This window comes from Gobio gobio, assembly GCF_949357685.1.
Source record: "Gobio gobio genome assembly, chromosome: 2".
Classification (NCBI taxonomy): Eukaryota; Metazoa; Chordata; class Actinopteri; order Cypriniformes; family Gobionidae; genus Gobio; species Gobio gobio.
Window position 1 is genome coordinate 54860751 of NC_137098.1, and position 144179 is coordinate 55004929.

General features: G+C 38.6%; 5 protein-coding genes across 8 annotated transcripts; 2 read left to right on the forward strand and 3 right to left on the reverse strand.

Annotated features, from left to right (window-relative positions):
- Positions 1 to 35587: 35587 nt before the first annotated feature.
- Positions 35588 to 36898, reverse strand: LOC307118335 (SCAN domain-containing protein 3-like; the record flags this gene model as incomplete). Its single annotated transcript, XM_079803925.1, has 1 exon — positions 35588 to 36898. The coding sequence occupies one exon, from the start codon at positions 36896 to 36898 to the stop codon at positions 35588 to 35590; it is 1311 nt and encodes a 436-aa protein (XP_079660051.1).
- Positions 36899 to 45132: 8234 nt separating this feature from the next.
- Positions 45133 to 65272, reverse strand: mthfs (5,10-methenyltetrahydrofolate synthetase (5-formyltetrahydrofolate cyclo-ligase)). The gene is made up of 3 exons (XM_079811153.1): positions 65046 to 65272; positions 63282 to 63546; positions 45133 to 46421 (listed from the first exon to the last, which is right to left on the reverse strand). The coding sequence occupies exons 1-3, from the start codon at positions 65154 to 65156 to the stop codon at positions 46198 to 46200; spliced, it is 600 nt and encodes a 199-aa protein (XP_079667279.1). The 5' UTR covers positions 65157 to 65272; the 3' UTR covers positions 45133 to 46197.
- Positions 65273 to 66818: 1546 nt separating this feature from the next.
- On the forward strand, positions 66819 to 78309 carry zfand6 (zinc finger, AN1-type domain 6). Of its 4 annotated transcripts, none has more exons than XM_079811154.1 (8): positions 66819 to 66995; positions 70476 to 70629; positions 71365 to 71413; positions 71551 to 71620; positions 72186 to 72274; positions 75627 to 75773; positions 75916 to 76017; positions 76585 to 77365. In XM_079811154.1, the coding sequence occupies exons 2-8, from the start codon at positions 70525 to 70527 to the stop codon at positions 76731 to 76733; spliced, it is 711 nt and encodes a 236-aa protein (XP_079667280.1). In that variant the 5' UTR covers positions 66819 to 66995; positions 70476 to 70524; the 3' UTR covers positions 76734 to 77365. The 4 variants fall into 4 exon arrangements, with proteins under 4 accessions (XP_079667280.1, XP_079667282.1, XP_079667283.1 ...); XM_079811155.1 differs by lacking the exon at positions 66819 to 66995 and adding an exon at positions 67729 to 67814; XM_079811156.1 differs by lacking the exon at positions 71365 to 71413 and having other exon boundaries at positions 76585 to 78309.
- Positions 78310 to 79936: 1627 nt separating this feature from the next.
- fah (fumarylacetoacetate hydrolase (fumarylacetoacetase)) lies at positions 79937 to 103470 on the forward strand. Its single transcript, XM_079839003.1, has 14 exons — positions 79937 to 80183; positions 80662 to 80772; positions 80858 to 80979; positions 81691 to 81740; positions 83853 to 83943; positions 93641 to 93738; positions 94659 to 94711; positions 95314 to 95413; positions 97651 to 97781; positions 99539 to 99614; positions 99725 to 99771; positions 100483 to 100584; positions 102090 to 102207; positions 102354 to 103470. Exons 1-14 carry the CDS (start codon positions 80019 to 80021, stop codon positions 102428 to 102430), a joined length of 1341 nt encoding a protein of 446 aa, XP_079695129.1. The 5' UTR covers positions 79937 to 80018; the 3' UTR covers positions 102431 to 103470.
- Positions 103471 to 122203: 18733 nt separating this feature from the next.
- ctxnd1 (cortexin domain containing 1) lies at positions 122204 to 122383 on the reverse strand (the record flags this gene model as incomplete). Its single annotated transcript, XM_079840711.1, has 1 exon — positions 122204 to 122383. One exon carries the CDS (start codon positions 122381 to 122383, stop codon positions 122204 to 122206), a length of 180 nt encoding a protein of 59 aa, XP_079696837.1.
- Between the last annotated feature and the right edge of the window lie 21796 nt (positions 122384 to 144179).

Below are 144179 nucleotides of genomic sequence, written 5' to 3' on the forward strand. Positions count from 1 at the left end.
TTCCTAGTTCTACATCAGAACGCCGGGTTACCATTGGTCGATGCTGTTCACGTGAGCACCACGACGCATGCGTTGATGCTGACGCAGCAGCTATCCAATGGTGAGCCGCCGTTCTGCCGTAGAAACAGAAGCGCTGCACTGTTTACACTACGTCAACAACAAATTGTTGAATAAAGTTATTATTTTTGTTTGTTTTTTTTTTAGCACAAAAAGTATTCTCATTTAGGTTGAACCACTGCAGTCACATGGACTATTTAACGGTCTCTTTACTACCTTTCTCTGCAATTTGAAAGTGGCAATTAAATTGCTGTCTATGGAGAGGTCAGATAGCTCTCGGATTTCATCAGAAATATCTTTATTTGTGTTCTGAAGAAAAAAAGAAAAAGAAAAGAAAATTGTTTTCTGAAGATGAATGAATGTCTTAGGGGTTTTGGAACGACATGAGGGTGAGTAATTAGTGAATTATTATTTTTAAGGGAAATGTATTGAATTTATAGAAGTAAAATGAAATTGTTGTGATCACATTGAATTAACTAGGTGCAATTCACCTATTTTTCAGATAAATCTATTAAACTTTGTGAATGTGTGTCATAATTGTATTAAGATTTAATTTAGATAAACCTTTTTTTGTCAGCCAAACTGTTTGACCTAAAATATTTACTCAAAGTAACACCTTAGAATTTAAGTTAGTATTTCAATAATTTAACAACTGATGTTGCTTAATGGCCACTTAAACAAATAAAAAATATATATATTTTAGTAAGTGTTTTTTTTTTCTTAATAAAAACATAAAATTGTATATACATTTTCATATTTGCAAATTGGGCCAGCCTATGATTTTTTTTTTTTGATATATCCTTTAGACACATTTTCTTCTCAAGGATAAATAAAGTATCTGTTTACCAATCCATCTATCTGTACCAGCAAGAGACAGCAAACATTACCTCAGGGGATTTGTTTCAAAAAGACTGACTGACAGTTAAAGTACTAGTACAAATATGTCAAGATAACATGTCTTCTTTTACAAACATTTCTTCTATTTTTCTCCCCCAATGTACTGTTTATGTATTTCACATTAATATATCCCCCAAAAACTCCAGAGAGCTTCCTGTAGAGCAGTGGATAAACTGGGTCAAAAATGTTGACATGAAACTGGGGGATCAGAACTAGGGCTTTAAACTCTGACTCAAGATGCACATGAGGGATGATACAACCATCAAAGCTGTTTGTCCTTTTTTTGTGAAAATGCCTCTTAAAATTAGGTGGGGGAAAAAAGAAATGAGACTAATGAGAAGATGTGAGGTTAACATTAGCATTCCATAACATTTTAAACTTTGATGTATATTAATATGGTGATTAGGTCTGCATGTTTACATTATCGCATCAATCACATAGCAAGTATAATGCATATAAAAATCAGCTGCTTGGTAACAACTTGACAGAATAACCTTGAACTAACACTTACAGAAAAGTTCACAAATATAACTTCTTCCAGAATAATTTTCTTTTTTAATGATTCTTCCTAGATAGCAATTATGCGTGGAATCCACAAAGGCCTACCAGGATCTGGGCCGACACTATGTTGCTGTCTGGGTTTGTTATTCATTTAGTAGTTTCATTAAAGTATAAAACATCATCCACTTATGGAAAGTGACATTTCTGTCTGGTGTTATGCTTGTTTTTCCTTTGTGGTTTTGAATTTGTCTTCTGTGTTAGTTTTTCCATATTGCCCAGGGTGCGTCTCAATCAGCACCCTAGTTCAGTAGTCAGGGCACTGATCAGGGAATCAGTCAATGGGCTGACTCCCTGATTAGTGTTCTGACTACTGAACTAGGGCGCTGATTGAGACGCAGTTTCCCAGTTTTGACATGATTTTGATTCATTTATCCCATTCACCTGTGCCTTGTCAATCATCTCGTTAATCATCTCGTTTGCTCCTTTGTTTGCCTTGTATATAAGCACTCAGTTTCAGCCTGCTCTTTGTCCTGTATTGTTTAATATCAGTGTTAGAGTGTGTCTATTCTGATTCCTTGAATGGTCCTGTCATGCTTTTTGGATTAAAGATTATTGGAATTAAATTTTTCGTTGTGTGCTTCTCATCAGCCACTCAACCGTGACAAAATAAGGCCATATTCTGGTTTAAAAATCTAGTTTTCTTCGATTCATTAGCAGCAGCACAGCATGGTGCTTTATGTCTGATGTGTGACCCACTTAACAAAGTGTAGTAGGGGGAAACCGGCAAGAGTTGTAACACAGGGTCGGTTGTAACACTGTCAGTTTAACAAGTCAGAAAAGAGCTATGATGTCATGAATATCTTACACCTCCCATCACCAACCTTGTTAAGGAAAAGTCACATGAGTTTTTTGTTGTTCATCAAGTCAAGTCAACTTTATTTATATAGCGCTTTTAACAATGCAGATTGTTTCAAAGCAGCTTTACAGTGTTAAACAGGAAAATAATGCAGCATAATTTTATTCAGCTGTATAGCCATTCTGGAGAAAACGCTGATGTCATCAGTTCATTTCAACAGTGACAGTGTGGGCTTTAGATCAATAATTAGATCAGTAATTTAGTTTATATGGTTAATTTAGTTTATTAATTAGATTTATTTCGATGTTTAGTTGAAGAATTTAGTTCGAGTTATGGGGTAAATGTGTTTATGCTCGTAATCTATGAGCATGTCTTCTTATCAGAAAAAAACATTATTCATCTTAGACTGATCTGCCGGCGATTTGATTTCGCCTTGCAACTCAGTCTGGAAACCTGTACATTCATTTCTTCTGCTTCTGTTCCACTTTTGCGGGAACCAATCACAGAATGGCTTGTCCACCTGGCATGCTATTGGCAGGTTTAACACAATGACGGATAGAGAAGGGATGGCTCGATGCCCGTTGATCACGCCTCTTGTGGTCTGATTGGTTGAAGGACTATCTAATTGCATACAGAGTCATTTGAATTATGCTTGTTTATCACGCCTCTTGTGGTCTGATTGGTTGAAAGACTATCCAATTGCGTACAGAGTCTATTAATTTATGGTAGTTGATCACGCCTCTTGTGCAGTAGAAAATACATAGCAGACTCCCCAGACCAATGTTCAATCTTAAATTGAGCTTGGTCTGGTGATAGCCAGACTATATTCGTCTGGGAACTCTGCGCGATCCCAGACGAGGAATAGAGTCTTATCTAGCGAAACGATCAGTCATTAAAAAAAGAAAAAAAGAATATACTTTTTAACCTAAATTGCTCATCTTGCGCTGCTCTGCGACGTGCTAGTGAATGCACAATCACGTCGAAAACATCATGCTAGACGTAGGCAGAAGTACCACCCCCGTGTTTACAAAGTTCACATGCGAGCACTAATACAAACGCCCTTTAGCAAAAAAAGGTAAAACAACGATGTCGGACGATTTTGAAGTTGAAGATGGAGTGTTTTTTGGTAAAGGGAGTTTGTATTGTTTCTTGCACGTTCACTTGGGGCGGTACTTCTGCCTACGTCTAGAGTGACGTTTTCGACGTGATTGTGCAATCACTAGCACGTCGCAGAGCAGCGCAAGATGAACAATTTATATATTATTATTATTTATTTTATTTTTTTCATTACCGATCGTTTCGCTAGATAAGACCCTATTCCTCGTCTGGGATCGCGCAGAGCCTCTGAAGCCCTTTGTAGTGCCTTGAAACTGCATTGATTTGGACCTTTAACATTTTTGTTGCAATTGAAAACCATTCTGTGAAGAGAAATCCTGGAATGTTTTCCTCAAAAAACTTAATTTCTTTTCGACTGAAGAAAGAAAGACATGAACATCTTGGATGAGATGGGGGTGAGTTAAATATCAGGAATTTTTCCTTTTGAAGTCAACTAATCCTTTAACTTGAAATATTTGAGTAAGCTAATTCATACATTTAATTTAAAATGATCATGTAATCTCAATTTAAATATTTTTAGTTGTGGAAACTTGACTAGCTAGCTTTAACTAGCTAATTCAATAAATGCTACCTTGCTAATTGGTGACACAATGCTTTGATAGCTTTAGCATGGCATTTGCTGACAGAGTACAGCGATATAAAACATTTAACATAGGCTATATCTGTTCTCAAACTAAGCTCATGCTCCACTCATCAACATGATTGTAACCCGAAAAAAAACAAAAACATAATGAACCTCTTCTAAACTAGCATAACAAAACATTAAACACTACTAAATCTCCCAATTAACATTAATCTTGCACCAAAAACATTATTTAAAACCTAGTTTTAGAATTTACGTTCCCTTGAGTGTCATGGCAAAGCATACTGGGGAATACAAATCCCAGCCCAGTTCCAGATAAATTTAAGTTCTAAATTAAAAAAAAACAAGTTCATAAAACTCAAAACAATGAAACAATTCAGATTACTTAAAATGTTTCTATTTTGTGAACTCAAAAGAAAAAGAATGTTCTAAATACTCATAGAAGTTAATTTGATTGAACTCATTTATTTAATTTGAGTTGGCTCTACTAATTATTCTTCTAATTATTTTGAGCATTAGGGTTTACAGTGTTGACATATGGCTACTCTGTATCAAAGTTTGAGAGATCTAGCACAAACAACCACTGGGTTACTGATACTCAAACAAAAAAAGTGGTACCATCCCCAGTCTTCCCTAAATGGTAAAACAACTGCATAACTACTAATTTGTGTGTTTATGTTAATAAATTAAAATGATTTAAAAACAAATACCAGTTTACAACATCCAGCAACACAATTAACTGTTTTTGCCCTGCTAAATAATAACTGGAGACTGCTGACACTGAAAGCCTTGCACATTCAAGTTTAAAATGGATATTACATTAAAAGGTGGAAAGATGATGAAAAATGAATAATTTCTGTGGGTCTAGTCTTTGCATATGTTTGCTTGAAGTTTGAATCAGGTCTCCTCTGTTGGAGTAGCATTGGTTATAGCTGGCGCCATCACAACCCCCCCCCAAAAAAACTAAGGTCCCAGAACTATAGTTCTGAAATTGCAGCCTTCGGTGTTGCAGGAAGTAATACTATGCTTATAGTATTGCTCTCTGTATGCACTTCACACCAAATTTGCCTTTGGTGCCTCGAGAAATATTACATTGTCAAGAGATTCGCCTAATCAGGAGACAGCAAGAAATCAGATTCAGGGGTATGAGAAAATCAACCTTTATTGCAGTAGCCTATATTGTTTAAAATGTAGGAGAGTGGGGTCGGTTTAATCTGAGCATGATAAGAACAAGTGATATTACAGTCTAGAGAGGTTTATACTCAAGGTAAGATGGATGGATGGATGGATAAAAAGAGCTTAAAATGGAAAGAAGGGGTGGCCAGCTCATATTTTTTTCCATCCCTGGCGCTTTGAATCAACCTCAATTAGCCGCGGCTTCCCGCAAACCTGCAAGCCGGTAGGAGTTATATATTTAATAATCAGATGCACGTCCTGGACGAGGATGAGCCGACTGTTGCTTCAGATGCCGACTCAAAGGGCTAGTGCCATTTTTTTTTTTTTTTGGATTCAAGCTGAGCGTTAACAATTCCCTATGTCGGAATGCTCTACACACGGTGGCTGGGATCCAGGCAGGTAATTTCCGCTTTAGCCACTAGCCGGTTCGAGCAGGTGGTGCTACAGAAGAGATGAATTTTTTATGAGATTGAGGAGCAGGAGCGATATCCCCCCGTGAGGCCTCAGTCACAACCATGGAGATTATTGTTCTACTAGCACTTTAATCTTAACACATGCTCACCCTGAAACCAGTCCTTGAAACTTGTCATCACTTCAAACCGGCAAGCGATAAATTCTGGGCAGTTTAAAAAAAAAAGAAAAAGAAAGAAAGAAACATTAAAAACATATACCCACATGATTTCCTGAGAACGCTGTTACTGTGCCAAATCATATTTTCCTAGCCGTAAATGACCTGGCAAAATTAGAGTAAATATCATTCCAGAGATTTAAAGGAAAAGACTTGCTTAATAATTCAGGATGGTGGCCTAGATAGAAGTTTTACCCCCATCTCTAAGGGCCTGGGAAATATTTGAGTAAAATATATGCAAATTTGAAGATGTCCTGATATATTCTTGGGCCTAGTGATTTTCTCTTTACAGGACAAGAGCGCTAGAATTCTAAATCTGAGAGAACGCTACTGTGCCAGTAGTTCAAACTCTGAATTCTGATTGGATGTGCCGTGTTTGAAACCGTTGTAAGAGGGCAAATACAGCACATCTGTGGTGCACATACTGTATGGGGTGTGTTCTCTGATGCTATTTGATAAAAAATATGGCAGTATTGTAAATTACTATTCAAAATAACTCTTTTCTTTTTTAATATATTTTAAAATGTAATTTATTCCTGTGATGACAAAGCTGAATTTCCAGCATCATTGCTCCAGTCTTCAGTGTCACATGATCCTTCAGAAATCATTCTAATATGTTGATTTGCTGCTCAAGTAACATCTCTTATAATTATCAATTGTGAAAACAGCTGTGCTTTTTTTGTGTGTAAACAAATTCTTTGTGGATTCTTTGATAATTCGACAGTTCAAAAGAACACCATTTATTAAAAAAAAAAATTGTGACAACGAAAATGACTTTACTGTCACTTTTGATCAGATTAATGCAAAAAATCCTTTCAAAAAAATTCTACTGACTCATTTTTTGTTTTGATTTAATGGTTTGTATATTAGTGATGGGGATTTTAAAGTGGCCCTTTAAATATTAAGACCAGTAGGTGGCAACAAGTGGCTTTGAGCAGAGGCAGCCTTTGCAATTCAGATGCCAGTTTCAAAGAAACAGTTTGTCCGATTTAAAAAAAAAACACGTATATATTCAGTAGCAAAAGCAGACAATACTGAGTCTTAAATGTAAGTCACCTTATATTAACTTTCATTTGGCTGACATTTTTGCTCTTGAACCCTCATTGATTTCCGACCCTGGTTTGTGCGCGACGTGTTGGCAGGTGGCGAGGCCTATTTCAAGTGAAACGGGTTGAACATAACAAAGGCTGCAACAGACTTTAAGTGAATCTGTGACTTTCAGTTCAAGAGATTCGTTCAAAACGCTGATTTATTCAGTAATGAAACAAGTGACTGTCGTTATGAATGATTTAATCATTCATTCCTACAGTTGGTTCTAAAACTCTGATTCATTCAGTAACGAAAACATTGCTATGAATTGAATCATTTGTTTAAATGATTTTTTTCTACAAAGCTGATTCATTCCGTAATGAAATAGGTGTGTTTGATTAACACAGCAGATGCACGCCCGACGGTGAGAGGTTTAGATAAACGTTTGAGTGGCTGATAATCAGTTTAACCAGCTAAAAAATAGGTTATTATCCGTGTTACTTTTATATAGATCCATTTGGCCATTAACTTTAAAATGCACCATAATGCATTAATATGAGTTCTCCGCATGAAAGACCGCAACTGCAGATCAATGTGCTTCTGCATTTCTCTCCGATACGGTAGGGAATTAAATGAAATGTGGAGGATTTTAACTGAGACAAGATGATTGACAGACCAGTTTGGTGACCGGATACGACAGAGCAAATGTTAAAGATGCAATTGTATGACGCGATGGTATGTCCCAAAGCTTGTCTAATCTTTTGCTACACACTCAAAAGTGTGAACCTTTTCTTCACAAAAAGAGTACATACTTTAGGGCATATATATAAGTAGGCGAATAGAAAATCTACTTTAAATAGTAAATCATCCGGTGACTTTTGACATACTCTTTTCAACATACTATGCTTTGGGGACACACTTATTCTAATCTCACATACTATTAAAGCCCTTTGAGCATGCAAAATTTCTTCGGACACTGCAACGGCCATTATATGACATCACACTCTTTTTTATAAACATGAATTCAATATAAAACAAATAGTAATACACTCAAAATGTTAAAAAAAATATACGATCTACTCGATTTTACTGCACAAATATCGTTCTTTTAATTCAGCCAAGAGGTCACGCCATGACTTATCAATCTTCTATTGGTCACAAACTTGAACTTTAGAATGCAGCGAAATGAAAAACATTTAGCATGAGTTTGCATTTCCGGTCTGACGCATTCACATGCGTTTGAATGGAAGTCAATGGACCGGCCTCTAGATGGATGGATAGTATGGACATTGGGACGCAGGGAGTCTCTAGGAATGAATCAATCATTCCAACTATTCGTTCTACTTCGCAAAACAACAAAACAAGTGACCTTGTTGACCAAGTCTCGTAGTAAACCTTGTAAACTCTTGCAAACCATTAAACGGTTCATCATTTAGTGTTAGGCTACTTAAATACTTGTCTGATGTTTTATAAAAGTAGTCACATTTTTTATAAATTGAGGAGAATAAAAATGAGTGAAGTACTGTATGTGGCAAAGTATCATTCTAGTGAGAAAAGCCAGATTAAATGGACACCAATCCAATCTGTCTTTTATCATTTCTCTCTCTTTCACACACACACAAACATTGTTCCTTGTTGTCTATTGCTGTATGTCTTTCTTTCTTATTTACCTGACGCTTTTATGTCTTACTCTCTCATCTTGTTCTTGACATTTACTGCTTTGCTTTCTGCCTCTCTCACTCTGCTGCCGTCCTCTTCTGTCTCTCAGGTGGTAAATATGTTGGTGGTGGCAGAGGTCTACTAAGCAGAGGTCAAGAGTGGATATTACTTTTCTCTCTCTCTCTCTGCAATACTGTGGAAAGTGAATGAAAAAGCTAGCCCTTCTGCTTGATTGCCTGAAAATGCCGGACTGATGTTTTCTTGTGTAGCTATACCGGAGCTCTGAGATTGAATGCAGGAGTTTTTAAAGTGCTTATGAGAAGTACTCATAGAATTTTTTTTTAACCGGTAGGGTGGTGAATTTCTGTCATATATTTAAGCTTATTTACAGGGATTTATTTAGCAAAAGAATAAAAGGAAGAAGAAAAAAAAAACATAATCTAAGGTAAAGCCGTATTGAATTGTAGTTTTCAACCACAGTAAGGAATGACATCACAATTGAATAATTCTGCTTAATTCAAGACGTTAGAAATTGAAATTAAAGCCTTACTCCATATTTTTTAGCACCATCACTTAAATATATGTTAAACTCACTTGATTCTTTGACTGTTACGTCAGTCTAGATTTTTGTTTGCGTTTCATGTTTTCAGTTCATGTCTTTTATTTCTTAATTCTTCATCATCACTGGGCCTGTACAAATACCCACACTTGGGGTTCTTCTCATTTTTATTTTTGCATCCTCGCTTCCTTTCCTTGCATCTCAACTCTACCTCCAAATTGATCGGTTTCCAGATCACAGGCTGGAGGATGAAGGAACGAGGAAGCATCAATTTGAGTATTGAGAAGCACCCCTTGCAGTCTTTGCACTTGACCACTTGTGTACGTACATTATGTATTTCCAGTATTTGGCCCAAGTGATCAAGTAGGTGTGAAGACCTTAAAGGATTAGTTCACTTTTAAATAAACTTTTGCTGATAATTTACTCACCCCCATGTCATCCAAGATGTCCATGTCTTTCTTTCTGCAGTCGAAAAGAAATTAAGGTTTTAGATGAAAACAGTCCAGGGTTTTTCTCCATATAATGGACTTCAGTGGGACCCAAATGGTTCAAGGTCCAAATGACAGTTTCAGTGCAGCTTTAAACGATATCAGACGATACCAGACAATGAATAAGGGTCTTATCTAGCGAAACGATCAGTTTCTGTGAGAAACCGAGCAGTATTTATGCTATTATTTTACCTCTTAACAGAGGAATGCGATCGTCTCTGAGCTCCGCCATTACTTCCGGAGAGTGAGGTCAAATTTGATCGTGGTCATAGATGTATTCGTAGATGCCTCATTAGTGACTGCACGGATCAGTCGAATGAGGCATCTACTATCGATATATCTATTACCACGATCAAATTTGACCTCACTCTCCGGAAGTAATGGCGGAGCTCAGAGACGATCGCGTTCCTCTGTTAAGAGGTAAAATAATAGCATAAATACTGCTCGGTTTCTCGCAGAAACTGATAGTTTCGCTAGATAAGACCCTTACTCATCGTCTGGTATCGTTTAAAGCCCTTTGAAGCTGCACTGAAACTGTCATTTGTACTTTGAACCGTTTGGGTCCCACTGAAGTCCATTATATGGAGAAGAACCCTGGACTGTTTTCATCCAAAACCTTAATTTCTTTTCGACTGCAGAAAGAAAGATATGGACAACTTGGATGACATGGGGGTGAGTAAATTATCAGCAAAAGTTTATTGAAAAGTGAACTAATCCTTTAAGTGTGTGATGAACTTTTGATTACCCAATGGGACAGACTTATAATTTTGTAAAAACAGTTCTGTTTTGCCATCGGTTATTTACTTACCCATATTCATGTGTTTAATACTTTTGAATGCTCAGGCATGCACATCAGCTGTGACAACAGAACATATTTCATTGATACTTTGAGAATTGGTTACTCTACCATAGAACAAAACCCACCATTTAAATTTTTTAATAGAATAATACCAATCAATATGTAAGTCTATTTATATATAATTGCCTTGAACACTCAGATGTGCCTGAGTCACTACTGCACTGATACTGTATGTGCTAGACAACACTGTAAATACAATATAGCACTAAATCCAGAAGAACATCAACATCACTTGTATCTATGATGTTCTGTAAAGCTGATTTGAAACAATGTTATGAAAAGCGCAAATAAATTAGTCTCGACTTGATTCTTGCAACACTACAAATTAACAAAGTAAAAAACAAAGCTACTCTCATTATTTACTCACCCTCATGATGTTTCAAACCTGTATACATTTATTTTTCCTTGAAACATTTTCCCCATGCAATGACAGTTTAATGACCAGCAGCTGTCAAGCTTTTAAAATGATTTTAAACATACCATAAAACAAGTCTGTATGACATTTGCACTATATTTCAAGACGACTAAATCCATAGAGGATTATTATTGTTTTTACTACTTTTATGAACCTTGTTTTACGCTACAAATGTATTATGTATAAATCTCAATTCACCTTTGTTCTGTTGACAAAACAAAAGTGCATGCATTCTGCCTAACATCTTATTTTGTCTTTCATGGAAGAAAATCATACATATGACATGAGAGAGGATGATGGAAGAATTTTAAATTTTTCAGTATATTATTCCTTTAACTTATCTTTTCCAGCCTATTAATATTTGATGTTTTCATATTAGGTTTCTTTTTCTTGCTGTCCATCACTTATAATTTCAAACATCTATCTCCAACAAACCATAACTGACACACACACGCCTGACAATTCTGATAGTTTGTCCACACGTCTGATGCTGACACTGACATACAGGAAGCACAGAGGAAACAGCAGCCAAGACTTCCTGTGGTTTTGTGCTGCTATCATTCACCGAGTCTTCAGGCAGGAATGAGGGAAGCATCCAGACGCTAGTGGGCCTGACCATCTGCAGCACTATTCATGAGCAGATACACAGGGATATCCATCCAGCTGGTAAGCACAGTTAAATCTGTAACATGCTGCAGGAAGAACCAGTGTAAAGAGTCTGAGGTGAACCATATACTGCTTCTTCATAGTGCAGCTAACAAAAATGTTAATGTTTTGCTAATGTTCCCATTAAAGGTGCTGTATAATGCTAATGTGTGTTCCGTGTTGGAACATCTGTTTTTGTTTTGGACTGTCCCTCCCGCTGCCAGTTAATCAATAGTATTTCGACAGCCCAAGTTGCCATTTGACAGAAAACAACCCTCTCCAATATTTTGAAATTTGACTGCAGTATACAGTTCAACCACTAGCTGTCAATATTACATATTACACCGTTAAGTTATGAAAATGTTATTTCTGTATGTTCACTGAACGTTTTCTCCGGAAAAAATTGTGTTTGAGGGGTAAAATGTGTGTTTTTTTGGCAGGGTTGCCTGCTAAAATTCGCAGGAAAACCGCGGACCTGGCAACACTGTGTGCAGTTGAGTTCTGTTGACATTTGACAACTATGTGTCGCTCCATTGCTGTGATTGGTTGAAGGTCTATCCAATTGAGGTCTTTCCTGTTTCGGTTGAAACAAGCCCCATAATCACAGCCCAACAGAGCAGTATCAGACTCATATATTTTGACTAGAATTGAGTATGACAACGTCAGGCAAGGAAACATGCTACGTTCACATGCTCTTTTTTCAGAAAAACAATGCTTCAGCCAGTTATTCTGTTATTCAGAATGTCTGTTTTTGTTTTGGTCTGTGTGATTTGTTCTGTTTTGGTCCATTGCAAATTTACCCAGTAGTATTTAGACTCCCCGGGTTGCCATCTGGCAGAAAACGCAGCATATTTTAGTCACCGAAGTCAGCAAACAAACTAGGTCAGAGATCGCAGATTCTTTAAAACGCAGACAAATCAACTCACCAACTTGCAGTGTAAGACTTGATTGCCTTCCATTTGTTCATTTCGCTCATTCCTGTTGCGTGCTCTCAAACTGGCAACCCGTGTGAGTGTCAAGTATGAGGAGGAGGGGGTGGGAGAAACAACCCTCTCCAAGGGCAGTACCCCTTTCAACCACTAGCTCTCAATATTACATACTGCACCTTTAAACTCTGTACCACCTGACTGCTGCAGATTCATTTAGATGTTGACAGTGTTAACATAGAAACGCATAAATCCGAATCTGAGGACATAAACGGCTCCGGGTAACATCACGAGTTGCCATCTTGTAATTATGGTTACGACATGGCGTGGACGCAGCATAAGCTTGTTGTTTTGGTTCAGGAGGAACTGCTCAGGAGGCGGCTGCTGTTTGTTTGCGGCACTCTGTGACTGTCTGTCTACAACGCACTGATGACGTGTGATGTCTGTGCGAGAAGGTGTGCGGAGGTATGGAAATACATATGTTGACAGACAGCTAGGACATACATTCAGACCGAATGCAATGATTGGACGAAATTTTTTTGGTCCTGAGACTTCCTCAGAAGATGTATGTAAAAAAAAAAATAAAAAATAAATAAAATTGTGTATATATATATATATATATATATATAATGTATATATATGTATATGTATATGTATATATATATGTATATATATATATATATGTATGTATATGTGTACTTCTCTTTTAAATGTAAAAAAATAATAATATTTAGACAACTATTATTGATTGCTATCAGGATGTGAAGAGTTTCAACCAGTATTATAAAAAAAAATGCCTTTACCATACCTTTAACATTACTGGAAGAATTTTTGTTCACTTTGAACAAACACTGAATAAATTTTGAGGACATTGCCAGAATGTTATTTAAAGTTATAAGAACTTTTTTACAGAAAGGTTGCATAGATAAACATCTTAATACTTGAACTAATATGACACGATTCAGATATTAGCATGTGATTAGGTTCTATCATAAAGACTCAGAAGGCAGCTGAACGTTTACATGGTATTTATTCCACAAAGTATAAACCGATTGTTGTAAGCTACAATGATTCATGTTTAGTTATATTGAAAAGTTATTTGGTGTAGGCCCCGTCCTTAGTCCAAATCTTGGGGATGTAGATTTGGCTGATCCTGCCTGAAGATGAAGGCAGGGGTGGAGCCTGCCCCCGATGGATGGACAGGGCCAAACTGGTGGTGGTGGGGAGGATGGAGGGGAATGTCAGCGTCCTCAAATGCGAACGTGAAACAGAGAATTCAGTGCTTATATACTCCAGGTGTCAAGCAGTGATTGGCCAGACCTATTATTATAAATGAATGATGTGGCGTTATAGTCTTCCTGGTAGATCTTATACTGGTACTATCATTTCTATTGTTTTAAATTGTTATCCCAGAAAACTATAATAAATTTAACTGCATGTGTACAAAATATCTAAAACATACTTCAAACATTAAAAACATACTTCAAACACTAAACATTTTCACATTCTGGGTAAACGGCATAACCCAGAAAAGGCCTAGTGCCTTAAAATATCCTGACTGCTTATGGGCCGATCATGTTGGTTCAACTTCATTAATTCACAGATATTCTGGCCTTGAGCCCAATGAAACAGTTGAGCCAAATTTTAGGCTATATTTGCATTTGTTTGATTGCATTACTTGAAATCAGAGCCTCAGATGTTGTAATTGCCTCTTTTTGAAGTATAACTGTGGCTGTTAGGTCTGAATAAAAATGATAAAATTATTTAAGAAATCTTAAGAATATTTAATAGTTACTTAAGAAATTCTCCCATTTTTGTCAGTGTGAAATTGCGTATGAAGTACAAAAACTAGGATTGGTGCAAAACTAAAACTGTGTTCATATTAATTTGTTTTAAGACTTTGATAGTGATCTGGATTTTTTGTCAGCTGAACCCCTTTGACCTAAAATATTTACTTGAAGTCCCCCTGGAATTTTAAATGTGCAGTGTGTAATATTTATGAGGATCTATTGACAGAAATATAATATACATAACTATGTTTTCTGGCTTTTAGTCTGAATATGTTAGCCATACTGTTATCTATAAGCTAGTGTGCACCAAAACAATGACAACATTTGCATTTAGAAGATATAATGATTCAAAACGTACAGTTTCTCACTTCCACCGATATGGATAAATGATTCAATGATTTTGATGACATCACTCTGCACTTCAGCTTCTCATCAGATGTTCTGTCCAATCAAATGCTGTCTAGAATCTAAATAGACACTGGAACTGCGGCTAAAATCAGTCATTTGTTCACACATTTAATATTTTTTACATGGTAAATGGCGTGACTATATAGGGGATAGGGAATGATTCAGACAGGGTAAATATGCTTTACATTGGAGCGAACATAGTCTGCTCTGGTCTAGAGACACGATAGCACAGAGCGGATCATATGCATACCAGAAAATGCATCGGATCTATTTGAATTCTGCACAGAATGCTATATTTTAAAGCAATATGGAAGAGATTAGGAGGAAACTGCGGCTTTACTGAAATGCTATTGGCTATTTTAAAAGAGGAGAGGAGCTGTTCTATATATCCTGTCTTCCTGTTTTTGTGGAAATTATGTCAACACTTTGAATAATGCTGCCCTTTTCAAGGTACTTCAGTGGGCCTTTTAAACCTTATTAAACCTCCACTGATTAACACAAATGAGTCACACATGGCCTAGAGAGCTGCCTACAGCATTTTAAGGCAACACAGGCCAACGGGAATGCTGTTCCAAGCCATTTTAAAGATAACTTTTCTATTTTTGTATCTTTGACGGAAAGGGGAATCCCGCAATGCATTGCAATGCAATGATGAATTCAAGATGGCAGAGGAATTCATTCATTCAGCCCAGCAAAAAAATGTGTTTAATGTTCCAGTTAAGTTATGAAAACCTTCTGAAACCTTCTTCTCTGAAAATTTTAAAATGTCCATTTTGTTTTAGATTTTTCAAAACGTACATGAACATTTCATTTTATCATTTTGCAAATGCTATAAGAACATTAATTATGAATGTTCTAAAAACATTCTTAAATAAGTAGTAATCTATTTGAGTTAATGTTTTGAGAATATTAATAAGGCAACTACACTCTCAGAAAAAAAGGTACAGTGGAGGTACAATTTTGTTCCTTGGGGAACAAAACGTATAACTGTACCTTTAAAGGTACACAATTGGTCCTTAGGGTACAATTAAACCATTGTTTTCCTCTACATAGATCAGGGGTAGGCAAGTTCGGTCCTAGTGAGCCACTGTCCTGCAGAGTTTGGCTCCAACCCTGAAAGACATCTATTGAAGCCCTTATTGAGAATTAACAGAGGTTTACTTGTTGATGTTTTATTGAAAATGTTTGGTCGTCATTATGGTGAACAGTGTTTCCTTTAGTTGGGCAGTTTGACTTTTTATGTGAGTTTGTGGTTTTTGTTACAGTGTTAACAAAACACATACTCTGCTCAAATTAAAAGAAACCATAAACAAAAATGTCATGAAGAAAAATGTTTGACTAAACTCATCACTGACTAAAACTATTAATAAATATTATTCACCAACAATACTTTCTTGCCAAAGATAAGACATTCTGAATTTCGATTTTTAAATACATTCTAGGGAGAAAAAAGTTTAGATGCACACAGATATCAAGAATCAGCATATGATTCTCAAAAATGGTGACATACTTAATGCTGAAATTCATGCTGGGAGCCATGAGTTTTATAGGGTGGCTTAGTAGGGTTGGAGCTAAACTCTGCAGGACATCAGCTCTCTAGGACCGAACTTGCCTACCCCTGACTTAGAGGTACAAAAATGTACCCTTAAAGCTACACTGTGTAACTTTTTTAGTCTATTCTTAGCTAAAAACACTTAGTTCTTTCAAAAATATATGTGCTCATTAATGTATATTTACTTCTTTCAAGTAATAAAGTATTCTCGTAAGTTTATAATATGCAATTGAAAATACATAAGGTAATGGGATCTAACGGTGGTCGCCATGTTGCCCCTCCATCTTGAAAGTACATTAGCCAAAGAGGGACATACCCGTAAATTCAAGCTTCGCCTTTCGCGTTTTAACCGGTTTTAATACTCGATGGCACTGTACAAAATTCTCTGCCTCGCGTACGCATGTGCGTGTCAACTTGTTCAGACTTGTCTGGTGCATGTGCAGAGAGTTTTCATCTCAGCAGCTCCAGTAACAGAGTTATACGGAGTTTTCCTGGCTTGTTTATTCCTCAAAAGTCTGTTTTTCCTTGTGTGGTATTTCTGTGCGTTAATAACTCCGTAAGTAATAACAGTTATTGTCATTGTAGATGTGTTTCAGAGTGTGTCATCGCGTAATTCAGTTGATGTCACCTCAGAAGTATTTTTGTGTCAACATACAATAGCATAATGCTCACCTATTTGAATAATTATTCAGTTATTTTGTTATCAACAATGTTTATTCGTTTTTAGAAAATATTTGTTTGTAATGCATGTTGATGGAAATATGTATCAGGTCTGATCGGCATATTAACAATTGTTATACAGAGTGCACTGCAGTGCTAACGTAGCCTGGGAAAACCCAGACAACTTCCGGCAAATTTAGATTTGTTACTACTGAGAATGGTCTGGTTTTAACCAGGCTAGTGCTAACGTTAAATCTGCGCACACACTTTTGTAACCGGACACCGCTTGTTAGCAGCAGCAGCGGCAGCTCCGCTCCTTTTAATGCAGCTATTCAGTGCCTATATATGGTACAATAAGCTCTGGTTTACGGTTACATTATACAAATGTAACTTATAAGTATAGTTATACAGTTCTTAACTGTGTATGTATATTTACCATCCTTATTTGTTCTCTCACAGAAACCACATTTATGTACAAATCCACGCAAACCTGTTTATGCCTTACAATTGGATGACTGAATAAACATTACTATCATCAAAGTTTACTCTAGATTAGCTGCAGTTCTTTCTAGCCGAATAATTAGGCCAGTTGAGTTCCAACCATCCCACTGCGCACAGAATATCCCACAGGCACCGTGTCGAATGTGGACGAGGTCGAACTGGAAGCCATGTTAATCTTGGACTAAATCGGCCACCGTAGGAGTTGAAACGAAATCGGAATTGAGAGGAACAGAAACTAATATTCACTGGATGGTCATATACCTTTTAACCACTAGATGGGGGAAAATATCACACAGTGTAGCTTTAAGGGTACCACCCTAGTGACGGCCACTTGTACCTTAAAAGGTAAAATTTTGTACTCTTATGTTTGAGAGTGTAGATTCTATTTACACTGTGAAAATATTTTCTTAGCGATAGATGATATTTACACTAAGCTGTAGGTGCTATCTACTAAATGAAAAAGCATACTAAGTGTAAATAGTGATATATTCTATTTACACCATGTAAAAGTAGCAGTTCTTTGCAATATGTGTAAATAGTAATTATTTTGACAGATACATAGGCTACTATTTGCACCTCAGTATTGTTGTACATTTAAAGAATGCAATAATAACATAGAGTGTAAATTATTATATTTATTAAAAATATTAAATGGATGCCACCTTGATGGGACAATAAAAGCCCTTCCTACACCTACCCCTAACCCTACCCAATAAATGCTTTTATTATTATTAAACATTTCGTTAGGCACTTTATTTCCACTTTTAGAACATTTACTTAATTTTGATTGAAAGTAAATGCCTTTCTGATGTGACATGTGATGGGAAAAGGGAGAAGAGCGAGCTCTGCAAAAGGCGGATTCGAACCCGGGTCGATCGCGTCAAAACCTATAGACCCTTAAGCCTTACATTTTACTGACTACACCACTGAAGAGGTTGAAATATCCAATTTTTTTAATCTGTTTTCACCCAAACAGGCATTATTAGGCGGAGCAAGTGCAATTAGCACTTGCCAACAAGGCACGCTATTTGCACTTGGTGTAAATAGACACAGCGTATTAGGCAAACACCAGATAACATAGAACAAACATTCTATTAGCATTACTGGAAGAATCTTTTTTCATAACTTTGAGAGAACCTTGCCACACGTAAGCCAAAGTTCTGAGAACATTTCCTGTTAGCTTGGAGACATCTTTGGGTTGAAAGCAACATAAAATCAGAGAAAATAAGAAAAGCAGACCGACCAAAGAAAGGAAAAAGGAGAAACATGTAGGTGATCAGGAGGATGCAATTAGGAAGTGATATGACACCTGCTGTGTGTGACAACACAAAACACAGAAGTGTATATTTTTAGTTGAAGACATCAATAGGTTCTCTAAGTTCGACCAAACGGAAAAAGCAAATGACAGGATAAGAAGCTGGGAGGACAAATGTCAGACAGAATGGCTCATTTATCGACGAAAAAAAAAAAGTCAAATGCATTTGTCTCCTCATTATAACTTAACAATAACAAGAGTCTGGAAAGAATTATATTACAAATAAATGTTTTTCCTTTCAAGATTTGTAATTTATGCAGACCTACAATGAACCCAAATATTTTGACACATTTGGGGGTGTTAACTTCACACTGAAAAGTGTCTTGAGATGCATTTAATTAGACATAGACATGCTGTCTTTCGTATGTGACCCTCAGATTTACACCAGGGAAATACAAAATCTCCATTTACAGAACGATAACGATATTTTGATATGATGATGCGTGTTTGTGCTCATGGTCGGGAGGGAAGCTGGGAACATTAGTCCAGATTCGTTTAATTTGCCAGCCTGTCACTCAACTGCTCACTTCTGCCTGATCGAATGTGGCATCTGTTGATTGTGACTGATGCTTAATGTCTGGGCTGTTAGTGCTGCTTCAAGATTACTTTGGACCGAGCATTCGCAAGGCAGAAAAATTAAGCTTAAAATGAAAATCTACACTGCCCACACCTGCAAAAGTATCAGAGAAAATGTATGTAATGAAAATAGGTCTAATGTGGAAAAATGATAGAAAAGTGTACACAAAATACAGGGCAATTATTTGACATTACTTTTTCGTAGTTTAATTCAAAAGAAAAGTAGATGTCTCAAAATAATTGTATGTAAAATATAAGATAATATAATGAATATGAATAATATAATGACATATATAAAATAGTTTTGAGAGCTGAAGTAGATCCACTATTGCTTGTAACTTTTGACCAGTAGGTGGCGCTGATTTGAAACTTTACACATACAGCCGTGGCCAAAATTATTATCAGTGACATACATTTTGGGATGGTGATCCATACTTGCCTTATTAGTGTTTGGAGTTCACAATTTTGGCTTCTGCTTGTCCACTCGCCTTTTGAGGATTGACCACAGTTTTCTATGGGATTAAGATCTGGGGGGTTGCTTGGTCATAGATCCGAAATTTCTGTGTAATGTTTATATCACTCTTTCCTTGTGATATGGTGCTCCATCATGCTGGAAAATGCACAGATCATCACCAAATTGCTCCTGGGTTGTTGGGAGAAGTTGCTCTTGAAGGACATTTTGATACCATTCTTTATTCATGGCAGTGTTTTTAGGCAGAATTGTGAGAGAGTCGACTCCCTTGGATGAAAAGCCACTTCACACAGGATGTTTCAGGATGCTTCGCTGTTGGCACAACACAGGGCTCATGGTAGCGCTCACCTTCTCTTCTCCGGACAATCAATTTTCCAGATGTTCCAGATGTTCAAAACAATAGGAAGGGGGCTTGATCAGAGAAATTAACTTTGCACCAGTCTTCTCTCAAATCCTTGTACTTCCCGCAAAATTTAAGTCTGTCCTTGATGCTTTCCTTGAAATGGCTTCTTTGCTGCCCTTCTTGACACCAGGCCATTGTCCAAAACCCTCACACCCGCCTGTATCAATATTGAGCGAGCTCTGCAATGGTGGTGGCACGGTTCCATAGCCGACTCCTCATGAGAACTATCCCAGCTAAAGACTTGGGCCAGGTTCGGGCTAAATTCCGAGCTTGGAGCCATCTCCTTGGACAGCACACCAAATACGCATATTTTATACTATATCTATAAGTGTGAACTTATTGTAAGTGTAACTACTTATGAGCTCAATTGAGGCGGATGCATTTTTTGTCCGATAAGAAGGCATGCGCATAAACTACGATGGAAACACATTTACAGAATAAATCCCTTGATACGCATCAAAATATCTCACGTGACTTTGCCTTAACAGAGGATGTGATTGGATAACTGGACTAACTAGCAGACCAATTTCATTGGACAGCATCTCAAATGTTGGTTTGGTTAACATTTTTGAATTATTTGGTATAATGACCTCCCAGAAGCATCTCACATGATTGCATTCCCAAACACCAGGTATCCAAACGCAAGATAACATGACAGCGTTTATTGCATTTAGCTTCCCCGATTGCCGAAACGTCCATTTTTATTACAGATATGTCGAGCCAGTTTTATTGGGATACATGGGATGGAAATGCTGCTTTATTCGCAAATGTTTTATGCGATTTTTCCAATTTTAAATTTGGATTTGGATGGAAACACTTTGGAAGCACTTCCTTTTATCAATCACTCTGCCCTTATAATCCAATCAGAATTATAGTGATTTTACCTGACTTGTACTCGTTCACACTTTCCCATGTGCTGATGATATGATCAGTGAAATGATGAGTTGGTCATTTTGTGGAAGGGCCAAAAAGTAGTGAAATTTATTTTGTTTTTTGGACAATTAAGATTTTTTTCAATTATTTAAAATGCATCTGATCACTCTGCATAATAATCTAGAGTGAATCAACACCACAACAAGTGAAGTAGAAAACTTTGCAAAACACACCGTTTATGTCACTGCCAAAACCTTTGGTCATGACCAAGGACATAGTGGCAAATTATAATTTATTAAGGTTCATTTCAGTAAGCCAATGTGTTGCCAAGATACAGTCTAATTTAATTGGCATCTTATCAAATGCTAAAGATAACAAGATCGCTCAGGGCATTGCAACAAAAACACAAAGCAAGTTCAATGTCAATACACCCTCAGAAAAAATTTGCAAAAACTGTTACTTTAGGGGTACAACAGCTTTTCACTGGGGCAGTCCCTTTTAAAGGTCCCGTTTTTCGTGTTTTTTTAAGCTTTGATTGTGTTTACAGTGTGCAATATAACATGTGTTCATGTTTCATGTGTAAAAAAACACAGTATTTTTCACACAATTGACTTATCTGTATACCGCTGTTTTCACTGTCCTCAAAACGGCCTGAGAATTTCCTCGTTCTATGAAGTCCCTCCTTCAGAAATATGTAACGAGTTCTGATTGTGCCAGCGGTTCCCGTGTTGTGATTCGACAGCAACTTAAACACATTGCCCGGGAAGGTCACGCCTCTTACCATAACGGGGAGATGAACGCACTCAAACTACAGCCCCTAAAGGCCAAACAAAGGTGATTTGACTCCGGGATGAAAATAACAGCGTCTGATGGCGACAAACGCAACCGAACCGAACCGAACGCAACACTTCCTCTTCTCCACGAGGGAGCAACAAGCCCACGCCCCATTTTTCGCGTATTCTTGTGGGTGGAGGTTAGTCAACAAACTGTTCTACTGACGTCATTAAAGCAGGGAGTACAGGGATGTAGTCCAAACCGGCCGTTCTCTGTAGGCTTTGAAAGGGAATTTCTGTTAAATAAAATATCTCGCTTGGCATTGAACTTTGAGCTTTATAATTTTACAGGTATTATTTATGCTCTAACAGCAACATTACACACTAACTAAAGTTTGAACAATGGGATCACGAAGAACAGGACCTTTAAAAGGACGTCTTTGTACCTTTATTTACCCCTAAAAAGTTCATAGTAGTAGCTCAAGGTACATATTGCTAAATATGTTCCTTTTAAGGACGAAAAAGATACAAATATGTCTTTTTAAGGGTACTGCCTCAGTGACAAGAAATGTTGTCGCATCAAATTCATTAATGCAACTGGTTTGACTTAAATTTTTGACCACAGCGGCCATGAGCCAAGGAACCAGGAAAAATTATTACACTACTACTGCAGTTGGTTCAATAGTTATTAGAATGTACATATTTTGATAGTTTAGCCCTAAAAGCTTAACGCAGAAATGTCACCTCAAAGTTATTTACAACAAAGCAATTTTATATTTAACTACCCTTTAACTATTATTCCTGCAAATTGAACTGATTGTGAAGGTGATCCTCAGACCAACTCCGCCTTCACATGCAGGAACGCCCATTGAGATGACATGGTGTCTAGACACGTTCAGCCCCAGACAGTCATTCATGGTGCTTAGCCATAGACACACACACACACACTCTCTCACACACACACTGTTTGGTAGAGCTTCTCTCCTCTTGCCCACATGGCACAGCAAAGATGCCACTCTGTGGCTAACAGACATTGGCAGCACACCTTATTCTTTCATCTCTCTCTCTCTGCTGTGTGCCTGCCATCCCTTTTTTACATCCTGTTTGAGTGAGTGCGTCTGTATGTTAGTGAAGAAGAATAAGGTATAGAAGGATGATGATGAGATGTACAATAGGCAGTAAACTATGAATATGGCATTGCTGACATCTTTTTTTACTTTTATTCAGCACAGAATCATGATAAATGTGGCATGTATGTTACAAAAACTTTCTACTCATCAAAGAATTCTGAATTCTGAAATGTTTCTTGAGGAAATCAGCATATTCAAATGATTTCTGGAGGATCATGTGACACTGAAGACTGGAGTAATGATGCTGAAAATTCAGCTTTACTATCAGGAATAAATTGCATATTGAAATATATTGAAAGTTATTATTAACAGCGAAATTGTAATATTTCACACTATTTCTACTGTTTTATTATCAATGAATGAGAGGCTTTTAAAAAATCTTACCAACCCTAAACAAAAATTCAAAATAGTGTGTGTGTGTGTGTGTGTGTGTGTGTGTGTGTGTGTGTGTGTGTGTGTGTGTGTGTGTGTGTGTGTGTGTGTGTGTGTGTGTGTGTGTGTGTGTGTGTGTGTGTGTGTGTGTGTGTGTGTGTGTGTGTGTGTGTGTGTGTGTGTGTGTGTGTGTGTGTGTGTGTGTGTGTGTGTGTGTGTGTGTGTGTGTGTGTGTGTGTGTGTGTGTGTGTGTGTGTGTGTGTGTGTGTGTGTGTGTGTGTGTGTGTGTGTGTGTGTGTGTGAATACAGATTGTGTATGTAACTTGCTGTACCAACTCTTGTAGATTCATTAGTATTACCTTGCAGATATTAGCAATACCTTTTTCATAATTTTTTTTGTTTTGTTTTTTTAAAGGGCACCTATTATGCAAAATTCACTTTTACATGGTGTTTGAACATATATGTGTGTTGGCAGTGTGTGTACACAACCACCCTATAATGGTAAAAATCCACCCACTCCTTTTTTTTAAATCCCCATAAATCATAATCATAAGCATACTGTATACACTGCTTTCACTTTAGTAACGTTTCACAGATCTAATATACACACAGGATTTCTGTACTTCTGTACATAACCAAATGTTTTCATGTGAACTTTGTGTGTTTCTGACATAACCTTGTGCATTTGACAGTTTAATCGCAATAACACATGAAAGAGAACTACTCACGGACAAGTTGAAAGTGATAACGCTTTAAAACACATGCAGATGATAATATTTCATGATGATGAAGAACTGCAATGTCTATGAGTGTGTCTGCGATAGAGATGATCATCAAAACAAACAGATGTATCATGTTTCAGTTTTCTGGTGTTCACTGTGAAGGCTTGCAGCGCATTTGCATTTAAAGGAGACACACAGAAAACAGCTAATTTTTCTCAAACCCAAAAATTGGCATTTTCAAAATGGTATATTAAATGATCTGTCAGGAATTTTGATCTGAAACTTCACAGACACACTCTGGGGACACCTGAGACTATTATTACATCTTGTAAAAAGGGGCATAAGAGGTGCCCTTCAAATAAATATGCTATCATGTTGCTTCTTATATGCTTATGGAAACAAATTGCTTCAATGGAAATGGTGTGTGTTTGTGACTAGTGTATATTCTTGGAGCTGTGTGTGTCTCGATAACTTTAATTACAGAGAGTGTGATTATGAAAAATTTAAGTTTTTTTCCCCCTTCTCAGTTCTGGGAAAATCACTCCTGTAATTAGTTTCGTGAGAAGGTCAAATCTCAGTGACTGAAGGGAAACTGTAAGCCAACATTTTGCACGCACTTGTGCTTTTTCATGCAGATGTGCAGCTGTGTTTAGACTTCTGATGGGTTAGGCTAAGCTAACACTCAGCCAAAGATAAAGAGAAACTATATGCTACACCTTCATAGACAAGTCAAACACATTTGGTTTGATTTACGTATTGTTCCACCCATATGCCTCCACAGGTCTGTTTTTACATTATACTTTTGGGTCCAAAATACTGTATATGTGTTTATATTTAATCGTGGTTGACTACTTTTTTATGTAAAATGTTTTATATGGAGATCTACAATATAAGAATACAATGAAGTGTAAACAGCATTAAGGTCAACGGGATCCAAATAAAGCAGTTTCTTCCCACAAGCTGTCAGACTGCTGAATGACCATCTGATAACCTACAACTGGACTGTCCACCATCTCCCCTCATTATATTCTCCTTCAGGCTGATCTTTACATTGCACCTGCACTGCATTTACTGTCAAGGAATAGGAAAAATAGTTCATTCCAAACCTGTAAGATGTTTTTTGTTTTTTTTGTGCTCTTTTTCACACAACAGTGGTTTATAGTGACCGGGCTTATCAAGATCCAAATAAGGACAAAAAACATTATTATATTATTTATTATTATTTATTAATCATGTCCTTCAAAACCTGTAAGATGTTATTTTTCCAGTGGATTTTTTCCCCTGCTATATAGTTTTGTCAAAGTCATGTTTAGTTCTCACTGTCTTGTTTAGTTTTAGGGTACGTTTATACGACAACAATGTATTAAAAATGGAAAAGGTTTCCCTTTGCATTTTTTTTTTTTCGAGTACAGATGACAAAGTTGCGCATAATGTCATTGTTTTCACATTTACACAGAGACGATGATAGTATTGTTTTCAAAAACTTGCACTTTGAATCCTGTTTTCAAAAGTTTGCATTTTCAGGCCACTTATATAAACGGGTCCTTAGGGTACTAAGGATCTACTAAAAACTGAAAAGTTTTACGCAAAGTATACGCAAAAACGGCTGAAACGCTGTATTCTGCTGCCAGGCCAGTAGTTGGCGATAACACTTTGTGAAGAAACTATGTGCCAATAAACTGAACCCGTAATACGCATGTGCATGACATCACCACTTTCACAAATTTATGTTTTTGTCGTTTACACGGTGATAATAACGATATCCTTTTCAAAATCTTGCACTTTGAAACCCGTTTTCAATCAGTTTCAAATCAGTTTGCCGCTGTCGTGTAAATGACGTCCAAAACGCATAAATGTTTTCTTTTTTAGTTGAAAACAGTGTCATATAAACGCCCCCTAGCCTTTCACTTTCATTGTCTTATGCCTATTTCACACTGCCCGATTTTAGCCCCGATTTTGACTCGCCGACGGATTTTGCGAAATCGCAGACAAATGCCCGAAATCATAGGCAAATCGGTGCTCGTTCACGCGAGTGACGACCACGCAGTGTGAATTATCAAAGACGTGATCAGAGAGAATCGCCGATGTGTCGCCGTCGCCCCTGAAATATTTGGCATGCTAAATATCTGGACCTGTCGGCCAAATTTAACAAAATGTGTTCTGACTGAAAATCACATCGGCGATGGCCTACAGCCAATGAGAGAGCAAGATACAGGGCAGCGGGAGGTACAGGGAGGAGTTATAATCCAGAATATCAGTATTTTAATAGATATATTTACAATTATATCAAACAGAAATAAAGCACAAACATGTGCATGACCAGCCGCAACAGCAGCACATTGCAAAATTATTCCCCTACCCTTTGAAGAACACTATCCTTGATCCCTGCATCCCTAACCATTTCCTCCTCCAAAGTTTTTCTTTTTCTCCTTTTCGCTGCAAATCAACTCGCAGACAATTTGGATGGCAAGCTTTCTGCAGTCTATATTTTTAATAACAATTCCAGTCTCGCGCGAGAACTTCGGTCTCATGCACACGTGATCTCGCATTGTTTCCTTGTCACTTCTCGTGTGTGATTCCTTGTGATACGTAGTTTGCGGATGGAACAGAGCTATCGGCGATTCTTCCTCTTGTACAGTCATGCAGTGTGAAACCTCCTGTCGCCGATCCATTGTGCAGTGTGAACACAGCATGGACTGAATGCTGCCCCAGATAGTCATGAAGTGCAGTGATCCGACGAGTTTGAAAATCGTGCAATCTGAACTCGGCTTTTGTCATTGCCCATTAAACAATTGAATAATGCCCAATTACATTTGGCGTTTAGACAACTTGTAGCCTAGAACAATGTGTGGTTGTGTAATGTATAATGTAAGTATGCTGTACACGACAAACACTGACATCCAATACACCTCAAAATGAAAACAGCCTGAGATTTAGTGCATTTGATCACAGGAGGCTGAGCACTTTAACGTTGTTTTTTCCTCAGCCCTTTGAGAGAAAGGCTTGATGACTGTCAACAGCTCCTTTGCTTTGCGCAGTAAACCTACCCAATTTGCACACCTTCCATTTTCCTCTCATTGCTCATCCTGTGAATAACTTGCATGTCCCCCCGGAGCTGTCTGTTTCCGCCAAACACTCGCTCTCTCGCTCCCAGAGCTTCCTGCCTCCACAACGAGCGGCGTGGAACGAAACGAGACGATTTATCCTCAGACATAACACTGAAACGTGTGTATTCCCTTCTCTCTCTGAGTTGAAAGACACCACATGCTGTAGATCGAGGGGTTACTATAAGATAATGCAGAAGTTGTGCATCAGTCTTCCCTCGACGAACAGATTACTTTCTCAATTATTAACATTATGACCTACATCAAATTATAACATTACATTTAATCTAGTTTATAACATATAAGCTATATATGGGGAAAAGTCTTATGCGCTATAAATATTTTATGCTATAAATATTTTATAGCACATAAAGCTTTTCCACCAAACAAATTGGCAATGACGATGGGTAGGCCTACAGCGATTCATTTATTGAAAAAATTGAACAAATCGCTATACCCATGTATTATTCCTTACTTGCTCTCGAAAATAGCTTCAATGTAGAAAAGAGTCAGTTGTCTACAATTTGCACAATAACTAAATGCACATGGCTTCAAAACTGATGAGTTGATTCTCAGTGAAACTCTTCACAACTTCTCAACATTATATCATCATGTGAGCCATCACATGCAAAATGATTCATTCACTTATCACAATCTGTCAGACATGCATGTAGCTTATAATATTCCATAAATATCGGCAGAGGTGGATAGTATTGAAGAATTTTTACTTTCTACACAAGTACATTTTTAAGGTATATGTACTTTATCAGTGCTTTTCTTTGGAAAAATTTTACTTCACTATTGTACATTCCAAAGAATAATGTCATACTTTTTACTGCACTGTTTCATAAATAAAAGTAGTTTTTTTTACCTTTAATATTTAAAGCTGCGGTTCGTAACTTTTTTTGTGTTGAAGATTTTAAAAAAGTATACATTGAAAATGTACAACATGAATCCATCCATGAATCCATCCATGTTTTTGTCTTACCCTGGATCATTATGGTACACTTATAATATGTGTTTATATTGGGACTATTTCAGACCAGACTGGAACCGCTGCGGAGGAGAAGAAAATTAAAATCTGAATATCGGCCATGGAATGATTGTAATGTCTGCTAAATTGGCAAACCTGCCAACCATTATGATGAAATAATCACAATCAATCAAATTTGGAATTTTGTCTATTTTCTTTTAGTGTACTATACAGTATTGCCTTTCCCCAGTAGAAGCTCAGTGTGATACACAGACAAATCTGACATTCTTGTAGAAAATAGTCAGTGTCAACAAAAAATGTTTTGTATTATTTTATACAAATATTTCCATGATGTAAAAAAACACTTTTTATTTAGTTGGCATTGGCCATTTTACTGACACAGTAACCAGGTTTTGAAGCATGAATTAAATGTTTTGGAGACATGCAAAAGAGTTCTAGAGTTCCAGCAAACAGTTGTTACAATTGCACTTTAGAGACTGTTGAGACCGTTTCGAAAAATGTGCCAAAGCGATTGAGAAAAACTGTTGTCTTGCGTATCCAGACCTTCAGACTGACGGCAGAAGGGGACTCTATCACAGCTTTCATTGGCCAAGAACCACCCAAGAGGACCTTTGACAGACATGCAACACAACCAATAACAGTTAGTTTTATTTATATGTAAAGTCGGTGTCCCTGCAATAACAGACCAGAGCGCATCTAATAAATGATTCATTCAAGAACATTGTGCAAGTTTACTGCAACAATGGAGCTGCAAACTTCACATATGGATTTCACAAAATCCAGCATTTAGTTAATCCTGATAAGCGCTCATTGTCACAGTTGCAAACACGACGCCGTTCTTCTTCCACAAGGGGGTTTGGCGACAGCATTTGTTTCCAGGTGGACCATTAAAGAGCGCGACACATCTCCCGGACATCCTGTAGAATTCAACCAATCAGATGACGACTTCGAAAATCCTGAAGTGTTTCCAGTTAAGTGTGCCATATGCATCAGCCGTTCAGCCAACGATCCATAGGGTGTGACGTCTGAGGCTGCGAGACTAGAAAAACTGTGGTAAACAGGGTATGAGTGTAGTTTAACAAATTTAACAAATTACTGGTTTGAACCAATAAATCAAAGTAAACGTCAGAAGAAACACCAATTTGTTGGACTTGGGATGTGAATTTTGCTTCGAACTAATAAAACAATAGGCCATTTGCAGCCGCTCTCATCTCTGCTCTTGTGGAGAGGCTGGATCTCTGTCCTACTGTCCTGCCAAGACAGACCCCAGTGTTTGCCAGCCGGAGACGGTGTGATTTCTACCCATGAAGGCCTCTCGCTAAGTGCTATGTAAGCTGTGGTGAGCAGACCTCATCCTCTGGCACAGAGGAATCAGTTTCTGGGCTTCTGTGGAGCCACAGTGAGCGGGATCTATTTGCCAAGCCATTAAAGCATGAATGTGTACTAGAAACAAGCCTTTAATTCTTCAAAGGACTCTAAATTGTTCTTTTCCTTAGTCTCATATGATTGTCATGTGTGCCCAGAATCCTATGAAGTGCTGCTAATTTGATTTGAGATGTTCAATGAATATTCAGTGCTTAAATAAAATCTATGACTAAATGAATAATTCATGTCAGGATTTAAGAGTTAGAACAAAGATTTGAATTATTTACAAATGTATGGGCATTATGTAGAAGACATTATTAATTGCTTTGAAACTTCAGGTAAGACATCCCAGTTCTATTATTGTAAACTAAAACTATTAAACATTGAAATAAAGCTGAAGTATAATAAAATATAAATAATAGATGGAAAAAATGAAATGAAAATTAGCTAACTGAAATAAAAACAACTTTGAAGTACTAAAATTACTAAAACTAAAAACTGATATAAAAATAAAAAATGTAATTAAAATGACAAAAGCACAGACATTTTAATTCATTATAAATTGCCCATAAACATTACACTTTGGTTACAAAGGAGCAAGGAGCATTTACAAGTAATATATGATGGCAGCATATTTTAACATATAGCATTACTTTGTGAAGAAGAGCCAGTGTTATTTTACTATTATTTATATACTGTTATATGGATTCATATTTTGAATTGGCTTTTTTTTTCTCCATATTTTCAAATTCAATTTCAGCACAAACTTCCACTTGCACATAAACGCTGCAGTGAATAGGCAATTACGCTGAGTTCGTATATGCTTGAAACACTACAATATTTACGTAAATCATTCATAACCTAGAACGTCATACACCTGATTATGAACTTTAAATTTAAAGGGGAGAACGTGAAGTCACAACATATAGCCTACACATACAGAAAATATATTAATTTCATTCCATTCTACTTCCTGAAATTCAAAATATATCACACTAACCCTAAATCAATATTCAATGCAACGGTCACATGAAGTTGTTAAGTGTCAATAGAAGATGTGTTTTCAAAATGTGTCTTAGTTGTAGTGTCGAAGTGTTTATGGTCTTGTTTCAATGCCTGGCCTGTTTATCTTGCTATTTTAATGACAAAGAGAAAACTAATTTTACACATCGTCCCTCAAACATCACTCTTCAGATTCTCAATATGCTCAACCCTGGTTCCTTCTCAGTCCAGTTTTTCTCATGACATTCTGATTTATTTCTCTCACCACTGTTCACAGCAATCTCCATTAACACAGAATGAAACATTTATGAAGGAGTTATAAATGTTGGCCAAAGACCAAGGCATGTCTATCAATCATTACTTTCTAACAGAGCATGATTTAAACATTTGTTGTTTTAGGATAGTTATTCTTTTTCTTCTTGTAACGTACTGCTCTGAGACAGAGGTTGAAGATCCAAACGCAGCTTTATTAAAGGGTAATCCACACTCGTAGTCAACAAACAGGCAAGGGGTCATAACAAGTAATCAGTCCAATTAGGCAAACAAGACAGGAGAGACAGGCAAACGGGTAATCCACGGAACGGGCAAGTAATCCAAAACCAAGAGACATGAAACCAGGGAAAACATTCAAAAATATAGTAATACAACAAACAAGACTTCGCAGTGAATGACAGAGTGAACATGGTTTATATAGGCTGGGGTAATGAGGTAAATGAGACACAGGTGTAAACAATGAGTGCTGATGAGTCCGGGCAAAGGATTATGGGTAATGTAGTTTATGATGGAGTGACAGTCAGGGGCACTCTCACTGGGGATTGTGAGACTTCTTTAATTAGTTTATTTGGAGTCCTGTGGTAACCCTGTAACAAATGTGAATATGGCTAGTTTGGTGATAGTAGTACCGCAACTGAATGATCAAGGGTTGCTGTTGGGTTTATTTTGTGCATAAGTGTATATCAATATGGGATTACCATTGTATGTCCAGAACACATGGAATGGAATTTTGATTGCAAGGTTGTATAACCTTGACTGTTGAAGGTTGTAGGCCACATGTAACCTAATTTTAATATTTTGGATGGATGGATAGACGGATGGATAGGCAAACAGACACCTACACTCCAGATGTGTACTTCTGGTTGCTCGGGACATTCTGCATCATCCAAATTCACCTGTCAAACCGTGAAACTCATCCAGAGAGCGTCTTCGTTTCACCTTATTAATTTCTTATAATGAGCACCCATGCTGTGAGCTGGCATTCCCTCAGATTTTTTCCCCCTCCAATTAATCATTCCTTGGAACCTACTGTTTTTGATTAAGCAGCAGGCAGTTTGAAAAGATAAACATAGTGCTGGGCGAGGAAACCTTCTGCTACACAATGAAACTGCCCTCATATATAACGGCAAAGGGCAGCTTTATTTTAATCACCATGTCTACAGGGATTTCTCTGTAAATGCCAGACATTCAGAATACGAAAGTATAACGCAAACGTGCACCCGACAAGTTTCACTATTTCTGTCCCTTCCTGACCAGTCACCCAAAAGGCCAATGCTAAATTCAGGTGGTTTTATTGTTTTGAGGAACTTGAGGCCTCATTTATTAAGCATATCATCTCACTTCGTGCATGTGAACAATAATCCGCTCCTATAAGTGAGCCTGTTGACTCTTCTTAAGGGATTAGTTCACTTGAAAATTATCCCATGATTTAATCACCCTCAAGCCAGGTGACTTTCTTCTTTCTGATGAACACAATAGGAGTTATATTAATAAATATCCTGACGCTTCCAAGCTTTATAATGAAGGTGACGGGGCCCACGAGTTTGAAGCTCAAACTGCCATTATAAAGCTTGGAAGCGTCAGGATATTTATTAATATAACTCAGATTGTGTTCATCAGAAAGAAGAAATTTATACTTTTGTAATTTTTACTGTTTGTAGTAATATTTAATATTTTTAAATGTTTTTGAAAGAAGTATCTTCTGCTCGCCAAGGCTTCATTATTTATTTGATAAAAAAAACAACACTAATATTGTGAAATATTATTACAATTTAAAATAACGGTTTATTACTCTATTTTCATTTATTTTAAAATGTAATATATTCCTGTGACGCAAAGCTGAATTTTCAGCATCATTACTTCAGTCTTCAGTGTCACATTATCCTTCAGAAATCCTTCTAATATGCTGATTTTGTCGTGTTCAGTTGTTGTATCAGTTTCATTTTCTTGGACTTTTAATTTGTTTTTCTTTATTTCCTGTGTTTCCGTGGTTGTCCTGTGGCACGTTCAAGCTCAAACCGGTGTGCAACGTTTTGCTACGGTTTCCGGGTTGAACAACATGTTTCCTGGAAACGGTGTGCAACGGTTGGAGATCATAGACCGTAAAAAAATATAGACGATGCAACTTCATTCTCTTCTGCTGAAGAAACGTGAAGCCTCCGGAGGTCCGAATATTGTGCTGACATCTTGCGCAGATTTGGGACCGAGTGGCCTCGGGACCGGAGTCTGCGCGGTAGAGAGCAGGAAGTAGAGGCGCGATATCAAAAGCCCGCCCACACTCTCGCAGATGCAGAACAATTCATTATGTCGGTGTGAAATAAACAGTGAAGGAAATGTAGAAATTTCCGCTAAAGCTCCAATCTCCTCCCGGAAAAAATCTGTTGATGCCTCAGTGGCAACTTCACTCAGAGAAGCCGTCAATCTCATCTGTCAATCATGACGTCACATCCCCCGTTTTTATAGCATCAAATAACTAACTAAAAGGCGCATCAGCTTCAGTCCTTAACACGAGTGCTGCAGGCTTGTTTGAGACAAGGGGGTAATCCAGCCCCCGGAAAGCGTACCTTCCATAGGGGCGGCCATTGCTAATCAAGCCATCACCTGCTGTTAGCATCCCATTGACTCCCATTAATTTTGCCCTCACTTTGACAGCGAATCTCTTTACATCTGAGGCGTTTAAAGACTCCATTTGTCCATTGTTTATTTCTAAACAGACAATATATAAAATGCTCCATTACCTTGTATCTTACACTATCGCGCTGTACCGTATAGACCCGAGGAGAAGTTCGCAGGCAATCTTTTACTGTCAATGAGGCAATTGGGGGGACGTGGAGGCATAAACGCCGATAGAGATGTCGCAAATCCTACTTCATTCATCAAAAGTTGCTCCTGCTCACTCTCTCTGTCTCTACAGGATTCGGTGATTCAGATTTCACTTCGCACAACTACTAGAAGACATACAACTGTCGGACAGGTTGCTCACGTCACATCTACGTGGTCAAGCTCAGTCTGAGGCTGAGCAGTACGCTCAGCCATCAGGAAGTGAGTGCTTCTAACTGACTTCTATTTTCTGCGTTGAAGTCTATGGGGTCGCTGTGTCCATTTCTTATACTTTCTTATACTTATTTTCACTGCCTGTCATGGTTACTCATTGTTTCATTGATTTCACACACCTGATCCTTGTTTTGTCCATTGAGTTCAAGAATATATTGCCCTCAGTTCAGGTTGCACAATGTTTCATTTAATCTTGTTTGTAGATTTCTCTCTTTTGTTTAGCTTTGTTTAATGTCTGCTGCATTTAGATCCATGCAGAAGAAACATTTCTTATTATTATCAATGTTGAAAACAGTTGTGCTCCTTCATATTTTTCTGGAAACCGAGAAACATTTTGTCAGGATTCTATAATGAAAGTTAAGAACAGTGTTAAAAAAATTATTTTTTGTAACCTTATAAATGCCTTTCCTGTCACTTTTAATCTATTTGTTGCATCATTAGTGAAATGTATTTTTCTTTAAAAAGAAATCTGAATACGACCCATGTTTTTGCTATACCTGCATAACAGCTGCACACAAAGACAGATATTTGAGTTTGTTTTTGAAAAACAAAACAATCAAAGCTTAATTCCATTTATAATGTTTTACATGAAAAAGCATCAGTCTGCACTTACTGAATGAATTCACTGAGAACAGAATGAGTCATTTGTGTAAAAGCACTCCATGATTTTCTCCTATTTCTACCTCTTTCATCATCTTAAATGGACAAAATCAAGCATGTTAATGCTTGTTCCTTTCGTCGTTGTGTAGATCTGCTCTGCGGAACTGTGTGCATCTTGTGTATTGCTGTATCTGATTTCAGTGTATTGATTAGACACAGAAGGATTCTACATTGTTATCTCATATCAATTATAACCTCTCATTTTCCCTCAGTACAGGTGTGGGAGTGTTTGCTTTCCTCCTCCTTCTCCATCTCAGAGCTTAGAGGCATCTTGAATATATATTACAGAAGCACAATAAAAATTTAGATGTATAATGGCGGATTCATTTCTAATGATTGAAAACAAGACAAAATTGTATTCGGCTGAACTTATAAGAAACAGTTCTCCAAAATGAAAATTCTCTCGTTATTTACTTTCTCGCTCTCATGTTGTTTCAAACCTGCATGCCGTTATTTTTTCCATGGAACAGAAAGATATTTTGAAGAATCATCACACACAAAAAAACACCATAAAAGTGCCATAAAAAGCGTTGGTAACATTTTTCTTTAAGGTTTAATTTCTTAATAGTTGACCTTAAGTTAACATGAATATGTCATTTATTAATATAAATGTTAACATTTACTAATACATTTTAAGATCAAAAGTTTAATCTGTTAATAATTAGTTAATGCAGGGGTTCCCAAACTTTTCCATGACAAGGCCCCCCAAATTCAACCAGGTTCTGGCTAAGGCCCCCCTTTTGCACGGTGTTATTGAACCCATCAACAAAACTACACCAAATGTAAATAAATAAATAAAACACCTAGGTGAACATCCATTGAACTTTATTAGTGTTGCAATAATAACATTTGTATGTCAGATCTTCATATATGGTAAAGTAATTTCAATATCTTCAAATTTGGTACAGTAATTTCAACATTTAACATTGTATCTGTGTGTGTCAGTAAATGTAAAAAGAAAAATCTTAAAGAGAGTGTGTGTGTGTGTGTGTGTGTGTGTGTGTGTGTGTGTGTGTGTGTGTGTGTGTGTGTGTGTGTGTGTGTGTGTGTGTGTGTGTGTGTGTGTGTGTGTGTGTGTGTGTGTGTGTGTGTTGTGAGTGTGAGTGTGAGTGTGAGTGTGAGTGTGAGTGTGAGTGTGAGTGTGAGTGTGAGTGTGAGTGTGAGTGTGAGTGTGAGTGTGAGAGAGAGAGAGAATTAATGGGATGGGTGGGCCTGGTGGCTCCTACACAGTTTGTCAAGTCTGGGCTTTATGTCTGTCAGTGCAACACGCATGTCACTCTCCACATTTAGACGTGCTCTGTGTTTTGTTTTAAGTACTTTTAAAGCTGAAAAGCCAGACTCACACAAATAAGTGGTTGCAAAAGGAAGAAGGCATTTCAGAGCACTCTCAGCTAGGATGGGGAAGTCTTTTCTTACATACATCCAGTAGTTAGAGAGGGAAAGAGACTCAAACTTCATTTTTAAGTCCCAGGAAGAAGTCATCTCAATCAACTCCTCCTGTGATTTTAAGTCCAGACAAGAGCCTACATCAGGGGCAAATGGGTTTCTTACCCAGTCTAGTTGGGTGCTGTCAAGGTCAGGGAAATATTCTCTGAAATATCCCTGGAGGTGCTCCAGGTGGGATTGTATCAGCGGAGAAATGGTGTCCAACTCACCCCCAGATGACAGCAGCTCTTGGTGTAATAGTGGGAACATTTCTGTAATTCCCTCCTTGAGCTTGCTTGACCACAGCGTAATCTTCAGAGAAAAAGCACGCACTTTGTCTTGCATATGGACTATGTATGTGTCACGCCCTTGCATGCTTTGGTTAAGCACATTCAGATGACAAAAAATGTCAGCCATATATGCAAGTTTGAGAATCCAGGCTGCATTTTTAAAACGGTCGGCCAGCTGATGTTTTTCAGACAAGAGAAACTCTGCAATCTCCCTCCGCAACTCATACACGCGGTTCAAAACTGCCCCCCGTGAAAGCCAGCGTACGTTTGAGTGAAGCAGCAATCCATCAAAACGGGCTCCCATTTCTTTACACAGAAGAGCAAACAGTCTGTGTTTTAAGGGCCGTGCTTTAATGAAGTTTACTACGTGTATTATGTCCTGTAGTACCAGATTAAGCTCATCATCCAACCGTTTAGCCACCAGAGCTTCTCGATGGAGCATACAGTGCGTGAAAGCCGCATTCGGGGCCTTCTGTTTGATGAGAGCCGTCACCCCACTGTTCTTCATGGCCGCGGCCCCGTCAGTACACACACCCACGCAACGATTCCAGTCAAGTCCATTTGAATCAATATATTCGTCCACCACTTGAAAAATCTCTTTCCCGGTGGTTCTGCTTTCAAGTTCTTTACAAAACAGTAATTCCTCAACGAACATTTCTTGGGAAATGAATCGTATGTACACAAGTAACTCGGCAGCATTAGCCACATCCGTACTTTCATCAAGCTGCAGTGCAAAACATTCGCTAGCTCTCACCTGGTCCAGCAGTTGAGCAGACACATCCTCAGCCATGTCTCCAATAGAGAATGAGAACGTGACGTCAGCAACGCAATGCATTCGTGGTTTACCAGCTTGGAAATAACTAGAGTAAGTGAAAGTAATGCTACCTTCACGTGCTATCGGAAATTTGACAATTCCCACTTCTGAAGTCGTGATTACGAGCTCATCCCATTCATATTTCGAAAGTGGAGCGCGTTCATGTGCAATTTTTACCAAGGAAACTCCTATTCACGATAATTCCGAGAGCACGTGAAGGCAGCATAACACTCGGAAATAAACAACTTAGCCAAAATGTGTCTTTATAATTTGTATTTATTATTTATAACAGATATATTACAGATGAATATTTTCTGAACCGCTTGAATGTGCTCACACCATAAATAATGCATGAAACGCGTCTGGAAATGCTTCATTGTTCAGCTTCTCTCAGTAGAAGGAAATCTTGTACTTGTTCCATTTAAGTCCAGTAAAACTTTTTAGAACTGTAGGCTAAAGTGCTTTCAAATACAAATCATTTCAAAGCTGCTTTACGAGCCATAATCTGTTATCCTTTAATGCACGTTAAGGAATTAGGGCGATATGATATAGGCTATGTTGATTGAATAAATGATCCACTGGCTGAGATCAAGCTATAAGTATATTTACTATTTTATATATCAGATACAGACTTTTTAGTTAGGCTATTAAAAAATAAACTGCAAAAGACAAACCAATGTGTGGTGCGATAGAAGGCGGCCGTCTGATTTCTCATTGTATGAAACGTGATGAATATGTGCAATGTCCTGGCCGCACGACTGAGCGCTCATGTACGTATTCAAATATTAGTCCATTTATTATAAGTGAGTGCAAGCAAGAGTTCTTAAAAAGTAGTAAAGTAAATACAGTCGTTTTTTCCTCTGGTGATTCGCATTTGTTATCATTGTATGCTCCTGAGCGTGTCCTAAAACATGGCGGCGACTACCCATAATGCAATGCGCAATGACGTAGTTTCCCAGACTCTATACGTCTGCTCACAGTGTTATCAGAGAGTGGTACAGCGTCAATTTTCTTGGCAGCATCCTCACCCAGTAACTCTTTAACAATGTCTTTGGTAGCTGGTAGTATCAAATCTTCCCCAATTGTGTGCGGCTTCTTAGCTCGCGCAATGTGAAAGGAGGCCAAAAATGATGCCCTCAATGCTCTCTCAGGAACGGTAGCTTGCCGCACGAATGTTGCTGACTGCCTGTTCAAATGTTCTTCCTTTCTTTTAAAAAAGTCTATTGGTTTTTCGGCCTCTGCTGGATGCTTCTGGTTCAGGTGACGTTGAAGTTTTGATGGTTTTAAGCATTCGTTGGAGAGGACCTCGGAGCAAAGAACGCATTTGGGGCACTCGTGTCCATTTTTCGTGACGCAGGTAAATCCATACTTTATGTACGCTGCCTCATACCTACGGGTCTTACTCGGCCAGGAGTTTGTTTTCTGATTTTTTTTATCTGAGGTTTCGATAGCTGGCTCGTCAGGTTTTTTCCTTTTTAAAAATCGATCCATTTTGATAAAGTTTTGACATAGAGCTAGCCAGCTTATTAACGTTTAATTAATAGCTTAAACACTGACCACTGGCGGTTGTTACCAAGGCAACACTGACAGATAACGTGATGTTGTACCCAGCCAATCAGAAAGATTAGCATTAAAAGTTTAATGTTCAGATATCAACAAATTATTATAATGCTATTTCATAAAAATACTCATAATAATATAAATATTTATATATAAATTTTTTTTTTGCTTTTTTCTTCCAACTTCCAACTCTGACCCCTGGCGGCCCCCACTTTGAAAACCACTAAGTTAATGCACTGTGAACTAACAAGAAGATGCTGTAAGGATATATTGCTTAGTTCATTTTTAGTTGTAAAGTGTTACAATAGTGTCAATATGACTATATATAGAACAATTGGTTATGCCTTATTTTAAGGTGTCTTTGTTACAATGTAACTATACTTGTGTTATTATATATAACAATATTATTACAAGTATATATTGCAATCATTTCGCAATTATTCTCCAAATTAATGTATAAACAACTTAAAGACAGTATATTTTACATATTTGTTGTAATGGCATATTTTTATGAATGAAGGTGAATTGTATCACCCAATGCTCACGCCTCCCTTTCAGAGCACATAGAGAAGCTACGGGGGCCGACACAGGACAAAAATATCATCGTTGAAGAGAGCAGAGAGTGACTAGCACTCTGTAGAGAAGGTTGTCCGTTTAGGGCTACTGTAGAAACATGACGCCGCAAAATGGCGATTTTTACTGTAAGACCCGCAGTGTATGGAGATAGAAATGGCTTATAAGGTACACCACTGAAAACATATGTATATTATATTATATGTATATTATATTACATTTCTGTCAATAGATCCTCATAAATACTACACACTGAACCTTTAAGTGAACTTAAAACAATCTTCACATAAACCCATTATAATAAATGTAATATTCTGTGGCCTTTAAACTATCAAACATCTTTCTTAACTGCATAAATAATAAATTAAATATAGATTAATCCTTATTAAAGCTACAATGTTCTGTTACCTTTGCTATTTGATTAACATTAATGACAGACATTTTATTAGGCTGCTGTCACTTTAAGACCTGCCGCTGCCGAACATGACCCGGATCTGACACGCATCTCATTTTTTCACAACTCTTTAAGTTCATTTAAGATGTTATTTAACTAATTTAAGACTGCTCTAATGAGAATACTCGACAAAACTGGCAGTTTGGCATAAATCTGTGTGTTATTGTTTGTTGAAGCGCGAAAGAGAACTTGATTCCGGCAAGCTGTCTTATTAGGATTAGGGTTTGCTTTTGTTTAGGGTTAGATGCATGTAATTATGCATAATGTATAATTATTACTCTACACATCTAACAGACTGTATAACAATGACACTGTAAAATGAGTGTTGCCAAAAAAAATCTAGTTTTGGTTTACATGGGAAATATCATGGGTTTGAAATGACATGAGGCTGAATAAATAATAATGGCTAATTTATTTATTTTTATTTCATTTTAAAACTATTCTTTTAAAAGTGAAAAAAATACTGTAAAACCAGTAATACTGGGAAATATTATTATAATTTAAAATAATTGTTTTCCATTATATATATTTTTTTAATTAAATGTATTCCTGTGAGGCAAAGCTGAATTTTCAACAGCCAGTGTGCAATTTTTTAATCCCTTGATCACCAAAAGCATAAAAAAATGCAAAAATGCAAAAAAAATGTTTTAACTCCCAAACACTCTTCTTGTCTTCTCTTTTGATTATTTTAATAGAATAGGCTACACTGTCATCTATAATTGATTTTAAATATGATTGTAAGCTACAACAGTCTTGAACATATTTTTGGGAGGACGGACTTTTTTGCCATAATCACCAAAGAAATAAATAATTTCAGGACAAGACTGTCCCAGAGATGTTCACTGCAATTAGTTCAATGCAGAGACGTGGAGAATAGAGGAGAGGGAGAGAGCAGGAGAAAGTGTCACAGGGACTATAGAGAGTCATTGACAGACCATATGACAGACTGCTCATTATGCCCGTCTTAATTCACATGCTGTCTGTCAATAAAGAGCACTGGGGCAAGTCTCAGCACTTCTGCAGCTTACTAAGGCAATGAAGGATGTCAAAAGCAGTTTCTAACAAATTGTATTCAAATGCAAATTAGAGTAGAGCAAAAACTTCTCTTAGCCAAAATCAGCCAATAGATTTTGGCCAGAATCACTAATCAATAATAGTGTTCAAACTGTTTAAATTTGAGGATTGATAATGAAAATTCTATTTGAAGTTTGGTCACGTGAGCTAATGAAGCAAGATTGATTAGTCCTCTATAATGAGCAGATTCCCATATAAAAGACGGGGAGATTTACAGCTAAAGCAGGGGTGTCTAAACTTGGTCCTGCAGAGTTCAGCTCCAAACGCAATTAAACACACCTGAACCGGCTTATGCTAGAAATTTCCAGGCAGGTGTGTTGAGGCAAGTTGGAGCTAAACTCTGCAGGAGAGTGGCCCTCCAGGACCAAGTTTGGACACCCCGAGCTAAAGCATTTCAGGGACGTGATGCAAAGGAAATCAAGAATAAATCAGGCATAGAAGTAAATGTTCACCCAAATTCCAATTCATTATTCAGTCCCCATACCATATGCTGTAATTGTTCTGTGTAAACACAGATTTCCAACTCAAAGGACAATTAAAACACCATAAATGTACCATACAAGCAGTCCATGTAATAACCTTGTGTGAGGAACAGACAGAAATGTAAGTTATTACTGATAACTGTATATACCGTCAAAATTCAGAAATTTAAGTAGTTGCACGATTAAAGTCATCATGAAATCAAAATGGACTTTTTTTTTTAATGGAATAATGCAGTTTATTATTATTAATGCACATACTTTTATTTAAATTCACTGTCTGCATATCTATAATCAAAACAACTTCCCCTCCCTCTTGCAGTCATCTCTCCTCTGATGCGTTTACTGGCGTGAGGGCGGGACAACCTGCCACTTACAAGAGATCAACTAATAGCAAACCACAACCATCCAATCAATTCCAGATGTACCGCCTTCCATCTTGTCTTGTTTGAGAAGCCGCTTCACTTGGATATACATCACAATATGGAAAAAAAAAAAACTAATCGAAACTTCCGTTTCATGCCGAATTTAAAAATAAAAAAACCCTATCATACACCCGGCGCAATGCGGCTACAGGTGCGACGCTAGTGTTTTTTTGCTAGTTTCAGCCCAATGCAGTTATCATTTTCACATCCAGCTCCACATAGTTTCAATTGCAAATGCACTCGTGCCAATCCGTTCACCCATGGGCGTGCTGGGCTGAAAACAAGGTGTGTTCAGGTGCATTGCTATTTTGAGGCAATTGAAAACGACTGCGCCATTGACCAACAAAAACCTGGTCTAAAGTCAATAGCGCAGTATTTTTTGTGTTATTTAGTGTACACTCTGCTTATTACACACACACACACAGGGACACGCAGCAGCACACACACAATTTTAAATATTTAAAATAAAAGGATTCCTCGCATGTTCCGTCTTTCCGCTCAGAAATTCCACCATGTAAATAGCGAATCCGCCATGGTGCAAGCGCAACTGGCTTTTAAAGGGAATGGGAGATGAGACTCTGAATGGTTTATTGCAGTGGTTCTCAAAGTGTGGTATGAGTACCACTAGAGGTACGCAGAGGAATCCCTAAATAAATTAATGTTTAAACACATACATTTTAATTTAATCTTTATTTGAGTAAAGTTTTTTTTTTTTTACATTTAAGTACAGTACGGTTTTAATTTAACTTTACAACACATTTTAATTTAATCATTATTTAATTATTTTATTTACCTGTATGTAAGCACAGTGCAGTGTTAATGTACAAACTGTGTATTTAGAATTTTAAAGTGGCTGACAACAATAAATTATTCTTATTAGGAATAAACTGCCTCGTTTTTTTAACTGTGCAGAGCAGTAGCTGAATAGTAGGCCTACTACGTTACTGTATTTTAATGTTGGTCTTTATGGTGGTACTTGGAGAACCAAATATTTTCTTAGGTGGTACTTGGTATAAAAAGTTTGAGAACCACTGGTTTATTACACGTTACGCCCAAAACACACCCATGACTCATTAAGAGACTAGGTACAACCCTTTTGGACCATGTGCTTGACGTGCCGCAGTTTTTCCGTCGTTATACTGGCAAAAGTGGATTCGGACACGCCCTAAGTGCACCTGTGCCATGCGCTCAAATAGATAAAATAGGGCCCATCATGAAAAGTGGCGGCAGTGGCTCAGTGGTTCATGTAGGTTGTCTACAAAACAGAAGGTTGGTGGTTCAATCCCCGGTTTCTCCTGACCTGAAGTGTCAAGGTGTCCATGAGCAAGACACCTAACCCCACCCCTTGCATGGCTGACACCGCCGTCGGTGTATGAATGGGTGAAAGTGAGGCAATGTGTAAAGCGCTTTGGATGGCCATGGTCTGTTGAAAGCACTATATAAATGAAGTCCAGTCCAGTCCATACACTCTCCATGTAATCGAATGGAACACGAGTCAAATCCAATTACTCTTCAAATAATTTTCCGAAGACATTTTAGGTAATTCTTATTACGCTTACATATGTTCAAATGTTTGTTTTTCTAACAAGTTTGGTTTTAGTTAGTTATTTGATGCTATAAAAATGGGGTGTAACATGATTGACAGCTGAGCTTGCAATTAAGTCCGCAGAAGCGGGAGAATTGGCAGGACCTTGATCCCACGGTTCCACCTCAGGATCAATACTGTGTAGACTTGGGCTCTAAATAATGTAATCAACAATGACCGTGGAGTGAAGACACGTCGTTCATCTTTTTTACAGTCTATGGCTGTAACCAAACAGCTCGATCAAAAATGTGGAATGCAGAATGAAAACAGTTGCCGTGGAGAGGTTTTCAGTGAATAATGACTTCAATTTCAGTCTGTTTCGCACACAGAGCTATCAAATGACTTCGAAAGACTCACAATAGCGTACAAGTAATATAGGCCACTTTTATGGTGACTGACATGGTCACAGCTAATTGTTGTCGTATTGAAATTAGCTGTATGAAAAATCTTCTTTTAATCATCTTTGTGTTCTTACAGAACAAAATTATAACAGCATACAGGTTTGAAAGTTTATTATTTTTCAATTTGTTTAACTCTTTCCCTACCCACTTTTTTTTTTTTAATGTTGCTAGCCACCGCCAGCGTTTTTGCAGGGAGGGGACGTTTTCGAGGGGGGACGGAGTTCCAGTGAAAAAAAAAAAAAAAAAGGTTAGATTTATTTTATTTTTTTAATTAGAAGGATTTCTATATTTTATCCACTCAATATTCTACAATATTTTAGCCACATAAATGTAACATAATATATAATAATAAAAACGTAGTGGGATATTCTGTGATAATGGCTGCGCAATGTCGACTTTTGTGATTGGCCAATACCGGCAGACTGCATCCAATGGAAATGCGTCTCCATCGGTGCACGCTTGAGGTAAATTATCTGGAATGATGAACTGTAATTTTGACCAAAAACCCGTTACTTTAACAGATGCCAAACAGAAACTTTGAAATGGATGAAGCTGTGTTAACGTACCTGAAAGTATCCTGTCTATAAATATAATAATAATACATAAATGGTCATCTAAAAATGATCCGGCCGTCTTGCCCGAAAAGAGCTCGAATTCAGTTATATATCAGATCCAGAAATACATGCGAGATATACACAAAACACACAAATGCCGACCCAAGCTGGTCAAAATTGGAAATGCAATGAAAACACAGGCCAAGCATGTAATGATACCTGAAAAATAAAATAAGGATTAAAAGGGATTTAAGGGAATAAATGAAAAATAAAAATATATAATCTAATTGTAGCTGAGAGGTTATCCATTATCATAAACAGTCGTCAAATATTAAATGTTTAGCTTCTTATATCTCACCACACACCCAAAAAAGATAAGTCGTTATTATTGTTATAATAATGATTTTTAGACATTTCAAAAATCAAGTCATATAGTGGCTGTAGGTAAAATTTGTATTATAAAAGTGTTTGTTTTCCAGTAGATGGCAGCAATCCTCAACTAAACCAAAGTACATGTTCACATTATCATCATGAATAAAAATGAGAAATATAGATCTTTTTAAAAAGTGGATTTTACATAAAATGTTGCCATTTTATATATATAGATATATATAATGTATTTATTTAAATTATTACAAATTGAGGCAAAAATAATAATTAAAAAAATACCATTAATCCCCCTTAAACTGCACAACTTTACAGTAAAAACATTAATAAAGCTTGTGATATCACGTTTGTTTGAAGAAAGTTACATTACATATTGGGGCGGTACTTGTCCCCCTCAATATGTGTGGTGTTACGGTCCTGCTTGTCTTGTGTTTTTAGAGGGCTTAGCTAATCAGGTCAATTAGAGATTATTACTAATAATTTCCCCTTTTTAATTTATAACAAGGGGTTATCAAAGATGCGTAGGCTATATTATTAAACTAACCCAAGACAAACTGTAGAATTCAGAAAATAATGTAGAAAAAAAAAAAATTCAAAATAATATACTGTAGCAAAGCCCCGTTTGTGTAACCTTTTCCCACACAAGTTTGAAATGTTCCAAATGACCCCCAGACATTTATTGTAATGGGTTTGTGTGATGATTGTTTTAAGTTCACTTGGAATTGATATAGCTTTTATTTATACTGTAATGTTGAATGTCTATCATTAATGTTTTAAAAGAAAAAAAAAATCTGAGACATCAGTAGCAGTTTTAGTATCAGTGATACTAGCCCTGATAAAAATATGCCATTACAACAAATATTTCAAATATACTGTCTTTAAGTTGTTTCTACATAAATTTGGAGAGGTACTGTGAAATTATTACAATACAAAAATATTAAAAACGCAGACGTTGAATGTACGATTAATTCGTTACTTTTTTTAAATCGAGATTTCAGCCATTTCCACCACTGAGTATATCTATAATGCTCATCTCATCCTGGGCACAGAATGCAATACCTCCTCTTCCACTCTCATCTCCATCACCTTCTCTCTTTCTTCTGTGAACATAAAGCCCGCCTACTTTGATTTGATTGGTCATTTAAAAAATTTTAGTTAGTCCACTGTTATGTTAGTCAGAAGGTCGCTGATTAACGTGGTGATGTGCAATATCCTTATAGCAAAGTAGAGTTAATATTAGGCAATTATTTCACAACTTTCATTATATACATTTTAAAAAAAGAGTTCCAGACCTCAGGGACCTCAATGGGAAAGAGTTAATGTTAGGACAGACTGCATATTTAGCCTAAAAAGGATCCGAAAGGGTGTTTTTGCAACAACACCATAGAAAAAACATTTTTGGTTCCCCAAAGACCCTTTAAAGAATATTTTTTTTCATTGTGTTAAGAACATTTTAATAAAATTAAATGTTTTATTAATATAGATCCTCTATAAAGAAGCTATATTGGAATGGAAAGGTTCTTCATGGAACCAAGGTCAAGGTCAAACTAAACCATCAATGCCAATAAAGAGTGTAGTCATAGTTTGGTAAATCTTCTGCTGATAAAAGATACTCTCTTCTAGGCTTTTCTGAAAAGAGTCTGCAAACATTACATGATTTGAGAATATGGACTGCGTCCAAAGAGATTTAATGCATTTCATTCAGCAACCGGATCAATGTTGTTAGGAATCTTTTGAATTCAAATCAACAGCGCTGAAATCATGGTCCGACTGGTCCAGTTCATTACTCATCTTCATAGAGGACTTCATCAATAAGAATATCATGTTCACCCACTGGGACTTCAGCACACAGCTGCTCTTTGAAAGCCAAGGCAATGGTGTACGGCTTTCCCTTCGGGTGCGTCCTACAGCGCTCTAGATACGTGTCATAGAAACCCTTTCCTCTGCCAAGCCGATTCCCGTTCTTATCAAATCCCAAACCAGGCATGAGGATAAGATCTAGTCCTCCTGTAACAAAATTAGAAAGGAAAGACAGTAATTAAATAAGATTATGTGGATTATGCAGATTTGTTTTTGGAGCTCAAATTATACCATTACAGCACAATACAGTGAATTTTAAGTTCTTAAGAACCAAAAACGTGCAGGGAAGCCAAACATTCACTGAATAGATCATTTGGCAGTACGGACTGTAATTTAATATCTATAAACACAAAACATCTGTGTGCTTACAGACAGGTGTTTGAAAGATACGTGTGTTTTATAAAATAGCTTATTTTCATCCACATTCTTTTCTGTTCGTTTGTAAATATATTCTGGTTATTTAAAATGGAAAAGATGCATCATGCATGTTTCCTAATTGACAGATATAATAACCAATGCATGTCTATTTCTGACTTATCTACTTGATAGTTGCAGATGTGTAAACAATGACAGCTAATTAGTGGATAATTAATTATGGTATTATACAAAATAGTTTTGAAAGTTACAAGAAATGTAGCAATAAAGACACAGCAAAAGTATGTCTAATAGACCGTAAAATAATATGGATGAAGTGACTTCATTCTCTTCCGCTGAATAAAAGTGAAGCCTCCGGAGGTCCGAATATGGTGCTGACATATTGCGCAGATTTGGGACAGAGTCTGCACAGTATAATGACCTCGGGACCGGAGTCTGCGCAGTAGAGAGCAGGAAGTAGATGTGCGATATCTAAAGCCCGCCCCCACTCTCGCAGATGCAGAACAATTCATTATGTCGGTGTAAAATAAACAGTTATGGAAATGTAGAAATTAAGGCTAAAGCTCCAATCTCCTCCCGGAAAAAAATCTGTTGGTGCCTCAGTGACAACTTCACTCAGAGAAGCCGTCAATCTCATCTCAACTAAAATCAAACTTATTTAAAAAACGAACACTTGAAATGAAATCAGTGTGATAAAAACTGCCTAAAATGACAGAACCCAACTTTGGGAAAAAAAGGATATGAAGTGTAATTTGATTGTTTAGTTTGTCTCGCGTCCATTTGAATACACGGAGAGGCGGGGGTTATGACCTATAATTGGACCAACCACCTGGGGGCGATCGAGGCACGTCAGCTTAAGTTCTTAACATGAGTGCTGCAGGCTTGGTCTAAACTAATACAATTTAGATTCTGACCTCTCGAGGAAGAAAGTTGCTTGTTTTGCAGTCTGTGCGTAGTCTATGTTTGTATCACCCACCCAACCCCCCAACCTCTTCTTTTCAAACTCACACAATGAAATGTCGCCTCATGAAATGTGATACAATTTCTGTTAACTTTTTTTTAAAGCCATTTGTACGTAAAAAGTTCTGTGCAATGGTTCACTTGCATACAGATTTGTGACTCTGGACCACAAAACCACTCATAAGGGTAAATCATCTGAAAGCTGAATAAATAAGTTCTCTTTCATAGGTTCACTCGACGCTGCGTCACTTTAATGACGTAATGGGACGCCCTCTGGGTGTGCCGATTGTCTGAAGCCCTTATAGAATCACGCCAATTGATTGGCTGATGGCGCGCACGTCGCCCCACCTGACGTAGTCACCTATATTAGCACGAGCGCCATCTGCTCCTCAGATTTCTCTGCCTTCACGAAGCGGCCATTTCATGCCCTTCGGTTCTCGATTTTTTCTGGCCCAAAATTCTAGGATTCAGTCGATATTTACCTCAGCACTTCAGGGACCGCGGATTGTGGAACTTTGTTCTCCTTGTGGTGAAGTGCTATGGAATTCCGACGTTGCCCACCGCCGTGCACTCGCTTCATCGCGATCGACGATCCCCACAGTAAGTGTGTTAAATATCTGGGATTTCCTCACGCACGCGGTTCAGGGGTTCTCTAACTGTAAATACTGCGATAACCTCCTTCTCAAAACCCTCCGCTCGAGGCTCGCGGTTTTTGAGAGGGAGTCATCCGTTTTTCCCCGTCGTGCTCCCGAGGCCGCGCAGGCCTTTCTTGGATCCGCGACCTGGGGTTCGGATGTAGAGCTCGAGGATGTTGAGTGCGAGCAAACGGGCCTCCCCCTTTCTCTCCCTCTCTCCCCCGAGCACGTGCGCGGGACTCCGCCTGTGGAATACTCGTATGATTATCTCTGTCCCAGCCCGGAGGCACGCGATGCGGTTTCCTTCGGACTGGAGGATGTCATTTTCACTGCAGCATCCGACTCCGAGGATTTCGGTGCTGCAAATACTGACGACGCTCTCCCGCCAAGCGGCCAGGAAGCGCGGCCATCAGCGGCATATGACGAGCTCGTGGATGTACTCGCGCGCGCTACACAGAAGCTTGCGATCGAGTGGCCGGATGAACCCCGCGAAGCTCAATCTTCTCGGTTGGATGAGAGATTCCTCAGCGGCCCTAATTCTAGGCCTCCGCGGAGGAAGCTACCATTCTTCAGTGATCTACACAGTGAGATTTCCAGATCCTGGAAGCAGCCGTTCTCAGCCCGCCTAACTACCGCGGCAGCCGCTGATTTCACCAAACTCGTGGGTTTTGAGGAACAGGGCTATTCCGCGATTCCCACGGTTGAGGACACGCTGGCCACTCACCTCGCGCCATCTTCAGCTCCCTCGTGGAAGTCCCGCCCCCTTCTTCCCACTAAGCCGTGTAGGACCACTTCTGCCCTCATTGGCAAATCCTACATGGCGGCTGGTCAAGCTGGCATGGCCCTTCATACTATGGCCATTCTCCAGGTCTATCAGGCGGATGTATTGAAGGAAATGGACGAGGGCACCGGTTTGACACCGGAAGCAGTGAAGGAGCTTCGCAAAGCCACGGATTTGGCGTTACGGGCTACTAAACACACAGTTCGCGCTGTAGGAAGCTCTATGGCGGGCGTGGTGGCGGCGGAGCGGCCCAATCTCTATGGCTCAATCTCACTGAGATTCGCGATAAGGAAAAAGTTTTCCTTATGGATGCTCCGATTTCTCAGTCCAGATTGTTTGGGGAGGCGGTTAATACTGTGGTTGAGAAGTTCAGATCTGCAAAATCTCAGTCTGCCGCTCTTAAGCAGTTCATGCCGAGGAGAGCGAGGGACGCTCCTTCCCCCTCCCCCTCTCAGTCCAGAGATCGCCCCTCTTTCAGAAGGGAGTTTACCGCCAGGAGGAGCGACCAGAGTCATCCTCCACCCACCACGGAGCTTGCGGTCGTCCATTTCCCCGTCAACGTCCTCACAGACGCATCGACCCAAAGCGGCCCAGCAAACCTTCTGCTTCGGCCACTTCGAGTCGCTCCTGACCCTCTGGTCAGAAAAAGGGGAGCTGCAGTTCACTGTATTCTCAATTACCTGGAAGACTGGCTCATTCTGGCCCACTCCAGGGAGTTAGCCTGTCATCACAGAGATGTTGTTCTTCGACACGTTCAATCTCTTGGCTTGAGAGTGAACACCGACAAGAGCGTTCTTACTCCGGCTCAGCAGACCACCTTCTTAGGTGTTCGTGCTCGGATTTCCAGTATCACAACATGCTTGGTCCGCTTCAGGCTAGGCCATCATGTTTCTGTGGGTACGTGTCGCAGGCTCCTGGGTCTCATGGCCGCAGCTTCCCCAGTGCTTCCCCTGGGACTGCTCCATATGAGGCCCTTCCTCTGGTGGATGAAACGCTCAGGGGCTCGGTCAACAGGATCGGCCCTTCGCCTATTGAAGGTGTCACGCGGTTGCTTTCGTGCCCTATCAATGTGGCGAGACCCTCTTTTTCTTCAGAAAGGGGTCAAGATGGGGGCTGTTTTCCGTCGCCAAATGGTTACGACGGACGCCTCTCTTACCGGCTGGGGTGCGGTATTCGAGGGCAGACCAGCTATGGGGATCTGGGAGGGGGAAGTTCTCTCCTGGCACATAAATTGCCTGGAGTTGAGAGCGGTATCCCTGGCCCTTCAGCATTTTCTCCCCTCACTCAGGGGGCATCATGTCATTGTCAGGACCGACAACATGGCAGTGGTGTCTCACGTAAATCGCCAGGGAGGATCACGGTCGCGCACCCTGGACAGGCATGCGCGCCGACTCCTCCTGTGGTCTCAGAACAAGTTTTTGTCCCTGAGAGCAGTCCATGTACCCGGAGTCTTAAACCTCGCTGCAGATTATCTGTCGAGACAGAAGCTCCGGTCGGGGGAATGGATACTGAACCCTCAAACTGTGTCACAGATTTGGGAGATGTTCGGGAAAGCGGAAGTGGACCTCTTTGCCTCGAAGGAGTCGTCCCAGTGTCGGCTCTGGTTTTCTCTGAGCTCTCCGGCTCCGTTGGGGATAGATGCGTTCGCGCATCCATGGCCCAATCTGAAACTCTATGCGTTCCCGCCCATCAAGCTGATTCCGGCGGTTCTGTACAGATTAAGGGAGAGTGGGGCCAGCCTCCTGCTGGTGGCTCCACACTGGCCATCCCAGACTTGGTTCTCGGAGATGGTTCTCCTCCTGGACTCCTCCCCATGGGAGATACCGGTCAGGAAGGACCTTTTGACACAACTTCAGGGCAGGATTTGGCACCCTCACCCGGAGATTTGGAAGTTGTGGGTATGGCCCATCAAGGGCCAACGACACTAAACGCTGGTCTTTCTGCGGACGTTCAGGAGATCATTGCTAATGCGAGAGCCCCCTCCACAAGGAAGCTCTATTCCTCCAAGTGGAGGGTCTTTGAGTCGTGGTGCTCGACTCATGCAGTAGATCCAGTTAACTGCCCGGTTGGTTCAGTTCTGGAGTTCTTGCAGGAGAAGTTTGCTGCTGGAGCAGCGGCCACCACCCTTCGGGTCTATGTCGCAGCTATAGCAGCTATAGCTATAGGGAGTCGGACGAAATCCTTCTAGGCAAGCATAGACTGGTTTCATCTTTCATGCGAGGGGTTAGGCGCCTGAGACCAGCACGCTCCCCTGGTATTCCCTCTTGGGACCTCTCCGTGGTCCTTGAAGGGCTAACTTTGGCTCCATTTGAGCCTTTGGAGTCAGCTCCTGAGCGAATTCTGACTCTCAAAGTTGCTCTTTTGTTAGCTCTGTCTTCTTTGAAACGAGTGGGCGATCTACAGGCTCTCTCTGTTAAAGGGACCTGTATGGATTTTGCCCCTGGCCTAGTCAAGGTTACCTTAAGACCTAGGCCGGGTTATGTGCCCAAAGTTTTGTCCACGTCATTTCGCTCTCAGGTTATTACTCTTCACTCCTTTCACCCCCCTCCGTTTGGCTCGGAGGAAGACGAGAAACTTCATTTGCTCTGCCCAGTTCGAGCGTTGAAGTGTTATGTTGACCGTTCTGACGGGTGGAGGAAATCTAACCAGCTGTTGGTGTGCTTCGGTGCTGGCCGCCGCGGGCTTGCCGCTTCGAAGCAAAGGGTTTCCCATTGGGTGACAGAGGCTATTTCCTTAGCTTATGAGGTGCGTGGTTTACCTTCACCTCTTGATATTAGAGCGCATTCTACCAGAGGTGTGGCTTCCTCTCAAGCACTTTTTAGAGGGGCTCTTTTGGAGGATATTTGTGTGGCGGCAGGTTGGTCCTCTCCGCACACTTTTGTGAGATTCTATAGTTTGGATCTCGACGTGGCTCCGGGTTCGCATGTCCTGTCTGCTTAACCTAGTCATGCAGGTTATCTGGTGTTCTTTGAGCCAGATACGGCAGCGCTTTAGCTTGGCGTGTTTGGTATATCGTTCCCATTACGTCATTAAAGTGACGCAGCGTCGAGTGAACCTATGAAAGAGAACGTTTCAGGTTACTTGAGTAACCTATGTTCTCTGAGTAGGGAACGAGGCGCTGCGTACGCTGCCAAGCTCCTCGCGCTGCCGACAGGCCTTCCTTTTCGGCAGAGAAATCTGAGGAGCAGATGGCGCGCGCGCTAATATAGCAATTGGCGTGATTCTATAAGGGCTTCAGACAATCGGCACACCCAGAGGGCGTCCCATTACGTCATTAAAGTGACGCAGCGTCTCGTTCCCTACTCAGAGAACATAGGTTACGCAAGTAACCTGAGACGTTTTCTACTGATGTATGGTTTGTTAGGATAGGACAATATTTGGAATTCAATTAAAATCTGGAATCTGAAGGTGCAAAAAATCGAAATATTGAGAAAATCACATTTAAAGTTATCCAAATGAAGTCCTCAGCAATTCAAATTACTACTAATAATACATTTTTTATATATTTACGGTAGGAAATTTACAAAATATCTTCATTAAAACATGATCTTTACTTAATATCCTAATGATTTTTGGTATAAAAGAAAAATCTATAATTCTGACCCATACAATGTATTGTTGGCTATTGCCACAAATATACCTATGTGACTTATGACTGGTTTTGTGGTCCAGGGTCACATTTAAACTCATGCAGCCAACAAACACTATAGATTCAAAATCACTCTTTGTGCCTCATTCATGAAACAAGCCAAACTAATTGTACAAATCATGGGTAAATCCATATGCACGCAAACTATTTATGTATACAAATGGATTCAAGCACTGATCATGTAGCCAAAAACACTATACAATTTAATTTCCACAATTTGGGCCACAAGAAACATGAGTAAAACAAATTTCTAGATAAACTGTTCGTAAACCAATTTCTTGCAACTGAAACACAAGTGGAACCAATTTCTATGCATATCATTCATAAATCCATTAGCATGTAAACCACGGGCGTCAGAACCATTGTATATGGGTGGGACAAGACCCACCTACTTTTTACGATCAATGATATTGGACCCACTCACTTTTATCATCTCTAACATTCAGCACTAGTCTGTTTACCTACCCCTAATCGATAAACACTTATTATTAAACACATATTAGACGCTTTATTTCCACTTTTCTAATATTTTCTTAATTTGTATTGAAAATAAATGCCTTTCCGATTTGATATGTGATGGGAAAACGGAGAAGATTAATTTCGGCGAAAGCAGGACTCGAACCACGGGTCGATTTGTGTCAAAACTAGATGCCGTGCGTCTTACCCCTACACTACTATCGCTCTCAATGATATGGCGATTTACGTAATTTTGTCTTTCCGACCTATACGTTTACCAAGTAAAGCTGTATATTTGTACTTAATGTAATTGGCATCTATTCCAGTAAAAAAATTCTGAGGACCCACCCACATTTTTTTTGCTTCCGACGCCCATGATGTAAACTGTCAGTGTCACTGAACTGCCTTCACCAATTTATGTACAAATGGATTTATTTGGACTGCTGGTGTAGAGAAGCAAACAACCACTATTAAATTTACACAACCAACCACCTAAAACATGAGTATAGAATGAATTCCTGCATTAACTGTAAGTGAACCTAAGTGTTGCATAAAGGCCTCAATATACTTCAAGCGAAATCGAAGAACGAACTGATGTGGTCATTTTCAAACAAAATCAATTGCAAAACAACTGTTGCATTAAGTGCAATATGAATAGATTTGTGTTCTGCTGTGTTCTCTACATTTCTAATGAGCACAATGGGCCTCATTCATGAATAATCAGTGATTTTCTGCATTTTTATGTAAATTGTATTTGTTTTAACCCTTTAAGACCTAAGGGTATTTTTACAATTAATTTTCCGCCTGGTGTTATTTACTAAAAAAGCTTGTAAAACATCAACCCTGTTGAGCACAGACAATTGACACACCTCTTTTTTTTCAAGACAAGTAGCACTGTCAGTATTTTTGTGTTGCATTGATGTCACCTGAATGTAAAATAAGTTTAGGGGACCATAAAGACAAATGAAAACATAAAACGGAAATTGAATCACTCAAATATTTATTGAAAACACACACAAATAAATAAAAGCTAAGCATATTTCCTCTGGAAAACAGTTTGTTCAAGTCTTTGGAGTCCTGGAACTCAGGAATAAACATGATAACTTATACAGAACCAAAACTATTTACATTTTTCCAAAAAAAGTCCAGGCGCTTTTGGCCTCTTTGGATTTTGGATATTTACTGGTGCCAAGCCTCAAAACAGTTCCTATCAGGAACTTCTCCACAAACTTTCTTCTCAAACTTTTTCCTCAAACTTTCTCCAAAAAACTGCAGCGCGTCTCTCTCTCTATCTCCTCAACACTAGCCGTGCGCCTCTCTCTCTCCACAATAACAGAGCTGTGGTAATGCGTAATGACGCACACCAACGTGGATGACGGATCAGCCTGTCATTGGTCAAACCCTCATCCAAAATGGCAGCTAGCATCGCGCTAGCGGCAAAAATGACGGAAAATTTATAAATTATGGACATCAAGTGGATATATCTTGGATGTAAGCGTTTTGATTTATTGCTGAACAACTCCAAAAAGATGCACATGTTCCAGGCTGGATAGAAAACCTTCTGTAAAGGCTACAAAGACACCAAAGACACCCCCGTGATGGCTAGCTCGTTAGCTTTCTGCTGGAAAAAACGGTAAGAAAATCGATAAAAGTTTCATGAAATAATATAGATATTTATCGGAGGTGCCGTGTGACGTCGTGGGCGATGCCGTCGGGCTCTGAGGGTTAATGCAACAAATTATGCACAAAAGGACTTGCGTTCTGTTTACATTCATGAACAAGGCCCATTGGATATAAAGGACTTTGATAAATTTGTCAATTTTGAAGATAAAGCAAATGACATTGCCCAGAGTTATTGTTTAAATGAAATATGTTACGAGTCTAAATTTCAAACACAAGCAAAACCATTAAATATTGATATCAATGGTGCAAACATCTCACGATTGCAGCCTGTTCCTGCACCTTGTTCCATATTTCACTCTCGGCTCTGTTCTAATAAGCTGTTCTTCAACATTCCTTAATAATGCATCTACGAAGAATTATTACATATACATTTTTCAACTTGAAATGATGGTGTTGACAAATTGTAAACAGTTGCTTTAAATAAAAAAATTGGTATTAATGTGCCTGAACCAATTAGACCATGTCCAACATAAACAAGACAAGGTATTTAATGTACAAGCCTATACTTTTAACAGTACTGCAAAATATCTTTCTCAGGCCTGCAGGCTTCATCTCAGAGCAATACCTCCAAATCAATCCCCGTTTTGTCCCCAAATTGCTCAAGGTTTCAATCTGAAAGTGCATCAGTACTTTGCAGGATTTCAAAAATTCTTCTGTCTTCTTCTATCTTTATCTCATCTATTTATCTGCTGATCCCAGTTCACGATCCTCTGGTGTAAAAGGTGAAGTAGAAACGATTGAAGAAACAGGAGTTTGCAGCTTTTTACTTTCTTTTTTTTTCATTAGATGAAGAGCACACTTTTATGATTGCTTTCATTTTTTCCCAATGACAAACATTTAGTTATAATGCTAAAATGAGAAAAAAGAGACACATTTTTAAATTTCTGCTGTTAATTTAGCTGTAAATACTTTGTAATATATACATGTATATATTTATTAATTATTACATTTAAATGCATTTTATATCAATTGTATATACAGTGCATCCATAAAGTATTCACAGCACTTCACTTTTTCCACATTTTGTTATATTACATCCTTATTCCAAAATGTATTAAATTCATTATTTTCCTCAAAATTCTACAAACAATACCTCATCATGACAACGTGAAAGAAGTTTGTTTGAAATCTTTGCACATTTATTAAAAATACAAAAACGAAAAATAAAATAAAAATAAAAATCACATGTACATAAGTATTCACAACCTTTGCTCAACACTTTGTTAAAGCACCTTTGGCACCAATTACAGCTTCAATTATTTTTAAGTATAATGCTACAAGCTTGGCACACCTATTTTTGGGCAGTTTCTCACATTCTTCTTTGCAGAACCTCTTAAACTTTTCATTTTCAGATCTCTCCAGAGACGTTCAATCGGGTTGAAGTCTTGGCTCTGGCTGGGCCACTCGAGGACATTCACAGCATTGTCCCATAGTCACTCCTTTGTTATCTTGGCTGTGTGCGTAGGGTCGTTGTCCTGTTGGAAGAGGTTTTCATCAAGGATGTCTCTGTACATTGCTGCACACTCTGTACATTCATCTTTCTGAAAAACATCCCCACAGCATGATGCTGCCACCACCATGCTTCACTGTAGGGAGGTATTGGCCAGGTGATGAGCGGTGCCTGGTTTCCTCCAGACATGATGCTTGTCATTCAGGCCAAAGAGTTCAGTCTTTGTTTCATCAGACCAGAGAATTTAGTTTATCATGGTCTGAGAGTCCTTCAGGTGCCTTTTGGCAAACTCCAAGCGGGCTGTCATGTGCCTTTTACTGAGGAATGGCTTCCGTCTGACCAGTCTACCATACAGGCCTGATTGGTGGGGTGCTGCAGAGATGGTTGTTCTTCGGGAAGGTTCTCCTCTCTCCACAGAGATATGCTGGCGCTCTGTCAGAGTGACCATCGGGTTCTTGGTCACCTCCCTGACTAAGGCCCTCCTCCCCCGATCACTCAGTTTGGCCGGGCGGCCAGCTCTAGGAAGAGTCCTGGTGGTTCAAAACATCTTCCATTTACGGATGATGGAGGCCACTGTACTCATTGGGACCTTCAATGCTGGAGAAATTTTTCTGTACCCTTCCCCAGATCTGTGCCTTGATACAACCTTGTCTCGGAGGCTACGGCAATTCCTTGGACTTCATGTCTTGGTTTGTGCTCTGACATGCACTGTTAACTGTGGGACCTTATATACAGGTGTGTGCTTTTCCAAATCATGTCCCGTAAACTGAATTTACCACAGGTGGACTCCAATCAAGTTTCAGAAACATCTCAAGGATGATCAGTGGAAACAGGATACACCTCAGCTAAATTTTTAGTGTCATGGCAAAGACTGTGAATACTTGTGTAAATGTGATTTTTTTTTGTTTTTTTATTTTTAGTACATTTGCAAAGATTTCAAACAAACTTCTTTCACGTTGTCATTATGGGGTATTATTTGAATAACTTTGAGGAAAATGAATTTAATCCATTTTGGAATAAGGCTGTAACATAAAATGTGGAAAAAGTGAAGCGCTGTGAATACTTTCCGGATGCACTGTACACACACTCCCGATCAAAAGTTTAAAATAATTGGAATAATTCAGATCTTTTTAATGTTTTTGAAATAAATTTCTTATGCTCCCCAAGGCAGCATTTATTTGATAAAAAAACACAGTAAAAACAGTGAACTGTAAAATGAACAAGGGTTATTATTATTAATGTTGAAAACATTAGTAATGGTAGTAATGGTGTTTAATATCAGACACTAGCTCACTTCTAATAAACTATTACACACGCATACATTAATTTTTCTTTCACCAAAACAGCTACATTTGTAAGAGACCCATTTCAGACATGATAATAACAGCAGCATCTATGAGATGGTTTTACTACTGCAACCGGAAATGTGAGTCATTTTAACCAGACGGCACAGCTCATTAAGTCCAAATGTTTGTTGGAATCCCATAAAAACTTGTTGATTTACAAGCGGCACCGTTTGACCTTAAGGGAAGACAGTGAGGAATGGAGTGTTATTGCAGGATTAAATGCTATCGGAGCACCTCAATCAGACACACCAACAGATAGGCAATGAAGTGCACTTCGGTGGATTCCAACCATTCAGTCTTGTTAGCACTTAGTGTCACGGTGATGTACTACCAATACAAGCATGCAAAGATTGGTCAGTTTACACACACAGATTCAATGCTTGTCCCTCCTTCAAACACACACACCTGACATTTTCATCTAGTCTCAGCTCTCTTTCATTTCTTTTTGTTGGCAACATTTAAAGTCAATGTCAATTTAATCATAATAACCTCAGGGTTTCCTTTTTCATTTCAAAATTCCATACTTCTCCTGACTCAAATTTCAAAACATATCTGTAGATTTTTCAGACCATATTTAAAGGGTTAGTTCACCCAAAAATGAAAATAGTGTAATTTATTCCTCAGTCTCATGCCGTTCCACACCCGTAAGACCTCCGTTCATCTTCGGAACACAAATTAAGATATTTTTTTGAAATCTGAAGGCTCAGTGAGGCCTACATAGACATCAATATAATTTACACTTTCAAGATCCATTAATGTACTAAAAACATAATTAAATCAGTCCATGTGAATACAGTGGTTCAATATTAATATTATAAAGCGACGAGAATATTTTTTGTGTGCCAAAAAAACTAAATAAGGTCTTATATAGTGATAACCAATTTCAAAACACTGCTTCATGAAGCTTCGGACGGAAACAAATCATCGAGTCGATTCAGCGGTTCGGAGCGCCAAAGTCATGTGATTTCAGTAGTTTGGCGGTTTGACCAAATCATGATTCGACTCGCTGATTCGTTTCCGTCCGAAGCTTCATGAAGCAGTGTTTTGAAATCGGTTATCACTATAGAAGTCGTTATTTAGTTTTTTTGGCACACAAAAAATATTCTCGTCGCTTTATAATATTAATATTGAACCACTGTACTCACATGGACTGATTTAAATATGTTTTTAGTACATTGATGGATCTTGAGAGTGTAAATTACATTGATCCCTATGTAGGCCTCACTGAGCCTTCAGATTTCAACAAAAATATCTTAATTTGTGTTCCGAAGATGAACGGAGGTATAACGGGTGTGGAACGGCATGAGGGTGAGGAATAAATGACATTATTTTCATTTTTGGGTGAACTAACCCTTTAAATATGGTTCATACAGCACTATTTTTCAGCAATATATTTGGTATATACACCGATCAGGCATAACATTATGACATTGTGTTGGTCGCCCTTTTGCTGCCAAAACAGCCCTGACACGTCAAGGCATGGATTCCACTAGACCCCTGAAGGTGTGCTGTGGTATCTGGCACCAAGATGTTAGCAGCAGATCCTAAAAGTCCTGTAAGTTGCGAGGTGGATCAGACTTTGTTCAGCACATCCCACAGATGCTCAATTGGATTGAGATCTGGGGAATTTGGAGGCCAAGTCAACACCTCAAACTCGTTGTGCTCCTCAAACCATTCCTGAACCATTTTTGCTTTGTGGCAAGGCACATTATCCTACTGAAAGAGGCCACAGCCTGATCGATGTATACAGCTAACTGTAATACTTTTATTCAATACTTTTGTTTTTGGTTTTCACAAAGTGATAATGTGCTTACATTATGAGAAGAAACCTAAAATGCTTTATAACCTGCATATATTCACCTCTGATAAATCAGTTGGATAAATCATGTGGCTTGATCACCAAACAGCAAATTACAGTCTGATTTAGATGACAGTTTGCTTCTTTTCTCATTCTGCACATTCTTTAAATGAGTTTCAAAAGAGACTCGCTCATGGTAAAGCCAAACAGTTTTGCATAATAAAAATGTGTGCCTTGAATTAATTCAGTTGTGTTCAACCACCACTAAACTTTTGCAGTGAAAATACTCTCTTTGTAAGACAAATTAATTTTTTAGAAATTCTTAATTTTATATTTTAGAAAACTGAATAGGGCCATACTTTTCCATACTCAGTTGTCTTTTTTCCATACTTATACAGACCTGGAAATTACCAAACTGCGTAGGAACCCTGTAACCTAACCTAACAGAAATAGCTATGATACAGTTAATATTAAATAAGAAATGATTTTGTGCACTGATGAATTGTCCACAATAAAGGTCAGTTCACACCAAGAACGATACATTTAAAGATACATTAACGATAACTATATTAGAGTCCATACCAGCGGAAAATATTGTTCTGTTTAATATAAGAGCACGCTGCAGTTTTGTTATTTGCCATTTTTTAAATGCTCAAGCTTAAAGCAGGACGAATTCTGATTGGCTGTCAATGTATTTATCGTTCATCAACTGGAAAAAAAATTGTTCTGAAAGTGATTCCAATTATATTTTTATCGATATTGTATCATTATCGTTAAAGTTGTTGTGTGGACTGTTATTCTTTTATATTTAGGACGATTTTTAAAAATATATCTTTATTATTATCGTCCTTGGTGTGAACAGGCCTTAGGACCAGAAATCTTATTAAGAAAGCAAATAAGGTATTTTTTTTTTATTTCCTGTTGACTTTAAAGGCAAGTACACAAGCTCAAGGTTACGGTTTCACTCTGCGGGAACAAAATGCACAAAAACACCCACCTTCCTCTCCAACTGGGATAGTTCAGTGCGATTACACCCCTCCTCATGTGCGTTTCACATATCAACTCCCAATTCTATTGCTTTCTCCTGAATGGCTACATTTTTCATTCCCTCCTCTCTCTCTCTTTAATGCACATATACACAAACACCCCATCAAATGTGTGTGTAAAACACACAGACTTTAATCTCAGAGTTATTACTTGCTCAACAGGGGCGAGAGGCTTTGGTCTGCCTCTGCCGTCCTGTAACACCTGCTCAGTTCTGCCTAGTTTATATTCTCCACCACACGGACACAGTTAGACGGGGTGATTTCTTCCCTATTTGCTCTATAAAACAAGCCATTCTGCTAAAACGTAAGATATACTTAAGCTATAATTAGCCTGATGATAAATTACAGAGATAAAGTAAACTGTATAGTTGTGTAGATGGTAAATTAGGACGATTAGAAGAAAAGCACGTCTTTGATAATCATAAACAGTCCTCAGTCACAGACCCCATAAATACTTGGTGTGCTGGAAACAGCATGATTTACGAATCATAATTCACTTACAGCAAATAAATGTGGGGGAATATATTAAATATGATGGTAAGTGCATGACTCAGGCAGTATACCACATGAGTCTGACAATAAACAATTGGTCAATAACTAAATTACACATTAATGAAGAAATTATACACTCATAAAAAACCCTGCTAATGCTTGAATTTCAACATTTATTTTCTTAATACACTTTCTGGTATTATTGTGCAGGATTAATTGGGGCATATAATTTAAAAAAATTGCACCATCTCTAACCACATGATTCCCTTCTGATAATAGGCTACCCACTTTTCACCATTCAATCAATTTCTAAATTAATTGAATTATGCAAAAATTATGGAAGTGAAATGTGTTTCTAAGTGCATTTAATGTTTGATATGACTCTAGATCACACAATGAAAGATAATATATTGGGATTACAGTAAAACTAGGTGTCACTGTGGTCTTTAGTCTGTTTCTAACCCGTAACTCATAAGGCATTTAAAAAAAACAAGGACTTCAAAAAACATGATTGGAGCAACTTGGTGTAACTACTACTAGTCAGCATATGTAGCCTACAATTCTTAAACACTGGAATGCAGTATTCTGCTTTTATAATATTACCGTATCAAACTAAAAATAAATATCCTAATGTTTAGATGCAAAATCTTGTGTTCTATGCAATACAAAACACCGGAACCTAATTATACAGTAAGTGAATATGAAGCCAAATGAATCTGTGGGGTGAGAGCACCATCTAATGGTGCAATACATTTCCTTTGCCACACTTCATATCTGTATAACATTATAACATAATAATAATAATTATTATTATATCATACAATTATCAATTATAATTGCTCTGTGGATATGTGCTATATTTTGAATTTATTTTAAATTAATTAAATAAGTTCAACAAGGAGAGGAGCTTGCACACATAATAACATGTGAAGATTTCTTACAAAACATACTTTATTTACAGGCCAAATGCAAACACAGAACGCTTGTGTATTATGTGTGAGCTCCTCTCCTTGTTGAACTTTAATATGCTTTTTGAGCTTAGGCAAAGTAATTTTTATCTATCTATTTTGAACTCTTTCAGTATTTGGTGCGGACCTTCTACTGCCTTTTGGCTGTTATTAAGAAAATTAAATAATAAATAAATTCAGTTTGATGGGATACTTTCCCCTCGTGTATTACAAACTGTGCTTCAGACTAAATGAAATGCTATAAACCAGCCAATGATTCTAACTAAAATGATGAACTAAAATACAATCAATTAGGTTGAGAATGTAACACTAGTCAACAACACACAATATCCGGCAAAATATGCAGCATTTGGCTGTTTTTTTAAACATGCACTTTATTTTTCCTTTAATAAAAAATACAAATAAAATTTTTGCAAGAGGGTAGTATGAAAACTTGTTTCCACCACAGAATAAAAAAGGTAATTGTGAATTCTATCTCACAGTTCTGATTTTTTTTCTTCTTGCAATTGCGAGTTTATATCTCACAATTTGTAGCCTGGTCCTACCAGACTCTGGCACATTTCATTTGTACAGAGAGTCTGGCCAATCTCCATTGACAAGCGTTAACTACCTTGAAGGCGGGTACTCTGTTGAAGTTTAAAACTATTGGATCTGCCCAGAGCCACTCTGGATCTGCTATAACCAATCGCTAAAGTTTGGACGTGACATATGTCATTTCAAACTAGAGCACAACATCAACGTCATCGTTCTCAGTAACTCCCTCTGTTCGCTGATTGGATCGGTTAAAATTTGATCGGAGAAAACCAGAGAATATACCGCAATCCCAGACGAGAGTACTGAAGGAAAATTTAAATTGAGCGGACGTACGTAGGAGGGCGGAGCCAGGCTACACAATTTGGACTTTATAACTGACAATTGTTCGTTTATAACTTGCAATTTCAAGTTTAAGTATAACATGCACTTCTGAGAAAAAAAGTAAAGAATTAGGAGTTTATAACTCAAAATTATGACTTTATTTCTTGCAATTCTTAGTTTATAGCTCACAATTCTGACTTTTTTTCTGAATTGTGAGATATAAATTTGCAGTTAAAAAAGGTAACTGCAAGTTTTTAATCTCTCAATTCTGACTTTTCTCGCAATTGCGAGTTTATATCTCACAATCTCATATTTGTCCCGCAAATCAGACTTTATAACCCGCAACTGCAAGTTCATATCCTGCAATTCTGACTTCGCGCAATTGGAAGTTTATAACTCGCAATTCTGACTTTTTTCTCAGAATTGAGAGATAAAAGCCTTTTTTTGTATTTTTTATTCCGTGGCAGCTTCTATAGGGTATGTCCATTGTCTAAATCTTCTGGTCCAACCCACCTGTATCTAGGGCTTCCTCTCTGTTGGGGTCCTCGTCTGCTGGCTGCCGGATGTTCCAGGATGTGAGAGGCAGCGTGTTCATGTCCTCCATGTCCTGAAGTCGTAACATGTCCATATGACTGCTCTTGGTAAAGTATCTGGGAATGAAGCACACTTTGCCCCTCTTGAAGATGTCCTGGAGGATGTCCTCTGTGCGCACCTCATCATGCATGTTCAGGAAGACAGCAACACGCTGACTGGACAGGTATTTGGGATGCCTGAATAACTAGACAGGAGTTTGGATAGTAGTAAATAAACACAAACCATATTTACACACAGTCATTTATAGTTTATTTTGTAGCATGCATAACATGTATTACTGCAATATGATTACTATAACATAGGCCGTATTTCTTAATTGTATATTGCTCCATCAAGGTTATTGTATGTAATTACATGATGTCTCTTGACAATCTTTTGCTGCACATCAGAACTACTACTCATTGTGATGGGTGATTAAGGGAATTTGGCAAAAAAACACAAAAATAATGCCTTTATTCAACAATGTCTTCTCTTTCGTGTCACTCTCCTACGCAATTCACGCAAGCACCACAATGCATGCATGTGATCATGGGATCGTGCTCAGCCAATAGTGAGCCGGTGTTCTGCTGTAGAACTAGGAAGTGCTGCACTGTGTGAATAGCCCAACAATGGGAAATTGTGTAAGAGAGTGACAGGGAAGAGAAAAGAGTGTTCTCGTCGCTTCAAAATATTAAAATTGAACCACTGTAGTCACATGTACTATTTTAACAATCTCTTTACTACCTTTCTGGGCCTTGAAAGTGGTCGTGTTGCTGTCTATATGGGGTCAGAAAGCTCTCGGATTTCATCAAAAATATCTTCATTTGTGTTTTGAAGATGAACGAAGGTCTTAAGGGTTTGGAACGACATGAGGGTGAGTAATTAATGACAGACATTTCATTTTTGGGTGAACTAACCCTTTAAAAAGAATCTAGAGTTAGTTGAATAAAGACCCAATTTATACTGTCTGAAAAATTAAAAATGTCAAGATATTAGTGGGAAAATATTTCTATTTACTGCCATATGAACATTACTCTGACACTCACCTTGGACCGGTGAAGCTGCTTTGAATAATATGTATTATTAAAAACGCCATACACATCAATCATTTACTTTTTATCTAGTTTGTATTCATTTAAATCACTTTTATTATTTAAATCTTATTTTTAAATTATGTCTTTTTTAGTTTTTCTATAAACATTTCTGCAGACACCCCCAGCACTTCCTTGTGGCCCCCTGGGGATCCCCGGGTCAAAGTAAAAATAAAAATAAAAACCCTGTCCATATACAGGGACATGGTGCAATGCAAGATAAGGCCATGGAGACCAGGATGCAAAGACACTGTTGTGTGCAGAAATATGGCTTTTTATATCCAAAATGTCAACAATAACAACAAAAATTGGTGGGAGCAAAAAAGTTGTCAATAACGTAATCAATGTGAGACATATTCAACATTATAAGTAATAAAAAGTTACATATTTGTGCATATTTGCTTTGCTCCAATAAACACTGCGTATGTGATTAAGAAATTATCTCTGCAAGTTACCCTGAGACAGAAAAATGACATTTTATGGTGGATATTCGGTTAAGTTAATAACGCATCTGTAGAGATTATATGTGCAAAGTACAATCTAACTACTGTCCCGTATATTACAAGTCCCCTGAAAGCTAGTGCCACTCAGCTGACACGTCGATGACATTTACCTTTTGTGAAACAACATGAGACTGTCTGAGTTTCTCCTGATCACTCACTGCAGCCACTCGACCCTTGATTTCTCTTCTTAAAGCTTGTTTTGCTGCACGCAAAGCTGCCATAATGAATCTGCACTGCTCAAATCCACTTAGACTGCAAACAGACACATTAAATTACAGATCGTTGAGATCATTGCAGCAGCTCAATTAATTATTAACTCGTGAGAAAGGGATAACATCAGTACAGTCTGCACATGAGCGTGTGATCTATTAATGCGGGATAGATTAGTCGTCCTGAGTTGGCGGGGCTAGTGTAAAAATGGATTAGTCATCCTGAGTGGGCGGAGTCAGTTTACAGCTCATGCCTTTCGAGGAAAAGTAAACATTCAAGGAAAAGCCAATTCACCCCCAAATTAAAAGTCTTTTGGAAATCCACCCTCATGTTGCTACAAACTCCGTTTTAGTTCAATTTATTCCGTGGGACACACAATAGGATTTTTGCCAGATTATTAAGGATTGACAGCCTGAGTTGCCCTTCTCTTATTGCGTCTTTTTGGCATACAATGAAAGTGAATGATCACAGATCATTTGCCTAACCTATTGTGGCCCATGGTATTTATTTCCTTTCCTATTTTTCCAAGAATTCCCATTGAGTTAAAAATCTCTACTTCCATGGAGTCCAGGACAAGATGGTCGTACCAAAGTTCCACACAAACACAAAATACACATTTTTAATAATAAAGTATATGTTTTTGTAACAACATGAGTGTGACAGTGAGGTATGATTAGATAATTGTATTTTTTTCTTTAACATTTTTATATTGTTATTCAGATTAATGGTGTAATGGTTTCATAATCATAATACGCAATTTTAAGGGTTATGTTTACTACAAGTTTTACCTGGTTATATATATATAGCCTAGTATATTATAGTATTTTATATTATAGTATATTATATAGATTTTAGTGCCAGGTGAATTTAATATAAAGTAAACTAACATTATTATTATTATTATCATCATTATAATATTTTTTCACATGAAGGTTACATGCATGTTTGGATATAATACTTGGTTTTGTTCTAAAAGTAACTTTAAAAGAATAACAATACAATAACATTCTGGACTGAATATATAAAAAATAAAGAGTTTGTAATAAAATAAACTTTAATATGCAGTGTTGGGTAAGTTACTCTAAAAACAATTAATTAATAGTTTAATAATTACATCTTTAATAGTGTAATTAGATAACTGTATAAATTACTCTCTCCAAAAAGTATTTAATTACTTATTACTAATTACTTTCTAAATCCTATATCAACCTCGACTAGTTCAGTGATTCAAGGATAGACATGGAAATGGCTCTTTTAATTCGTTCAAATAAACAATATAAAACTACATAAATTATTCTAATTAACTGACCAAAGTATTACAAATGTGAGAAGGATACAGAAAAACATGCATTTTAAAGTTAGACTTTAAATTCCACTATTGTATTAGCTTATATATAATTGTTATACAGTCTATACACAGTGTTTAGTTAACAAAAATAAGAGCCATCCCTTACTTTACTTTTTCAAGGGAAAAATAAATTACAGTAACTAGTTACACCCAACACCGTCTATCCAAAATGTTTTTTTTTTTTGTTTTTTTTAATTAACGAACAGTCCCAAAGAGATACATAATGCCTCTATACCTTTTAAACAAAAATTAAACTTGTGAAACGATGATATGTCACATGGGACAGTCTATACCGAAAACTATAAAGTCCCTTCATGACGTCATTGGGTAGGTTAAAGTGGGGGCTGGAGTGTCAAAACTAACAAACAGGCTGTTTCTCGGTGGGGGAAGGGAAGCTGGAAAAACGCCGAAAACACTTCGCAAACATTTTAATAGTGCAAGACAATAAAACAAACTCTTTTAACCCAGCGACATTGATATACTGATCGTCGGGAGTCGGGAGGTGAGTGTAAATGTGAACGTTAATCAATTGAATCAGTGAAACAGCTGCGGCGTTTTGTGAGCTGTTAGCCAACTTGACAAGAGCAAAACTTGTTGTATGGTCGCGTGGCGAAAGCTACTTCATAATTACTTTCTTATTTGTACGAGAGCAAATAGCCGAAAAGCTTTGTCACTAACAAGCTAATAGCGAGATCAATAGTTTGGCAAGTACACATTGATGCATGCAATAGTAACTATGTTGTCCATCATTTGCTACTTTGTGCTATACTGCCTTTTAGTTTACAAGGTCTGTGCAAAAAATGCTGTCTAAAAGAAATCAACATGCCAGATGTTTAAACTTCTGTTTATATCTTTAGGGAAGTAGCATGTTAATAAATAGGATGCTAATACATTTTTAAACATTTCTCATATGTTGTGAGTTGTCGCTGCTAATCCGTAACGATTCCAAAATCGTACACGACATCAATCAACATGCATCTTTCTTTAACTTAACGCATAAAATAAAGAAAATAGCTGTCTGATTGGTAACCGAATCGTTCTTTTAGAGTCGATTCTTTTCAACGAGTTTACCAAACGGTCTGAAGGATTGACCTTTAAATGAACTGTTCAAATGAACCGATTCGCCAAAATGAGTCGGATAACATATCGTGATGCACATGGGCGTGGCTTACTGTACGCAACCAATAGCGTTTCAGTAGGCGTGTACGTAACCCCTTTCTATTATTATTCAATGTATTTTACGATGTCCAGCTTTCATTTAAACATCAAGCGACGTTACGTAGAAGATAAACAGAGGTGCTCACTTTAAACTATTAACCAGGTAAGGAAGGCAAACGTATGGATATATGAGCGAGATATTACGTTGAAATCTGCTTCTTGTGGTGTTGTCATTCATAGTATATGATCACTTAAACAAAGGATAGTGTAAATAGTGCAAGTTACCGTGAAAACCTGATTAACGTTACCCCCATTGATTACTCAGATCCGACTGTTACAAGTTCCTTTTGTAGTCAGTGTAATTGATAATGAAACAAACTCCATTGTGCGATTTAAGAAGACTATAGGTTTACTTTACTTATATTTTGCTTTGTCCTAAACAGTGACCCTATAAATAGTTACATGCTACTGGATATAGCTTAGAGGGCTAGTTAGAGTATCAATATGTGATTTGGATGTTTATTAAGGAGACTATTAACATATGTAACCGCACAAGCACTTCTTTATCTTTATCCCATTGTGATTGTGTTTTCCCCATCTGTTGTCGACATTGTCAACCTCTACAGCAATACCATATAAAGCACTTAAGTGCTTAAACTAAACTCTTTCCATTTGTTGTGATCAAATGGTTTTAGATTATCCCCTTTTACCAAAAGACTGGTTAATTTGCTTAAAACAAAAGTTGTAGTATTTGATTTGCGTAGTTGAAAAGATAATTGTATTCATGAGTGTTTTCTGATCATATTACAGCAGAAAATGCGGTATTTACATGCTTACATTTGTTTGAATAATCCAGTTACACAAAATGTGGACGACCTGGCTTTATCGCTGTCCATTTGTGATGGGATCACCTGAGACAGATGCCAATTCCAGGTGTAAATGAGAGAAGTCTCTGACCTTAGGAAACGAAATGTGGTCAACTTCCCTGTTCCCTCTGTAAAGTAAAAGTAAATAATTTAAGTGTGTGACAAGTTACACCCCCAAAATGTATTACTCAGGGTTAGTAGTTCTTGAACTTGAGCATAGTAATTATGATGCTTGCCTTAGAAAAAAAAAATACTACACCGTTCTGCTATATCTGTGTAGCGTCTTCTGTTTCTGCTCCCTGTGCATTATGGTGCTTTACTGCTGCATTTACTGTCAAATGTTTGCACTTTTCTCCCCAGCAAACTATATTTTGGGGTTTCCTCCATCATATAAGACAGCAACAACTTTTAAAAACAAGACCCTTTAAGAACAGTATATCTAGAACGGTTTTCTGTAATTACCGTCACCTACTTCAGCATTCTAAAAATGAATTGTAATAGTGATTAATATTTTCATATTAACTTATTCTTATTTACTCTTATTTACTCATGTATGTTATATTGTTAGGGTATTTCACAACGTTAATTTGAAATCGACAAAATTGATTTTGTTAGAAACTCCTATTTAATCTTTAATTAGTATTGTAGATGCTATCAGTACGTTTTTTTTTTTTTTTTCTCAAACGCCTGGTCAGTGTCTAAAGATGCGATTTTTCTGTGATGGTTGTTGTAGCACGTGCTCTTTGCCTTGTTTAGAGATCTTGACTTCTGTGTTCCTGTTACTTGGAGCTGGAGAGAAATCGAGTGTCTTTATCTGACCTGTTGATCTAGTGCCAGGGCATGTCGCTTAATAACCTTCTCACAGGGCAACACATGTGAGCACAGCGGCTTACTGTACACTAGCCAGACAGTGTAGGTTTGTCTGCATGTTATTTTTGATGAGTATGATTTGAGTAATGCCATTGTTCTGAAGCAACTTCAATTCCTTGGTGGCTTAAGTTTTTAACCTTTACAACAGAATTAAGCTCTTTTTCTTGCCTCATGTCAGCACTACTTAAACCTGTTTGAAAGTTGATTTAAAGCTGCTATTTGGCTTAAACATTGCCCGAGAACACTATGTTGAAGCATTTGGTTTGGTTTCACTGTAGTGCTACTGAAATCTTTTGAATGTTTGTGTAATGCTAAAGTCAACATGGAAGCACTATTGCCTGTATTTTTTTTTCTTATGTTTCCAGTGTTATTGTGTATCTGTTTTACCTGTATTAAACCCAAAACATCCATTTTGTGTGATCCGATCTCAAGTGGGCAGGTGAGACAGATCAGTGTTTATACCTGGTTTGTTTATTTATGTAATTTATTAATAATTTTATTAAAATGTATATTTAATAAAACGTATGTCTGTCTGTCTGTCTATATCTGTCTTTGTCGGTCTGCCTATCGGTGTCTATCTATCTATATCGATCTGTCAGTCTGTCTCTGTCGGTCGGTCTGTCTGTTTATTTGTCTGTCTAATAATGCCCCCTTTCTCCCAACTTTCAGTGCAGTGAGGACATTTCCTATACAGTATGAGTGTGAGACAGCCGCAAAGGTAGTCTTAGAGACCGACTCTTTCAGGCAGGTGAAGAGAGACAGTTAGAACCATGTCAGAGGACCATCAGATAAGTTTCTTATTCACTCAAACACCTCCACAAAGTGTAATTCAGCCATACACTCAAAGCACAGGTCATATAGTAGGTCGGCGCTCTTTTAAGGTGAAACAGACCACTCGTTTCTCATTCAGGCATTTAGGTCTGTTGTTTATCCCACAAAATGATAAATTCATGAATTCTGGATTTTGATGTCAAAGTAGCTGTTACGCCAATGTGACCATGACCAATTAATTGGTGAAAAACCATGGTACCGCATAGAAATGTGACTTTTTTTTTTAATAGAAAACTCTTGCTTTGTTCTCTCCACAGGAAAGGGATATGGCTCAGGAGACCAATCAGACCCAAGTGCTTTGTTCTAATGGTTGTGGGTTTTATGGGAACCCACGAAATAACGGCATGTGCTCGGTCTGCTACAAAGACTCCTTACAGCGGCAGAACAACAGTGGCAGATCCAGTGATACAGGTGAGTTAGATGTCTCACAAAACAGATTCATTTCCAACTGTTCTGTGTCAGCAAGTATTGTTTTACCTCTTATACATGTAAAAATACAATGGAATTTGATCATGTCAGGTGGCGTCGATTCACCAAAAGCCAAGGTATGGCAAACGCTGATGACATCATCAACTCTTACTCCCTCTACATGACAGTCCCACATATTTTGTTTCCTTCCTGACCCTTTACATGCTTCTGCAGCAGCCATCCTCAACTATCACAAAACCAAGCACATCTACACATATTTAAGCCATTCGACAAATTGAAATGCATAATATTTAAATTCATGCAAGGGTATAGCGATAGCAGAGAGAAAAACAACCAAAATGCTGTTGATCACGTTATAATGTAACAAATGTTTTTTTTTTGTAACATAATACAGTAAAAGCCTTCACTGTTACTTTTGATCAATTTAATGCATCTGATGAATAAATGGGTTAATTACGTTTTAATAAAAATTTTTTACTTTTTACTCGTCCTGAACTTTTGAATGGTAGTATATCAGTCTATCACTAACTCTGAGATTTTGTTCTAATTACTGACACACAACAGAACATTTAGTCATTGGCATGGTTTATTACTATCATTATTTGTGCATGTGTGTTGTGCTGTAACATTGCCCACAATGAAATATCATTGGACGGAAATCCTGCTTATCTACATCAAAAAGTTTTTGATAAGCTGTAATTTCATTATTCTCAACAGCATTTAACCTTCATTCAGGAATGCAAAAATTACCTGCTGCTGGAAACTTGTAAGTTGTTCCATCATGCCTGGTTGGGACACTGGGTGTCATACTGAAACGTGTCTCAAAAAACAAACCCTAACATTAGAAGAAGTTAAAATGGAAGTGTTGACATTTAGGGTTTCCTGCTCTTTCATTGCCTGCAGTGTCTTCCAGCATGAGCAGTAAAGGAGAATCTATGACTGTACAATCAACGTCACAACATGAACAAAACAGGTACAACATCTTCCTCTTTACCACTCCTCCAAAATTTCTCATAGCAGTTGTGTAAGCTGTTCCAATTGCATATGACCTAGTTTATGTGTGCATCTTTTATTTCAAAAGCGCAAATTAAAGCTTGTTTTTGGAGTTATGTATTCTGCAGATTCTTCTCTATCATTTATATAACAATAGTTATATTTGTATGGTTCTCAGTTGGCAGTTATTTGTTAAACTCTGGTATTACATATTGAATAGTGTGAAGCTGATTTTGCACTGATGCCAGACTTGCTCCTTTATGAATAGTCTTATTTTTTTCATTTTCAATTAAATTGACAAAATATGCCAATCAAATGAGTACCATTTATTTGTAATGTATTCAATTAACTGGATTATCCACAAATATTAAAATGTATGGTTAAAAATATATTTTCTCATTTAATTTCCAGCTGCGATTTTTAAAAATTATATCTGAGATTTATAAATTTTTGGTCATAGCAGCCACTCCCGTGTTTTACATTATGATGACTTTTCACATATATTTAACATAACAATCTTTTCTCCTCATCATTATTCTCTCCAGTCAGTGTTTCGCAGCAGCAGCAGCAGCAACTGCAGCTGTTACACATAAAGACGGTGCTTCAGTAACTCAATCAGACCTGAAAATGCCAGGTACGTTCTCTTTTTCACTTTGACCCGTTTATTATATCATCCGCTGCTCCAAAACCAGGCACTGAGCAGATTACAATGATGACACGGAAAGAGACAAAAGCGCTCCAAAACTCCTTTGAAACAGCCAGACATCATCTTTCAAATGCATCTGATTGTTTGTCTGTGATTGTTTGAGGCCAGAAAGTGTTCCAAGTTTACTTTTTACATTTGATTAGAATCCCTGTATTTTTTTTTTTCAGGGCTAAACAGGCTTACATTTGTATGTCTACTGATTTTACTGATCATAGGGCTCTTGTTTGTTTGTTAGTTAATTAGGTAGAGTTGTTTATTAGAGAGATTAATTATGAAAGTCTTTAAATAACAGATGTTTGTTGAGTAGTTTATTTTACATATGGGCTGTCCACATTTGAAATTGTTCACCCAGGGTCCCTCTGCTGCACTATTTGCAACACTGACACTGTTATTGATCCAAATTGAATGAACATTGAACTTGATCTGAATAATGACATCATTGCCTTTTTTAGAGCTGCTTATAGAGTCATGTGAAAAAGAAAGTACACCCCTTTGAATTCTAGGGTTTTACCAAGCAGCATCCTCCACCAGCCAGTACGGAAGTGACTTAAACTGCAATTCATCGACTGGCTGCTAGGGACAGGCTCCAGAAGGAGCAGAATCTCATTGAGCTCCGTGTTAAAATGCCCAACTTTACAGCAGAAAAAAACATGTTTACAGCCTGGTACAAATTGTGGTTTAGGTCTATTTTTGGCCCTTCATGACAACTGTGAGGTGTTGAAAGTATTATTATTTTTTTATATAGCTCATTCGTTTACATTATATAAAGCCTTAAATGTCTGCTTAATTAACGGCGTGGCCACTTTGAGTGACAGGTGGACTGCCGTTTGTCTGCTGTCTGTTTGTCATCACGTCACCTCAGCTCCACCCACGCCCCGCCTCTTTGCCCATTTTCTGTTATCTGGAAGTGACGCGCTGCCAAGATGGCAATGGCCGACTTTGAGGCTTCAAAAACTCTTCAGAAACCTACGAGTGACGTCATGGACACTAGGTCCATATTGTTTTTTTTTACAATCTATGTATTTTGCATATCAGGACATAAAAATCATCTGGTCTTTAGCAGGTCTTAAAATGAGGTAAATACATCCTCAGATGAACAACAACAAATGAGGTATTAATAATAATAATAGTAATAATTTATTACATTTATATAGCGCTTTTCTAGGCACTCACTCAAAGCGCTTTTACATAGAAGGGGGGAATCTCCTCAACCACCACCAATGTGCAGCATCCACGTGGACGATGCGACGGCAGCCATATTGCGCCAGTATGCCCACCACACACCAGCTGAATGGTGGAGAGGAGACTGAGGGATGATACCAATCGTGTATATATATATATATATATATATATATATATATATATATATATATATGTGTATATGTATATGTATATATGTATATATATATGGGGATGATTAGGAGGCTATGATGGACGGGCCAGGATGCCGGGGTTACACCCCTACTCTTTATCGAAGGACATCCTGGGATTTTTAATGACCACAGAGAGTCAGGACCTCGGTTTAACGTCTCATCCGAAGGACGGTGCTTGTTACAGTATAGTGTCCCCATCACTATACTGGGGTGTTAGGACCCACACAGACCACAGGGTGAGCACCCCCTGCTGGCCTTACTAACACCTCTACCAGCAGCAACCTAGTTTTCCCAGTTTGGTCTCCCATCCAGGTACTGACCAGGCTCAGCCCTGCTAAGCTTCAGTGGGAAACCAGTCTTGGGCTACAGGGTGATATGGCTGCTGGGTATTACACTGTGTCATTATTTATTTAACACCAATAAAGCCAAAATGAAGAAGCCATGTGTGACAAACTAAGTACACCCTATGATTTAATGGCTTGTAGAACCACATTTAGCAGCAATAACTTTAAGTAATCATTTTCTATATGACTTTATCAGTCTCTCACATTGTTGTGTATTCTCTCCAGCGTTACTTTAGTTCGTTGAGATCTGCTTATGCACAGCTCTGTAAAGGTCCCGTTCCCGTCACAGCATTTCAATCGGGTTGAGGTCTGGACTTTGACTGGGCCAGTTCTTTTTCAGCCATCCTGGTGTAGATTTGCCGTTGTGTTTGGGAATATTGTCCTGTTGCATGACAACATTTTAAGAAAGAACCCAGGACAGATGGCCTCACATTTGACTCTAGAATACTTTGATATGCAGAGGAGTTCATGGTCGACTCAATGACTGCAAGGTGCCCAGGTCCTGTGTTTGCAAAACAAGCCCAAATCATCAGCCCTCCACCACCGTGCTTGACAGTTGGAATGAGGTGTTTGTGCTGATATGTTTGGTTTTTGCCAAACGTGGCGCTATGCATTATGGCCAACATCACTTTGGTCTTGTTTGTGGTTTTGAGGTTTGTTCAGATGCAACTTTGCAAATGTAAGCAGTGTTGCTGTGTTCTTTTTAGAGAGCAGAAACTTTCTCCTGGCAACCCTTCCAAACATGCCATACTTGTTCAGTCTTTTTCTAATTGTACTGCCATGAACTTTAACATTTAACATGCTGACTGAGGCCTTTAGAGTCTGGGTTGTAACTATTGGGGTTTTTTTGCGGTTTGTCTGAGCAGTGCACGTCTGGACTTGGGGTAATTTGCTGAGTTGTCTACTCATGGAAAGATTGGCAACTGTCTTGAATGTTTTCCACTTGTGAATAATCTTCCCCACTATAGAATGATGGACTTTAATTTGTTTGGAAATGACCTTGTTAACCCTTTCTAGATTAATGGGCAGAAACAACTGCTTCTCTAAGATCATTGCTGATGTCTTTCCTCCTTGGCATTGTGTTAACACACACTTGAATGCTCTAGACCAGCAAACGTCTGCTTTTATATACTTCGTCATGCTTGCTAATGGTCAATTAATCAAAGGCATTTGATTAGTAGTGCCTGACGGCTACTTACTCTCTTCATACCTATGGAAGCAGTAAGGGTGTACTTAGTTTGTCACACATGGCTTCTCCATTTTGGCACAGTTGTTCATCTGAAGCTATATTTACCTAATTTTAAGACCTGCCAAGGATGATTTCTTTTTTTTAATGTCCTGATGCGTAAAATCATAGAATTCAAACGGGCGTACTTTCTTTTTCACATGACTGTAGCGGAATTGAACTCGTTTCATAATAGATTTATGATACATACACATAATACACACGCACGCACACACACCAGGATTACATTGGTGTATAGTGTGAGAAGTCTTTGAGTTTATGGACCCTTCATGTTGATTCTTTAGGAAAAATGACTGTGACAGTGTTTGTTTGTATAGAAGTATCATGCAGTAAACTGGCGAGAAGCGTTCAGGAATCCACCACGGAAAAGCTGCTTACAGCAGGTAGCTCTTCACTGGAGGATGGCACATCGAGAGGAAAGAGAAAGTTAGATGAAACTTCTGAACCGACAGAAACCGTGTCCGGTGAGTAACGAGTTCATATTTATCAGTTTGATTCATGCTTGCCACAACTTCCTGGTTATGAGAACATGGAACAGAATCTCAATGAGACGTTCTTCTTAGCAGCATTTCTAAATCTTTGCCACCTGTATTATACTCTTAACAGCCTCAGAATTAGATGGCTCAGGGCAGACCTCAGATGTGCCAGAGCAATCCAAACCCAAGAAAAACCGCTGCTTCACCTGCCGCAAGAAAGTGGGGCTCACTGGTATGCAAAATTATATACTATACATTATTGATTTATACCATGGTCTGTCTGAATACATCTGAATGCATATGATGATGATGATGATGTTGTGGAGAGAGAAAAAACATATAAGATAAATGGATATCAAGACAATTTGAAACAATCATTGTAAATGATGATAATGAAGTAAAAAATAAACGTAATCTTACCGCATTACTTTATCTCTGTGTCTGATTCAAAGCGGGCAGAATGCTAGATTTAACGCCATACCTGGCAAAAATAACCATTCCAGTCAAATATTGCGCTGCAAACAAACATCAATAACAGCTTTAACTTGTCAATGCTGGCAAATGATCACGGTATAAGATGAATAATCCACAGCTAGCTGTGCATTAAACGATTTGAATGCTCCACATTGTGCATTTAAAATAGTTTAATACATAACTAGTCATGGATTATCCCTTACATATACACACAGGCTTTGTTCCTTGTGAGCTATACCTAAATGCTTTGCCAAGGTTTGTTGCATTTATATTACCTTTCTTTCTGTATATGAGTTAATTTGACATTTCGTTTTTTATCTGACAGGCTTTGACTGCCGGTGTGGACAGTTGTTTTGCTGCATTCATCGATACTCAGATGTTCACAACTGTAGCTTTGATTACAAGGCTGATGCAGCTGAGAAAATTAGGAAAGAAAACCCGCTTGTCGTTGGGGAGAAAATCAAGAAGATATGAGCTGAAGATTGCAAAGATGTTTTTTTTTTTTTTTTACCCTATTTTCCCACAAACACCCTTAACAAGATCTTGAATTGTGCATGCTACAATGAAACATTTACGCAAATTTGTTTTGTCCCTTTGTTTCATTTTACCTCTTAAATGTATTTACTTACAAAATAATGTGGTATGAAAGCCGCTAAATATTTATATAATTGCAGTAATTTAATTTTCATTACTAAATGGGTTTAAGTTGAGACCGCTTGGGTGGCTGTGTATTTCTGGTGATGAACAAAGCTTGCATGTTAAAACCATTGCCAGAATGTGTCTTGTATTTTTATTTTAGTTTCTCTCAATAAGGTTTGAATGACATAATTTACGTAATATAAAAAGGATACACATTTTATCAATTACTGTATTTACTCCATCCTTGGTTTAAAAAAAATTCAGAGGTTTATAAATGATTACAAATATAGCAATTTTGTGCGTGACTGCGATCTCTGGTTTAACAGATTTTTTGCACTTCATTACAGACTGTGATTTACATTTTTCCTATAGTTCATTTATTTGAGTGAGTGAAAGTTGTGAGTGATATTTATGTTTGTGAATACACTGTGTTCATGTTCAATAAAATTTTACACGTCACACTGTAGTAAGGGCTCTAGTGACTCAATTTAGCCTATGGTTAATTACATTAAATAACATACATCTGTGTATACTGTTACTATTAAAAGTCATAAGACTGTTTCTTGCAACTTAGTTTCCAACAGTAAGTTGAACAAAATCATTACTACATCTGTGATATCATTAGTAGTAACAGGACATCTCGTCAGTTGTAGTTTATAAAACTTTTTAAAGATGAAAGAAAAACAAAAAGTCTGAAATCGTCTGCCAAAAATGTTTTCTGCTGAATGACTGGAGCATGAAGTATGACCAATTGTAATGCAGTACTTGCCTTGCGACTGCTGTATATGATCATTAACATACTGCATGCATACATTTTAACATTCATTATTTTTCTTTAATGTTAAATTCACTATTGTTTTATAAAGACATGCTCTATAGACTATTTAATGCAATTACATCAGAAGTAAATTAAATTACGAATAATCCCTTACTTTACTTTTTCAAGGGAAAAGTCAAGTAATGAATTACACCCAATGTTATCTATCAATGGTAATGTTAGCTAATTTATGGTTACAAAATTCTCAGAAAACGTTAGACAACATTGTTATTAGGTTGTCACACAAAAACTTTGTTTATAGTTACCAAAAAGAAGTTTCCTAGAACATTAGAAATTAGAGCAGAATATTTTTAAATATGACAAATTGTAATACAATAGCTACTTGCTTTGCAGGTGCTCTCTGTATTATTTTGACACTATATCCTTGATTTTCACACTGGCTTACATGTATGAAGCATGAAACCTTAAAGTAACATTCCTAGGGTGTTGTAATGTCTAATGTAAACAACATTCTGTTGGATGGGTGTTTATTCAATAAACGCTCTGCTATGCTGTCCTCAGCATGAGGTCGCAATGTAAAACTGCCAAAAAAGTGTCTAAAAATGCAACATATTAAAAAATTCATGTTACATTAAAAGGCGGAGATCTTTAAGATATCAAACAATACAACAAGTAAATATTTAATTATATTTTCCATTAAAAAATAGCCTCACTTTGCATCAACTCTGTTAGGATTTTTGATAATTCTGAATAAATCAGGCAGTGCCATGGGCAGCTTTAACTCTGAGGAGCACTTACTATTTCCTGCTCATTGTGGATCTCACAGCAGGACACATAGTCCTGGAAGTTATAGATTTTTTAATATTTTAAACAATATTGAAGTCTCTGCGGTCACAGCCTTAACATGTCAACTCCGTTATTGCAGTATAATAGTTAATGTAAATAGTTGTAGTATAAATCTTGCCATTTTGAGGCAGCTATAGCTTTAAAACTAAATTGCTCCACTGTACAAAACATGGTTATGGTGGGAAAAAAAACCTATTTTGTCAACTCTGTCAGACGTCAACTTCGTCATTATGTCTGATGATTGACAACTGCTCTCAAAAAGTCTGTATAATGTGATTTAATACGTATTTTGCATTTGGGGAATTCTTTTAATGCTGTTTCATGATTCTATTTAGCCTCAGCTCAACCTTTGTCAACACCGTCAGTCAACTCCATCAATATTTTACACCTTTAGGTGAAGGTTTTTGTTAATTTTGGAAGAAATGTCTTATTCTTTCTTCAATTTATTGTGTAAAAATGTTAAAACATCAATGGAACTACATGATATTATGTCTTAATTACCTAAGAACATTGGTGATATATATTTGATATTAAAAGGAGAATGTATTTTATGATTTAGATCCTTTACTGAAAAACCAATATTACATAACTGAAGACACTGTTTTGGTTATTATTAAATTAGCATGCTTTGTAGTGTGTCTGACGGACAATTGGAGTGAATAAATATAATTTTTTAGAAGAAATACGCCTGTTCCCTTACATGGCTCATTATCTGAGACATTTGTCTACAAAAATACTAATTTTTAATAATGTAGTGTTGGTTTTTATTTGTTAACATCTAAAATATGTTTTGTCTCAAGAATCAGTGAGCTAATTCATAATTAGGTATATATATACCTAATTATGTTAAAATCAATACTTGTATTATGTAAATCATTTACAGCATCTGCAAAGCAAATATATTACAATTTGTCATTTTATTTTTTTATTTGATATATATAAAACCGCTAGACAACATTGCTTTTAGGTTTTTACACAAAAAAACATATAACTATGCTATAACTTTAAATCCTATAACTTTATGAATTGGTTTAAAAAAGAATGGGAACTGGAGATTATTTAATTGCAGAAAATTGTGAAATGACAAATTGTAATATATTTGCTTTGCAGATGCTGTAAATGGTTTACATAATACAAGTATTGATTTTCACACTTGTTTGTAGTTAATTGTAAACCTAAATTAAAAAGGAATAAAAAAAAAGACAATAGGTGGGTGTTTGTTAAGCAATTCAGTCTATCAAAAAAAAAAAACTCTGCTACGTTTTGAAACGTTAGCTGATTGGGTCTCCGCATAAAAATCGTACAAAGGAACGTTCCTACAACACTAATTATATAAAAAAAATGGGAACCATACACTGAGTTTAGGGTAACGTTCTGTGGTTGGTAAGTTTCTGCTGAGTCACGTCGAATAGACGAACTGGTCTTGATGTTGGGAGGATAGAAGGTGGCGTCTCTGATTGGCTCTCCGCTTCGACACGTGAGGCGGTAACTTTCATATGTCTCAACTGGGCATCTGGAAGAAGTTACTTGCGCTGTTGTTTACTCTGAGAAGTATTTCAGAGTACCACTGTAACTTCAAAATGTCTTTCGTAAAAGTTGAGGAGAAAAGTGACTTTTCTTATCACAACTTGCCTTACGGTGTTTTTTCCACGCCGGATAATGTAAGTACACGGTTTATTAAATCCTGAGAATGACAGTATGTTTGTTTGAACCGAAGTACTAAAGTCTTATGATGTAATGAGAGTGTGTTTAACTTGATAAAACTAAATTATGTTACTTAGAATATTATTACTTCCACTGCAATTCTGTGTGGACACAGTTGGTTTCAAGGGTCAGAGAACACATTGAAGTAAACACTCTGTCAACAAAGCTTTATTTGGCAGCATTTACAATATTGCCAAAGCATATATAGTATTTAAAGGATTAAAGTAGATAGTACAACATAATAATACCATTCATGACCATGTAAACTACAAATGGTTAGCGTTTCCACAGAAGCATAAGATGCTCTTTGGATCATGCTGTTTTTGTACTGCTGTCATACAAGCAAAAGAAAACCAAAGACATTCTGAAATTCATGCAAAAATGTTTTAGTCACAAGATCCTTTCTAACTTGTATAACATATTTGGATATAACAGACCAGGCACAGAATTGGCGTAGCCATTGGAGACCAAATTCTGGACCTTAGTGTTATCAAGCATCTTTTCAATGGACCAGCTCTTGGGCTCCACCAGGATGTTTTTGAACAGGTGAGCTTCATCAGTTTAGCTTAGTATAAAATATTATGTGTTCTTCTGTATGCTTACACTTTTTTTTTTTTTCCCTCCATCGAAGCCCACACTCAATGCATTTATGGGTCTGGGTTATGACGCTTGGAGAGAAGCAAGAAAGTGCCTCCAGATGCTTCTGGCTGCAAACGAGTCCACGCTGCGTGATGACGTCAGTTTAAGAAGCCGGTAAACTTCAACATTACTATGTCCATTCATCATTAGGACATTATTCATGTCCAGTCTATTCATTGGTGTACTTTTTGTTGCATATTACTAGGAATGCACCGTATACTACCTATAATTATAAAACAGTACACATTATGCAACATAAAACATTTTAAAGAGTAGTATGCATTTTATTCATTTATTTTAATTTTATTTATTTAATGAATTTGTTTAAATCAGGAGTTGACCTTTAGAAGAGAAACTGAATACAATTTAATTATGGCATCTTGTGAGAGTGTGTGTGTGTGTGTGTGTGTGTGTGTGTGTGTGTGTGTGTGTGTGTGTGTGTGTGTGTGTGTGTGTGTGTGTGTGTGTGTGTGTGTGTGTGTGTGTGTGTGTGTGTGTGTGTGTGTGTGTGTGTGTGTGTGTGTGTCCAGGTAAACCCTACGTAATGAGGACAAAATGTTCCCACAAAAGATGGCAATGTTCAAAATCCCTGTCCTTGTGGGGACTTTTTTTGGTCTCCGTGAGGAAAACCGCTTATAAATCATAAAGGATAATGTTTTTTTTTTTTTAAATGTAAAAAATGCAGAAGGCTTTGTGTGATGGTTAGGTTTAGTGGTGGGGTTAGTGGGAAGAATATACAGTTTGTTCAGTATAAAAAATCATTATGTCTATGGAATGTCCCCGTTAAACATGAAAACCCAACGTGCGTGATTTTGTGATCTTCAGGGCGTTTGTTCATCAGAGTTCTGCAGTGATGCATCTCCCGGCTGAGATAGGTGAGTGTGATGGCCTGTCTTATACTCAAACTTCATATTTCCATATCTTAGAACCATATTTAATCTATTCCATTTTCATCTTCATTTCATTACTAATGTTTTATTACAACACTGCTCAATTTAGATTTAAAGTCAACATTACATTTTTTTGGAACTGTTTTACTTAAATTATCTTAATATACTTCAGAATAAAACAAAATAATCATCTAGATTTGAGAGGATCATCATGACAAACCAGAATTAAGCGTGGTGGTGAAGATTTGAAATGTAAGAGGGATTTGAGATAGCCAAACCCTAAAGTTGTTTTAGAAGCAGAGCAAGTTATTAAAGACCATTTTTTAAATGAAGAATTTATAATCAACACTTTCATGTTGACTCTGAAAACAGTCTTGAACAGTCTTTGACTACTGTATGAATTGGATCGTTTAGGATGTTAGTCATAAAACTAGTGTAATTCATGGTTATGTTCCATAATGACCACTAGAGTGCACTTTTCACTAACTATAGCTGTCAGAGGCATTCAGAAACCTTAAAACCCTTTCTCATGCCAATAGAAGATTAGAGCCTTCTGTGTTGTGTGTTATTTTGGTATATGTTATGTTTACTATATAAATGTGTGTGTGTGTGTGTGTGTGTGTGTGTGTGTGTGTGTGTGTGTGTGTGTGTGTGTGTGTGTGTGTGTGTGTGTGTGTGTGTGTGTGTGTGTGTGTGTGTGTGTGTGTGTGTGTGTGTGTGTGTGTGTGTGTGTGTGTGTGTGTGTGTGTGTGTGTGTGTGTGTGTTTAATAATTATATTGATTTTCCTCAAAAATTATGATCAGGGTTTGTTGTTCTAAAACTGTAACCCCAAGTATTAACTTGTGTAGTTACATCAGCTTTAATTTTCATATATAAAATATGTATTTTTTTATTACTGTTATTTATATATTTAGCAAATATTTTTTATATATTTTTCATATATTTTATACTTGTTATGCTTAATATTCCTGTAAGAAATATAAGATTAAAGTTTTAAAGCAGTGACTTCAGGCCTGTTCACACCAAACACGATAACTCGTTTTAAAAAACATATAATAGAAGAGTCCACACCCCATCTATAACGATAATGGCACAGAAGCAAGATATCATTTGAAGCACAACAACATTTTTCCCAAATGATGATTGATAAAAATATTGACAGCCAATCAAAATTCATCCTGCTTTAAAGAGCTTGAGAATTGAAAAGCGGCAGACGACAGAACAGCAGCGCACACTTATAATAAACAGAACAATATCGGCTGCTAGTGTGGACGCTAATATAGTTATTATAGTTATTTTATAGTTATCGTTCTTGGTGTGAAGGGGCCTTTACATTGATAGAACGTTGATCAGATTCAAAATGTAACGAATAATGATGTCATTATATTATTTGAATACTGAATTATTGTGTATAATTGATTTAAGAGCACACCTAATTAATAAATAAGCTGCACATACATAGCCAAATTGAGTCCTTAAATGCAAGTTAAAGATCTAGAGAGTCTTGAAGAGAGATTAGAAATGTCTGGATTTGGCAAATGTGGAATCTTTTGTGAAAGGTAGTTTCATAATAGACATATAGTATATAAAAAAAACAACATAAAAATTTACTTGTATATTTCATTTAATGTAAAGAATTAACTTTTTGTAAATTTTGTCCTGTCATTCTGACCCTGTATTATCTTTCTTCCATGAAACTTTCTTTCTTCCCCGGAACTCTCAAATCACTTTTCCAATTACGAACCTAAAATTGTGCATGAGATTTTCGATCTACAGTGGAGGTCGTGATTATCAGTGAATAACTCAAATAAATGGAGATTTCAATCATAAATGAAAAATGTATTTTCTCACACAAAGCGATCATATGTCTTGGGGGAAAAAAGGATTGGTTATTAATAACAAAGCTTTCATTCTTGGTTGAATATATTTGCTTCAGTGTAGTGCACAGAGAAAATAACTGAATTCTAATGGATACCGCCACAGAAAAACCTGAGCAGAAATCTAGGGACGAATTGTGATTTTTCACTCCTGTCACTACATGTTTATTCCTCATTAACCCCCTCCATCATCTTTTATTCTCCCTTCTCTCCAAACAGGAGACTACACAGACTTTTACTCATCGAGAGATCATGCCACCAACGTTGGAATAATGTTCCGTGGAAAAGAAAATGCCTTGATGCCCAACTGGTATGTGACAGACCATTAATATTCCTCACCCTCTTAAATACTAACATCCGAAGCAATCGTGTTGCCGGAAACACAATCACATCATCACCGGCTCCTGCTGACTTCATATATTTTACTCATCTTTTGAGTAAGCCACCATATGCGTTCGAGTTTTAAAGACCCAGCAAAGTTCCTGTAAGTAATTCCCATAAACAGTCTCTTTATTCTTTCCCAGCGTACGCCTGTCAGGCTAAATAATGCACTTGCGCATTTTCCAGCTCGCTGTGAAAAACGTCTTTTAGCAATAACTCTTCCCTCCAAAACAGAACTCTATTACTTGTCACATTTTCACTTACAAGGCCCAGAGGGGGAGTTATTCGCCCGGAGACAGAACAAGGACTCGTGTGGAAATGGAAAGGGAAGTTTTTTGAAATTTAATTTCAGTCGCCTACCTGAAGTTGCCCTCTGCTCAGTCAATCTGTCACTGGACCTTTCCAAACACGTGTCACTTCTTCAGAAAAAAAATTTGAATTAGTCTGGAGGAAAATCTATAGTTGATTTACATTTGGTTTAAAGCTGTTGGCCCAAGCTGTGGTTTTGTGTCCTGGGTGATTTTGGAGTAGGATTTGAAGCGAAATGTTAAAGAAATAGGTCACCCAGAAGTGTAAATTCTGTCAATATTTACTCACCCTCATGTCACTCCAAATGCTGTATTTTCAGTGCAACACAAAAGGAGATTGTATTATTATCGCTCTTTTCCATATAACAAACCTTGACTGAACTCAAAGGTGTCTTTTTTCAGAAGAGGAGAAAGATATTATTCATTTATGTTGGTTTTTTGATTTTGTTGTTTCGTATTGGTCTAATACAGTGAAAAGGTTGGTTACACTTTACATTAAATTACTACTGACACCATACAATACAATAATTTGGGGTGATCATACATAAACTTTATTAAATTCAAGTATTATCCTAACTGGAAAGGTATATACATTATTTAAAAAAATAAGAATTATTTGAATTTACCTGCATTGAAAGCATATCTGAAAATAAAAAAATATATATTTTTAAAGAAGATTTTCTTTTTATAAGATTTTTATCTGGAAGCCTTAATGTGTTACAATACAGAAGGGACACGGAGAACTGATGACAGGGGTAAACAGAGTTTATTAACAGGACCAGGTTGTGAGCAGATGAGGTGAGTAACAGAAGAGGTAGTCCAATGGGATGGGAATGTCAATGGTAATACTGTACGTCTGGTTGCAGATGACACGGAGAGCAGGATGATGGAGCGATGGAGACAAGGAGCCAGGAGACAGGACGAGGAGACACTCAGGAGACTGGGAGAACAGGTAGGTAAACACAGGTGAGTCCGTAGAAGCAAATACATAAGCGTGAGCGTGTGCAAACGAGACCGGACAGTGACAGTGAATACGTGGGGCTTAAGTGCAGGTGGTGATTGCAGTGACAATGAAGTGCAGGTGCGTGTGATCAGTACTCGGGTGACAGTGAGCGTTGTGTCTGGGAGAGGGTGGAGCCTGGCGTGCTTGTGACATTACCGCCCCCCCCCCCCCTCCACGGCCATTTCCTGAGGGCCGAGGACCCAGACGCCGTGGTGGTCGACCTCTACCCCGAGGCGCCGGTCTGTCTGGACGAGAAGAGTGGAAGGTCTCAAGTAGGTTCGGGTCTAGGATGTCGAGTCTGGGTACCCATGATCGCACCTCTGGGCCGTACCCCTCCCAGTTGACGAGATACTGGAGATGACCACCACGACGCCGGGAGTCCAAGATCTCCTGGACCTGGTATGCTGTGCGTACTCTGTGCTGTGAGGGGGCTCTGGGGTAACGCCAGGCTCTGGGGAAACAGAAACAGAGGGGTGATGTGGTGTCAGGAGTGACACATGGAATGTGGGGTGAATCCGGTACTGAGGTGGGAGTTGGAGTTTATACGTGACGGGGTTGATCTGCTGCAGGATGGTGAAGGGGCCAACGAATCTGGGACTCAACTTCTTGCACTGCAGACGCAGTCTGATGTCCCGGGTTGACAGCCAGACCTTCTGCCCAACCTGGAACGTGGGAGCCTCTCTATTATTACTGCCATAGCCAATTGCAAAATTGCATTTGAATAAGATAATCTGACGTTGTTATTACCGAGAGAGCTTTGCACTTAAGTTGCCTAGATCCAGGCATAAATTGGTTTTGATTTAAAGACATTCACGGCCTATCATCTGCGCGTTGAACTGCAATTATCAGAGCCAGCTGATCTCACTCAGCAACGAATAGGTTCTATTTAACGAGCGTTCCATAGCTGGCGCGGAAGCGTCAGCGGAAGCGTTCAGCCCGCGTTTCAGCCTCCGCGTGTGAAGACCGACGCGGGTAAAGACATCTGTATTCGACTCTTCCTCTGCGCGACTCCTCCGAGGCAGGGATTCCGATAAGGCACCAAGCTATCTCCTTCTTCTCCCTTCATCTTTTTTTCCTTCCTCTCTCTAACCATGTGCGTCCACTCCATCCCCGATATCTCGCAACCACGACCCACTATTACACGTAGACGTAGACGGCACCGTAACACTGCTAATCTACTTCCTGTTCCCTCCTCCTCTAATGCCCCTCCGTCTCTTTCTTTTTCTGTGGGGCTATGGAATTGTCAGTCAGCTGTCAATAAAGCTGACTTCATTCCTGCCTTTGCCACTCAATCCACTCTCAAAATCCTGGCCTTGACTGAGACCTGGATCCGTCCAGAAGACTCAGCAACACCTGCTGCTCTCTCTAATAACTTCTCTTTCTCCCACACCCCTCGCCAGACTGGGAGGGGAGGGGGCACGGGTCTTCTCATTTCTAACAATTGGAAATACTCATCTCACACAGCTTTTTGCAAAAACAACACATTTGAATATCATGCTATAACGCTTGCAACTCCCACTAAAATACATATTGTAGTCATTTACCGCCCCCCAGGTCCACTGACCACCTTTGTTGATGAGCTAGATGTTCTGCTGTCCTCATTTCCAGAGGATGGCTGCCCACTCATAGTACTCGGCGACTTCAACATTCACCTGGACAAATCCTATGCCTCAGATTTCCACACCCTCCTAGCTTCATTCGACCTCAAACGCCTCATCACTTCACATACTCACAAATCTGGTAACCAGCTGGACCTCATTTACACACGCAACTGCTCTACAGACAATATCTTGGTCAAACCTCTACACATCTCGGATCACTTTTTCATCACATTTAATCTTCAACTTACTACTCACACACCACCAGTTCCTCCACCAGTTACTTTCAGACGAAACCTACGCTCACTCTCTCCTTCTCATCTTTCCTCTGCTGTCTCTTCCTCCCTTCCCTCATCCACACAATTCTCTTCTATGGATGTTAACACTGCAACTGACACTCTATGCTCCACTTTAACTTCATGTCTAGACAATATCTGCCCTCTTTCTTTTAGGCCAGCACGAGCTACTCCCTCTAACCCTTGGTTATCTGATGTTATTCGTGAACACCGGACGATACTCAGGGCAGCAGAGAGGAAATGGCATAAATCAAATCACCCATCTGATCTAGCTAAGTATCAGTCTTTGCTCTCATCCTTCTCGAATGAAGTACACGCAGCTAAATCTTCTTATTTCCAAAACAAAATCAGCAGCACTTCAAACTCACGCACACTATTCAGAACATTCAACTCTCTGCTCTGTCCTCCTCCACCACCTCCCACCACCTCCCTATCTCCAGACGACTTTGCACAATTCTTCACAAACAAAACAACAACTATTAGCAATCAGTTCTCACCCCCACACACTGTGGATTTTAGATCTGCCACTTCCACGACCGAACATACTCTCTCCTCATTTTCCACACTCACTGAGGCCGAAGTATCTAAACTTCTCCTCTCCAGCCATCCTACCACCTGTCCTCTCGATCCCATTCCCTCACACCTCCTTCAAGCCATCTCTCCTACTCTCCTTCCTGCACTCACACACATCATCAACACATCGCTCTGCACTGGCACTTTCCCTACCACTTTCAAGCAGGCTTGGGTAACTCCACTGCTTAAGAAACCCACTTTAAACGCATCACTCATAGATAACTACAGACCTGTCTCTCTCCTGCCATTCATAGCAAAAACTCTTGAACGAGTTGTTTTCAACCAGGTTTCATCCTTCCTCTCACAGAATAATCAGCTGGACACTAACCAATCCGGTTTCAAAAGGGGCCACTCCACAGAGACTGCATTACTGTTGGTCACCGAAGCCCTGCGGATAGCTAAAGCTGAGTCCAAATCATCAGTCCTTGTCCTCCTTGATCTATCTGCTGCCTTTGACACGGTAAATCATCAAATTCTTCTGTCCACCCTCTCATCACTGGGCATCACAGGGACTCCGCTCCTTTGGTTTGAATCTTATCTCACAGGTAGGTCCTTCAAGGTTGCCTGGAGAGGAGAGGAATCCCAAGCCCATCAACTGACCACGGGGGTTCCTCAGGGCTCAGTGCTTGGACCTCTCCTTTTCTCCAATTACACTACTTCATTAGGTCCCATCATACAGGCACATGGCTTCTCATATCACTGCTATGCCGATGACACTCAGCTCTAGCTTTCATTCCAACCAGACGACCCCACAGTAGCTGCACGAATCTCCAGCTGTCTGGCTGACATCTCGGCATGGATGAGTAAAAATCACCTACAGCTCAACCTGGCAAAGACTGAGTTCCTCATCTGTCCCGCCAGTCCCACTATGCAACATGACTTCACCATCCAGCTAGGTACATCCCTGATCTCCCCTTCAAAATCACTCAGAAATCTTGGAGTTACATTTGATGACCAGTTGTCCTTCAGAGAACACATTGCTAAGACAGCTCGCTCGTGCAGGTTTGCGCTCTACAACATCAGGAAGATCAGACCGTTCCTAACAGAACACGCAACACAGCTTCTTGTCCAGGCCCTGGTTATTTCTAGACTTGACTACTGCAATGCGCTTCTGGCTGGACTCCCCTCTTGTGCTATCCAAACACTTCGAATGATCCAGAATGCAGCGGCACGTCTGGTCTTCAACGAGCCCAAAAGGACCCACGTCACACCACTCTTCATCTCACTGCACTGGCTACCACTCGCTGCTCGCATCAAGTTTAAGGCGCTGACGCTCGCCTACAGAGCCACCACGCACTCAGCTCCTGCATACTTTGACTCGATTCTACGACTCCACACCCCCACCAGAAGCCTTCGTTCAGCTAAGGAGCGAAGGCTTGTGGTACCTTCACAGAGAGGCAAAAAATCCCTTTCCAGAATATTTTCATTCAACGTTCCCTGCTGGTGGAACGATTTGCCCACCGCCATCCGAAATGCTGATTCATTGACAACATTCAAAAGTCAACTAAAAACTCATCTCTTCCGTGAGCACTTAACCTCTTAAAAAAAAAAAACAACTTTCCTTTCCTCTTTTCCTCCTCTTTCCCTCCCTACTCTAGCCTGTACTACACTGAGAAATGTACACGGACTAAGTATTTCAGGCACCTGTTGCGCTCACTCGACTCTTCACGACCAATCGCTTATTGTACCCCCAAGTTGTAAGTCGCTTTGGATAAAAGCGTCTGCTAAATGCATAAATGTAAATGCATAAATGAAGGCTGTCATCCTGCGTCTGCAAAGGGCCTGCTGAAATTGATGATGAGCCGAGTCCCAGACCCTCTCACTCTCCCGGAACCAGTGACCAGTGAGAGGAAAGGGGTACATGAACTTGACGGTTATGTTGTTGAGTGCTCTGTAGTCTATGCAGGGCCGCAAGCCTCCGTCCTTCTTAGCCACGAAGAAAAAACTCGAAGCAGTAGGGGAAGTAGATGGACGGATGTAACCTTGCTCCAGCGCCTCCTTGATGTAATCCTCCATGGCCTTCTCCTCCGGGAGTGAGAGGGGATAGATCTTTCCTTTGGGCATTGGTTCACCGGGCAGCAGATCGATGGCACAGTCCCATGGCCGATGGGGAGGCAGCTTGGAAGCCCGTTGGGGACAGAAGACGTCGCTGAAGGGGGCGTAGCAGGAAGGAACATCCACCGAACGTCTCTCTACTGGACTCTCGATGGACGTGGCGTAGACTGAGAGATCTTGGGGATAAGGAGAGGGACGTACCGGTGGAGATGGGAAGTAGTCCAGGAAACCGCTGTCGCCCCACTTCAGGACTTCTCCTGTCTTCCAGGAGATGACTGGGTTGTGCTGCTCTAACCATGGGCACCCTAAAATGATGTCAGCGGTGGATTCCTCCAGAACCAGCAGATGTAGATGCTCCATATGGAGGATTCCCACTTGAACTCCGATAGGGCCCATGGAGTAACTAACCTGTCTCCGACTGAGGGGTTTCCTGGTTATCGATTGGATCTGGTAGATGGTCGGAGTAGCAGACGTGCGGAGCTTGAGCTGGCGGCAGAGGGTGCCCGAGATGAAGTTCCCGGCTGACCCAGAGTCGAGGAGGGCAGTAACTGGAAGGGAGATAACAGCTGCAGTAAGGTTTACAGTAGTGGTGAGTGGTTTCATCTTATTAAGGGAAGGAATGATTGCACTCACCATGGGACGTGGAGGACGGACTGGGCAATCGGAGATGTAATGCCCAGGAAGACCACAGTATAAGCAGTGATTCTGGGTCAGCCGTCTCTGCCGCTCAGCCGCTGTCAGACAAGAATTTCCCAGTTGCATAACTTCGTGGGCTGGTTCTGGAGGGCTGACACCATCTGGTCGGCGGAGGAAAGGAGAAAATGTCGGCTGGCCCTGGTGTTCTTCGATACACGACTGCATACGAGTGGCAAAGCGAATGGAGAGTTGGATGAAACGTTCAAGCCCGATGGTGTCCTCGTATGCAGCGAGATGCAGCCACACCCGAGGATCCAGACCCTGTCGGTAGGTCGTGATCAGGGATTGCTCGTTCCACCCACTGGCAGCAGCGAGGGTCCGAAACTGGAGGGCATACTCATTTACAGATAATGTACCTTGTTTCAAGTGGTAGAGTTGTACACCGATCGACGAATCCAAAGACGGTTTTCCAAAGACCTCCTTGAAGTGTGCGATGAAACCGGAAAGGGTCTGGATAACAGGACTGTCGTTGGACCACAGTGATTACGCCCATCGGAGTGCTTTACCAGATGGCTGCGACGTGATGAATGCCACCTTGGCGCGATCGTGTGGGTACAGGTGCGGCTGCATCTCCAGGACCAGCGAACATTGAAGCAGGAATCCGTTGCAATCCTCCGCCGAACCAGAGAAGGGCACCGATCTGGCCATGGGACTGGCGCACTCGGGGGGCGAGGAAGCAGTGGTGTTGTTTCCGGAAGAGCTCGCTGGTGAAGGTGCAGGTAGGCTGGAGGGAAGAGCTCGCCGAACAGCGTCGACGAGCTCCTTGAAGGGATCCGGGGTGCTCATCCTGGTTCTGTGCGGTGTTGGTCCGGTCTTCTGTTACAATACAGAAAGGACATGGAGAACTGATGACAGGGGTAAACAGAGTTTGTTAACAGGACCAGGTTGTGAGCAGATGAGGTGAGTAACAGAAGAGGTAGTCCAATGGAATGGGAATGTCAATGGTAATACTGGACGTCTCGTTGCAGATGACACGGAGAGCAGGATGATGGAGCGTTGTGTCTGGGAGAGGGTGGAGCCTGGCGTGCTTGTGACAAAATGCATAGGAAATGAATGTGCCTTTCCCTGATTTTTTTGTTGTTGCTAAGAATGTATATTTATATAAAATGTGTGTAATAAAAATAAAAGGCATAGAGGAAGATTTACAGTAAACCGCTGATATTTATTAAACTTGCATAAATCATAATGCATAAAAAAACGCTGAAAACTACACAAAACTGGGCAGTTGTTCTAGCTAACTCTTAGCTCTTTTCCATTAAACAGATTATTTTACTTTCACAACTAGGGCTGGGTATCGATTCAGATGTTCCGATTCGATTTCGATTCGCAAGCTCTAAAATCGATTCGATTTCGATTCTCGATTCAATTTCGATTCAACTCAATGAAAATAGATTAATACAAATACTATATTTATAAAAAAGAACAGTGAACAAGTTTACAAGTGGGTAATTAAAAAGAAATTAAGAGCCACAAACCTGTATATTAAAATCTTTTTATTTTAGGTACACTTTGGTAGGCCTACATTAAAACCGAACCCATCTCTATATTTCAAATGCATACAATTATGTTAAATACAATACAATTTTGTTTTTATGGATATTTTGAAACACTTATTCTAAAACATAAAAAGGATATTGGATGATTTTCAGCAATTTTCAGTAAAGGACAAGCATTTCTTGCGATTTAGCCGACCGTCATTCAGACTCTGTCCGTTTTTATGAAGGCTTTTTCCTCAAGGGGCATCTGTGCTTTGATTCGTGCCCCGGATGATGCATTATATTTTGTCACTATCTCTGTTATTTGCTTGCCTTCCTTAGATGCAATTGCCATTCGATTTTATCTTTGCGACAAGCATATATGCGTTACCGGGCAGGATCGACTGGAACCCCCCGGGACGGAACCACGACGCGCTGGCTTGCTTATAGTGCTTATAGTGGGGGGGACGGATCGAACAAGACCAGTTGAAACTTTAACCGGCTATATCTCGGAAATGCGCCGGCGAACCGTCTGTAACTCGGGTTGATCGTAGTGCCTGACGAGGCCTTTCGAGGATCGAGGTCGTAACCGGGAATGGGTTCTTTCTTTGCGGGGCGCGCCGCTCGGTCATCTCTCCGCCGGGGGATGAGACGGAGCTCCCGGTGTCCGAGCCTCCCTCTGCAACGCTCGTTACTTTTCATACACGAGAAGCACATTCATACCTGGACACAAGTAACTTAGTTGCCATGGTAATTAACAATACCTTAATGTGCGACTTATGTGGACTAACTTTTATTTGAAGAAATCTGTTTATAATATAGGCTAAGCTATTAGGTTTGAATTATTGGTCCTGCGCTGTCTATTAACGGTTGATTTGAATATGTCTATATGGCTAACAACATATGTGCTTAAGTGAACGCTCAAGTTTAATACATTGATCATAATGCAAGACAAGCGTTCGCATGTATGTGATATATTTTTAGCGGTTGTGTGCTCGGCTGCTCTGGTGTTGCAACGTCTGGGTGATGTGATGTCTCATCAAATAGTTCAGCAGATTTGTAGCATTTCACCTCAGCATTACAAACGTCAACGCACCGGAAGCCGCCATTTAAGCACTGAATATATGAATGACAGGCGCGTACATACATGCGCTCCTTTGTAACATCGCGCAAGGCCAATAAGAGGATGACATCTAGTGGAGAAGACTAGTAATTAGATTTACGTTAATTTTATGTTCAATGTTTGTGAAATAAATATGGGGAAAAAATCGATTCTTGGCCTTTGAGAATCGATTTTGAATCGACCACATTTTAAAAAACGATTTAATCGAAAAATCGATTTTTTTTTTTGTGCCCAGCCCTATTCACAACCTATAGATGAGAGAGGTGTTGCTAGTCACATGCTGAAATTAGATAGTTTTATGATAAAGAGAAAGACTTTTTTGGAAAATGTCTCAGTGTTTTTTTGTTTGTTTTTGTCCATACACTGAAAGTCAACATTCTTCATAATATCTTCTTTTGTGTTCTGGACAGCGAAGAAAGTCTTGTAATGGAACAAAAGAAAGAAAGTTAGAAAGTTATATGTTGTATTAAATGGAATGACATATGTTTCTGTCCTGTAGGCTGAGACTGCCAGTGGGGTATCATGGGAGAGCTTCCTCTGTGGTGGTCTCTGGAACACCAATCAGAAGACCTCATGGACAGATGAGACCAGACGCAGGTAAACAAAAGACGTTGGACAAACCGTGGACTTGTTAACAGAAGTTTTTTCAGCTGTAAAGTAGTTTAGAATTTATACAATTAAAAATAAAATGCATGGTTTCTGTTTGCTTGCGCTTAATTAAAAATGCCATTTAAAAATGTTCACAATGGAAAAAAATCGAAATAATCCTAAGTTACCCAGCTAACAAGGAACGTTTTCAGAACTTTGGCTAACGTTCTGGCAAGATTCTCTCAAGAGTTATGAAAAAACATGATTCCAGATTCATGTTATCTGGTCTGTAATAATGTTCTCAATTTAAAACATTAGCACAAAAACAATTTTTATATAATGTACATGAAACATTTTTTTCTGAAATGTATTCAGAGTTGGTAGTTGGACGTTCATCTGGCATTTTTTTTTTAAAAATGTTTCTATTTGCTTCAGAATGTTTAGAGAACATTCAAAAGTAACATTCCCATGTTACTTTGCAGAACATTCTTAGAAAAAAATAGTTAGCTGGGGAAACTAAATATTTAATTGCAAATTGAAGTGTTCTCTGTTTGAGTAACGTGTTGTGTATTAACATACAGCACAGTCAGCACATTAACAAAACACAATACATGCATTTTTTATTTGAGTCAGACATCATAGCAATGATTAATGGCATCATGTTTTATAAAGAACCTCTATGTGGTGTGCGATGATTGGGCTGTTTTGATGTATTTATTTGCGTTAAATGATTGCCTTCATTGGTCAGCAAACCCGCACCGTTCATTATTACAGCCTCACTTGAGAACTGATCTGACATGTGTTCAAGTGAGAACTATAAATTTGAGGTAAATTCAGTCTGTAATGAACTCTGCTGAGATATACATCAAAACTGCTGTAAATCTGTTTGTTTCATATATCAACTATATTTCTCTGTCTTTCTCTTTCAGTTCAGCCACCCATCTTTGGACCTAGCAAACAGCTGGATATAGAGTTAGAGATGGTGAGTTAATGTTTTATGTAATATAGTTTATTAGTTGGACTTGTTATCATAAGTTGTTGCTGATTCAGTCCTGCTGATTCAATGATGTAAGGAACTAAGAGTATAGATCTCATTCCTTCCCCATTGTTCATATAAACAAGGTACATAATCTCTGGAGAAATTAGTCTTTACAATCAATGCACTTTGAGTGGAAATGTTCTCTAAATTGCACTCAATTTGTTACTTTCTCCTTGCATTTATCAATATTTTGCAGCTGATGTTCGATATACAGTATATCTCAATATTTATGTATTTGCTCTAAAATGGCTAAAAAGGGTGTGTTTTTGGGGCGTAACATGCAATAAACCAATCAGAGCCCTTAAATATAGTCTACAGTGGCTTTTCCATAATTAAAATGTATTAATGTCATATATTTGTGTCACTTTGCCTCTGAAACCAGAATATCTGTTTAGGTTTCATAATGATCTGAGGATCTTGGTAATTAAAGTCACAAATGATTTGCTTACTGCTTCAGGACAATCTGTCATCAATATTTTTTGTGCATGTGGTACAATATCTCATGCAAGTTTTGAGAAAGATGAATTGGGATGTTTGTCTTTCAGGCATTCTTTGTGGGAAAAGGGAACAATCTTGGAGAGCCCATCCCAGTGGAGAAAGCTCACGAGCACATCTTCGGCATGGTGCTTATGAACGACTGGAGTGGTGAGAACCTGCAAGATGTTGTCTTCTGCAATACATATTCTCCCAAATCATCTTATATGATGTTATACAAGCTTAAAGTGACCCTTTTATGCTTTTTCCGATATTAACTTTGATGTAGTGTGTAATATAGCTGTTTGTGAATGTAAAAGGTCTGCAAAGTTTCAGAGATTAAAGTGCACAATAAATTGAGTTAAATTCTCCCAAAAGAAATAACCACTTCTGAATTGCCTGAAAGAAGTCGGCAGTAATTCCAGTCTTTCTTCCTGCACAAACCTACGAAGGTTTGTAACAAATTAGCTTAATGCCAGCCTATGGTTTTAATCGGATGCCCTCGAACAACATCTACTTTGACCCACCCTCAAACACTGTATTTGTTGCTGAAGCCACTGTTCATGTTGTTGACATGTTGAAAAGATGCTGTTTTCTGCTCTGGAAGGATGAGGACTCGCACTCAAATTGATACGGTAAAACAAACGCCATCGTTTCTCTCTGTATTGCAGTGTATCAGAAAAGCAACTTTCTTAGCAGTGTATTCTAAGAAAGCCTCCTTACACCGTGTCTAGGACGCGAGCGGCACGATGCGATGCAACAGAAGACAATGTAACCCATTGTAATCAGTGAATTTGTCTACACTGGATGCGCCCATTGCAAAGCATTTGTCCTCCATATCAGTAGGTCATAAATAGAATGAGGCATCAGTCTACTTTCGTGTTGCGTCGCAATGTCCAAGAAACAGGCAAACGGGGCAATCCAGGTAACACGCAGAAGATCAGAACCAAAGGACAGGAAACCCAAATACAAGCGCTCAGAAATACAGTGGTAACACCAACAAGAATTCGCAAAGTGAGAGTGAACACACAGGGCTTATATAGGCAAGAATTAAAGGGTTAGTTCACCAAATTTTTTTAATTTTGTCATGAATTACTCACCGTCGTGTAGTTCCACATTTGTTAGACGTTCGTTCATCTTCGGAACACAAATTAAGATATTTTTAATGAAATCCGAGAGGTTTCTGTGTCTCCATAGAGATTTGATTCAACTTGCACATTCAAGACCCAGAACGGTAGGAAAGACATCATTAAAGTAATTCATGTGACTCCAGTGGTTTAACATCAATTTTATGAAGTGCTTTGTTTGCGTTAACAACATAATTTATCACTTTATTTACAAAAATAATATTATCCAAAACATGTTCACGCAACAATGTCAGCTCTCGTGAACACAAAATGCATGCGTCATGGGTGAACGGCCATTTAGTGAACGTGCGTATATAATAATATATAATATTTCTGTAAAAAAAAAGTTTTTTTTTTTTTGTGCAAACAAAGCACTCTCGTTGCAAATTAAACATTTATTTTGCACGTGTATTAGTGCATTTTTAATGACAGTCTTAGACAGTCCAGATTTTACTTTATATTCAGTATTTCTTTTCTCTCTTTCTCCTTCCTCAGTTATTCCTCACCAGCAGCGAGTCCCAGTTTTCATTCCTTAGAAATGCTGCATGTCTTCAAGTGAGATTCTGTCAGAATTATGCAGAGGGTAGATATATGGATTTTATATGAGTACAGCTCAGAATGTCTTTTGCGATTTGGAACAGATACCAGAAACTGTCTGTGTACATGCAGAGCAATGGCATCTTGATGGTGCGTATTAGTGTCTCTTTGGCATCTGTTCTGCGTAAGGCCATGAAAAATACTCTGATGCATCAATCTGGATGGGATTTCTAGGCTGTATCAATTTCAGATATATGAATGGATTTGAAATGCAATGAATAAATAAAGAAAGGAGACGGGTAAAGAATATCAGTGTGGCGGCAGACTTTATGAAAGCTTGTGGGTTATAAATTCAAAAATCTCACTCAATGTAATCAAATTTATTTGTCTGGACAAAAGCTTTGTAAGACTTACTTTGCCAAGAAATTTTGGGTTGTAAAATGAAATTAAATTGCACTGTAATGCATTATGGTGAAATGGCAGAAATTATGCTGCTGCCAATTATTCCTTAAACGAATCAAGTCTGGTTTTAGAGAGTTTATCACTAAGATAAGGCTGCAAATGCATCTAGTTGCTCAGGACACATACATTTAAGATGTTTTCAGCCAGATAAAGGCACCACATTATATTTGTGCATTTTTTGGAGAAAGTTTGAGTGGTGTTTTCCCTGCAAACATCACTGCCTCAATGCCACAGTTTGTATAGGTTGCTTGTTGTAATGTCTTTTTCTCTCTGATGTTTTAGCTCGGGATATCCAGGCTTGGGAATACGTTCCATTAGGTCCATTCCTGGGCAAGAATTTTGGGACCACCATCTCACCCTGGGTTGTTCCGATGGAAGCACTGATGCCCTTTGTTGAGTCCAATCCTGTCCAGGTAAATTGGGTTAATTCTAAGTGTAAGAGTATACATATTTTGATAATGAAATTACACTATAAATTCAGACAGTCATTTGTCAAAATGAGTTAAAAATAATTCTGCGTGCATGCACAATACATTGGCAATTGATGTAAGAAGACTTGATTTTTTATTTTTAGGTTTTGGCCAAGATTTGAATACATATGTATAATATAGGCCATACCATCAACATAATTGTCATATAAATGCTGCTCTTTTGAACCTTCTATTCATCCAAGAATCCTGAAACAAATGTATCACAGTGTCCACAAATATATTAAGCAGCACAACTATTTTCAACATTGATAACAATAAGAAATGTTTCTTTAGCAGAAACTCATCATATTAGAATGATTTCTGGATCATGTGACACTGAAGATATATTTTAAAATATATTAGAATAGAAAACAGTTCATCTTCGGAGCATAAATTAAGATATTTTTAATGTAATCCGAGAGCTTTCTGTCTCTCCATAGCGATCCGATTCAACTTGCACATTCAAGACCCAGAACGGTAGGAAAGACATCATTAAAATAATGAATGTGACTCCAGTGGTTTAACATCAATTTTATGAAGTGCTTTGTTTGCGCAAAAAAACATAATTTATCAGTTTATTTACAAAAATAATATTATCCAAAGCATGTTCACGCAACAAAGTCAGCTCTGGTGAACACGAAAAATGCATGTGTCATGGGTGAACGGTCATTTAGTGAACGTGCGTTGCAGATCAATATTTCTGTAAATAAAGTGGTATCAGCACAACTATTTTCAACATTGATAACAATAAGAAATGTTTCTTTAGCAGAAACTCATCATATTACAATGATTTCTGGATCATGTGACACTGAAGATATATTTTTAAATATATTAGAATAGAAAACAGTTATTTTAAATTGTAATATTATTTCACAATATTTTGATCAAATAAATAGTCTCGATGAACATAAAAGACTTCTTTCAAAAATGAAAACCTTTTCAAAAAGCCTTATAAGTGATTGATTTGGATCTCTCTACATAGGCAGCAGCTCTGTTTCACACAAACAGCCCTTCTTCATGCAAAACGAATGGGTGTCTTTTAAAGGCAGCATAATTGTTCCTACCTTTGGCGGAAGCCCTTTGGGCACATGCTTGTGTTGCCTTTGAAATGCTGCCTACATAGGCTATGGACAAAGTACCCGATTAGCACCTCAGGAAGGGCCATTGCAAACCCATTATCTTTAAAAATGATGGGCATAGTTTGAAATTATTCAACTTTACAGCTCTGTGGAACGGACAAGTCATCATCACAGACGGCAGAGTGCAGACTTTGCATATAAGCGGGAAATGAGACGTGCTAAAGGCCGTTCTTTGAGTTACTACTTTCCTCTTTCAGTATAAAACCCAACTACTATGAGCGAATGAGGCAAAAACACATCTTTTTGCATTAATTTGTTAGATCAGTGATTCTCAATCGGTGGGTCAGAACCCAAAAATGGCTTGCAGGTCTGTTCTGATGTTTATTTTCTAATGATGTTCTTTTTAGGAGTTCAACATGGACTTTTTAACTGCAAATATTTAACTAAGCATGTAGTTGCATCATCTACAAGCAGGGCTGTCTGGACCAAGCAAACCAGACGAACCTTGACATCTTGATGCAAATATTGAATTCAGATGTGTCTCCATATACTGGCCAAGATGTAAACTTAATGTTTGGTGGGATTTTCCTAATTTGTTTTTACTTTTTTAAATAATTTTAGGAACCTGTGCCTCTTCCATACTTGCGTCACGATGACCCTTACATGTTCAATATCAACCTCTTTGTCGCTGTGAAAGGTGTGTGTCAGCATCTGTAACATCTGTCTGTCATTGTGCATCTATTGCACGTGTGACACTTTTTACTTTTAAGTCTTGTTTTCATCCTTATGCATTTCTCATCTGTCCAGGTGAGGGGATGCAAGAGGCCGCCACCATTTGCAAGTCTAATTTTAAGGTAAGAGATTGTTTTGCATTGACACATTGCTGTTTTAAAGAGTAACAAACTCATACAGACAACTCTTACTGTATCCATTTGATTATACATGAATTTCCCTGGGAAAACTCAAGCACAAGCCAGATATGCAAAAAAATGCATAGAGGAATTGCATAAGGCAATGACAAACATACTGCTCAAACATTCAGTCTGGCCAACATATTGTAAGCCTGTTGTTTTGCTGGGACAAGAAACAACAAATTACTGACAATCTGGGTCAGAAAATATTTTAGCATTTTTATTTGATCACCCTTTGAACCCAAAAGAGATTATTTTTATACCAACTGGAATTGTTTTTGGTGTCTTTTTCTTTCCATAAATACATCTGTGTATGTGTAGTTTTGCATCTGTTTGCCTAGCCATAAATTGGCCCGTGCAAGATTTGCAACTTTGCGCCATTACCTGATTTGCATAACTCCATTAGTGAATCAGGCACTAAAACAACACTGGCTGTGCTGGGCAAATAAACAAAGCAATTCATTCTTAGTGAACCCCCCCTCTATCTCTCAGCGCCTACTCTGTGTTGGGCTCCTTGTGTTATTGGTTCTGGGAAAAACCCATTCCATTGCAGCAGACAGAAGAGATTATGCCATCCTTTCACATACAGAGAAAGACATTTTCGCTATTTGTAATAGACACCAGTTGCTTGTAACGTGTTGTGTGTCTTCATAGTATATGTACTGGTCCATGAAACAGCAGCTGGCACACCACACAGTCAACGGCTGCAACGTCAGAGCGGGCGACCTGCTGGCATCTGGCACCATCAGTGGACCGGTACGCGTGTGTGTGCGAGCATGTCATTGATATAGAATATATTAAAGAAACAGTTCGCTCGAAAAAGAAAATTCTGCCGTCTCATGATGGGCCTAAAGAAACGCATATGTTCTGAGACCTTAAAATAAAAAAAATAATTTAAAAAAATTGTTAATTCAAGTAGAATTCAAGTTTTATTTCAATCTGTTAAATTATTAAATGTAAATAATAATTATTATTAATAATTTTAAATATACAAAAAAAAATGATGTAACTACACTGGAAGCCACATTTACATTTTTATTTTATTTCAATCTGTTAAATTAATCGATTGTATAACAATTACCTTAAATTATTTTTAATAATTTTAAATATACAAAGAATTATTTGGAAGTCACGTTCATATTTTAATTTTATTTAAATCTGCTAAATTAGTAAATCAAATAATAATTAACTTGAATTATTACATTTAACTATAATCATTAATAAAATATACAAAAAATAAATAATTTAAGTTACTTCACTGGAGACAACAATATATTTGAATCTGTTAAATTCAGTAAATAATATAATAATTAACTTTAATTATTAAATGTAAGTATATTTATTATTAATAATAATAATAAATAATTAATTTTAATAACTACACTGGAAGCCAGCTTTAATTTCAATCTGTTAAATTATTTTTAAAAAATGCAAATTCTGTCATTAATTACTCACCCTCATGTCGTTCTATACCCATAAGACCTTCGTTCATCTTCAGAACACGGATTAAGATCATTTTCATGAAATCCGGAGCTTTCTGATTGAATCCATATGCAGCAACATCATTGCAACTTTCAAGGCCCAGAAAAGTAGTAAAGACATAGTTAAAATAGTCCATGTGACTACAGTGGTTAAACCTTGATGTTATGAATAATATCATGATTAAAAATAAACACTAAATCTGTGTTAGTCTCCTATGCTGTTGACGTAGTAAATACAGTGCAGCTTTTCCAGGTTCTACATCAGAGCACCGGCTCACCATTGGTCGACGCTGTTCACGTGAGCACCACAACGCATACGTGATGCTGACACAGGAACTTGCCAATAATGGGGCGGCGTTCTGCCGTAGAACCTGGAAGTACTGCACTGTATTTACTACGTCAACAGCATAGGAGATTAACACAGACGAGAAGAAGTTGTTGAATAAAGTCATTATTTTTGTTTTGTTTTTGCGCACAGAAATTTGTGTTCCGATGAATGAAGGTCTTACAGGTTTGGAATGACATGAGGGTGAATAATTTGACTGAATTTTCATTTTTGAGTGAACTAACCCTTTAAATTCTGTTAATAATGTAATAATTACTATTATTTAAATGCTTCTATAATTATTACAATAAAATATTATTTAAATTAAATGTAACATTTATTATTATTATTAAAAAATGTCACTTGTTTGTTTTCTGTAAAGAAAAAAGCTAACTAGCATATATCTACATGGAGCTCTATTATATAGTACTGACACTGTGTTTGTGTGCATGAAGGATCCAGAGAGTTTTGGCTCAATGCTGGAGCTCTCATGGAGGGGATCCAAGACTATTGACCTTGGCAATGGAGAGACAAGGACCTTTTTGAAGGATGGAGACAAAGTCACACTCTCAGGTGGGCTTTTAGAGTCTGTGTGTGCATGTTTGAGTGTTTTTGTTGCATTGTTTTTACTTGTTGGTGAGTTGGAGTGCTATAAGTTAATAGAAATGTGGTCCCTATTGCTCTTTGCTAAAGCATATGAATGAACTCTCTCTGTGCAGGTTATTGTGAGGGCAGCGGCTATAGAGTGGGATTCGGTCTGTGTGAAGGGAAGATTCTTCCTGCTCTGCAACAGTGACGCACCTCTCTGTCTCTCCCTCCCTCCTGTAAGCCAGACAAAACACATGGCATCTACAGTATTATTCATCCTCTTATCATTCATAACCTGTTAAAAACCTAAAGGTCTTTAGGACTTTTAAAAACAACGTGAAACTCTTTTTACACCTGTAATCTGGTGAATTTCTGGGTGAAACCAGATTCATTAAGAAAAACTGCAGGATGAGGCTTGATTTCATCCATCGGAACCGATTGGATTGTGAAAAGTCGGTGTTAGAGCTGCACGATTAATCGTTAAAAGATTGCGATCTCGAATCAAACACCCACGCTATCGTATTCATAAATGTCAACGATTCGGCAATATATCTAATAAACCTTTGACAAGTATGATCACGATTATAGTTCGGATATAAACACTGATGTCTACAGTAGCGATCAAAATGGAGTAAATCACCTTGTGAAACTTGATGCTGCTAATAAAGATTGCATCAATTACATTGTTAAAACAGTAGCTGGCGACAAGTGACTATGGGGAAAAAATGCAAATGTCATTGAATCATTCATTCAAGAGATTCGTTCAAAAATTCTGATTCATAATGAAACAAGGGAAGTCTTTATGAGCGAGTCATTGAATCATTAATTCAAACCGATTAAACAAATTTATTCAAATTAAATCTATTTTCAAATAGACTGTTTTGTTTAGTTGTCCATTCAGAATCGTTGGAGAATCATGATCTCTAGTGATTCTCAATTTATCTAGAATCGTGCAGCTCTAGTAGGTGTTAAATGTCACAATAAAGGAGCTGAAATGTAAAATGATCAAATATTTTCTTCAGATAACCTTTGTGAACGTGAGAAAATGATGGAAAAGCAGCCTTCATGGGCTTCCATATGTTTGAAAACAGTCATCATAGCAATTCAGCTAGTTTCTGTAGAAATGACGCACAAAATGGTTTATTCTGTGTTATTGAAAAATTATTCAATAAAGTTACTGATTCCTTTTAAAATGTCTTAAGTCATGCTTTTATCTTGTAACAATGTCCATAAAACATGCATGTTGCTGAGCTAATGACTCAATACACTAAAATGCATTGCACCACACAAATACTTGGAAAAATACTCAATTTTGAATGACTAATAATTCATTTTTTTTACTTTCTTTGTATTGAGTGAATGAATATATTTATAAGCATTTCTCTTGCTTCATCTCTTTTTTTTTTGCACTGCAGTGGACTGTGGCATTGACTTCTTTGCAGAGGATGCAGAATGTTTTGCAAAGAAGGCAAAAAACAGACTTTGTTAGCAGAATTCTATTATAACATAATGTTTATTGTTGTTGCTAACTCCATAACATATTAAATACTACCTTAAACTCTAGGATTCTACCAGCCTTGTTCTACTAGGAGTTACAGGGCCTGGCTGTCAGAAACTGTCAACAGGTACAGTAAAAATGCTCTTAAAGTGAGAGATTGACTGACAGGTCGCTGCTTGAGCCTTTTGTCCTTTTGGCTACGATCAGCACAGCATTAATGAGTCTTAAAGCTTTTGACTGAAGTGAATGTTTCTGTAATTACTGATGGAGCAGACCTGATGTGTGTATCGATGAATGATGCTCTAAAACTCACACTGTCAAATATTACCTGGAAGATTTAACTGTAAATATTGGTTCTGTAAAAGGGGGCACTGTTTTTTTCACTATTGCTCATATTTCAGGTTAGTCATCTGAAAGAAGATTTCTGTGAATTGTAACACATTTAACACCTTTTTTTAAATTAGTGAATTTTTATTTATTTAATTTTATCTTATTTAACATATTTATCATTTTACAACCCAATTCTTTCTAGAAATGTAACTTTTTCCATAGTACTACCTTTTTTTCTCCCAAATTTTTGACATGTACTATGGCGCTACGATGTCTGTTGGACTTTTATTTAATTTTACATGTAATATGGTGCTACTATGTTTTTGGACATGTACTATGACAGTATCATATTTTTATTTGCCATTTTACTACCATCTTTTTTCTGGACATGTACCTGTACCATGGTACTACTTTTATTACATGTACCATGATACAATTATGTATCTTTGGATGTGCGCCATAGCAATACCATGGTTTTGGGACATAAACTATGGTATTCACTGAATTATCTTTTGGTATTTTTAAGTATTTATGGTAATAATATCTGAAGCCATGGTATCACCACAGTAAGGGCAGGTGCTGCTAGCGCTGCTCTGAGCCACATTTAAACTGACAAACTAAAAAATAAAACACAATATGCTTGTTATAAATAATTGTTACAGACCCTTTCATTAGGACTTCCTCTGCAATGAATTATTTCTGTTGTGTTCTCACGACCTGCTAACAGATGGAGCTGAGCGTTTGGAGCCGTGCTGCTGGAGATCACGAGGGCCTGTCTGTGAGTCATTGAGACATGGGAGGTCAGAAGGTCTGTAATTCTGTGCTGGCATCCACGACTTTTTCAGTGTAAGTGTGAATGTGTGTTGGTTGGAGACGAGATGGAGCAATCTCCGTTTCACTCTTACTGTGCGTCTCTCCCCCTCTGTGATCAGACTTTTATCAATGTGTCTTGGTGGCCTCACAGATGCACTTTAGTGCTTTGACCTTTCGCTTACTGAAGGAGAGGCTGGTGATAAATCTCTGAAAACAGTGTGTCCTGTATACTACCAATAAGACTGTGCTACTGACTATACAAGTCGTTGTTTAGTTTTTTTTGGCGCCAATAATATTATTGACGCTTTATAATATTAATATTGAACCACTGTACTCACATGGACTGATTTAAATATGTTATTAGTACATTAATGGATCTTGAGAGTGTAAATGTCATTGCTGCCTATGTAGGCCTCACTGAGCCTTCAGATTTCAACAAGAATATCTTCATTTGTGTTCCGAAGATGAACGGAGGTCTTGCGGGTGTGGAACGGCATGAGGGCGAGTAATTTTTGGCTGAACTAACCCTTTCATTTAATTACAGTTACTTCCGATGTAATTCCATTAAATACTCTATAGACTAACAATTCTATGTAAAACAAATGTAATGTAACCTTCTCCCTTTAAAAAGTTCAAGTTCAAGAATAATTTATGCAATTTTATATTATTTATTTGAAAGAATTAAAAGAGTTTCACGTCTATCTTTGTATTGTTCAACTGGTCGAAGTTGATATGGGATTTAGAAAATAAGTAGGTAGTGGTTTGTAATCTAATTACACTGTTGAAGATGTAATTTTTAGAGAAACTTACCAAACACTGTGCATAAATTATGTTTGGAGATTCATGTTTTAAATATAACAGTTTTAATGTTGAAATATTAATTGATTGAAAAAAATGAAATATAGGCTAATTTTTAAATATTAATCTAAAACTAGGGAACTCAATTTATTTCTACTATCTCGGTTTAATATTCAGGGAGGGGGAGGAGTGTTTGGAAACAGTATTTAATTTGTTGCCACTAGTGTGACTGTGTGTGTTTGCTGCTTCTGGAGCTGCTCAGATGGTTGAGCTCACTATTGTGACATTATAGTGGAGATTCCGTTCTGGCAGCTCTAAACTGCAGCTCTGACTCTGGTTTGCTGTTGGTGTGTTAGGAGTGAATAGATCGAAAGACTTTCGAGACTTTCTGCAGATATCAAATATTGAATTTACTTGCAGCATTCGGTGTCCATAATGGCGCTGTTTAGCAGTGTATTGAGGCAACTATTTGAGCGTTTTGCTCACTTCTTGCTCAGAAGGGAGACACCTCAGGAAACTTCCAGAGCAGTGTGAGGCCTTAGACTACACTGCCAATGACAAGAAGTGCAGGAAGAGACGCCGCAAGGTACCTGAGAAGTACCCGCTCGGAGAGAGAGGAGACATGCATAGTCTGGAAAAGTTGATGGAGGGAGGAAGTGAGCTTAGAGGAGCTGGAGAAAAGAAAAGGAAGAAGAGAAAACTGAAGGAGCGAAAGATCACAGAGCCAACGCCACTTCTTGTGAAGGTCAAACCTCTGCATACTACAGTCAGATCTTCCTTCTTAAAGCCAGTAGAGGGAGATCTACCAATGCTTCCAAGTGTCTCCGGACACCTCACTCTACCAGCCGCTCACTTCAAACCCCTGCCGCCAGTGACAAAACCTGTGCATCGTCAGAAACCAGATCCAGCACCTGAGGATGTGTTATCCCTTCCATGTTCTCCACTTCAAGTGGATCCTCCATGTCTCGATGAAGATGTTTCCTTCCAATGCTCTTCATCCCAAGTGCTTCCATTGGTGGTTCCTCCATGCCCCACTCCAGCACCTGATTAACTGTTTTCCATCCGATGCTCTTCAGCCCAAGTGCGTCATCCCAAAGGACTTCCTCCGAGCCCCACTCCTGCACCTGATGAAGTTGTTGCTCTGCGACGTCCTCCCAGCCGGAAGCCTCAGCCGTTCACTTCTTCTTCCCTGTTTGAGCCACCTCCACAACTCATGCTGATTGACATAGAGGATGAGGAGAGCGAGTACGTGGAGTACACAGGGAAGACCATCCGGGCCAGTGACTTACTCAAGTCTGAACGCCTCCAAACGCTGGAAGCTGAAATCAAACCGAGAAAGATGTTTGCTTGGTTGGAGGAGGACAGCGAGGTGCAGGATGAAGCGTGGGCGAGTGAAGTGGTGGAGGTCCAGGCATTTGAGGAAGAGGAAAGTGACCCCAGTGAAATGGGAGACTCCAAGCCCATACAAGGCCATTCAGATGATGCCTCTCAGATTGATTAGCTCACGATGAAGCTCTTCTGTGCAGCCTCTGCTGATGGTCCCAAGAAAGAGACCCAGCACGATGTGAACGTCCAGACAAAGAGCAAAAGAAAAGTGCCACTTGTTCTGTTCACCTGGGGAGAGGAGAAGGCCAAGAAAAAGCAGGAGAAGAAAATAATCAAGGAGAAGGAGCGAAGAGAAAAAGAGTTGCTGCTTGAACGCTACATGAACGATCAAAAACTGAAGCACTTGTGGATCAACAAGCACAACCGCAACTACAACTCCTCCTAATGCAGATCTTCGTCCCTCTTCACCTTTAACCTGTGTAAATAAAAAAAGTCTGCAATGCATACTAAAAGTTGAAAGATTCATGACTCTTCCTGACTATTAAAACATAAAACACGTGTAGGCCTATATGAAGTGAATCAATTTGAAGTCATTTGAATAACTGAGCAGTAGAAAGTGAATCATTCAATGCAGTTCACAACAGTGAAGTTCACAGGTCACTATATTTTCTCTGATGTGGATCTTTCCAATCTATCACCTCCAGGCTCGTCTGTTCATGTTTCTTTGGCAACAATATTGCAGTATGTACATTTTTGCTTAAGTCTCATTCAGAGTCAAAGACTGCACATTTCAAGTGATCATAAATCCATTTGAGAAATTAAATACATTTAATTTGTCTAAACAAAGGAGGACTAATAAAACGTTTTACATTAAAATCAAAGGAGATGGTAATTCATTGCCTTAATGAGTTAAATCCTTCATTCAATCGATTCGCTGAAAATAAAAAAAAAGTTAACTTAGCAAAGGACTGTATTTATGAATGGATAGCCTAACGGCCCGTTCTGGATGTGAAATTGTCCCTGCATAATAAAACGTGCTATATCATAGTATGTTTTCCTTCTAAAATGTTCCATATCCACCCAAAACAATCTTTGTGTAGGCCATAGGCTACACTATTACAAAAAAGGACAACATTTTCTGTTGAACAAAAATAATCAATATTTAATGATATCTCTTTTGGCATATAGAGCAAAGACCTTCCATTCCCATTTGCAATGCAAATAAAATAATTGAGTCAGACAACACACTCTTATATATCTGTAGCTAACCAATATAATGTATAATATAACCTTGATTCTTTTCCAAAGAAGATGGCTTGTGCCAATAAATATCGCTGTACACCAGACAAAGCAGACACTTATTTTTCACTATGTTTTTAACATGACAGTTTTAATAATACAGGCTTGTTGTAAATGTAATTGTATTTATATATTTTTATTTGAATATTTAATTGAATGTGTTATTTGCAAAGGCTGGTATCACTGGGATTGCACGAGCAAACCAAACTTTGATTTGATCCCAAGACCCTGTGCAAAGTGTGTTAATGTGTGTGTTTAAATAAAAGTGTTTTTGTTAATTGTATGTCATATATGTCATGACTTCTCGTTTGAGAATAAAACTTCAACACAGAATCAGTTGCTCTTTTTTATTCAAAAGGAAACTACTCATTATTTACTTTTATCTTAATATTTACAGTAAATGTGCAATGGTACTTTATGGTCTATTATTTTAGCCACTAAATAAATGTCATTAAAATGTGAACATTTAATTTACCACCGGGTGTCTCACATTCCATTTATGTTTTTTTTTTATGCATTTTCCTGTAAATTTCTGTCCAAATATCACTTCCATCACAAAACAGTCACCAAATAGGGAACCTTGAGACTCAGACCTTTCCAACAATATGTGTTTTGATTATAAAATAGTTAAAATAAATTTTGTAATATGAAATATGGCCCACTAGGGGGAGGAGCCCGGTAGAAGAATTTAGAGTACTGTTTCCATGGTAATGCAACGTCTGATTTCAAAACTGTTTTTTACACTATGAATTTTGAGTTCGTAAGCTTTCGAATGATACCTAATTTATGATAATTACTAAAATATATGATACGATAAAAAGGCGATCAAAAAAAGAGCGCCAGGTGTCCCGCCAGCGGAAAAAAAAAAAGCTGGCGCGATGTTCAGCTCCTCCAGCATCCACACCGAGCTTCACAGAGGATGTAAACTGTAGTTCGTGGTCCACTCCTCTTTCTGTATTTGATCAGGAAGCTCTCTGCAGTTCCTGTGTCACTCCTGCTTACCCTATACAAATAATAAAAAAACGTTTATCTACACTATCCTAACAATACAATCCAAGCCATGAATGCTGTGATTCAGATAAGTGTATTGTCACTGGCCACCTGTTCACTGTAACCAGGGTTGGCACTCAATGTCGTCTAAAATGGAACGATCTGCTGCCGCGTCACTGAGACACCAGCTAATCAACTGACGGCACCCTGTTACACACAACACAGTCTTCAGGAACACAAAACAACAAACTTTTCCGGGGTTTTATCTCTGAATGTTTGCTATCTCTCGCCTGTAGACAGCTCTCTAGGGAAGATCAGGCTGCTTTTGAAGGAGATCCTGTGTGCGGCTCAGTTCAGGCTGATCTTTTTTTTTTCTTGTTTTGTGAAGTGACATTACAAGGTAATAAAAAAAATAATAATTTAAATAAATGTGTCAAAGAAAAACGGGCAAGGCTGAGACATACAGCAAAACATAGGAAGCGTGCCCTTGAAATTCTGGTGGCTAAATATCAGAAGATATAGGGTTTAACATACGAGGCGGTGTACAAAGTATCCCATATTGATACATTTGTAACCAGTGGTATCTTCAGTATTGAGTGTTAATAAAGAAGCTAAGATGATTTCCAACATATAAACATGTTTTTGTTTTGTTTTGTTTATATATTCAGCTCCCACATCTATTGAATCCTTTTTTGTGTTTTATAATGGGTTGTTCTCTTGTGCAACAATTGTGTTAAATGCTTCGGGTTTTCACACACGCGCGAGGCAGTTCAGGGATCTTGAAAATGTAAATTTTGCGATAATCTCACACTAGATGCTTGCAGTTTTTGAGAGGGAGTCATCCGTTTCTCCCCGTCGCGCTCCCAAAGCCGCGTAGGCCTCTCTTGGATCCGTGACCTGGGGTTCGGATATTGAGCTCGAGGATGTGGAGTGCGAGCAGACGGGCCTCGCCCTTTCTTTCCCTCCTAGTGGCCAGGAAGCGCGGCCTACGCTGAGCTCATCGACGTGCTTTTGTGCGCTACGGAAAAGCTCGCAATTGAGTGGCCGGACGAGCCCCGCGAGGCAAAATCTTCTCAACTCGACGAGAGATTTTTTAAGTGGTCCTAATTCCAGGTCAGCGCGGAGAAATCTGACATTTTTCAGCGATCTGCATAGTGAAATCTCCAGATCCTGGAAACAGCCTTTCTCAGCCCTTTTGACAAACGCGGCAGCCGATGACTTCACCAACCTTGTTGGTTCTGTGGAGCAGGGCTATTCCGCCATTCGTGCGGTTGAAGACACGCTGGCCACTCATCACGCTACCTCTTCGGCTCCTTCGTGGAAGTCCCGCCCTCTCCTTCCCACTAAGCCGTGTAGGACCACTTCCACCCTTATCGGAAAGTCCTACACTGCAGCTGGTCAGGCTGGCATGGCCCTCCATATTATGGCCATCCTCCAAGCCTATCAGGCGGATGTTTTAAAGGAAATGGACGAGGGCAATGGCTTGACACCGGAAGCGGTTAAAGAGCTGCGTAAGGCCACGGATTTGGCCTTGAGAGCCACTAAGCATACTGCTCGTGCAATAGGACGTTCCATGGCGGGCGCGGTGGCGGCAGAACGCCACCTGTGGCTCAATCTCATGGAAATCCTTGACAAAGAGAAGGTCTTCCTGCTGGACACCCCAGTCTCTCAGTCTGGTTTGTTTGGGGAGGTGGTCAACACAGTGGTTGAAAAGTTTCGAGCCGCCACGTCCCAGTCGGCTACCTCCAAGCAGTTTATGCCTAGGAGGGCTCTCCTAACTCCTCCCCCTCTCAGTCCAGAGAACGTCCTTCTCACAGGAGGGAATTTCCTGGTAGGAGGAGTGACCAGGGTCATCCCCCACCCACCACAATCTGGGTAGCTTGCGGTCGCCCATTTCCTCGCCAACAGCCTCACAGGCGCATTGACCCGAAGCAGCCTAGCAAACCCTCTGCCCCGGCCACTTCGAGTCGCTCCTGACCCTCAGGTTAGAAAAAGGAGAGCTCCGCCGAAAAACATACTTACATACATACGCTTTTTGCTTTCTCCCCTCACGTCCGATTGGCTTACCATCCTTCGCGGATGACCACACCTCCCTTCAAGGATCAGCTCGACACCCTATCTCAGGTATGTCCACTGCACCTCAGCACTCTACTTCCTCTGTCACATTTCTCCCACGAGTAGAAACATCTGCCAGGGGTATCATCCTGGGTCCTCTGCACAGTTCAGTCTGGTTACACACTCCAGTTCTGCCGCAACCCCCCTCGCTTCGACGGGGTTATTCCAACTGTAGTAAACCGCCTCAGAGGCTTCTGTTCTACAACAGGAACTTACTTCTCTCCTCCTCAAAGGGGCGATAGAAGAGGTCCCGTTATCGGAAATGGAATTTGGCTTCTTCAGCCTCCTTCTTCCGAAGAAGGACGGTGGACTGCGTCCCATTCTGGACCTTCGCCGTCTGGACTTCACCCTTTACAAAGGGACGTTGAAGATGTTAACGCTGAAGGCTATTTTGTCACAGATACGTGCGGGGGATTGGTTCGTTACAATAGACCTTAAAGATGCCTACTTCCATATTCAGGTCTTCCGACGACACAGGAAGTTTTTCAGATTCGCCTTTGAGGGAAGGGCTTATCAATACAAAGTCCTTCCCTTCGGCCTCGCCCTGGTGCCGAGGACGTTCACGATGTGTATGGATGCTGCTCTGACTCCGTTGAGGCTCCAGGGCATCCGTATACTCAATAACCTGGAGGATTGGCTCATCCTGGCCCAATCCAGGGGGTTGGTGACTCGTCACAGAGACATTGCTCTTCAGCACATTCAGTCTCTTGGCTTGAGAGTGAACACCCACAAGAGTGTTCTCACCCCAGCTCAGCAGACCACCTTCTTATGGGTTCGCCTGGATTCCGTTCTGATGCAGGTCCGTTTGGCTCCTGCCCGGATTTCCAGTCTCGTAACATGTTTGGCCCGCTTCAGGCTCGGCCATCATGTGTATTTGTCACAGGCTCCTGGGTCTCATAGCCGCAGCTTCCCCGGTGCTTCCCCTGGGACTGCTCCATATGAGGCCCTTGCTCTGGTGGACGAAGCTCTTAGGCGCCCGATCAACAGGATCGGCTCTTCGCCTACTGAAGGTTTCATGCGGTTGCTTCCGTGCCCTATCAGTATGGCGGGACCCTCTCTTTCTCCAGAGGGGGGTCAGCATGGGGGCTGTTTTCCATCGCCAAATGATTACGACGGACGCCTCTTTGACCGGCTGGTGCGCGGTATTCGAGGGCAGACCAGCATGCAGAGTCTGGGAGGGGGAGGTTCTCTCTTGGCATATAAACTGCCTAGAGCTAAGGTGTCTCCCTGGCCCTTTGGCACTTTCTCCCCTCTCTCAGGGGACACCATGTCATCGTCAGGATGGACAACATGGTGGTGGTGTCTCATGTGAATCGCCAAGGGGGCTCACGGTCACGCACCCTGGACAGGCATGCGCGCCGTCTCCTCCTGTGGGCTCAGGAAAAACCTGTCCCTGTCCCTGAGAGCAGTCCATGTACCCGGAGTCTTGAACCTTGCAGCAGATTTTCTTTAGAGGCAGAAGCTCAGATTGGGGGAAAGGATGCTGAACCCTCAAACTGTATCTCAGATTTGGGAAGTGTTCAGCAGAGCGGAGGTAGACCTCTTTGCCTCGAAAGAGTCGTCCCAGTGCCGGCTCTGGTTCTCTCTGAGCTCCCCAGGGCCATTGGGGATAGATGCGTTCGCGCACCCATGGCCCAGTCTGAAACTCTATGCATTTCCACCCATCAAACTGATTCCGGCGGTTCTGTGCAGGGTGAGGGAGAGCGGAGTCAGTCTCCTGCTTGTGGCCCCATTTTGGCCGTCCCAGACTTTGATCTCAGAGATGGTACTCCTTCTGGACTCTCCCCCCTGGGAGATCCCGGTCAGAGAGGACCTACTGTCTCAGCTTCAGGGCAAGATTTGGCATCCTCAGCCAGAAATTTGGAAGCTGTGGGTATGGCCCATCAAGGGCCGTTAGCTCCAAACGCTGGTCTTCCTGCTGATGTTCAGGAGACCATTGCGAGTGCGAGAGCTCCTTCCACTAGGAGACTCTACTCCTCCAAGTGGAGGGTTTTTGAGTCATGGTGCTCATCCCATGCGGTGAACCCAGTTAGCTGCCTGGTGGGTTCAGTACTGGAGTTCCTGCAGGAGAAGTTTGCCGCTGGAGCAGCAGCCACCACCCTTAAGGGGGTCGCACACCGGACGTGAAGCTCAGTGCTGCACCGCCCAGCGCTGTGCCTCAGGTATCTCACACCGGACGCGCACATTCTATACGCGCAAGCTCAATTTTGAATCGACTTCTGACAGAAGAGCTGCACGATGGGTGAGTTCTTGTAGCACAGGGTGAAATCAGTATGTACATTGACGATTTGAGGGAAATATAATATAAATTTAATATAAAACCTTGAAATGGCGCTCTGTGGCGCGGCAGGATTTTGAACAACTTCCATAAGTTAGTTTCGTCTTTTATGCGAGGGGTTAGGCACCTGAGACCAGAACGCTTCCCTGGTATTCCCTCTTGGGACCTTTCAGTTGTCCTGGAGGGGCTAACAGAGGCTCCCTTTGAGCCCTTGGAGTCAGCTCCAGAACGGATTCTAACTCTCAAGGTTGCCCTTTTTTTAGCCTTATCCTTCTTGAAGCGAGTGGGCAACCTACAGGCTCTCTCTGTTAATTGGACCTGTATGGATTTTGCTCCTGGTCTAGTCAAGGTAACCTTAAGACCTAGGCCAGGTTATGTGCCCAAAGTTTTGTCCACTTCGTTTCGTTCTCAGGTTACCACCCTTCACTCTTTCCGTTCCACCTCCTCCTTTCGCTTCAGAAGAGGACAAAAAGCATTTGCTCTGTCCTGTCCGAGCGTTGAAGTGTTATTTGGTTCGGTCTGGTGGTTGGAGAAAATCAAACCAGCTCTTGGTATGCTTCGGTGTTGGCCGCCGCGGGCTTGCTGCATCGAAGCAGAGGATTTCCCATTGGGTGACGGAGGCTATTTCGCTGGTATACCTTCACCTCTTAGCATTCGGGCACATTCTACCAGAAGTGTGGCTTCCTCTCAAGCACTTTTTAGAGGGGTTCTTCTGGAAGACATTTGTGTAGCGGCAGGTTGGTCCTCCCCGCACACTTTTGTGAGATTCTATAGTTTGGATCTCGACATGGCTCCGGGTTTGCATGTTCTATCTGCTTGATCCGGCCATGTAGGTTATCTGGTATTCTTTGAGCCAGATATGGCAGCGCTTAGCTTGGCGTGTGTGGTATTTCGTTCCCATTGCGTCGTAGCTACGCAGTGTTGAGTGAACCTATAAAAGAGAACGTCTCAGGTTACTGGTGTAACCTATGTTCTCTGAATAGGGAACGAGACACTGCGTTCACTGCCAAGCTCCTCGCGCTGCTGACAAGCCTTCCTTTTCGGCAGAGAAATCTGAGGAACTGGCGCGCACACCAGTATAGTGTGGCGACGTAAGAGCGTCGCGCCATCAGCCAATGAATTGGCGTGATTCTATAAGGGCTTCAGACAACCGGCACACCCAGGGGGCGTTCCCATTGCCTCATAGCTACGCAGCGTTGAGTGAACCTATGAAAGAGAACATAGGTTACACCAGTAACCTGAGACGTTTTGCCCTACATAAAACACAACTTTTATTTTTACCTCTTATCTGTTAGAATTAGTTTTCAGGCAGATGCAAAGATACTTAATAGTGTCTAGAAATGAGCATGAAAAGTAAACAAAAATTAAAAAAGTGTCCTGACCTCGGATAATGTTTTCTCTGTATCACTTTACAACAAGGTTTCATTAGTTAACATTAGTTAATGTATTAACTAACATGAACAAACCATGAGCAGTACATTTGTTACTGTATTTGTTCATCTTTGTTGACGTTAGTTAATAAAAATACAGATGTTCATGTTAGTTCACAGTGCATGAACTAATGTTAACAATATTTTAATAATGAATAAAAATTAACATTTAACAAAGATAAATGCTTTATAAGTGCAGTTCATTATTAGTTCATGTTAACTAATGAACCTTATTGTAAGGTGTTACCGTTTTCTCTATCCACGCAATGTTCTCACCTTTTTGACCCCTCACCTGTTTGCATCCCTGCTGTGAGCTCTGTTTAACATATTTCACCATGTTTCAATCCGTTCTACAGAATTAGGCAGATTTCTTCCCAAAATTAGCAGAAAATAAGAAGTTTGCCGTTCTCATTTCACTTAGTACTATTCAGGGCCCTATCATAAACCCGGCTCAATGCGACTGCAGGCGCGACGCAAGTGTTTTTTTGCTAGTTTCAGCCCGACGCAGTTATCATTTTCACGTCCAGCGCCATGTTGTTTAAATAGCAAATGCACTCGTGCCCATCTGTTTTCCCATGGGCATGCTGGTCTGAAAACGAGGTGTGTTCAGGCGCATTGTTGGCGCTTAGATATTTTGAGGCAACTGAAAACGACTGCAACCATGTCAAATTTTTTGTAGACAGTATTTTTTGTGTTATTTAAAGCGCATTAGTAATATGCACCTATAGGCGGATGCACAACACGCGTACACTCTGCTTATTACACACAGGGACGTGCAGCAGCATGCAAACATTTTAAAATATTAAAAATAAAAGGATTCCTCTCTGGAGAAGTTTCCACTCACAATTGTAAATTGCGAATCTGCCATGGTGCAAGCGCAACTGGCTTTTAAGGGGAATGGAAGATGAGACTCTAATTGGTTTATTGCACATTACGCCCCAAAACACACCCATATCTCATTAAGAGACTACCGGTAAGCACAACCCTTTTGGACCATACGCCGACCATCTTTTCCTTTGTTAAAATAGCAAAAGTGGATTTCGGACAGGCCCTAAGTGTACCTGCGCCATGCGATTCAGACCATGCGCTCAGAACGTTAAAATAGGGCCCTAAGTGTGTTGTTTTTGTTAACTAAAACTAAACCTTAAAAATATTATATATAATGAATATTAAAAAAAACACTTAAAGATACACTGTAACATTATAAGTTGTAAGAATATACTGATTATAAGGAGTATCCAAATAGTCTTCATTTACAGCGGCGTATTAAACGGTTTTAACATTTTAAATTTTTGCTTGAAATATGTGCTTGCGCTATTTTGTTTAAAATATATTACACTTGATTTTTATATATTTTATCTAATGCAATGACCTTCAGACATCAAGTATGGTTTAGTACTATTTTGGCATATTATACACAGCCTTCAAAGAAAGTGTTACCAAATACTTTAATAGTCGCTCTGTGTGTGTGTAATGCTTTGAAATGCCACTAATCAATTCGGCCCCCTGGATAAGAGTGTTATAAATTAAATCCATGAGAGACGCATTTGATCAATGCAGAGGTACATTATGAATGCAAATGTACAAAACATGAATAATTTTCATTTCACACTGCATTTCAAAACACAATAACATCAGATTCCTTTAAAGATATGGGTTTTAGCAGGTGCTAACAGCATAACTATGCTGATACATTGAGATTTTTTTCCATTACAGTTTCAAGACATTATTATTATTTACACCTTTATTATTATTATTATTATTATTATTATTATTATTATTATTGGTGTTCTTTTGAACTTTCTATTCATCAGAGAATCCTGAAAAATATATTCAACTGTTTTCAACATTTATAATAGTAAGAAATGTTTCTTGAGCAGCAAATCAGCATATTAGAATGATTTTTGAAGGGTCATGTGACTGAAGAAGACTGGAGTAATGACGCTGAAAATTCAGCTTTGCATCACAGGAATAAATTACATTTTAAAATATATTCATATAGATGTTTATTTAAAGATTATAAAAATGTTTCACAATATTACTGTTTTTACTGTATTGTTGGTGAGCATAAGAGATTTCTTTCAAAAACATTAAAAATTGTACCAACCCTGATCTTTTGAATGGTAGTGTACATGATCGGCCTCAACAGCAGCACATAATAATTGTTAGTATAATTCAGTTAGCTCTGCTGAGAGCTTTTACCCAGCTGCCTTTCATAAATTATGTTCCCATAGTTATTGTGCCTCTGAAGTTAATAGAAGTATTGATTTGTGTGTGTTATGTGGCAAGTGGAGCAGTGCTGTTGTAGTTTGTTTTTGTGTGTGTGTGTGTGTGTGTGTGTGTGTGTGTGTGTGTGTGTGTGTGTGTGTGTGTGTGTGTGTGTGTGTGTGTGTGTGTGTGTGTGTGTGTGTGTGTGTGTGTGTGTGTGTGTGTGTGTGTGTGTGTGTGTGTGTGTGTGTGTGTGTGTGTGTGTGTGTGTGTGTGTGTGTGTGTGTGTGTGTGTGTGTGTGTGTGTGTGTGTGTGTGTGTGTGTGTGTGTGTTTGGATGAAAGTTCAGTTAGTAGCACACAGCTAATCTGAAAGCTTTCAAGAATTGCCTGAACACTGATGTAAACACATTAACATTGAAAATCAGATAATTCAAGTATTAACAGACTAAATGGTGACACACTGCAAACTGCGCATGTTTTGGTAAGATGATCATTCCTACTATGCAGTACATTTTTATGTTCTTATTATATATTTAATTTCACTTTTTAAAGATGGAAATGTATCACAATATCAGTTTAATATTGTTATATGTTTCTGTACTTTCAATAATCAGTGAAAGTACAGGTAATAAGGGCACTGTATAATAAGAAAGTAATAAGGGCACTGTAAGTCGCTTTGGATAAAAGCGTCTGCCAAATGCATAAATGTAAATGTAAATGTAAATCAACATGTTTTCTTAGGAAAAAGTTTCTACAGGAAGTGACATGAGTTTGGAGGGAAAATTCGGGAATTAAATATATAAAATGGGGAAATATTCAATCCTGCTCTATAAAATTACAAAAATTTGTATGATGATGTCAAAATATGGTTAACAAAAATAATATAAAAATGGAAAACACAACACAAATGTCCAGTGTCCACTCTCAATCCCCATAAAAAAGAAAAAAACTATTTTAACTTTTTTTTCTGCTATTTTAGTTTTTATACTCCTGGTCTTATTGGGCAAAAACCATCAGTGCATGTATAAAAAACTACATTTTATGTTGACCATTTTAGGCTATGAAAGCCAGGTACGATGCATTAGCCACAGTGCCCATGTTGCTCTGATTTGATTGCTTAATGTTCCATTTAGTTTCATACTGGAAATTGAACATTATTGTGAAAAAAAGTGACCAAAACATTACTGGGCTTGACTTGATGAATAATTCCATTAGGCGAATTACCAAAATAATTATATTGAACATAATTAAATCCTTGAAAGTGCTTCTTGATTCTTTCAAAAATGTACTGAACCACCTGTTCTAGAGCAGTAATAATGTCGTTCTGTTGTATTTCAAATCAGGAAAAAAACAAAACAATAAAATGCAATGCAATTGATAAGAGTTAAGTAACATGTTGGCCGCACTGCCAGGAAAATTATTTGTAGAATTGAATTGAACAGCATATAAAAAGCTGAGGTATTCTTAACTTGATCTATTGCCCTGCACTGTGGTAAATAAATACTCATGTTGAGAGGAAAGGAGCTTGTGGTTCTTATGATGGACAATAAATGCCCTCACTGTGCTGAATCATCGGGTGTACGAGATAAAGGAGTGATGCGAGAGGAAAAACATAAATCAGTTTTTAATGAAAGTGATCATAACGCAACCACAGTGAACAGAATTGATGTCTTGCTCCTTAATACTGCTGTATGTGAATTTACTGCATATAGGCCTAATTTGTTACTGTAATGCTTTATTTTGTCATAAATTCTACCTGAGAAAAGTAAAAAATCTACAACCGAACCTCTTCTGGTTGTCTAGACCTTCTCGGTTCATTCTAACATTCTCGGTTTACCACTCGTCTCGCACTGATTCATGAGTGACTGAAATGTTAGCCAGAGAACTACAGATTCAGAACCGGTTCAGTTAATTCATATATTAGAAAGTTCAGTTCAGCAGTGTAAAAAAGAGCTTCAACATAGAAATTGAATACAAATTGTGTTTAGTGCTATAGCTAATTCGGTGAATCATATGCTAAAAAAATGAAATTAAACAACATTAATATTATCCATTTGACTATACTGACATTGTTGAATGAGAACACACACTGAATTGGAAAATTTAGCTGAATAATGACTAATAGCTAAATTGAATTAATTTTTTTTAAATGGATTAACTTTGCAACACTTATTGAACTGAATTGAATCAACATTGAATTAAATTAAGCTGAAGAATGACACTATTGTCCTCTGTGTAGATTGAATAGATTGTATAGATTGATCAATTGAAGTGGTTTCATAATTGAATTATTCAACATTAACGCTGTTATTTTCCTGTGCATTAGCATGATTTATAAGCATCTATATTTTGTAAATCACTATATAAATAAATGTGTCCGCTTGAATTCCCCCCAAATTGTAGTGTGACCCCCCTCGTGGCTCGTAATTCCTGTTTTAAAGCTTTAAAGGGGCTATATGTAGAATTCAGAAACCCTTGTTATTATAATGACACCAGTGGCCGTTAAGTGAACTGCAGCCAGCAACTTATGCTGCGTTCCAGGCAGGTTTTTGAGCCCTTAAATTACAACTTCAAACTACGACACACGACTTTGTAGCGTTCCAGGCAAAGTCACGCAAAACTGCCTGAGTGCAAGGAATTGTGTGGTAGTTAGATGTAAACAAAGCATGGCGGACCGTACGGGGTGTATGCTCATTTACAATAATTTCTATCGCCAAAGGTGCTTACTCCTTGCTTATTTGAGGGAAACGGAGGAGAAAAACAGGGCACACGGCAAGAAAAGCTGTTATACCTTTTATTTTACGTTATTTGTATATTTGTTTCATAAACACTGCATCCGTAGGGGGCTGCCATTGTTGCTTCGCGGGCTATGTGACGTCAGATCTCATAACTGGGAGTACATCGATCTAGTACGAGTTCACGGGTGGGAAGTCACGGGTTTGGCTGCCGTTCCAGTGCACTTTCACGGGTAGAAGGTTGGAAAAACACGGGTTACGGTTTGCCTGGAACACGGCATTATTGCTCGAGCTCACACTCATGCACACATAAGACTGAACGTGATTGAAAGCCCCAATATACTCACGGCCAGTGTTGGGGGTAAAGTAATTTACATAATCATACATTTACGTAATCAGATTACTTTTTATCAAGCAACTAGTAAACATGCGTTACTTATTTGAAAAAGTAACTGCAGTATTTTGTTGTAAATGTAAAGGTAATACGTACCTTTAAATTTACAGTTACTTTTTTAAATAAGTAACGCTTGTTTTCCCATGTATTACCTGAGATCGAATTATTGATCTAAAGCCCACACTGTCACTGTATGATAATTGAAATGAACTGATGACATCAGCGTTTTTTCCAGAATGGCTATACAGCTGAATAAAATTATGCTGCATTATTTTCCTGTTTAACACTGTAAAGCTGCTTTGAAACAATCTACATTGTTAAAAGCGCTATATAAATAAAGTTGACTTGACTTGACTTGACATCTCTCCTGACTCCTGTCCCCATGTTGAGAGAAATCAGGAGTAAGTTGCAGAGGCATTGTGTGCTGTGTATAGAATGGTCTTTCGGTATAATCCTGAACATTGTATAAGCATTAATTACTTATTTATTAATCCTTTGGATGAGTCCTTCACCTAAAAATCAGTCTTTCATAGACAACCTATAGGAAGCCAGGAAAGGTCTTGTTTAAGTTTCGTTACAAGCTGTTCACACATTGGCAATACAAAAAGCGATTAATACATGACAATTTTTACATGTAGGTAGCCAGTGATAAGATTTGCAGTGTATTCACCAATGGTTGGTGATGATTCACCCAAAAATATTGGAATCAATATAATCTTTATTGTGGTTGAGAACAGACATGTAGCACAATTGTATTTTCTCTTTTGTCCTTCACATAAATGAAAGATACATTCATTACTTCCATTTTAATGACTTCAGCTGAGGCACTTGATATCATGCAGTGCAGACTATAGCTCTCTGCAAACGTGTACACTTCCTCAAGGACAACAAAATCAAACTACATCAGGGAATCATATTGTAATTGAAAGGGACAGATGCTCTTGTAAAGAAAACGTTAAGACGAATGCAGCAGTTTATGGTGTTTTTCATCTTAAGTATTTTGCCTTCAGTCAAGGTTTTGTCTTCTTTCAAAATATAATCACAATAAGGACCAAAAACAATGTAAATGTAAATGCTTCACCAATGTATTGCAAGTATGCAGTCCCATTGTACAAACTGTACTTGCAGGGGTGGTTACAAAATACTCAAAGGGGGCGATTGCAAATGTCTAAACAAACATGTTTACTAACATTTGCTCCACCATGACCGTGTAAGAGAAGATTGACAGTAGAAGTTTATGTCTGCTAAAGCACCCCTTGTGGCAGTGCTAAGAATTCAGGTTTGTTTGCATACAAAATTCAGCTTGCGTAGCTAGAAGTGTGTTCAGGGCCTTACTAAGATGTTTATATCATTATGTAATATAAAAATATAAAGTTGCTCCTATGTTTCTTATTATAAATTCAGGATGCATTGGTTGTGAGAACAGCTGCGTCAGGTTAGTTTGGTTTGGAAGTGTCTGATTTTGGTTTGTTTGGTCTGATTCTCTGGCCTTGTGTGCTTCCGTTTTGGAGTGATTTCATTTTATTGAACCCCATCCAGGGCTGGAGAAAAAGAGAGGGCATGGGTGTCATTTCTGGATTCATGCCTTCTTGTTTGATAGAGTTAGTTGCAAATAATTCATTTCGGTTTCCATAAAGATGTCTTCAAAGCTTCAAAACTTTGTGATCCTTTTTTAAATGTGTGGACTTATTATTAGAAGATGACTAGCAGCTTAAATATCCCTGTGTACTGGTTGAAACATGGTGTTAGTGCAGACTCGGATCTGTTAATCGTCCAAGTGCTGCTCCTCCCAGGTGGACGTGGGAATGGCGCTGTAGGGGTCCATGATGACTTTGGCACAGCGGATGATCATTGCCACTAGCAGCAGACAGAGGAAGGCGATGCATGCCAGGGTCAGACCCTGGTCCACATCCACAAAAGCAGGGTCTGGTGTTGTCTCCTCCATCGATTCGGTCTGTCCGCATCAGTCCAGGCCTCTGATACCATCCTGATCACTTATCTGAGGGTGGGGAGATTGAGAGACAAGTAAATCTCTGCCTGACAGAGAGTCCAATAAAATTAACTGGTTTAACCAATCTGCATAAAGGATTTTAGGTTCAGTCCACCTTAAACTCCATCAACAGCATCTGTGGCCTGTTTTACGTGGCTCGAATTACCACAGATGTAGTACAATCTGTATTTGATCTGTAAAGGGGCCATTCACTCAGGATGTGTTTTTACATTTGGTCTAAGCTATTTTTCGATTGTTTGACTTTTGAAAGACTTGTTTTAGTGGCTCTATGTGGCGTGAGAGGAGTAATTTGTGTACATGATTGTAGAATTGTAAAATTAAGAAACCAACAGCCATATTTAGCTTTTATGTGTACATTGTCAAAGAATAATATATTGCATTATACAAATTATATATACCTCTTTAGAAATCAAAGGTTTGGGGTCAGTCAGAATTTTTTTTTTTTTTACATTAATACCTATATTCAGCATAATGCATTAAATTATCAAAACACATTGTTATTAAAGGGTTAGTTCACCCAAAAATGAAAATTATGTCATTAATTACTCACCCTCATTTCGTTCGACACCCGTAAGACCTCCGTTCATCTTCGGAACACAAATGAAGGTATTTTAGTTGAAAGCTGATGGCTGAGAAATGCCTCAGATAGGCCTCCATTGGCATTCAGTACATTTACACTCACAAGACCCATAAAAGGCACTTAAAACGTTGTTACAAAGTCCATCTCACCACACACCACATAAAATAACGCCTTTATCCAACTTGTTCTTGTCTTCCGTGTGTGCCTCCACGACGCATGCGTGAGAATATTACGCAGATCCGGCGTTCGGACACATGACCCAGAAGCGATTTGTTTACAAGCAGAGGAAGACACGCGTATCTAAGCTGTTGAATTCTACATTGATCGTGCTTTAGATCGTGCTTTTTTCTGCCAAATGCATAAATGTAAATGTTTAGGTCTCGGCGTAGTGCTCAAAATGGGGCTAAAGTGTGCATTTCATGGATTCCCGAACCCCGGCGCTACGTCATATTCTCGCGCATACGTCGTGGAGGCACACACGGAAGACAAGAAAAGGTTGAATAAAGTCGTTATTTTGATTTTTTTTTTGCACACAAAAACTATTGTCGTCGCTTCGTAAAATTATTGTAGAGCCACTGTGGTGAGATGGACTTTGTAACAACGTTTTAAGTGCCTTTTATGGGTCTTGTGAGTGTAAATGTACTGAATGCCAATGGAGGCCTGTCTGAAGCCTTTCTCAGCCATCAGCTTTCAACTAAAATATCTTCATTTTTGTTCCGAAGATAAACGGAGGTCTCACGGGTGTCGAACGACATGAGGGTGAGTAATTAATGACAGAATTTTCATTTTTGGGTGAACTAACCCTTAAGCACAATGTTATTAAGCAACACAACTGTTAATGACTGATAATCAATATATAAACATTGATAAGAAATGTTTCTTGAGCTGAAAACAAACATATTAGAAATATTTCTAAAGGATCATGTCACACTGAAGACTAGGGTAATAACTACTGAAAATTCAACTAATAAGTAACTTTACAAAATATTTAATAAAATAAAGAATGGTTATTTTAAATTGTAATAATAATATTTCATAATATTACTGTTTGCTGTATGTTTGGTCAAATAAATGCATTTATATAATATATGTTGGTTGACGATCTGATTGGTTGAAGCACGGCTAAAGCAGTTCCAGACAGGTCTTGACCACATTACAGTTCCATATCATTTCGGCAAATAATTTCAGTTATTTCACAGGTCTTAACAGCATACAACAGCAAAAGAACTAAAGCCCACAACAACTCTGACTAAGCAAATAAATATAGTAAACAATATGATACAAATGTCAAATTGTTTCCACAAAATTACGTTTTATTATGTACAGAAAGCGCATACTCTCTTTTTCCCACTCTCTCCCCCACTCAAACGCACACACATATAGTATACATTGATCAGGCATAACATTATGTCCTAATATTGTGTTGGTCCCCTTTTGCTGCCAAAACAGCAAAAGCGATGCACACGCACCTGGCCATCCATGTGATGTAAAAGAAAACGTGATTCATCAGACCAGGCCACCTTTTTCCATTGCTCCGTGGTCCAGTTCTGAGGCTCACGTGCCCACGTGCTTTCGGCTGTGGAAATGGGTCAGCATGGGCACCCTGACTGGTCTGCGGCTATGCAGCCCCATACACAATAAACTGCGATGCACTGTGTATTCTGACACCTTTATATCAGAACCAGCATTAACTTCTTGAGCAATTTGAGCTACAGTAGCTCGTCTGTTTGATCGGACCACACAGGCCAGCCTTCGCTCCCCACATGCATCAATGAGGCTTGGCAGCCCATGACCCTGTCGCCGGTTCACCACTGTTCCTTCCTTGGACCACTTTTGATAAATACTGACAACTCAGACCGGGAACACCCCACAAGAGCTGCAGTTTCGGAGATGCTCTGACCCAGTCATCTAGCCGTCACAATTTGTCCCTTGTCAAAGTCGCTCAAATACCCTTGCCCATTTTTCCTGCTTCCAACACATCAACTTTGAGGACAAAATGTGTATATATATATTTATATGTATGCATTATGCCCACATCTAAACTATTCTATTCTTTGCATTGCATCTCTTTTCATGTTACTTTCTCTTTAGGATGTTTTATTCTTCCTTTCATCATATTCTGTTCTCTGTTAAATAAATAACTAAATGTTTGTGTCGTACCATAATGTGTTTTATAGTTTGTAATCATGCAGTGTTCTGCATTTATGTTTAACATGAATCATTGATGAGATCATTAAACCGGTATTATGAAGTGATGTTCAGCCATAATAGTGCCATATTAGTATTTCAAAAAAAGTGCATAGGGATGAAAATGTTTTGCATGATAAGAGCATACCCAAAGCACGTATTAGTCCCTTCTGTTAGCGAGTCACGTTTAGTGCAGTGTAGATTGCTGATGTGACAGCTGATCACTCACTAAACGGCATTAATTCAGAGGCATCACCGAGCGAAGAAGCCAAGTAAATGGGAAAAATGGGGCGTGGGCTTGTTGCTCCCGCGTGGAGAAGAGGAAGTGTTGCGTTCGGTTGCGTTTGTATAGTTTGTTTGTCGCCATGTTGTCGAGACGCTGTTATTTTCATCCCGGAGTCAAGTCACCTTTGTTTGGCTTTCCCAGGGACGCTGTACTTCGAGATCATTGAGCGCATGCATCCCCGTTATGGTGAGAGGCTTGACCTTTCCGGTAACGTGCGCTAAGCTGCTGTCGAATCACAACACGGGAACCGCTGGCACAATCAGAACTCGTTACGTATTTCTGAAGGAGGGACTTCATAGAACAGGGAAATCTTTCAAGCCGTTTTGAGGACAGTGAAAACAGCAGTATACAGATAAGTAAATTGTGTGAAAAATACTGTGTTTTTTTACACGCGAAACATGAACACATGTTATATTGCACACTGTAAACACAATCAAAGCTTCAAAAAAACACGAAAAACGGGACCTTTAAGGGCGTCTCTAAAGCCACGTCTCCTCCAAAACACATGAACACACACAGCAGAGTCTGCAAAGCGTCACGAGATGAGAGACGGTGTTAAACTACCTCACGTCTCAAAGCACATTACAATAATAATGAACGTAAACAACTTGCAGAGCTCTTACTTGTACCACCTGACTGCTGCAGATTAATTTCGACGTTGACAGTGTTAACATAGAAATGCATAAATCCGAGTCTGAGGATGTGAACAGCTCCGGGTATGTCACGGGTTGCCATCTTGTAATTATGGTTACGATATGGTGTGAACGCAGTGTAAGCTTGTTGTTTTGGTTCAGGAGGAACGGTAAAAGGCGGCTGTTGTTTGTTTGTGGTGCTCGTTGTCTGTCTGTCTAGAACGCACTGATGACGTGATGTGCATGCAGAGGTATGGAAATTCATATGCTGACAGGCAGGTAGGACATCGTATCACTGCATTTGGACTGAATGTAATGATTGGACAACATTTTTTTTGGTCCTGAGACTTCCACAGAAGATACAGTATATGTACATATTTTAATATTTAGACCACTTCTTGATTGCTATCAGGACGTTAAGAGAGTGTCAACCAGTATAACAAGTGTTTTTCAAAAAAAATTGCCTACCCTGCTTTTACATATATTTACACAAACATTTTAAAACATTAAATGTGCAACAAATGCATTCAGATGTAGTTTTTTTTTTAAGGTAAATATTGATTTTCATTTGAAAATGTCTTGTTTTCTCATGATCTCAAGATAATAATAATGACAGGCCTCTCAGGGCTTTTACACTAAACTTCATTCAGATATAAGTTAAGAAAGTTCTTTATGCAGAGATAACTCAAACTTCAAACTCAAACATTAAAAGTTAGATTATTGTGAGGCAACTCTGAGCCCAAAATTACAGATTTGAATTATTATTATTATTATTCAAAGTTTGTAACGTTGTAATTCATCTCAGAGAGGTTGGATTGGTTCATGGATCAGAACTCTTTGTTGAAGTTTTTTTTTTTTATCTGTGGAGGAAAGGAATGGGAAAATACTTCTGAAACCAGGACTGCTTAAAAGGTCACGTTATACTCCATTAGTCCTGCAGTTCTGCTGGGTAAGAATGTTCTTTTGTAGGCAACAATACTGAACATATACTGTAAGTGACATTATCTGAAGTTAATGGATGAACACTGAAAGGATTTAAAAGTCACACTAAGCCCCCAAAAAATTAGTCTCTCTCTCTCCTTTTTTTTGCTTTTTGCAAAAACAGCATTTCTATACATATATATCAGAATCTTGTTAAATGTTAATATCTAATAATTGTCCTTAGATTTCTATTTTAAGCGTATAAAAGGTTTTATCAAAGGCTTGTGGATGTTCATGTAGTTAATAATGAGGTCCTCTACAATGCAGTTCACACAATGTACAGAACATATCTCATTTATCACTGTGAATTTGAGCGCCAAATTCAATATGTGATGCATCGCCGAGTCTTTACAAGGCATGAGGGTGGTGGATATATCAATATGATGATATAGCGCTATTCCAAACAATTACAATGAACACCAAGTACCTTTAACCATAGAATACTAAATAGGTTGGTATAAGTAATTTGATATCAAATTATTATGTTGAAATAGTTATTTAGCCTATATTTTAAATAAATGTAGAAGTACATAGTTTTAGATAATTCAGTGAATTAATTGATGAACTCATTTGATTTGATTTCATAGTCTCATTGAGATTGTAAGCTCTTCCCCATCTTGACGTCTCACTCTGTATTTTTGTTACTCAATGTTTTTGCATCACTTTTGCGAGTAAATAATGTAAAGCAGGTCTGAACACCCTGATATCCTTTCAGTCGATATCCTGTCTCATAGCATTTCCCAAAAGTGCCATATTCATTCAGTTTTTATCCTTTGTGCTTATTTTCAGAGTCTTCTATATCATTTTGTAGCAGTGGATCCCAGCAATGCTTTCTGTGTCCATTTTCATGAGACCACAACCAGTATCATGACACACAGTCCGGAGGCAGACCCTTAGAGCTATTGAAAAGAAATCTATTTTATTAATGAAGCAAACTTCCAATCTGAGAGGCCTTGTCTGGAACCGTACCACATTGCACCTCTGTCAGCAGGTTTGTGGATTATCCCTGCATTCATCAAGCCCACGAGCCCTTTCACGTCTTCGATGAGCTCTGGTCTTTAAGCGGACATGCTGTTTGGGAACAGTAATTAGTGTTCACTCAAGGACGCAGGCAACAGTAACCATGGCAACGACATTAGCAATTTAATGGGGAATTACAGCTTTCCCCTCCGACCAGGACTCACGGAGAAGGAAACCTTTCATCTCCGAATTAACCCTGGTGTGGACTCCCTAAAAGACTCCCTAAATCATTTAGAAACCACTTTGTATTTGGAATAAAACGTGAAGACGGACAGTATGGAATTAAAAGTGTCTGCTCAGAGATTATCTCCGATAATTTGAAAGGAGATGAAAAGCTGATAAATTGGTTTACTTTTTTGGCATTTACTACTGAGTTTCTCTCGGTAATCAAAAGCAATTCTTGACAAGCTAATTAAAAAAACAAAACACTTTCAATATGGTGCATCAAGCAACTCTGAGAATAAGGCAAACAGACTAAGGCAAACTATAGTCTGATTAATTAAAAGCCAAAAGCTGGCAACACAGAAAACACAGCTGAGTCACTGAGAGCAACTCATATAGAGTACTACAGGAGACATAAAACCTGAAAATTAGCATTTTCGCTCTTCATTCAAATGCCTGAAATAGGCTTTCTTTGTTATGCTGAACACAAAAGAAGATATTTTGAAGAATATTGGTAACCAAACAGTAGATGAGCCCCATTGACTTCAATGGGGCTCATCTACTGTTTGGTTAACAACATTCTTCAGGACCAAAAAATGTTCGTCCAATCATTGCATTCAGTCCAAATGCAATGATGCGATGTCTTAGCTGCCTGTCTACATATGTATTTCCATACCTCTGTGCACCTCATCTGCACGTTCCATAAGACTGTGCAGAGTTGTAGACAGTCAGTCACACAAACTGCAGCCACCTTTTACCGTTCCTCATGCACCAAAACAACGAGCTTATGCTGCGTTCACACCATATCATAACCGTAACTGCGAGATGGCAATCAATGACGTACCCGGAGCTGTTCACTTCCTCAGACTCGGATTTAAGCTTTTCTGGGTCAACACTATCAACGCTGAAAGAATCTGCAGCAGTCAGGTGGTTGTTTACGTTCATTATTATTGTAATGTGCTTTGAGACGTGAGGTAGTTTAACACCGTCTCTCATCTCGTGACGCTTTGCAGACTCTGCTGTTTGTGTTCATGTGTTTTGGAGGAGACGTGGCTTTAGAGACGCCCTGAAGGGAGGGTGGGATCTCATGCTTTCAAAGCCAGTTTGCTATTGCTAGCCTCCAAAACTGCCTACCCTATCTTTAACTATCACCTGTTGTTGAGCAATGCGACCTTAAACAGATGAAGTTTATGCAGCACACTAGAGTCAGTAACCATTACCAGATCCACTTCACAGCCAGTCATAATCAAAGGACAGTAAAAAGAAAATCGATGCTTCTAAGAAATGCATTAGCAACAGTTTTTATTTGTTTCCTTTTAGTGTGCAGGCAATACAATTGACTGATGCGCCAGATATTGACATGCAACCTGCTACTAATAGAAAAGGAATCGATTATAATCCTGTCTTAATATCTAGACATAAATAAGAGGAAATAAAATTATGTGTTTTGAGATATGAGGTAATTTAACGTCTTCTCTCATCATGTTAAGCTTTGGAGACTGCTGTATGTGTGTTATGGAGGAGGCGTGGGATCTCTGAAGGGAGGGTGGGATCTCATGCTTACAAAGCTAGCTTGCTATTGCTAGCAATAGTACTCCGAAATTGCATACCCTACCTTTAATGTTGGTGGTTTTAAAGTCATGTGAAGATCATTCATAGCCTAACTTTAGCCTTTACTTCCTGTGATTGTATTTATAGGCTTCAAAATTCATAAAAGTTGTGCACCAAATAAAAGTAATCCAAAAGTCAATGGAAAAATCCCATTGGTTTTGATGAGGGAACCAGGTTGAAGCTATTTTCCGGGTTGACCTACAAAAATATATCATTACTTCAGTGCTCTATTAACTTCAGCAATCTATTAAAGTGTGCTTCACAAATAAAAGGCTGCATATCACAGCTGCCACTGCATCAAGCTCCACCGAAGGCCGTCTCAATTCGAAGAATCCTTGGAAGGCAGCCTTAGTTTTGCGTCCTTCATTCAGCTCATTTTGAAGGATGCATCAAGTGTATCCTTGACGTCCTTCAATCATCCACAATCCTTTGCACACATTCCAATTCACGGAAAATAACTGATGGAAAACTAGTCTGCACTGAGCTTGTCTGAGTTCATTATGAAATGTAAGAAAAATTATGTTTTCGGAAATGAAGGCATAGATATTATCTTTTGTTTTGGTATAATCACTAAACTGCCAGTAATGTGCCACTGGGAGACCACAGATGTTTGTCATTCACTGTATTGCATTAATAGTATTTTTCCAAAATTAAGTTTTAATAGTATTTTCATGCCGTGTGTGACATAGCCATGCACACTTACTAGGGAAGGACACTAGCCCATACAAGCATCCGAAGGACTGGAAGGACACAGCCTCAAGATGCAGCCTTCTGTTTGAGAAGCACCCAAAGACAAAAGTTTTGTGGCTTTTAGTCTGTCATGCTTTGAATCTTGTTAAATACTCTTTTCATATGTTCTCTTGACAAACAAACCTTTAGCAAAAAGGTTGACAAAACCAACCATTAGCATGTATATGCATTTAATATTTACAGTATTTATTTTACAGGAAAATGGACCAAAAATACTGATGTCATGTGCTGTGATGTCATCGGCAACAGTGCTTGCAGGAGCCCTCGGAAAACCTGTCGCCGGTAAAACATCTACTATGATATAATGAAATATTTGTGATTTATGTATGAAAATTATTTTGTCTGAATATGGCTTCTTTGAATGACTGTTAATGGAGAAAGGCTTAAGGGATTAGTTCCCTTTAAAATGAAAATTACCCCTTGATTTACTCACCCTCAAGCCATCCTAGGTGTATATGACTTTCTTCTTTCTGATGAACACAATATGAGTTATATTAATAAATATCCTGACGCTTCCAAGCTTTATGATGGCAGTGACGAGGTCCATTGAGTTTGAAGCTCAAAAAAGCACATCCATCCATAATAAACGTACTCCTCATGGCTCCGGGGAGTTAATAAAGGCCTTCTGAAGCGAAGCGATGGGGCTGTGTAAGAAAAATATCCATATTTAAAACGTTATATAGTAAAGCCAGACTGCCTTCCATATTCAACTTACGAAAAAAGCATAACCGGAGCAACGTATGACTAGGATGTAGCGTAAGCGTTTTGAACTGCGAGAGGCTTTACACTTTCTTCTTAAATTGGATATGGAAGGTGGTCTGGCGGCAGCTAGATATTTAAATATGGATATTTTTCTTACAAAACCCCATTGATTCGCTTCAGAAGGCCTTTATTAACCCTCCGGAGCCACATGGATTACTTTTATTATGGATGGATGTGCTTTTTTGAGCTTCAAACTCAATGGACCTCGACACTGCCATTATAAAGCTTGGAAGCGTCCGGGTATATATTAACATAACTCTGATTTTGTCAGAAAGAAGAAAGTCATATACTCCTAGGATGGCTTGAGGGTGAGTAACTCATGGGGTAATTTTCATTTTAAAGTGAACTTCTCCTTTAATTCCTGCATCAGAAAATCACCCAGCAGGGGCAAACCTTGACCCACTGTTTTTGGCTAATTTTGACCCACTAATTTTCAGCCATGACATTATCCTTTAAGTTTACAGACATTTCCTTTAACCCTAAAAAAGCACAACAATGCAATGCTTAATTCAAAATGCAAGTAAAACAAGATCAAATTCCTTCATATTAACTGTACATTGTGAGCTTTACACCCTGTATGTTTTTACGGAGTGTAAAGCTCATCCCAACTTCATATTTCAATAAGAAATATGGAATCTATTTATTAGGCAAACTATTTAACGGGTTCTGGTTTTGCTAAAAAGCGTTCAGCATTTAAAAAGCACCAGCTGTTCATGTCAGTATAGCACAAATGGTTTCTGATGAGTTATAAAACAAGTGAACAGCCTAACTGAGCAATAGTATTAGTGATGATTGCTTTTTTTGAATCACAACTTGACTAGCCCTATCAAACACTGAATATATTTTAGCATAATTATGAACAACAATGCTAAAGATTTTAAATGACTTGCAGCATTCAGGTCTGAGAGTTATTTGTTAATATAAATGCTAATGCATCGCAATCCTTAAGAGAAATCTACCATGGCAATTTAGATTTTCACCAAACGTTACTCCAGTTCTAATTAAAAAAGTAAAACTGTGGTCTGAAACTTTAAGGCAAGTATGCGATTGCAAGCACTACTAGTTATAAAATATGCCAGATGCAACCCAAAGTAGGTACAAGAATAAACTGTTCATCTTCAGTCAGTTTTCTCTTTCAAGAAAGCTACTGTCATACAAGAGCAGTCTGAAGAGAATCTTACTGAACAAGTAAGCTCAAATTAGTTACTGTCAACATATTACAGCAACCTTTAAAAAACATTAAATCACAGACATTATCACCACAGCAATGCAAAGAGAGCATGTGAGTATATTCAATGCACACTTGCAGTGTGTTGGCCAAGCATCCAGGTATCTAATTGTGTTCTTGCATCCCAAATGTTTCTGGCCTTAGTTGATTCTGTAGTGTTGTACCCACATGTTTTGGTGATTAAAGGGTCTAAGAGCTGTCGCTGGAGATAAATTATTTTCTCGACCGTTATCATTTAAGCTGTGATAGTGTGTGACATTTGCAGTATTTTGATCATTTGCATGCTGTGATTAACGACTCAACCATTGAGGGTGTTAAGCTGTCGAAGCTGGGATGGGAGATAACAGGAGTTTGTGTGTGTGTGTGTGTGTGTTTGTGTGTGTGTGAGGCAGAAACTACAGTGCCACTCAGGCCTGACATGAAGAACAACTCAATTTACGAGTGACTAGAGGGGAAAATACATTCCTGGACCTCTTTAGTCTTGTGGATGAGCCTTTGTGTGTTAGGCTGTATTGCATTGTGCAAGGAATGGAAGCTAGCAGCTAATAATATCATTCATCATGGCAAGGGATGGGAATCGGAGGGAAATGAACTATCATTCTGATTCAGAATAAACTTTTCACTTTTTTAACATTTAAAAAACGATTCCTTATAACAATTCCATTATCAATTTTTTTTAATTGTGTTCTGTTAAAAGGTTTCTGAACAAAAATACTGTTTTGTGTCCTTTTTGTTACCCTTTTTTCCAGTAATATCTTTAAATCCTTGAAAAAATGCATACATTTGTGTGAGCAGCAACACTGCATACATAAAATATTAAGTAACTTGTTTTTATAGATTGAATCTTGGATGTGAATTTAGATTTTTCAAACTTTAAACATGACTCACGGTAGTAAGACAAAATACTCTAATATTAGAAAAAGGTCATATCTTATGTAGTGTTCCTTTCCAAGTGTATTTTAAATATTTTGGGTAACACTTTACAATAAGGTTCATTAGTTAACCTTAGTTAAGTACATTAGTTAACATGAAATAATAATGAACTGCACTTATAAACCATTTATTTATCTTTGTTAATGTTGATTTCAACATTTACTAATGCATTATTAAAATCTTGCTAACCTTTTTTTAAAACTGCGATATTTAGTTGTTTTACCTTTTTTTTTTTTTTTTTTTTGCTAAAGGGCGTTTGTAGGCCTATTAGTCTTCACATGAGTGCTTTGTAAACACGGGCCGGTACTTCTGCCTTCGTCTAGCGTGACCGTTCCAACGTGATTACGTCATCCTTAGCATCTCGCAGAGCTGCACAAGATGAACAATTTAAGTTAAAAAAGTATAATCATTTTATTTATTTATTTTTAAAACGACCGATCGCTTCACAAGCTTAGACCCTGTTCTTCATCTGGGATCACACAGAGCCTCTGGAGCCCATCGAAGCGCTTTGAAACTGAATTGATTTGGACCTTCAACATTTTGGTTGCAACTGAAACCTATGATGAAAAACCCTGGAACATTTTCTTCAAAATACTTTAATTTCTTTTCGACTGAAGAAAGAAAAATATGAACATCTTGGATGAGATGGGGGTGAGTAAATTATCAGGAAATTTTCGTTTTGGGTTGACCTAATCCTTTAATGCACTGGGAACTAACATGAACAAACCATGAACAGCTGGAATTTTACGAACTAACGTTAACAAAGATTAACTATGCTGAACAGAAGTGTTGTTCATGGTTAGTTCATGTTAACGCATTAACTAATACAACCTTATTGTAAAGTGTTACCATATTTTGTATAACTGGAAAATAAGACAAAAATACTTTTTGCAGTGAATATAGTTTATATTTAAAGCACATTTATTACAATAAACAATATGAACAACAACAAGGGCTCTATCATACACCCGGCGCAATGCAAGTGTTTTTTGCTAGTTTCAGCCTGACGCAGTTATCATTTTCACGTCCAACGCAAATGCACTCCTGCCCATCTGTTCCCCCATGGGTGTGCTGGTCTGTGCGAGGTGTTCAGGCACATTGTTGGCATGTTGCTATTTTGAGGCAACTGAAAATGACTGCGCCATTGACCAACAAAAACCTGGTCTAAAGTCAATAGCGCAGTATTTTTGTGTTATTTAAAGGGACCGCTAGTAATATACGCCAATAGGCGAGTACACAAGGCGCGTACACTCTGCTTATTACACACACAGGGACGCGCAGCAGCACACAAACATTTTTAAATTTTGAAAATAAAAGGATTCCTCTCTGGAGAAGCGTTCAGTCTTTCTGCTCGCAAATTCCGCCATGTAAATAGCAAATTCGCCATGGCGCAAGCACAACTGGCTTTTAGAGGGAATGGGAGATGAGACTCTGATTGGTTTATTGCACGTTATGCCCAAAACACACCCATGACTCATTAAGAGAATAGGGACAACCCTTTTAGACCATGCGCTGGGCGTGCAGACCATTTTTTCAGTCGTTAAACTAGCAGTGGATTCGGACACGCCCTATAAGTGCACTTGCACCGTGCGCTTTAGACCATGCGCTTAGATTGTTAAAATAGGGCCCCAAATGTCACACATTTTAAGTGCATATAAACCGATAGCTCACTAATTTGCAGCTGAGCCTTTCTGAATAATTCAAGAAAAATAATTCATTAACGAATCAGATTACACAGGTCATATGTTTTGTGTGTGACCAGTGAAAACAATGCAATATAATGTTGTGAAATTACTGTAGTCTTTTTAATGTTTTGTGGCTCACAGTTTTTTCAGACTGCATGCTCATATCATTTATTTTGTTGTTTGGATGTGGATTCAGTCATGCTGCTGGAAACACAGAGTGTTTTAATACAGTGTTCCATGACTGAATACAGACGTTCAAAACTGTTAATCAAACTGAAAGTCATGGAAATCATTCGGTTCCAGTATTTTTTTAACAAAGCAACTGGTTTCCAATTCCCAGCTGTAATCACAGCCATCTGTCAGAGATGAAGACCAGAGAGAGTGCATCTGTTCGGGCCAGTCCTGCAGCATGAATACGCACTCACATTTTCTTTACGGTGGTTTGTTCAGTAGCTCTGGACGCTACAGTGCTGTTTGATGGAGATTAGAGACCTTTCACACAGATAAGCAGCTCCTCTTTTACAGTTCTGTTTGTTAGTGCGTTTGCATATAACTCCAGGGAATAATCCTCTTGCTACCACTCACACTTTTCCCTTCACCCTCCCCTTTTCCTCTTTATTATGGTCAATCTTCTCACTCGCTCTATTCCGACTTCTTTCTCCCTCACATTCTCTTCTCTTGCCACAGGATCTATCTGTCTTTTAAAAGCACTGCATCCTCATGTTGTTCTCATTTATTTTTCATGTAGAACACAATAGGAACATTTTTACAGGGCTTAGCCCTTTTATTATGTTAAAATTTAAGATTGAATTTAAAGGGATAGTTCACCCAAACATGAAAATTACCCCATGATTTACTCACCCTCAAGCCATAGGTGTATATGACTTTCTTCTTTCAGACAAACACAATCGGAGTTATATTAAAGGAACACTCTGCATTTTTTGAAAATAGGCCCAACTCCCCTAGAGTTAAACAGTTGAGTTTTACTGTTTTCGAATCCATTCAGCCAATCTCTGGGTCTGGCGGTAGCACTTTTAGCATAGCAACTTTTCATTTTCCGTCGGTCTTAGTACACAATGTAACTACAATATATATATATACACACACTCACCTAAAGAATTATTAGGAAACTCATTAATGCAATTATCTAATCAACCAATCACATGGCAGTTGCTTCAATGCATTTAGGGGTGTGGTCCTGGTCAAGACAATCTCCTGAACTCCAAACTGAATGTCAGAATGGGAAAGAAAGGTGATTTAAGCAATTTTGAGCGTGGCATGGTTGTTGGTGCCAGACGGGCCGGTCTGAGTATTTCACAATCTGCTCAGTTACTGGGATTTTCACACACAACCATTTCTAGGGTTTACAAAGAATGGTGTGAAAAGGGAAAAACATCCAGTATGCGGCAGTCCTGTGGGCGAAAATGCCTTGTTGATGCTAGAGGTCAGAGGAGAATGGGCCGATTGATTCAATCTGATAAAAGAGCAACTTTGACTGAAATAACCACTCGTTACAACCGAGGTATGCAGCAAAGCATTTGTGAAGCCACAACACGCACAACCTTGAGGCGGATGGGCTACAACAGCAGAAGACCCCACCGGGTACCACTCATCTCCACTACAAATAGGAAAAAGAGGCTACAATTTGCACAAGCTCACCAAAATTGGACAGTTGAAGACTGGAACAATGTTGCCTGGTCTGATGAGTCTCGATTTCTGTTGAGCCATTCAGATGGTAGAGTCAGAATTTGGCGTAAACAGAATGAGAACATGGATCCATCTTGCCTTGTTACCACTGTGCAGGCTGGTGGTGGTGGTGCAATGGTGTGGGGGATGTTTTTCTTGGCACACTTTAGGCCCCTTAGTGCCAATTGGGCATCGTTTAAATGCCACGGCCTACCTGAGCATTGTTTCTGACCATGTCCATCCCTTTATGACCACCATGTACCCATCCTCTGATGGCTACTTCCAGCAGGATAATGCACCATGTCACAAAGCTCCAATCATTTCAAATTGGTTTCCTGAACATGACAATGAGTTCACTGTACTAAAATGGCCCCCACAGTCACCAGATCTCAACCCAACAGAGCATCTTTGGGATGTGGTGGAACGGGAGCTTCGTGCCCTGGATGTGCATCCCACAAATCTCCATCCACTGCAAGATGCTATCCTATCAATATGGGCCAACATTTCTAAAGAATGCTTTCAGCACCTTGTTGAATCAATGTCACGTAGAATTAAGGCAGTTCTGAAGGCGAAAGGGGTTCAAACACAGTATTAGTATGGTGTTCCTAATAATCCTTTAGGTGAGTGTGTATATATATATATATATATATATATATATATATATATATATATATATATATATATATATATATATATATATATATATATATATATATATATACATATATATATTTCACATGCATGAAGCGAGCTGATAAAAATGTACGCCTTCAAAACAGAGAACATTCCTTCGAATAAAAGTGTCTGCCAAATGCATATATTTTAATGTAAATACCCTCAGAGGGTGGTAGAGAAACCGACATTAAATAGATACAAATATTTGTTGGGGTCTGTGCACCTGTCTTTAACCATAAAATTAAACATACGGAAATCACAATCATAATATAAATTTCGAATGATCATTCCACAAAACCTCAGACTATAGAAAATTTGCACACTGTAAAAAAAAAAAATCAGGTCTCCAATTGAAAATTTTCTAGAGACTGATCACATCAAAAAATGTTAGTTGTCCAAATTGAATTTCTGTGAGTTAAATTGCATTAATTCACAGAAATTCAATTTGGCCAACTGAAAAAATGTAGATGTGATCGGTCACTATAAAATTTTCAATTGGAGACCTGAATTTTTTTACAGTGCAGGAATGTTCATAACAAAGTTAACCAGTTTTTCCGACAACTCAAAAATGTGTTGCGTGTCAAATTGACCTCGGACATAATATAAGGGTTAGAACAATGTTCCTGGTTCATCCTTCCTCCAACCGCGTCGATAGCCATGCAGTCAACATAAGATGTAAGACACAATCGAACACTGATCTTCTAACACTTCACAGCATCCGATCATTTGATTTCAAATGCTTGGGGGCAACTGAGGTGATGTGATGTCTTTTAGCAGAGTAAGTGTGGGGAATCCAGCCAAAAGGCCTTAAATCAATTTCCTCCACAATCCCAATGGCAATAAGCCCACATGAGTTCCCTTTTTCTTACTTTCCTGCTTCTCATCAGGACAAACGAGCCTAAGGTACAGTTCTTCTGACACAGAAAAGCCTACAAATCAAATAAACAGCTTCATATTAGTGTCAGATGTATAATTTAACATCATTTCTGAGGGAATTCCCAGGCTGACGATGGGATTTGTAAACTTGTAATTCATTGATACAAGTCATTTTAGGTCTAATGAAATATTTAGCTACCTATTTATATAGGGTTTATTGTAGTTTCAAATTTTTTTTAGTATAATCTTGTTTGTTCAAATTTAAATCTTCTTAATTGAGATCAGCTTCATTCATGGGCTGCAGTGGCTCAGTGGTTCATGTAGGTTGTTTACAAACTGGAAGGTTGGTGGTTCGATCCCCGGTTCCACCTGACCAAGTGTCGAGGTGTCCATGAGCAAGACACCTAACCTCAGCTGCTCCCGACGAGCTGGATGATGCCTTGCATGGCTGACACCGCCGTCAGTGTGTGAATGAGTGTATGAATGGGTGAATGTGAGGCTTTGGATGGCCGAAGATCTGTTAAAAGCGCTATATAAATGCAGCCCATTAACCATTCAAAAAAAACTAATTGTTTTTATACCAGAAAATACGGTTCAAAAGTTTAGGGTCGGCAAGATTTTTTTCATGTTTGTTAAAAGAAATCTCTTCTGCTCACCAAGGCTGCATTTATTGAATCAAAAATACAGTAAACAGTAATATTGTGAAATATTATTGCAATTTAAAATAGCTGTTTTCTATTTGAATATATATTTGAACATTTTTAAATGTCATTTACTCCTGTGATGCAAAGCTGAATTTTCAGCATCCAGTCTCCAGTCACATGATCCTTCAGAAATCATAATATGCTGATTTGCTGCTCAAAACAACAGCATTTGTTTCAAATAGAAATATTTTGTAACATTATAAATCACTTTATTGTCACTTTTGATCAATTAAATGCATCTTTGCTGAAAAAAAACAACAACTTCCAAAACTTACTGATTCCAAACTTTTGAAAGGGAGTGTATGTTTAAAATTATATTTAGGTAGCTGAAATATAGATATCTATCTTTAGCTTGTAATATAGGCCTAACTTTTTCCTCAAAGGAAATGTCACCATTGTAACGTCTCTGAGGGCTGCTTTAAAGTAATTATCTGTTACAGCGTTTGGTAACTGCTACAATCAATCCACAAGAGAATTACCCAGCTCCTCTGGGCCAGCAGTGATTTAGTAACGGTCAAAAGAAATGGAGTCTTTACCCTCTAAAAATTAGCCTATTAGTTTTTATGCCAGAAATATTTTCATGCAGGTACACAAGCACAGACACAATCTCCCATTTTACATATACATAACGACTCTGGGGGGGAGAAATATTGTTACTCAAGAGAATCAATTTATACCTATAGCTACCTAATATCCCGTTTAATGGCATAGATTTTAAAGTTCAGACAATTAATGTTGACCGAAAAGCGTGCTTGGAATGCACTGGCTAAGCATTAGTGTTACATGTAGTGGGTAAATATTTTACACCTTATTTTGCATAATGTGTTTTTGTTTGTGTCTGCGCATGTTTTAAGGGGTTATTGTTTTGTTGTGGCACAATAGGAGACTAGTTGACGTTTCCAGTAAAGTACACACACTTCATTTTAGTTTTAGTCATTTTTATTATTATTTTTATCTAGCAATGTTTATATTTCGATTTTAGTTAACATTTTTGGATATTGCCATCTTTGTGGGGATATTTTGTCCTCATAACATAGACACACACTCCCACACACACTCACACACTTATAGGTGAGCATTGGTCAATGTCACATCTGTTTCCACCTAGTGCGTATTCCAAATAAATCACATGCCAATACAGATGCGTTTAATCATTTCTAAATAGCAGATGGAGACTGATACAGATCCTCCCATTGGCAGGTTTCATTCATTATTAAAGCTGCAGTGTGTTTTTCTGCATCCACCAACAAGAAAAGACCTTTTTCACACTTCTGGAAAGTGAAAAGCTGCAATATTAGGGTTAAAAAAAGGTTGCTGCCTTATACTTTATCATTTGCATTGTCATCTAAATGACCTGCCTCCGTTTCCAGTCATTGCAGGGATGTCAAAACAAAGGAAAATTTGATTTCATGCTATTCGACTTGATGAGAGCACACATTTTATGGTTTCAAGAGTGTGCATGCAGGTGTAAATGCAATAATACAAAAAAGTGCAATGACAAGCTAAAGAAAAGTTTGTCATGTTCTTCAAACTGTGGCATAATGGATTCATACTTAATACAAATCTGTCCCATTGATCAAAAATATGAAGGGCTATTTCAGTTTGGATGTGACAGCACATAGATTAAGAATAAATATTGGGCCCAAGATGTTAAAGAGTACATAACGCACAGTTTCTGCCAATCTCATGTTAATCTTGAGTACATATAGAATAGTATTGCATCCTTCATATCTCTGAAGAGTCTTTAGTTTTATCATATTTATAAAAGACAGATACGCTGTACCGATTATTTCCGAAAACAGCCGAGCTTGTGGAGGTGTGCAGTGGGTGGGGCTAAAGTATCAATTCACTATACGTTTGTGTTGTTTACATTAAATGCACTGACGCGCCGATTGCCAACAAAACACAGACATTTGACTAGCGGTTTCGACTAACACACTTGCAGAACTCCGTTGCTGCTCCGGAAAAACAAACTGCATCCTCTGTTTCCTTAACGCTGGGTTATTTGGGAAGCTGAAAAAGGTTATCTTTCCCTCACAACTAGGGATGCACCGATACCACCGATCTGACTTTTTTTTCAGACCAATTACAAGTACAAGTACTTACATTTGGGTACTTGCCGATACCAAGTACCAATACGAGTACTTAATAATACCATTACACCATTTTCATCAGATGTTTTTCACTTTCTGACTGTAACAAAGTAAATATACAAATTGATGCTGTTGCTGATTTTTTAACATTCAACTTGGTGTTTTTCTAAACAAACTAGTCGTTGCGAACATCCCTCTTAAACAGCCTTTCACTTTCACTGCAATGTGCCGAGAGGTTAGCCTAGAAATCTAGACGCACCCTAGCGGCTAAAAATGTATTTTGCCGCGAGTTTAGTCTAGCAACTCTCGGTAGACCTGAGAGCTGGAAAAACCAAACTCTGGTCAGGCCAATCACAGCGTGTGTAGAGTCGGTGAGCGGGCTTAACATAAATGACGGCACGTCACGGAGGTTCTGCATGCTACTCTTAAACAAAGCTGGCGAACAGTGGTCTTTTGAATCGGCTCTGCCCGCTACTCTGGAAGACTTGGAGTTAAGCTTTTCTTTGAGAAAAGAACAAAGAACGGCACTGAAGTCATTCTTAAGAAAAGATGATATGCTCGAAGTTTTGCCTACCGGATACGGTGAAAGTCTATCAACTAACGTTAGCTCGGCTTCACCTTCTTCGTTGCTCTGGTTGGTTGTAGCGCTATCCAATTGCGTGCAGAGGGAATTTAAAAGACAACCGTTTATCCCGCCCCTCGGATTGAGCCCTGCCAATGGTGAGTTTCCAGACCCAACATCTTGATGTGGGTCTGGCTTGTCAGGCTACCGAGAGGTATCTGTCTCACGAAAGGTTAAGCTTGGTTTATACTCGCCGCATCCGCACTAGTGCGAAGGTGCACGCGGCAAAAATGAAGTCTTCGCAGTCGTGCGCGTTGAGTGCACGAGACCCCTTTTCACTTGGCGGTCAGCGGAAGTGCACAGCGAATTATGTAACTTTCTGTGCAGCTCCGTATCTGAAGATGCGTTGCCAAAAACTGGTATCGGGTGTGGTTGTATTGGGGTAGTTGTACGAGTACGAGTACATGAGCACAGTATCGGACCGACACCCGAGTACTGTTATCGGTATCTGTGCACCCCAACCCAAAAACTGATTTTGTGGTCTAAAAACAAAATGACAGCGCTGCCGACGGCATCCGTAACCCGTACAAAGCTTGTTGATGGACTCTTGCTCTCGCTCTGGTTGATGTGGGCACGTGCTCATCCGGAAGAAGTACCCATACAAGGAATTCCGCCCTTCATGATGTCATACAGGGCCATACTTGAAAAAAACTTTCCGGAACTTTTTCGAATCCTGACGGTGTATTTGGCACAGAAATACTCCGTCATACGTCGAACTCGTTTTTTGACATTTTGGCCATGTTTAGCCTTAGAATCTTTAACTCTTTAACACTGTAAATAAGTCAGAATGCATGAAATATCATTAGAGCCCCCCCCACCACCACCACCACCACCTGCTGGTAGATGCTGGAATTGCACACTCTTTTTCTCTATTATAGCTATACAAAAGAGACAAATGCAAGCAACATAAGCCACTAGTATTTCAATGTATTACTGTAAATGTTCTCTAGTGACATATTTAGTTTTAGAGCCTCTTAAAAGCACGAAATGGACCTTTAATTTAATTTTAACTGCCTTTGAGAGGAATGAGAATGTTAACATTTCTTTTCAGATATTATAGACTTTAAGGTTGTTTAAACAAACACTTTCTGTCTACTGCTTTCATTATATATCTCTCTCCAACCTTTTTCTTCAGATCTCTCTGGTAGGATAGTTCATATCTTGGTGCCCAGAAAATATTCCTCGAATTAATTCCCTGTATGACCTCCATCCACCCCAATAAACCTTAGGTCCTCACTGGAGAGTTTAAAGCTCAATTTCCATTTTATCATCACCGCTAAAGTCTGCTGACTATATGAGGGTCTTCACTTCCACAGGTTTAAAAGACACACCGTTTTGTTTTGAGGATCGAGAACACTAGAGCTGATTTAAAATGTCCAATGAGAGTATTAGCAAAACCCATCAAAGTGTGTGTTCAAAAGAAGGGAGCAACACTTTGATCCGCAGGGTAAATAGTGATGGTAAAAAGGATTAAGCTATGGTTTAATAAATCATATTCGTCACGATTCCATGCACAAATCGATGAAGAGTGTTTGCCAATATAATCTTTCATCTTTAATAGTCTGGCACCAATACACATTCTCTATGGGGAACATTCTTGTCAATATAAGCTGAAAACTGTAAGGAAATGGTGCTTTGTTATGGTTATTTCATGCAATAACAGTAAATGTTATAGCTATTAGTGGAATTTCCCTTAGTGTGCTTTTTCTTTGGCCATTAAGTCTCAAAAAGACTGTGACATTAAATTAGTTCTGTTATCCTTGCTTATGTTGCCACTCGTGTGTATTCAATTCAATTCAAAGTCAAGAGTATTATGATTTCCATAATTTGATGTATTTTCTGAAACAGAATAAAGGAGTGACTGAATTTCGAAACATGTTTTTTGACAAGTGGTTGTACGCGAGGAGTTGAAAGAAATTGGGGACGTCGTCAGCTGACGTCAAGAGGACAGTCAATTCAGAGGCAGAACAACTTATGTAAGATTTTTAAGGATAATTTCATTTCTCTCAAAAAATATGCGTACATTTTTATTTCATGACGGGGTTATAATAGTTAACTAAAACTAAAACCATAAAAACATTTTTGTTGTTTGAAATAGAATGTTAATTGAAATCGAATACATTTATTTCAGCTAGATGCCAAGGCAACATTTATCATTTTCATTTAATTTTACTTGACATACAAAAATAACCAAAACTAAAACTGAAATAAAAATTAATAAAAACTATATAGACGTATATACAAAAAAATTACAAAA

Bases quoted from the DNA above. Each gene is read 5' to 3' on its own strand.
- fah (XM_079839003.1), top strand. From the start codon at position 80,019: ATGTCTCAACTGGGCATCTGGAAGAAGTTACTTGCGCTGTTGTTTACT. The intron at 80,980-81,690 runs GTAAACTTCAAC...TGTGATCTTCAG, and splicing joins GACGTCAGTTTAAGAAGCCG to GGCGTTTGTTCATCAGAGTT. The intron at 102,208-102,353 runs GTGGGCTTTTAG...CTCTCTGTGCAG, and splicing joins AGACAAAGTCACACTCTCAG to GTTATTGTGAGGGCAGCGGC.
- mthfs (XM_079811153.1), bottom strand. From the start codon at position 65,156: ATGGCAGCTTTGCGTGCAGCAAAACAAGCTTTAAGAAGAGAAATCAAG. The intron at 63,547-65,045 runs GTAAATGTCATC...ACTCCTGTCTAG, and splicing joins CTCATGTTGTTTCACAAAAG to TTATTCAGGCATCCCAAATA. The intron at 46,422-63,281 runs GTGGGTTGGACC...ATTTTGTTACAG, and splicing joins AGAGGAAGCCCTAGATACAG to GAGGACTAGATCTTATCCTC.
- zfand6 (XM_079811154.1), top strand. From the start codon at position 70,525: ATGGTTGTGGGTTTTATGGGAACCCACGAAATAACGGCATGTGCTCGG. The intron at 70,630-71,364 runs GTGAGTTAGATG...TATTCTCAACAG, and splicing joins TGGCAGATCCAGTGATACAG to CATTTAACCTTCATTCAGGA. The intron at 75,774-75,915 runs GTGAGTAACGAG...TACTCTTAACAG, and splicing joins ACCGACAGAAACCGTGTCCG to CCTCAGAATTAGATGGCTCA.